The following is a 144,179-nucleotide window of genomic DNA, read 5'->3' as shown; positions in this document are numbered from 1 at the left end:
TCCCAGTTCCAAGATACCTAATTATATAAATGCAAATATTACAAAATTTAAAAAAATCAGAACTAGGAAACACTTTGGGATAAGGGTTACTCAATCTGTATTATATTGTGTATTATATAATAAAATGTTATTATAATTAATAATAATTGACTGATTAATAATTAATAAATCCCTGTATGCTTATAATAATTAATAAATCCCTGTATGCTTGGGCAGGACCATACTTCAAGGGAGATAGAGAAGAAAGAAAACTAAATCCCAAATATACTTCTCAAATGCATTTCTTATAAGTTTCCAGCACTTTAAAGGTTTCTTAGAACTCTCATTCTCGCTGGTTTCAGTCTCCTGAATGAGTTTTTAAAACTGAAATGTACGAGGTCCTGACAAGCTGTAAAAGTACTTAATGGTTATCAACAGGATGCTGTTTCCTGGCCAAACCAAACAGATGCCTAGTCTCCCGGTTTGGGTTTAGCTGGGAACCTCATTCCTTGAGTTCTGCAAGCGTTCTAGAGTTGGGAAATGCCTACACGTTCCAGGGTAGGGAGGATGAACCAGTGGAAGTTTCTGCCACTCACGTCACCCCTTTTATGAGTCTCAATTTACTCACCTGCATCAGGGTTGAGTAGGGAAGCTGGAATAATCATCCCTCACAACGGGCCTGTGAGAAACAATTAGAGAAACATCGCAAAGTGTTTGCATGAACAAACTCACATGAAAAACCACTTGAATGGGTCTCTGGGGAACAACAAACAGACTTTTACAAGTTCACAGTTACTTAGCTAAGATCAGGTGATGATATTTTATTTCAGGAAAAAGAAAACACCATGTGCTAGCAGAGTTGCTCACGCTTGGGCCGGGTGAGGACCATCTGGGGAGGAGGGCAACAGGGCCTGTCCTGGGTTGGCCCCAGCTCCAGGGAGGATCATTCACCCTTTCCAGTCATACTCTGGCAGTGTCTTTATCAATGCCCAAGTTCCACCACTTCCTTTCCTGAACGGATGACATCCCTTTCAGTTTTAGTCTTCCTGAGTTTTCATCTTCTTACTTTAGTCTTCTTTTAGAAAATTATATCAGAGGAAAAATGTATTCCAAGAACTAAGTATTTAGCTTTGACATATGGCAGGCAGGAACGGATTAAAAGAATCTTCACCTTGCATTTTCCAGACTATTTCTTAGGAAAAAAGAGTCATTTTTGCCAGTTGGCAAATGTGCCTTTTCTCCCTACCTCCCTTCCTTCTTTTATTATTTTTTTTTAAGTGATTTCCAGGATTCTTAGCTCTGGAGATAAGAGAGTTCAGCCTATAGTTCTGTGAAGTGGACTAGATCAGAGGCTTTCAAATTTTTACTTGTTTTATTTTCTCATTCATGGAATTCTTTACTCAAAATCTTTCATAGTATCTCATTCTAGGGCACAGACAGAAGTGGAGCTACCCTGGCTGAAGGAGATTGGAGGGCTCACTCACCCACAACCAATCCAAGGGCCCAGGCTGAGGAGGAGCAGGGTGGAGGTTGGCTCTGGTTCCTCCCAGTCCTGATAGTCTAAGTTAGTCACAGGCCATAGCCTGCTCCAATGTGGGTGGCAACCCCAGCATCACCTTCTCTCTCTGTTGTCCCAGCATCCCTGATGGCCTTTCCTGTTCCACTGGGTGAAAATAGGATCCTTTGATTCTGTGTGGCGTTATGTAAGAACTGGGCCAGCCCACCCCCTGCTGGCACCGCTGTTGCCTTTGTCCTCAGCCTCCCTGTTTCTGAGGCCCTGACAGATGTGAAGGCTGCCCTGGACCTGGGAGAAGGCTGGGGTGGTGGTGTTGGTGGTGGGGAGGGTGGTGACCTCACAGGGGAGGAGATCAAAGGAGGCTGAGCTCATCTGACCCAGGGCCCTGGACAGCTGTGAGAACAGAGGGAGGGCCCGACTTCTCCAGGCGGGAAGGAAGGAGGCTCCTGATCCTTCTCTGAGTTCCAGGTGGTACCTGCTTTCCCTCAGAGTCATTTTTATGGTGGGCAGATGGAGGGGGAGAGAGAGGAGGGAGGGGTGGTGGGATTCCTGCTTGTTTTGTTTCTTTTAACTGATTCCTCCTCCTGTCCTTCTCTCCCACCTCCTCAGACTTTATAGGAATTTTTGGCTATTCAGCACGCCCTCTTTCCTGTCAGACTGTACTTCATTTCTCACATTCCACCCGGGGCCTGGGTTCACACAGCCAGCTGCCCCGGTTAACCTAGGTGAGATATTAAACTCCACCCGCCCCGGGAGTCACCCGTCATCAGCCCCCAGCCGCCGCGCTCTCCCTGGTGAAACTGAGGTGATAACAGTTCTCATGGTATTTTCAATTAAAAATTCCTGAAATGTTTCCAGCATCAGCCAGCCAGAGAGGAGGGTGATAGAGAACAAATGGTGACAAGGAGAGAAAGGAAGGGAGAGAGGGAGAGGGGAGGGGGAGGGGAGGACAAGCCTGAGGAACCACAGCCAGCTACAGAATGACCAGGACGCTCAGGGAAAAAACCAGAGATGCCAAGAGAAGATGACACGGGCACAGATCCAGCCACTCAGGGAGAAGGAAGAGGCTAAGAGAGAAGTAGGGCCTGCCTGTGGAAAGACAGAAAGTGTCCCAAGTCCAAGGAGTACCACATAGTTAGCTGGCACTTCTATGGCATTTGCTAGACAAGTTTAACATAATGTTCTTAATAATTCTTCCTTTATTACTATTTAGCATTGCCTTCTTTATACTGAAGAGGGCATCCCCAAAACTGTACCTGAGGCCCCAGTGAGGGAGTGGCAGAGACCTAAACGTTTGAAGAAGGAAGACTCTTTCATCCCGAAGTCTTTTGTTGGCTTTTTAACAACTGTGGAAGAACTGAGCCCAGCCCTGACCCCTAAGTCAGGTACTTGGCAAATTTGTTGAAACCGATGTGTTCACCCATCCTGTTGGGGAGGGCGATCCACAGGCAAAGATAAATAGGAGAGAGATGAGGAAGGGCCATTATGTAACATTCCCAAAAACAACTTCAGAGAACATGTGGAGGAGAAAATGAGAACCAGTCATTCCACAAGAACAAACCCAAAATCCCACAGGCACCCACTTCCACATGCAGCCACAGAGGAAACAAGTCACCCAGATCAACAAGGACCACTGCCATCAGGAAGCTGCTGGGATTCTCTTGAGGAAAGAGCCACATAAATGGCTTCCTCTAAAGAGCATGAGGTCCAGCAGCTTCCTCTGCCAAATGTGATCCTCCTCCAGTTTCCTAGTCCAGCTTGGAGTGCCACTCTCCCTCCTGTGTGCCCTGTCAGAACTTCCTCCACTCACCTCTGTTATCACACATTGCCTCACATCCAGAGGCCACATCCTGTCTCCATCTCTTTGGAAATCACCTAGCTCAGGCCACCATCACCTCTCACCTTTCACCTGTGGTGTAGCAGTAGCTTCCTGCAGGTCCCCTGATCTGCTTTTACTCTTCTCATTCATTCTTTGCCCCATAGCCAGCATGATCTGAAAACGCAAACTTATTGTGGTATTTCTCTTCTTCGAGCCCATCTACAACTTTTCATTACCTTGAACCAAGTCCAACAGATGGAACATGGGCATGGCACCCTCCATCATTGATCTCTAGGTTTCTCTCCCTGAAACTCTCCCCTCGACTGCATAAGGACCACTTGTTCTTCTTTCTGTCCTACACATACACAGTTCCTTCCTGCCATAAAGATTTAGCACCTGTTACCTGTTTCGGATCCCTCTTTCTGTGACACAGAGGTTCTTCCTTAGGATAGGCTGAGGAAAGGAAATATCAGAGAGACCAGTCTCTGGAGCTGCCAGAGCTAATTTTTTTTTCTATTTACATAGAAATAACTCAGGAATTTCTGTACTATATGTATATTTACCTCCTTCCTAAGCTATGCTTGTTACAGAGAACCCCTCACCTCAAGTCCCATCCCCACATCGACTGGAACTACATCTGTCTGACCCATTCAGTATGGAGGACCCTATTTTCATTTGGAATCTCTCTGATACCTTCATTTTCTCCTTGGAAGATAAGGAAGTTTGTGTTAGCTCCTTTCTCCATGAGCATGATTTTCCTTCAGGCCAGAATATTCCTTCTTCTCTGGAAACTTTATCTAACTGGATGCTTTTTATTTTCTCTTTCACTTGTAAGTTCAAATTTCCTCAGAGAACTCATTCTCTCTCCCTCTTTTCTTCCATCCTTTCTTCTTTCCTCCCTTTTGTACATTCCTTACTGATTCTGTGCCAGGTCCTAGAGCAAATGTTGAGGTTATAATAATGAGTCAAAATGACATGTCTCTTCCCTGTCCTTAGGAGCTTGTAGTCTGTGCAGGGGCAGGGGAGCAGGCAGTAAGACTGGTAAGCCTAAGAGTGCAACTGAGGTGAGTCCTGAGTACGGGACCTATACATGCTATAAAGAACCATAGCTAGAGAAGTCAGAAACAGCTGCATTAGGCAACCAGGAAGACATGTGCATTCCAGAGAGAAAAGCAGCCCGTGGAACAGTCACAAAGGACATTATAAAGCTGGAAAGAGTGCTGAGGCAGCCGGAGCAGAGAGAGGACAGGTGGGTTGCAGAATGAGTTTGGAGAGGGAGGGAAGGGCAGGATTCCCAGGACTTTGTAGGAATGCTCTGGAGTTTGTCTTGACTCTAAGAGCCAAGGGGAGGCATTGGAGCTTTAAGTGTGGGGTGGCAGTGAGGGTGATATAGGGCAGGTGAGAAGGGTAGAGAGGGGTAGAGAGTGGCCTCCCAGCACAGCGGCTGGAGTTGGATGAGAGTGGACATGGTAGGGGGTAGAGCAGTGCCCTAATCAAAAGATGGTGGTGCAAGTGGAGACAGCAGCGGTGAAAATGGAGAGGTGCAAACTTCAGGAGAAGGCTTAGAAGCAAAATCAAAGGGGTTTGGTGAGGACTGTCAATAGAGGATGAAGAGTATGGTGACTCCCTGCCTTTGGGTGTCCACACTGGTGGGGGGTGACCATGGGATGTTGTTCTCGAAGTGGACAAGACTGAAATGGGACCTGGTTTGGGAGGGTAGATGACAAGTTCTAATGTGTTCTTCTCCTCTCTAGTCCAGGGCTCCATACCTAAGCCCATCCAGCACTCAGTACTGCTGTAATTAATCATTATCTGGGTAGTTTTGCATCTAGTATGTGAATTTCCTAAACAACTATTAGTTCCATGAGGGTGAAACTTGAATTCATCTTGTTCACCAGGAAATCTGCAAGGCTTGACTTGTTGGCATCCAGCAAATGTTTGTTGAATAAATTAGTGACCATCTGCCTCGCTCTGTCTGCCCATGGGAAATTACCATTTGAAGCATTCACCATTTCTGTAACCTCCATGCATCCCCAAACAGAATTTGTTACTAACTTCTCATGCTGGAGTTGAAAAGCACTGGGCTTGGAGTCAAAAGATCTGGGTTGAAGTTCCACTAGTTATGTGCTGTGCTCACAAAATGTCTGCAGATGAGTCAGAAATATATTCCCCCCGCCCCCCGTGTCAGGGAAACCCCAAAGCCAGCCCTGTCCCAATACAACCCAGCACACTGAGCCACAGCAAGTGTCATTTTGAAGGTGTTATCTCTAGCATGTGCAATAATGGCTTATTTCATCTCATTTCATTTTGTTTTTTATAATTTTTAATAGTGTGATCCTAGAGGGACCTCAGAGCAGATGGGGGATCTCGAGAAAAGGACTAGTTTTCCCCTAACAGTAGGTTTGCTTCAAAAGAAATTTCTCTAAAAGACATTCCTCTAAAAGACACTCATAGCTCATCAGTGCTTCTTTGGGAATAAGTCAGTGTCAGAGGGTTTAGGGTATAAGCTCTGAGTCACAGTGGGAAAGGGACGAGTGCCAACTCCAGCTTAGGACTCCTATTCCCATCATGACCTGCTGTGTGATCAGGGACAAGCCACAATCCCCGCCAAACTGGACCTGAATCTGTGCATGCAAGAAATAAAAGCTTTGCACTAGTCTGATTCTTATTTCCAGGTATTGTTGCAGAGGCAGAAGAAATTGTAGCTTACAAAGTTAAAGCCAAGAAGGGCTTGAGCAGGTGGCATGAGGCTGTTGACCTGTTCAGGGAACATTATGAGCCATAGGCTCAAATCTCCAGCTGTTCAATCTTCTGGGTCATTTATGTCCTTTCCTCCGTAAGGTCTACCCTGAGTCTCAGCCTGTAGTAGACTCACCATTATTTCCCATCATGGCACACTATTTTTGAAAAATAACCTACACGAATTACCCAAGTTCAATCAAGTTTGTGTGATTGTGTTTGAAACATGTGTCTCTGCTCCTAGGCCTGAGTTCTATCAGTCTGTTCTGTATGAATAGAACTTAGCACAGAGCCTCCCAGGCACAGCGGGGAGGGAGATCTGCTGAGTGAGTGGATGAGTAGATGGATGGGTGAGAGCCACAGTTGACAGCTTCAACACCCTCTTCAAGGGGCCACCTGCCTCCTGCTTTTTGATGTGATTGTTCCCTCTTCCCCAGAAATGAACTCCCACACCCAATCTTAGTGGAGGCATTTTTCCCTGTTTCCAGGAGAAAGACAGGGGTCTCTACTTCTTGCTTGCCAAACTTGGCTTTGGAATCTTTTCACTGATTACATGGCTGCTGTCCTGGTATTCTTTGCTTTTATGATTAAAATGATTAGAAATTAGCCTAGTCCTGAAGAGTACTTTGGAACACGAGTTACTACCCAGTTTCTGGAGTAAGTTTGCCAAGACTTCCCAAACCACCATGTTCCTGATGATGACAACAACTTTATTATTTTGTTCTTGCTATTCACTGGGTCTGTGCTGAGCATTTCCCAGACAATGTCATTCATCTTCCTAACCACCCTGTGATGTAGACACTATTCTTATATTCGCTTCCCAAATGAGGGCACTGAGGCATAGAGAGGTCTTGCCCAAGGCCACACGCGTAGCAGAGGACTGAGGGGTTTGGATTTCAGCAGTCTTGAGTATGGAGACCTTGCTGGTAACCATCACCATTGGTTTCCTATTGTCTTGAGAGTGTGTTCCTTCAGTTAAGCTCTGCTCCAGCTGTGAGATTTCTATTCTAGGGTTCATATTGGGTCTCCAAGTAATGCCCAATTGCAAAGCAGGTGGGTGTGGAGAGGGCTGCTGTGTCCCGGGGAGAGGAAATATTTTGATTTTTGAGTGTAAATGGTGCATACAAGTTCTGCAAATTGTCCTCCAGGGGCTACAGTCTGTGCTTTCAGGAAATGCTCAAGTGTCCATTCTGGACAGAATCAGCCCAGGGAGGAGGGGCAGGTGCCCAATTCCTGCCTGCCAAGTTCAGGCAGGCAGCCCAGGGTAGAGGTGACTTCTAGACCTTGGCTTCCGTGACAGAGGCCTGATGTTGGAGCTCTGATTCAGCAGAGGTAAACTCTCTTGTGCCATGGCATTTATCTCCATTTTAAACAATAAAGATAAAAACCAGAATTTAGGAATTAAATCCCAAAGTATGTCAAACAGCAAACCACAGCACCTAGAGGATTGGTGAGTATTTTTCATGAAGCACCATCTTAAAGTAACAGAAACTTTAAACACTACTGAATTAGTGCTTTTAACCCTTTTAAAATTGCTTGGATTTAAATCAACTTTTAAACAAGCCTGGAACCAATATGCTTTGTTTCTCCTGTTTGTATCAATCTTACAGCTGTTGCTTTGCTAGGATTAATTTGTCTCTGAAGGGTTTCAACACTATCCTCCCTGGTGTATTTTCAGAGCCCATAATGTCATGTAATCGGGACCATGTTATTTTTGTCTGAATCTCTGGGAGTGATGTAAGAGGAAAAAGGAAACTAGCTAACTCCCAACCATTTGACCAAAGGTTAAATTAGTCTTGGCCTTTCCCCAGCTGGACAGAATGCTGCTCAAGCATTTATTCCATCCAGCCAGGCAGAATGGAAGTCTTCTTCCTTTTTCTTGAATTGTTTTCCCTAAGTACTTTTTCCTATCTTGCCCTCAAATGATGTACCAATGCTCCTGTCCTCTCCCCACTCCCACCTGCCATCTTCACGTTGTATTTTATGGATCATTAGTGCGGTGAAGAAGTGTGTAGAACAGTCACAGTGGTGGAAGTAGACCCTGATGTGGGAACTGTGTTTGCTAAGAAGGAGTTCCATCCACCCAGTGGCTACCTAGAGAACATATTGCTTTGTCCCTTGGATCATCAGCAATGAGGGTCTCAGGTATTGCTGGGATCTCAGAAACACCTAGGGGCTTTGTCTGTAGTTTCTATCTAACTGCCAAACAGTGCAAGCCCCAAACCCTGCCCAGCCTGCTTACCTGTTGCCCTGGTAAGATACATAGACTTGTCAAGGTTTCATTCTATCGAATTTACACTTCCTCCAGTTAAATACAGGAGGCTCCGTTGGGATTGGGAGAGCCCCTTTAAATACTAACATTTCTCTGTTGACACAGTTTACTTTGTGTTTTAAGAAACTGTTGAGCATGATTTGTGATCACTGAATGATATGCCAGGCCCAGGGAGATACTTCTGTTTTATTTTGGCATATTTCTTTTATCAGCAAGCAGAAATTTATCAAGTGGTCTGGAAGGTGAATCCAATCTTCTGAAAAATCTTCTCCAGAAGTGGAGGACACTGTGACACAGTACAGTGAACCAGGCATTTGGAGCAAGAAGAGCTGTCAAAGCAACAGCTAACATTCGAGACTGCACCAGGCCTATGCCAAGCACTTTGTGTACATTATTTAGCTTTAGCTGGTATAAAGGTCCCCAGAGGCAGGCACTTTTATTCTCTCATTTTCAGAGGTGGATATTGGCACTCGGAGAGCCTGGTTTACAGGCCTACAGTCCCAGAGGCAGCAGGTTGGAAATCAGTCTGAGGTTGCAGTCTTGTGAAGCTGCTTCCGTGGGTGGGCTATGGACCCAGTCTCAGTTTCTTCTTCTCTAAAATGGTATCTATGAAATTTGTCTTTCCTACAGATAGATGGTGATAAGACTCAAGTGAAACACAGCTGTGAAAACTGGGCATTATGAAGCTATGCACAACTGTTTGGTTGTTTCTTTTCTGAATGACAAGTGTTGTGTATCAGCAAGCCACAACTCCAAGTTTCTATCTGTGGCCTGAGTTCTTGCTATCTGTAGGATACTTAAATGAGGTGGGGGCCCATCTGGACACTGATGGCAATATTTCATTCAATGGATGAAGTATAAAAAATGTAGGGACAAGAGAACAGGAAAGGGATCTAAGAAAACATGGGCACTTGATGGAAAGGAGAAAGGAGGAAAAATGAGATATCACAGTATTAACACCTATGTCAGCCATTTTTATTATTTCTTCCTATCCTTATGTCTGTTGGGACATCTTTATCCAATCAAACTCTGTTACATGCATCTCCCAAATAGCTCTAACATCTGGCTGTTCTTCCCCTCTGCACTGTCTTGATTCAGTTTCCCATCCCCATTCATTTGGGTGTTGCTAAAGATGTCTTTGTCATAGATCCCTCCAATCTGTCTCAGTCCATCCTGCCAGGAGAACTCCTATTCTTCAAAGATGATCCCATTCCTTGAAGGATAGCGTCTAATTCCTGAGTATGTAAGTACACTTCATGACCTGGACTCTGATGAGACCTGAACCTTAGGTGAACCACATCTAACAATCCTCTATTGCAATCACAGTGAAAAGCTGGCCATTGCCAATGCAAGACATTTCTTCTCTTAACTCTGAGCTTTCAATATTTGGGAGGTGGAGAGAATGTCCTTCCCTGCTTTATGTAGTGTGTTGGTCAGCTTTCCGTCATGGAGACAAGAGGCCTGAGATACATTAACTTGAAGGGGAAAAAATTATTTTGGTTCATGATTTCAGAAGTATCAGTCCATTTAAACACTTGGGATTTCAGGCACCATAGTAGCTGGTAAAATCCTGTGTATCTTGCAAAGTCCAGTTCGCATCTGTCCTCCTATATAAAATACTTGGGAAGGACCAAGTATTTTAAACTGGAAATTTCTCTTTACCTGGCTTGGGCCTGGCCCTATGCCTCAGTGGAAGGCCCTTTTTCCACCAGGTCAGCAGCAGAAGCTATACACCTTGACCTGTTCTCCAAGCCACACATGAAATGGATGCTGGATGAAGTCACAGGGACACACAGGTGCACTTACCTTAGAACACCTAACACTGGCCGGCCTGTTAGTTCAACAGTAGACCAAGTAGGAACATACCAACTGATTGGAAAATGTCTTGTGTCCACTGCAGCAGGTGACAACTGGGCAGCAAATCATTTCCTTTAATATGAATCATGTTTGAATTATCCAACAGTATTGTCATTGTCACTGTCATTCTCCTTCAGAGTTTCTTAGATGCTTGTTAGTCATCTATAAATTCCTACTCCTGTGTCTGGTGCATAGAAGACACTTGATAGAGGTTATCTCAAAGGATGAATGAATTCTATGTAGAGGTTATCTCAAAGGATGAATGAATCTCTGTGTTTGGAATTGGGCTCTCATGCAACATGGCTCTTCCTCTTTTCTGTTCTCAACTCACTGGCTGGGTTCTATAAATTTTTGTTTTCAACAACTGCAAAGTTTGCATTTTCTGCCTCATGTGTCGTACAGCTACTTCTTATTCTGAGTCGGGCAACCGGGTGGTATGAAATAGCTTAAAACAAACCGAAAACACTTTGTTTTAGTTGAAGTTTTTATTCAAATGAACACTTTTATTGAACCTTAAAAACCTTGGAAAGGTTTTTGGTTCAGCACGAGTTTTGAACAAGATCTCTGCCAACAAATTAATCCAGAGGAGTGGACCTCCACACCTCCCTAATTCCACTGTTCTCATTGGTCTAAGGAAAAAGACTGGAATGTTGTTGACTACACCATGTTATCCAAAAAAGCAAGATTTAGAACTATCCTTTCCATCAAGAAGAAACAATGTAAACTCAGCAGGCACAGACACGTTTGTTTCTCTTATTATTTTATTGTTACTTTTTTTTTTTCATGAAAACCTACTCCAGTTTAGTGGGATAACCACAGCTATTTTGGAGACACACTGTATTAGATATACAAGCCCTAAAACCAAAATGTCATAGACATTTTAATTGTTCCAGTTGACTAATCTTCATTGATTTATATATTCTTTTCTGATTTTTCCCTATCAACTAGCATATATATTAACCTAAAAATAGGAACAGATTTAATTTTGCTAACCTAATGCCAAATAGGGATTGAATAGTGTGTGGTTAAGAGTTACTACAATAACTCTAGCCAAGTTAAAATGAATAACTTCCATAGAAAGCCTCTCCTAAGAAATATTTCGTGGGTTTAACAAGAAATCTAGGTGAAACCAATTTATTTTCTGAGAAGTTACTATACTGGGAACAATTACCTGGTCAGTGGTTTCCAAGGACCACATGAGGGATCAGTATATGGCAGATGACATATGAATCTCACAAGGAGACTTTCAAAGTTCTTCCCAGAACCTGGCCCAGATAGATCCTCTGATTTGATGAATTTGGCAGGAGCCTGAAGACCTGTGCTCCTGCAAACCTTCCAGGGACTGTGATGCACAGAGGGGTTTGAGGTCCAACCACATCCTCTCCCTCACTTTGCTGATGAGACTTATGGCAGCTCTTTTGTGATTCCGTACACAGCAGCTGCATCTGGGGACCCAAAATGCAGGTGGCAATTCCCTGTTTGCTGGTATTCTGTGGCAAGAGCCACAAGCTAAATGAAAATGTATTGGCCACTTGGAGCTGAAGTTTGGCATTTGTGGGCAGTCAACAGCCTTTTCATATGTAAGTGATTTGTCTCAGATTACTCTGGAGTCATTCTATTGTGCAAGAGAAGTGGAATGGGTTAAGTGAAACCACACCCCAACAGGCTCTGCTCCCAAGAATCCCAAAGATTTTCTTAGACCCAGGTGGAAAGGACTGAGTCATATATATATATATATTTGGTACCAGGGATTAAACTCAGGGGCACTCGACCACTGAGCCACATCTCCAGCCCTTTTTTATATTTTATTTAAAGACAGGGGCTCACTGAGTGCTGGCTTTGAACTTGTGATTCTCCTGTCTCAGTCTCCGGAGCCGCTGGGATTACAGACGTGCGCCACCACTCCTGGCAGAACCGAGTCTTTCAGGCTAGACTTTCTTCTTTATCTGGTTCGGGCTTGGATCTGTGCCTCAATGGAAAGTCCTTTTCCACAAGGTAAACAGAAACTAGACACTTCAACCTATTCTCCAAGCTATAGGTCAAAGACTTGACTGAGGGATGAAGTCACAGGGACACGCAGGTGCAAGTACCCTAGCTGATTTGACCGTTACTTCAAGTGGTGGACCAAGCAGGAACATATCAAGGGACTGGGAGATGGCTTGTGTCTCCTGCAGCAGGTAACTGTTGGAGAGCAAATTTTTTCCTTTAACATGAATCATAAACATTTGGGGCTTCTTTCTTTGCCTTTGGATATATATATATATATATATATAGAGAGAGAGAGAGAAAGAGAGAAAGAGATTTTAAGATATAATATTTAAATTATTTCACCTTAATTTATAGAACATTTTTAATCACTCAAACTGAATGTATGATTCCCATCTAGGTAACGGAAATAATTTATGTTTAGAAAAAGTACCCGAATCTTCACTTTCATCTTTCTTTTAGTTGTAAGGTAGAATATGTAGAGATAGAGATGTATATTTTTGCTTTCTTGCTGTTCTTTGATTTCTTGTTATAAAATGAATTGCTCCAAAGGCAAAATGATGAACTACGTGCCATAAGATAAAACTGTTGCCATCGAGAGAAGGAATACTACGTTAAGAGATTTGCACTAGGGGTGAAGATCATTTCAAAACTTCAACAAATCTGCAGTTCTACCCTCGATCCAGACATTGACTGTACCTGGAATTACATAGAGACAAATCCTAGAATCATTGGTTCTTCAAGGAGAAAAGACCATTATCGAGTCCAACCTCCAATCCTGTGTGTTCAGAGGAGGCATAAAACCTCACCTCAAGCCAAGGTGGGCAGCTGCAGGATTCCCTTGGTCTCGCTCCTTTCTACCCCCTGTCAGGCACATGGAGCATAGTATACCCTGTACAGGAGACCCTGCCATCTCAGTTTCTCTTCTGGTGAAGTTGTAGCTTTCACTGCTGGATTGATTGGCATTCTGCTAACTGTATTCCTTTTTCCTGAAGGAATTCAGATTCCTTTCCTAGCTGCCTACATAAGTCTTTCCTCTAGACCATTTTCATCATATTTCTTTCTTAGTAATTTATCTTGTGTTGGGTATGCTGATGGGCAAACATTATTGTGGTATTGGGGTCTCCATCAACCCCCCAAAGAATTCATTTTATGAACAAGTTTCTAAAGTATTTTTTCCTGTTGATAGCACTCACTGGTTACTATTATAAGTGTATCTGGGTTATTTCTTATAGTGAAAATTTTTTTTTAGTCTTTTGATATATAGACATATTCCCTGACACCCACTGGTCTCATCAACAAAGTGCTCTGAAGTTAACAGAGAGATGTTGAGAGTAAAACCTGAGTAGTAATGAGTGTGCTCAATCACTGGGACAAGCCCTCGGGTACTCAAGAAGGGAGATATGCTACTGACACTCTCCCAGCTGTCTTTAAAAGATGATAGATCTGTAGAAGAATAACAAAAATACTCAGGTGCAGTTGTGAGAATTTGGTCACCCTAAGTCCTCTGGGAGGTGGTTGGGAGTCTGAGAGCTGGCTGAGCTAGAGGCCTGGCTTCATCTATCACCTTCAAAGCAGGCCCTGAGCGGCCTCTCTCCCAGGGTGGGCCGCACTGGTCAAACAGGCTGCCATTTGCATTTCTTTGTTGCACTGTTTGCATTTTGCAAGTCACCACCTGGTGAACCCTAAGGTAGAAGTTCATTAAAATATTCTGTGAGGCTGGGTAGTCCTCTGGCCTCTGGAGAGGGCTTCCTTGGCCCACAGGACTTTCTTCCAGGCTGAGACCTTCTTAGAGGCAAGCTCCAGGCAGAACCTTTGTTTCCAGTCTGAGATGCTTCCATGTCTTCAGAGCCCCTCCCTCTTCCCCTTTACATCCCATCAGTTAAGCCTCCTTGGGCACACCTGTGCCACTCTAAGAAGTCTCCCTTGATTGGACTTTGTGGGTGAGAGAGAGTTAATGCTTGACTATTCACACCAGCTTGCAGCTGGATGGTGGTCTGAGTGGACGCAGTGTGGTAAACCAACACATCCATGCTGATGCATGCTCAGCACTTGACAGCAGAGAATTTTTTGTTCCCAAAGGCCTCTTTCTTGAGGGAATCAGTACTGACTCCCATGGAGAGGAATATTTTTCTTTAATATTTCTGTCATCTCCAGCTACTTCTGAACATATCTACATATGGACACCCCATGAAGTGGGGGGCCCCTTAGATAGTTCGTGAGATGTTTGGTTGAGTTTTGAAGATGTTTCTTAAAAGGTAGTTTAGTTTCATTTATCAAGTTCTATTTATCTGCCACCCCAACTTGTATAAAACTAGTATAAAAGTGGAAACATTTTTATAAGATAGATTTTTTGAAACATGGTGATGCATACAAACTGTCAATAATACAAAATGTATGAAAGCTATTCTTATTCTTTTATATTCATATATTTGAAATATATGTTCTCATAAAATATATTTGGATCTGCCCTTATTCCAATTCTGCAAAAACAACAAACAATATTATAAACTTTTTAAATGGCTCATTTTTAAACATTAATTTTAAAGTTGCCATTTGATTTAAATCTGCTTCAAAACTCTTAGGCAAACTCAAACTCTGAGTGTCAATTTCTTCTTCTGTGACTTGGAGATAATGAGTGATACCTGCCTGCCTCACTGGATCTTGGGGACCAATGAGATACTATGTGAAAGTGCTTTCAAACACAAATGTCAGTTGTTATTGATTTATGTCTTTGGAGCATCAACTGGGAGCAAGAGAATCACCATACCCAGGACTGATTTTCTTTCTGCCCCAAAGCAAAATATTCATGCCATGAGTAAGGCTTTTGTTGGAGCTGCAGTTCTCCAACAGCAGTCTGGTGAGATGTGTGCAAAGAAAGAGATGTTAACATTTTACAGAAATGAAGCACAGTCTGGGTATTTTTATGCCTTGGAGAACTTGACTTTGTGTCATTAAAATCCTAAGATGTCAGAATCAGAATCTGGGCTTGGGATCCAAAGTTGGTGAACTGTGTCCTTTGGGCAAGCCATTGAACTCTGACCTCAGTTTCCTTATCAGCTGAATGACAGTGGTCTCAATGTGGACTTTTCCAACTCCAGAATGAGGTGATTTTTTCTGACCTGTAGAAGGAAGGAGGGTGATGGCTACACAAGCCACAACAATAGGACCTTCCACACTTTGAGCCCTAAGCTGTTAAAGTGTTTTGGCTCTTCTATCCTCACACCAACTCCCCTTGGCTACTACTATTATGTTCCTGTAAAGGATAGGGAAACTAAGACAACAGGAGGCTGCGTGGCTGGACTATGCTCACAGAGTGAGTGGAAGAGCAGAAGAATGCACCCAGGCAGTCTGACTTTAGATCCAGAACTTTGAACTACACCTCATGCTGAGAAAATTATTATATATACTTTACATTTTTGTTTATTTAACTTACCTATTTAAACTAGTCTACAGACATGTTCTTATAAGACATTGAAACTTTCCTGATAAAGCTAAAGTGCCTTTTGACCCTCTCTTGCCCATGCCAAATTATTCCCCAGTGGTAACCAATGATATGCATCTGGTGTGAATCTTTCCAAGTCTTTCTCTACACATCGATGGTAATGATATATTCTAATCATATACTGTTGAGAGCCACAGCCGAAGGGGCCCCAGCAAACTTCCAGCTGCCAGCTGATGATTGGCTCACAGCGGCCCCAGCAACATCTAGCTGATTGGCTCCTCTGTGGTGATGCTCATTGGAGATGTTCATTGAGCTGTTTCCCCGCCCTTTCAGACTGCCAGCTGATGATTGGCTCACAGCAGCCCCAGCAACATCTAGCTGATTGGCTCCTCTGCGGTGATGCTCACTGGGCTGTTTCCCTGCCCTTTCAGACCACAGAGCTGCTCATTGGGGGACTTTTTTGGCTCCACCCATGCGACCCAGCCAATCGGCCTCAAGAGCAGGAGGATTGTGGGAGGTGGTGAGGCTTGTGGTTGAGGGAGAGGCTTGTGGGAAGCCGTTGGTGGCAGTTGGGCTCTGAGGGTTTTTCCTGAGGAGCTGTTTTGTTTGGCCTGCATGGTTCTAAAAATAAAGCTTGTTTCTTTTGACAAGTGGCTCCTGAATTGTGCCCAGCCAGACTGCGGCATTTGGTGGGCTGCACGGGGAACGACTGAGGGTAAGTGATAAGGTAAACTGCTCACCCCTGAGGGCAGGGCGAGAGGTTAGGTAGCCATTTTAAGATTCCTCTTTTGTTTTGCTTCACTTTTGTTTTAAGTTGCCTATCCCTGGAGATGTGTAAGACGGAAGAAAAACCACTCACATCTGAGGAACAGATAGAGAGGAAGGACAGATGGACATTTCAGGAGGATAGAAAGGCTATAATGATTTTCTGTTGTTCCAATTTTGTTTCATTCTGTTTCAGTTTTGTTTGGCATTATCTTCTTGGGTTGTATTATAGTTATAGTAGAAATATTCAAGTAAAAAAGAAGGTCTCTCGAGCTAGTCAGACAGAGGAAAAAATTCAAGTAAAAGAGAAGGCCTCTCAAGCTAGTCAGACAGAGAAAGAAAGTGTAAAACAGAAGAAGCCATCAGGGGGAAAGTTACAACAGGAGACTGCTACTAACACCTTTCTATCACCAGAGAACGTAAGTGTCCAACTAACAAGGCCACCTCCATGTGCTGGGAGGCCCCCAACCCCCGCAGTTGATAGTTGGGATCCTGAGACAGGATCTCAAATATGCCCTGTATTTGAGGCAGGAGGGCAGCGAATTCACCATGCTTTAAATTTCAAAACATTGAAGCAGCTAAAAGAGGCTGTAACAACCTATGGTCCTCAAGCACCCTTCACTGTAAGCTTGGTCGAATCCATTAACAACTTGAACATGACACCAGCAGATTGGGCTAATATGTGTAAAGCTGTGCTAAATGGAGGACAATACCTGTTATTGAAGGTTGCCAATGAGGAATTTTGCAAGGAGACGGCTAGGCGAAATGCAGCAGCTGGTTATCCTCAGAGAAATCTAGATATGTTGTTAGGAAAGGGACCTTATGAAGATCAGAAGCAACAAATTGCATATGATCCTGGCATATACGCACAAATTGCTGTAGAGGCAATTAGGGCATGAAAGACTTTACAAGGACATGGAGGTTTACAAGATCAATTATCTAAGATAATACAAGGAGCTAATGAATCTTACGCTGAATTTGTAGATAGGCTTATTCAAACAGCTACCAGAGTTTTTGGGAATACAGAACAAGCAATGCCATTAATAAAACAACTGGCTTATGACCAAGCGAATCGTTGGTGCAGAGATATCATTAGACCATGGAAACAGGAAGATTTAAACACATATATTAAATTATGTAGAGACATTAATGAACAACAGCAAGTCATGGCAGCTGCAGTAAAACAGGCTTTAGATGCCAGAGACATTAATGAACAAGGGCAAATTGTGGCAGCTGCAGTAAAACAGGCTTTAGATGCCAGGCCAAGAATATTCTACAATTGTGAACAAACAGGACATTTTAAAAGGAATGGCCCCATAGGAGGAGGGTTTAACAAAACTAGGTATCAAAGGAGTAGAATACCAGCTATTTGCCCACGATGCCGTAGAGGGAGACATTGGGCTAATGAATGCCATTCTCAAACCACCATAGAGGGTACTCCATTATCAAAAAACGAACAAGGACCAGGTGTTTATCCACAATATCGTGGAGAAAGGCATCGGGCTCCATTGCCAAAAAATGGACAGGGGAGCCCAATGCTCCGGGGCCCAAAACCACAAATATACGGAGCACTGGAGGAACCCAGCAACCCCATCAGGGTAGTGCCCAGGATACATTGTCCATCAGATCCCTCATCAGACAAAACAGAGGGAGCGCAGGGTTGGACATCTGCGCCTCCGCCAGAGCAGTACTAACTCCAGATATGGGAGTTCAAATCATTCCCACAGGGGTAAAAGGACCTCTTCCCAAAGGAACAGTAGGCTTATTATTGGGACGCAGCTCTTCTACTCTAAAAGGACTTATGATAAGTTGTGGGGTAATTGATCCCGATTATGAAGGTGAAATAAAAATTATAGCCAGTTCTCCAAAGGGAAGATCAGTAATTTCACCAGGAGATAGAATAGCACAGTTACTAATAATACCCAGCCTACATGATACATTTTCCAGTCATACTGTAGAAAGAGGTTCCAAGGGATTATGCTCCACAGGTGTAGATTGGGCTATGCTTTCTTTAAATTTAGATACTCACCCCATGCTAAAACTAAATATTCAAGGACATGAATTTAATGGGCTACTGGATACAGGTGCAGACCTTAGCATCATCTCTCATCAAGAATGGCCAAAACATTGGCCATTACAACAAGCCACTCAAACGCTTTGAGGCCTAGGAGTGGTGACTAATCCCCATAGAAGTGCAATGGTATTAGATTGGAAGGATCCTGAAGGATATGAGAGAACTATACAGCCATATGTATTGGATCATCTTCCCGTAAATTTATGGGGACGAGATGTCCTAGATCAATTAGGTTTGACATTAGCAAATAACATCAATCAAAATGCACCCACTATTATAGCTAGACAAGGTTTTAGGAAAGGAAAAAGATTAGAAAAACAAGAACAAGGTATAGCAGCACCAATACAAATAGATCAAGGAACAGACAGACATGGGTTGGATTTTCAGAAAGGGCCACTGAGACAATAAAAATTACTTGGAAATCAGAAAGACCAGTATGTGTTCCTCAGTGGCCCCTGACTAAAGAAAAGATACAAGCAGCCCATGACCTGGTCAAACAACAATTAGCGGAAGGACATATACAACCTTCTGTATCTCCCCATAATACTCCCATTTTTGTCATCAAAAAGAAATCTGGTAAATGGAGATTACCACAAGATTTAAGAGCCATTAATAATGAAATGGTTATTATGGGACCTGCTCAATCAGGGATTCCTCAATTGTCTGCTTTGCCAAAAACCTGGTATGTTTTAGTTATAGATATTAAAGATTGTTTTTTTTCAATTCCAATTCATCCTGAGGATAGTCCACGTTTTGCATTTACTATCCCTGCACTGAATCATGAAGGTCCTGATCAGAGATATGATTGGAAAGTACTCCCTCAAAGGACGGCTAACAGCCCAACTATGTGTCAAATTTATGTTAACAAAGTAATCCAGCCACCTAGAAATCAAAATCCTGAACTACAAATATTTCACTATATGGATGATGTATTATTAGCACACAAAGATAAAAACACATTGCTAGAATGTTATGCCACACTTACAAACTTATTAAAAAATTATAATCTAGAAATAGCAATAGATAAAGTACAATTAAATTTTCCAATTAATTATTTAGGAGTTCTATTATCCTCAACCATGGTCCATCTACCAAAAATTCAAATACGAGTAGATCAACTCAAATCACTTAATGACTTTCAAAAGTTATTAGGAGACATAAATTGGATAAGGCCTTATCTAGGTATACCAACAGGAGAGTTGGGACCTTTATTTGATATCCTAAAAGGTCCATCAGATCCAAATTCACCCCGAATGTTAACACCTGAAGCAAGAAAGGCATTAAAAATCATTGAAACATATATGGAAAATATGCATTTGGATAGAATTGATATAAGTTTGCCTTTATTATTTATTGTACTACCAACAAAAAATATTCCTACCGGAGTATTTTGGCAAGAAGATCCATTATTGTGGATACATTTATCTTATTCTCCTAACACTATTCTTACTAGGTATCCTGAGGCTGTAGGACAATTAATACTCAAAGGAATAAAAGCAGCAAAGGGAGTGTTTGGAATTTCTCCCAATAAAATTATTACTCCATATACTATGAATCAAATTGATGAGTTAGCTAATGAGTTAAATACTTGGGCAATAATCATGTGCAAATCTAATGTTTCATTTGATAACCACTTACCATCTAATCCTTTATTGTCTTTTTGGTCATTGCATCCTGTAATTTTTCCAAAAATGACAAGAAAAACACCTATCATGAATGCTCTGAATATATTCACTGATGGGTCAAATAATGGTACAGCAGCAATAGTTACACCTGATCAAACTTTTACATTTTTAGTACCCAAACAATCAGCTCAAAAGGTAGAGCTTAATGCAGTATTACAAGCTTTTGTGATGTTTAAAGATTCTGTATTTAATTTATTTTCTGATAGTCAGTATATAGTTAATGCTATAATATCCCTTGAAGACGCTGGTAGGATTTCCCCTTCCTCTACTGTTTTCTCTTTGCTTTCCACTATACAAAGTCTAATCTGGGACAGAAAAGATCCATTCTTTATAGGACATATCAGGGCACATACAGGATTGCCTGGAGCCCTTAGTTTGGGCAATGATTTAGCAGATAAAACTACACATGGCATACATATTTTCTCTACACTAGAAGAAGCTATAAATTTTCATAAAAGGTTCCATGTCAATGATAATCCTTTACAAAAGCGTTTTAAAATAACTAAAGAACAAGCTAGACAAATAATGAAGCAATGTCAAAATTGTGTGACCTTTTTACCACAAGTTAATCTTGGAGTCAATCCTAGAGGATTGATACCTAACCATATTTGGCAGATGGATGTCACACACTTGCCAGAATTTGGAAAATTAAAATATTTGCATGTTACAGTTGATACTTCTTCTAGATTTTTGATGGGCTCCCTTCATGCTGGAGAAAAAACTAAAGATGTTATAGCTCATTGCTTACCAAATTTTGCCACTGTGGGTGAACCAAAACAGTTAAAAACAGATAATGCCCCTGGTTATACTTCTACCTCTTTTAAACAATTTTGCTCAACATTTGGCATTACTCATATAACAGGAATCCCATACAATCCACAGGGACAAGGCATAGTTGAAAGAGCTCATTAAACTATTAAAATGTACTTATTAAAGCAAAAAGAAGGAATTGGGAAGGGGTATATATTCCCCAAAGATGAACTTAAAATAACCCTTTTTACTCTAAACTTTTTAAATTTGGATTCATCAGGGCTTAGTGCTGCACAAAGGCGTATGTGTCCAAAAAATTTACATAAGCCCAAGGTACTTTGGAAGGATATTGTAAGAGGACAATGCAAAGGTCCTGACCCAGTAATTGTCTGGAGATGGGGGTCTGTTTGTGTGTTTCCACAGGGAGAACAGCAGCCGATTTGGATTCCAGAAAGATTAACTAAAGGGATTTCTACAGACCAAAAAGAAGATGATTTGGCTCAAATCCATAACAACTGATATCCAAAACTCCAGTTTGGCTATCCTTACATCTGGCTGAACCAGGTTGCTTTTTTCAATATCTATTTTATTATTGCCCTTTCCCACATCATGGAGTTCTATTTTGTTTTTTGAGCTCATACAGACCTAGGTTAATGTTTTGCTGATCAGTTCTATTTTTTTGACTATAGAGTTTTTAAACATTGCAATGGAGATTTCACCTGTAAAAAGTTATAAGGCCTTTACTATTATGTTATGTGTTGTATGTATTATATTATGTGTGCACACTTGTGTTTTGTGTTATATGTTTGAATGTACGTATATCCATATATCATATATGATGAGCACTCATGAAAAAATGGATCCAAATTTTTTTTCACGTGATTTAAATGGTTTAATTTAAATCAGCTAAAATTTGGAGGTCAACAGAGGTGAGGCAAAGAACCTCACCCCCCCGCTGGTACAAAGACCTCTCCACAGGTGTGGCTGTATACTGGACCGGTAGTCAGTGATGGGTAAGATCCAATTGCAATGGTACCAACCTAAGACAGGAGGCTGACGCCTTGAGGTCAGCTCATCCAATAACGGGTAAGGACCATATGTACTATTGGACAACCTAAGGCAGGCACGGTCCCTAAGCCACATGCTTGTTGTTTAAACAGAGAGGGGGAGATGTTGAGAACCATAGCCGAAGGGGCCCCAGCAAACTTCCAGCTGCCAGCAAACTTCCATCTGCCAGCTGATGATTGGCTCACAGCGGCCCCAGCAACATCTAGCTGATTGGCTCCTCTGTGGTGATGCTCATTGGAGATGCTTATTCAGTTGTTTCCCCGCCCTTTCAGACTGCCAGCTGATGATTGGCTCACAGCGGCCCCAGCAACATCTAGCTGATTGGCTCCTCTGTGGTGATGCTCATTGGGCTGTTTCCCTGCCGTTTCAGACCACAGAGCTGCTCATTGGGGGACTTTTTTGGCTCCGCCCACGTGACCCAGCCAATCGGCCTCAAGAGCAGGAGGATTGTGGGAGGTGGTGAGGCTTGTGGTTGAGGGAGAGGCTTGTGGGAAGCCGTTGGTGGCAGTTGGGCTCTGAGGGTTTTTCCTGAGGAGCTGTTTTGTTTGGCCTGCGTGGTTCTAAAAATAAAGCTCGTTTCTTTTGACAAGTGGCTCCTGAATTGTGCCCAGCCAGACTTCGGCAATATACAGTATATTTGGGAGCATTTTTAGCCTATGTTGTATCTTGTTTTCTATGTTTTTTTTGCAAGAAGCTTTACTTAAGACATATCATTCTATCTCTTCTTGGCACAGGGAAAAGAGTAAATGTAGTTCATTCTATGGTTGAGCTGCATGAAAGTGCATTTAATAAGTATCAAGGGTATCTCATCATTATGAATCTCCACTGTGCTTACTGGTAAGGATGAGAATCTTCTCACAAGACCAAATGACCTTGCATGTTCATTCTTCTGTGAACTCTCTCTTTGTAGTCTTTGTTCAGTTTTCTATTGTTTGTCTTTTTCTTATTGATTGCTAGGAGCTCTTTTTTCTAGATACTGCTAACTTGTCTGATGCACATTTTGCAAATATTTTTTCCTAGTCTGTTTTGTGTAGACTTTAAAAATAACTTTTACTGAATGCTTAGTAAATTTTGGGCCTTAGTTCACATTCTTGACCATTCCTGTGGCACGGTACACTGTGCATTATTCCCTTCTCTGGCTTTATAGAAGAGAAATGCAACATGCAAAAGATAAGAACTTTCCTCAAATTTCAGTCTGAGGTTTCCTGCCGGCGCCCGTTGACATAACGCCGCCGCTCCCAGGCCTCTGCGCTCTAGGCCCCGAGAGTATTTAAAAAAAAAAGAATTTGAAAACAGGAAGTACTTGAAGAGAAATAGCTACCTCTTAAGAACTGTGAAGTAACCCAGTCAGTAGGAAATTAAAGATAAAGCTCAGAGCTGGACTCCAAGATCACTAGGCAATGCTGAGCTGACGTGGATCTGGGGTGAACAGTCTGGGCCTTTCAGAACACACACTGAGCCCAGATCAGCTGAATTCAAGCTCCCATTTGCCTGCTTCCTGCAGACAAACAGCTGTGACTCAGCACTAATCCATACGGCTGAAACAACTGGTCAGCCCGTCTCATCCTACGGAGGTAAATGCCTACCGAGCCTTCATAGGTAGTGGCCACAGGTTTGAAACGGGGCTTGGGAGAGACAGTAAGGACCCACCCGTTGCATTGGTCACCCGGCAAAGGGAAACGAACTGTCGCCATTTGCAAGAGACACCACCATGGCAGAGAACTGACGTCATCAGACTGAGGCGGAGGAGATAACTTCATTGAAACCTGCGGGTACAGGTGTGTAATTCCCTAGCCTTCCCTCTCCACACATCGGGGAAACCTTAAGGGCCCCTCCCAGCTCTCCCATAAGGGCCCCTCCCAGCTCTCCCATGAGCACGATAGCCAGACCCAGGGAAACAGAGGGGGCGCGGGACCCGCGGCGCGGAATTACTGCTCCCACAAGTGCTGACAGCTGAGGTCTCTTGCACCAGCTACCGGGGGCATGGCTACCGGAGGGCAAGTAAAATTCACTGAGGATTCTCAGCCCCAAGCTCTACAAACTTAGGGTCTGAGGGAATGGCAAACTGGAAGAGTGTGCCCAGTCGTTCATGAAAACAGGGCTCCCGGGAGCAGCAGACTTGGCATGTAGCCAGTATTGTGGTGAGAGGGGCCTGGCTAGAGAAAAAGTGGGAAGTGACTAGACACAAGAGGAGGCCCTAGACACTCAGGATTGGAGACTCGCCCAGTCTGGGAGGAGCTGCTGCACAGTGATTGGTTCCCGCGTATTGACAGGAGAAACTTGACCTGGTGGGCACAGCGCCATCTACTGGAAGAGAAGTTAATCAAACTCTAAGATGGCATTTATTAGGTTTTTTGTTTTCTTTTCTCTTTTTTTTGATTTGGGTTTTTCTTTCATTTTCATTTTTCTTTCTTGTTTTTTAAATTTTTTTTTACAATTTTTTAAAATTTTTTTCTTCTAATTTTAATTTTAATTTTAATTTTAATTTTTTTTATTATTTTTTTTAAATTTTTTTCTTTTTTTATTTCCTATTTTTTTCTTCTTTTGTCTTCTCATTTCTTTTCAATTATCTTATCCCCCTTCCTTGAATTCTACCTGCTTACTCTCATTCTCTTTAGTGACTTCTTCCCTTCCCTTCTAATACCTTTCCTCCCAAGCATCAAATAAATTTATAGGAGTAAACAGTAACTCATCAGTCAAACAGAACAAGAAGTAACATGAGCAGCTTCAAAAAGCAAGGAAGAAAAGGAGTACAAATAATGCAGGACAGCCTAAATATTCAGGAGGACCTAGAGTCATCAGAAAAATGGTCATATAAAGAACTCAAGGAACACCTTAGACAGATGGAATGGAACCTTAAAGAGGATACAAGACAGCAAATTCAAGCAGCGAAAGAACACATTGAGAATGAATTACATAAAGAGATAAAAGAAGAAGTTAAGCATCTTTATCAGGAGATAGAGATTATAAAAAATAATCAAACAATAATTCTAGAAATGAAGGAAATGATAAACCAAATTAAAAACTCAATTGAGAGTATCACTAACAGAGTGGAGCAAGTAGAAGCCAGAACGTCAGATAATGAAGACAAAATATATCATCTTGAAAAGAGTCTAGCCAACTCAGAAAGACTGGTAAAAAATCATGAGAAAAACATCCAAGAGTTATGGGATAACATAAAAAAAACAAACTTACGAGTCATCGGGATAGAAGAAGGTACAGAGATTCAAACCAAGGGAATGAGTAATCAACTGAATGAAATAATTACAGAAAACTTTCCAGAAATAAAAAAGGAAACAGATATACAAATTGAAGATGCATACAGGACACCGAGCACACAAAATCACAGTAGACCAACGCCAAGACACATTGTTAGGAAGATATCCAATATACAGAACAAAGAGAAAATATTAAAAGCTACAAGAGAAAGGAGACAGATTACATTCAGGGGTAAACCAATAAGGTTAACAACGGATTTTTCATCACAGACACTGAAAGCAATAAGGTCATGGAATAATGTATTTCAAACACTGAAAGACAATGGATGCCAACCAAGAATTCTGTATCCAGCAAAATTAAGCTTCAGGTATGACAACGAAATAAAAATCTTTCATGATAAACAAAAGTTAAAAGAATTTGCAGCCAGAAAACCAGCATTGCAAAGCATTTTGAGCAAAACACTACACGAGGAAGAAATGAAAAACAATAACCAAAACCATCAGTGGGAAGTGCCTCGGTAAAGACAGAGGGCGAGGGGAAAGATAATCATGGAGAAACAAACTAAATTTTTTTAAAAAAGGATAAATAATCAAACATGGATGGAAGTACAAACCATATATCAATAGTAACGCTGAATGTTAATGGCTTAAGCTCTCCATTAAAGCGACATAGGCTGGTATCATGGATTAAAAAAACAAATCCAATAATATGCTGCCTCCAGGAGACACATCTGATTGGAAAAGACATACACAGGCTGAAGGTGAAAGGATGGGAAAAAATATACCATGCACACGGTCCTCGTAAGCAAGCAGGGATGGCCATCCTCCTATCGAATAAAATCGACTTCAAGACTAAGTTAATCAAAAGGGATAAATAAGGACATATATACTGTTAAAAGGAACCATTCACCAACAAGACATAACAATTATCAATATTTATGCACCAAATAATGTTGCTGCGACATTCATAAAACAAATTCTCCTCAAGTTCAAGAATCAAATAGACCACAACACAATAATTATGGGTGACTTCAACACACCTCTCTCACCATTGGACAGATCCTCCAAACAAAAGTTGAATAAAGAAACTATAGAACTCAATATCACAATCAATAACCTAGACTTAACTGACATATATAGAATATATCAACCATCATTAAATGGATACACTTTTTTCTCAGCAGCACATGGATCCTTCTCAAAAATAGACCATATATTATGCCATAGGGCAACCCTCAGTAAATATAAAGGGGTGGAGATACTACCATGCATTTTATCTGATCATAATGGAATGAAACTGGAAATCAATGATAAAAGAAGGAAAGAAAAATCCTACATCACATGGAAAATGAACAATATGTTACTGAATGATCAATGGGTTACAGAAGACATAAAGGAGGAAATCAAAAAATTCTTAGAGATAAATGAAAATACAGACACAACATATCGGAATCTATGGGACACAATGAAAGCAGTTTTAAGAGGAAAATTCATCGCCTGGTGGTCATTCCTCAAAAAAAGAAAAAACCAACAAATAAATGAGCTCACACTTCATCTCAAAGCCCTAGAAAAGGAAGAGCAAAACAACAGCAAATGTAGCAGAAGGGAAGAATTAATTAAAATCAGAGCGGAAATCAATGAAATTGAAACAAAAGAAACTATTGAAAAAATTAACAAAACTAAAAGTTGGTTCTTCGAAAAAATAAATAAGATCGACAGACCTTTAGCCATGCTAACGAAGAGAAGAAGAGAGAGAACTCAAATTACTAACATACGGGATGAAAAAGGCAATATCACAACAGATGCTACAGAAATACAGAAGACAATTGGAAATTATTTTGAAAACCTATATTCCAATAAAATAGAAGATAGTGAAGACATCGATAAATTTCTTAAGTCATATGATTTGCCCAGACTGAGTCAGGAGGATACATACAATTTGAACAGACCAATATCAATGGATGAAATTGAAGAAGCCATCAAAAGACTACCAACCAAGAAAAGCCCAGGACCGGATGGGTATACAGCGGAGTTTTACAAAACCTTTAAAGAAGAATTAATACCAATACTTTTCAAGTTATTTCAGGAAATAGAAAAAGAGGGAGCTCTTCCAAATTCATTCTATGAGGCCAACATCACCCTGATTCCGAAACCAGACAAAGACACTTCAAAGAAAGAAAACTACAGACCAATATCTCTAATGAACCTAGATGCAAAACTCCTCAATGAAATTCTGGCGAATCGAATACAAAAACACATAAAAAAAAATTGTGCACCATGATCAAGTAGGATTCATCCCTGGGATGCAAGGATGGTTCAATATACGGAAATCAATAAATGTTATTCACCACATCAATAGACTTAAAGATAAGAACCATATGATCATCTCGATAGACGCAGAGAAAGCATTCGACAAAGTACAGCATCCCTTTATGTTCAAAACATTAGAAAAGGGGCTGGGGATGTGGCTCAAGCGGTAGCGCGCTTGCCTGGCATGCGTGCGGCCCAGGTTCGATCCTCAGCACCACATACCAACAAAGATGTTGTGTCCGCCGAGAACTAAAAAAAAAAATAAATAAAACATTAGAAAACCTAGGGATAACAGGAACTTACCTTGACATTGTAAAAGCTATCCATGCTAAGCCTCAGGCTAGCATCATTCTGAATGGACAAAAGTTAAAGGCATTCCCTCTAAAATCTGGAACAAGACAGGGATGCCCTCTATCACCACTTCTATTCAATATAGTTCTCGAAACACTGGCCAGAGCAATTAGACAGACGAAAGAAATTAAAGGCATAAAAATAGGAAAAGAGAACTTAAATTATCACTATTTGCAGATGACATGATTCTATACCTAGAAGACCCAAAAGGGTCTACAAAGAAACTACTAGAACTAATAAATGAATTCAGCAAAGTTGCAGGATATAAAATCAACACGCATAAATCAAAGGCATTTCTGTATATCAGCGACAAAACTTCTGAAACAGAAATGAGGAAAAACACTCCATTCACAATATCCTCAAAAAAAATAAAATACTTGGGAATCAACCTAAAAAAGAGGTGAAAGATTTATACAATGAAAACTACAGAGCCCTAAAGAGAGAAGTAGAAGAAGATCTTAGAAGATGGAAAAATGTACCCTGTTCTTGGATAGGCAGAACTAACATCATCAAAATGGCGATATTACCAAAAGTTCTCTATAGGTTTAATGCAATGCCAATCAAAATCCCAACGGCATTTCTTGTAGAAATAGATAAAACAATCATGAAATTCATATGGAAAAATAAAAGACCCAGAATAGCAAAAGCAATTCTAAACAGGAAGTGTGAATCAGGCGGTATAGCGATACCAGATTTCAAACTATATTACAGAGCAATAGTGACAAAAACAGCATGGTACTGGTACCAAAACAGGCGGGTGGACCAATGGTATAGAATAGAGGACACAGAGACTAATCCACAAAGTTACAACTATCTTATATTTGATAAAGGGGCTAAAAGCATGCAATGGAGGAAGGATAGCATCTTCAACAAATGGTGTTGGGAAAACTGGAAATCCATATGCAACAAAATGAAACTGAATCCCTTTCTCTCACCATGCACAAAAGTTAGCTCAAAATGGATCAAGGAGCTTGATATCAAATCAGAGACTCTGCATCTGATAGAAGAAAAAGTTGGCTCCGATCTACATATTGTGGCATCGGGCTCCAAATTCCTTAATAGGACACCCATAGCACAGGAGTTAATAACAAGAATCAACAAATGGGACTTACTTAAACTAAAAAGTTTTTTCTCAGCAAGAGAAACAATAAGAGAGGTAAATAGGGAGCCTGCATCCTGGGAACAAATTTTTACTCTTCACACTTCAGATAGAGCCCTAATATCCAGAGTATACAAAGAACTCAAAAAATTAGACAATAAGATAACAAATAACCCAATCAACAAATGGGCCAAGGACCTGAACAGACACTTCTCAGAGGAGGATATACAATCCATCAACAAGTACATGAAAAAATGCTCACCATCTCTAGCAGTCAGAGAAAAGCAAATCAAAACCACCCTAAGATACCATCTCACTCCAGTAAGATTGGCAGCCACTATGAAGTCAAACAACAACAAGTGCTGGCGAGGATGTGGAGAAAAGGGTACACTTGCCCATTGTTGGTGGGACTGCAAATTGGTGCGGCCAATTTGGAAAGCAGTTTGGAGATTCCTGGGAAAGCTGGGAATGGAACCACCATTTGACCCTGCTATTGCCCTTCTCGGACTATTCCCTGAAGACCTTAAAAGAGCATGCTACAGGGATACTGCCACATCGATGTTCATAGCAGCACAATTCACAATAGCTAGACTGTGGAACCAACCCAGATGCCCTTCAATAGATGAATGGATAAAAAAATGTGGCATCTATACACAATGGAGTACTATGCAGCAATAAAAAATGACAAAATCATAGAATTTGCAGGGAAATGGATGACACTAGAGCAGATTATGCTTAGTGAAGCTAGCCAATCGCTAAAAAACAAATACCAAATGTCTTCTTTGATATAATGAGAGCAACTATGAACAGAGCAGGGAGGAAGAGCAGGAAGAAAAGATTAACTTTAAACAGAGACATGAGATGGGAGGGAAAGGGAGATAAAAGGGAAATTGCATGGAAATGAAGGGAGACCCTCATTGCTATAAGAGGTTGTGAGGGGAATGGGAAAATAAACAAGGAGAGAAATGAATTACAGTAGATGGGGTAGAGAGAGAAGATGGGAGGGGAGGGGAGGGGGGATAGTAGGGGATAGGAAAGGTAGCAGAATACAACAATTACTAATAGGGCATTATGTAAAATTGTGGATGTGTAACCGACGTGATTCTGCAATCTGCATTTGGGGTAAAATTGGGGGTTCATAACCCACTTCAATCTAATGTATGAAATATGATATGTCAAGAGCTTTGTAATGTTGTGAACAACCAATAAAAAAAAAATTTCAGTCTGAGTTTGAAGCCTGTCTGCCTGAGTGCAGATTCGGTATTTATTTATTTATTTGTAGTTGTAGATGGACACAATACCTTTATTTTTATTTATTTATTTTAATAAGAATCTAATCCAGCACCTCACATGTTCGAGGCAAGTGCTCTCCCACCATTCTTGACCCCTTTCTAGTCTAATGGCTCCACTTGGATAAATGCAGGGATTATTATTATTTTTTTTAAATCTCAGTCATTTTATAATAGACTATAAAAATAAGCTCTTTAATCCAACCAGTAAATTCGCATCTAGTTTCCATCAATGTCATTTGGCGTGACCATGGGCAGCAGGCCTAGGAAATATAAGTTAAACTGTTCACAGTGCTGTACTAAGCCTGCTGCAGTGCTGGGCCAAGGAATCAGTGAGATAGGGGGTCTGTCCCCCTACTTGTCTGGTACTGGTGTTCATGAGAGGATCTGTGTTCTTTCGTGTCTTTGGGAATGTCTTTCCACCACTGCTCCACAACTGTGCCCAACCTGGCCCGTGGACTAAGTGCTGTTTACCTAGATCCTGTTGCCTACTCTGCCCTGTACTGGGTTCCCTCTTAGTCACCATTCACTGTTCCTCTTGGAATCTAGCAGAGCAGCTTTCAGTGTGCTGGCCACTCTGGTCCATTAGAGAAGCCTTGATGGAAATCAGGATATCATGGTCATGGAGCAAAGAAGTTTTCTAGAGTTTGGCATTGAGTTTATTCTAAAGAGCCCCTCTTCCAGGTCATGCCCCATCCACCTCTTTGCAAACTCCATTCAGAATTTCAGAGGGGAGCATGACAGTCATCAGCTCCATTGCTGCCATGAGAGATTCCTGGTCACCTTCCTCTCACTTTCAGAGTCAGTCTTCAGGGTGCTACCAGCATCTCACTGCTTTTCTGATGCACCCTTATGAATCTACTTTTGGCAGATGGATAGCTATTTCCCCCTTGAAGTTGCTACCGTGTACTTTGTTTTTTGTAACTTTTTACTTTCTTTTTCCTTTAAGTTACTGTCCTAGAGGGAGTCAGCATGAATTCCTGACTTTGGACATGCCCTTGACTCTTCTAGCTACATGCCACTGGACAAATAAAAATGCCTGATGCATATAGGCTTTCTAGTAAATCATAATGTTTTCACTCTCTGGTCTCTGACCTCCATTCCTCCTTCTAAAATCCTTTTTGGAAGCAAGTATGTATTACATAACTCAATTGTCACCTTCTCTATAAAACTTCCCTTCAGACTCCCCCCAGTTCCTGTTTCCTTATCACAATTTATCACTTTCTTCCTTTGCCTCCCCACTGCAGGATTTCTTCTTCCTGATACAGAACTTTTCATATGATATTGTAGCGATTTGCGTATTTCTCTGTCTACCAGGTTAAGCCAGGAGTTCCTGAGGACCAATACTTCATGTCCCGATGCCCAGTATTCCCAACATCGAGCATGGGCAATTGGTTCTTGGTGAAAGCATGGAGGCAGCTGGGGCTGCCTGGCTCCTTCACACACTGTGCATGGGGGAACCCTCCACCAAGCCTGCTGGACTGAAGGTACCAGGGAAGCTGGTTGGGCCCAAAGGTTGTGGGAATAGCCTGGAGCTGGGGACAAAGAAGATGTGGCGGTGGGAGAGGGCCTCAGCCAGTAGGGCTGGGAAGCAGGTGGGGCGGAAGAAAGAAAGTCATGGGAAATGGGCATGGGTTCTGGGGGCGAAAGTACTTGGCAGTGGGTGGAGAGAAGGATGGATGCTAAATGAGTAAAGCTAGGTTGTAGGAGGAAACTAAATGGGGAGTGGTCTGGCAGAGGCTGAAGGTTGGGGGTTCCAACACTTTTACTGATGCTCTATCCCAAGGAATACTGGATTTCAGCTCTTGCACAGCCACTTCTGACATCCTCTCAAATCTTGTTTGTTATCCATAAAATGGGGTTATTCATTCATAGCTCTCACCCAGGGACACTCCTGGTGAGAGTTAAATGCAGCAATGTAACATGAAAAACCGTGGTGAGCAAGAGGGCTGCATCTCCAGAAGAGGAAGCCAGCTGTGAGTCTTAAACTGCTTGCCCAGGGGTGGGGAGTCAGCACACAGCTGGGACCAGAACCCAGGTGCTGGTCCTAGTCAAGGCTCCCTCCCATCACATCAGCTGTCCCCAGGGGGAGTGAGGAATACTGGAGTTTCAGCAACATGAAGGAATTCTTCCTACACTTGCACACAAAGCCCACACTCACGTCCAGCTCTGAGGCAAGCCAGTTGGATGCTGAGACACAGGAAACAACCAAGCTATGAAGTAAACTGATCCAAGTGCTGAAAAGATAATTTGTCCAAAACCAGACCCCTGGTGAAGCTTCATTGTGTTATTTATTAGCTAAGAGCAGGAGTATGTGGAAACGCAGTGGTGCTGGGGCCATTAACAGAGGATCGCTAAGGTCATTACTGACTCAAATATCTAAGAGTGAAGGGCTTTTACTCTCTAGAACTTCCAGCCCTTTTTCTGGGGTTGGTTTTTCTTATATGAAATCAGCCAACTTTGGGAAATAATCTTTGCATTCAAATTTCTCAGGAAGGACAGAAGGAAGGAAAGAGGCACATGGCAGCCTCTCCCACAGGGAACTAGGGAGAGGTGCTTTCTACCTTGATCGGTTTCCTTTGGAGGCGGCACATGGAGGACCACACAGTCGCTCATCCAGCAACCCTGAAAACCTTGCCAGCAGGATCTGAACTTGGGAGAAGCCCTTCCTAACACCAGAAGGCGAAGGCGAAGGCAACTTTTCCCTGAGGAAAGAGACAGGCTCAGAGTGCACATAGCTGTGGCCCTTCAAGCCCAGAAGAGCGCTGGCCTTTGGCAAGACAACAAGCAAGGCTGGCTGGCCCTTGGGGCTCATCAGAACAGAACCAAGAGCACCCCCTGCAACATCTGCTGTTGTTTCCCAAACACACCAAGCCGCATTGCCCTCATCTGTAAGATCAGGAGACACTGGATCAGGCTCCAGGCCTGTCTTGAGACCAGCTGTAGTATTAGCCCTCGGGCTATTTGTTACAACAATAGAGGATGTTTTGGAAAGATACCAAGAAACGGTATCAGGTTTGCTCTGGAGAGAGGACTGAGGGATGGCAAAAGGCATTGGAAGGAAATCTTCCAATGCACATTGATTTTTTTCTTCCTTTTGAATTCTGGGTTTAATGCGTGTAGTTAACTCTTCGATCATAACTAAAATAATTCACATTTAATGTAAGATGAACAGCAAGCAGAGATTTAAGGGGCCTATCCCAGTCTGATTGAATCAGAATATCTAGAGAAGAAATGAGGCAGTTATTTTTAACCAGTTCTCTAAAGGTAGTTCTGATTCCAGGTTCAAGAGCCACTGCCCTTAAGGACAACTCTTGCCTCCCTACTCAGGACCCCTGTTCTGTTGGTAAGAAAACTGAGCTCCAAGTGGGGTTCAGCCTGGGCCAAATCACACCGCTGCTTAAAAGCAGAACAAGTAGAATCCAGGTTTCCAAATGCCCAGATTCCAATAACACGAGCACCATCACCCTCAGCTCACCGCAGCCTCCCACATCTTTTTCTCTTCTCTGTATGAGGAAGACTTTTCTTGTCCCAGGCCCTTTGAACATCAAAACCTCTCCTTTCTTCAGCCCAACCTGGTACAAAGTGATACTATATTGAAGTGGCCACTAACGTGTTAATGAGTCACCTCATGAAGGGATCTATCTGGAAACATCTGCAATAAACTACTGTGCTTTCCTTCTGTGAAGTGATAGTCAACAGGATACCCGCTTTCCCAAAATTCTATCCTGGAAGGCTGAAGAATAAAAGCACTGGACTGAAGTCCCTAAGCCTGGGTTCGAACGTTTACCCTGTTGAAGTCATTCCCCAGCCCACCCCCTCTCTCTTTCTCATTGAATCATTTCCTACATCTGAGAAATGGGAGCATTAGATTGAAGAGATTCAAAGGTCCTTTTTGTTTCTTAAAATTCTATTATCTGATCCCTGCCTATATTGTTCTTTTTTGTTTAGATCTATGTTTTAAACTTGGTCACTGGATAATATCATGTTTTTGGAAAACAGTTCCTGGTATCACTGGAATTTTTTTTGGCTCTGAGTGCTGAGGGGATGATTTAAAACATTTCAGGACAGCAAAGGGTACCATTCAGGGCAATTTCAATTTTGATTGAAGAAAAATTCAAAATTTAAATTTTGTTTTGAAGAAAGAGTAATAGCAACCAAGCAGAAATAAATATGAGAAAATAGTCTATTAGAATTGCAGAGGACCAAGCAGCAAAGCTGCACTTTAGCACAGATATACCTGACCTCTAGTGATTACTGCTCCTGCTAAGGGAGGAAAGTAAGATATCTGTTGGAGAAAGGAGTGGTGGAGAAGAGGTTCTGTTTTTCATTCTTTGCAGGTTCCACTGTACCAACTGGAGAGGAGTCTTGGTTTAAGACTTCTCTCTCGCTAACATGCAGGTGTTCCTGAGGGAGCAATACTTTTAATTCTTATCAGCCATACACCCCTGAGTGTGTATGAAGCTATCAAATCTTTTCATGAGCAGATTTTTTAAAATGTGATAATATAAACAGAACATAAAATTTATCATCTTAATCACTTTAAGTGCACAGTGCTGTGGCATTTAGTAGGTTCACATTATTGTATAACCTTCACCACTATTCATCTCCACAGCTTTCTCATCTTCCCTGTATGCAACTCCATACCCCATGAACACTATCCCTCATTCCTCTTCCCACTCACCCCTGAAAATAACCATTCTGCTTTCTGTCTTTAGGAATTTGATGACTCTCACATAAGTAGAATCAGCATTTATCCATTATTTATCTTTTTTTTGTGTGTGTGGTGCTAGGCATTGAACCCAGGGCCTTGTGCATGCAAAATGAGCACTCTACCAACTGAGCTATATCCCCAGGCTCCTATTTATCTTTTTATAATTGGCATATTTCACTTCACATTGTGTTTTCAGGTTCATTCATGCTTTAGCATATGTCAGAATTTTCTTCCTCAAAAAGGCTGAATAATATGTAGATGATTTGCATTAATATTATATTGTTATATTAATATTATATATTCATATATATAATTATAATATCCATATAGCTTTGAGCACCAGGAACATGACTCTAGTCACTTCAGGATTAGGTGAGTGGTAAAAGAGACCATTCAGTGTAAGTTCAGTTTTGATCAGAAGAAGAGTAGTTTCAGATTTCTTAAGGAAAATGAAAGGAAATATAATATATATATTATATATATATATTTCCATACATATATGGAAAAAATATAATACACATAACACATATTGCTCATCCATTCATTCATTCATCCATGGATGGGCACTTAGGCTGCTTCTGTCTTTGGCTGTTGTGAATAGTCCTGCTATGAACTTGGGTGTATACATATCTGCTGGTGTTCCTGTCACATGCATGTGTTGACAGGAGTAGGAAGACTGTATTTGGCAGGTTGGGTCATTGAGGACAAATTCCTCAAGTTCAGGGTTTCACACAATCTTCCATTGAGGGGGTCCTCATTGCTGTGGACCTGGTCATTCCCTGACCCTTCCAATAGCAGGTGGACCACCCCTTCCAACTCTCCCCCTCCAACTCCCCACCCCTGCCCCCCCCCCACACACAGATTCTCCTTTCTTCCCAGCACAGCTTGGTAGCTCTGTGGAATATTTTCTCCTCACAGTGCTGCACCTTCCTGCCCCCCAGCTGAGGACACTTATGCGTGACTCAAACCCATGTAAATAAGCACATCTCCCAAAGTCTTTTTAATGACCTTCAAAATTGGAAAGAATTTAATTGGAGGGTATGGGAACATCTACTGGAGTTGGATTTTAAAGGTTACCAAAACATTTCTGAACAATGTGTTGAATAGACAAGACTGAAACTGTGGTTTAGTTTCCTGAAAAGAATTCCTGACAGGCTTATTTATTACAAAGCCCTTGATATCGCTGAGGGCAAGTGGAAAAAAAAAAGACAAGTGTTTCCAATATATATGTGGCTTTGGCATTAATTTATTTGTTATCTTTGAGAGGAAAAAGAAGGGGAAAAAAGCCAAATCAGAATCCTGGGTCATCATGCCCCAAGCTGAGTCCTTAGGATTGAGTGGATTTCCAGTTCATTTTTTTCCTGGGTTTTTCAAGGTTATCAATCAATTCTGAGGGCAAGCCTTGTTTCTTATTTGCAAGAATAACAGTTTCTTGTGAGAACGAAACCAATAATTAAAATGCCCAGAATTGTCCTGGGCATTTTTGTTTTGCTCTCTGCTGACGTTACCTCAAACCCTGCTTGGAAGAAGGTCCCATTTTCAACGCCTGGCAAACCTGCCTCGGCTCTTCTCACAGTCACACTTTGTGGCTATGGGGAGGAGAGATGTTTTCCATAACATTCCTCTTTCAAGGGAGCCACCATCACCTTCCTGAGGACTGCCATGGTTCAATGTGAATATCAGATCTGGACAAGGCATTTCCACCCCAGAAAGAAGCCAGGATGCTTCTCAAGTTTGGGGACCATAACAACAATAATCTAATAATAATCATCTCAGCTAACACTTAATTCAGCACGAGGTGGCAAAACCCTCCTCTAAATCAACATTTACCCACCTCACCAGTTGAACTCTGGTCCCTTCCCGCTACCTGTTCTTTTAAATAGAACAGAAGCTGCAGCAACATCTTGTGTGTTAAGAAGCCTCTGGATCTCAGTGACTCAGCAATGGGGCAGAACCGACTGGACAGTGACATATGATTTTTAAATGGTCATTCACCTTCCAACTTCCCAACAGTTGCCAAGAGACTGGCTGCAGTCTCACATTCTGTCTCCCTTAATGCAGGGGTGCTCCTGCCTGGTTTCTACACAAGGACCACCTCCAGGAAACCTGAGATTTATGTCCTGGAACCTCAGCTCTAGTGAATACTGACTTGCTTATTTGGATTTATTCATTGCTATCATTTGTTTGAGCCGACAATGGGGGCCAAGCACTTTACAGGCTTGGTCTTGTTCCACCTCTTCACAGCTGCATAATTTTACTGCCCATTTTATAAGTAGGGAAACTGAGGGTTTGAATGGCTAATTTTTCAAGAACACACAGAGAGTGGTGGAACACTTTGGGATTTCTTTGCCTATTGAGGAGCCTTTTGGTTTTTGAGACAGGGTATTACTATGTTTCCTCAAACCCCTCAGCTCAAGTGATCCTCCCCCCTCAGCACCCCAGTGCTAGGATTACAGGCCTGTAGCACTGTGCCCAGCCAAGAAGCTCTTTACCTTACTGACAATCTCCCCTTTCTCAAATTAGACATGTCAGACCTGAACTAAAAAACTAACCCACTCGACATGTGGATGACTCCTTTACACACACCTGCTCCCCAGCCTTTGTCTGATAAGCCCCTGGACAGACACATCAAGTCTTCTCGAATAGCAGTTTGAGTCTGGGATCGGACCATGCTTCAGGCTGTGAATGTTTGTGAGCATCACACCTCCTCAGGGCTACCAGGGAGCATGAGGGAATTGTATTATCAAATGGCATCTGGATTTTATTCCATTTTACACAAATCTTCATTGTTCATGCGTGAACTTAACTTGGGAAATGGAGACTGGGACTTGAGCTATTCAGCAAACAGACAATTCCCTTTGGGTTTTCTAAACTCTGTCAAGCTAAGCACTATGGGTTCTTGTTCCTTGCTTCTCAGCTATCCCCGGGGGGGAGAGCTGAGAGCTGTCAGAGATACCAACCAGGAGGAACTGGGGAAAGCACAGTATTTGTCTGATATCTTTCCAGAATCAGACAGAGGTCTTCACAGGGTCCCCAAATCCCTGCAATCAGTTGCAGGTGGGGTAGGGACAGAGGGTTCCTCTTCTTCCCAGCTCAGGTGTACTTGAGTTGGTATAATGTTTATGATGCCCAGAATGTAAAATATGAAACTAGATGCACACTGCTGAAGACAGACTGAGGAAACAATATCATAAAGAAGTTAGGCAACTCAAGCCCACTAGACAAATAACATCCATTTCATGAGGAGGACAAGGTACTGCTTTTGAGAAACAGACCAAACAGCCAGGCCCAAAGATCCTGAGGCCACACAGTGCTTCTGCTCCTGCAGGAGCGAGGCTCAGCCTGAAAACCTCCTCCTGGCTGCATAGATAAATGGCCAAAGGAAACCTTATCCAGGCAGTTTCAGAAATCTTATCCAAGCAGTTTCACACCAAAGGCTAAAAGGCAGGTTGATCTTCCTTTCAATCTGGCCAATAAACAAGTGACAATCAGATAGGTGACACAGCTAGGAAGAGGGCCTCATAGGGCTCCAGAGGGGATATCCCCCTGCTCTTTCTCCCTGCTGGTCTCCACTGGTGAGCAGTGGTTATAGAAGACATTCGGGTGGTACAGCCTGCTGGAGCCTGCACATCTTACAATCACCCTACAGAATGTCTGAACAATGCATGAAACAAACAGGGCCAAACCTGGGGGAAAGTCAGACTTGTATACACACCAGACCCTTGCTGGTGAGATATTCAGGAGATCTGGCCTCCAAGTGAAGAAGCCCTTCTCCAGGGTTTCTCAGAGAAAACCACCTAGGAGTGTCAGGGTCTCTTTGATGGCCTCAAAGCTGGGAGAAAGGTGAAGAATTCTGATGTCTTACATACTGGCCAGCAAAGCAAGAGAGAGCATTTGGCTTTTATTTTTTATAGTTAGCTTAGAGTTGTGTGTGTATAGCTGATGTCTCAGGCCAAGGAAAGAACGGTGTCATCCATGGTATGGCTTTATCTGCACACAGCTCTGTGAAGCAGGCAGAGCAAAATGGCCATTGTGATCCTAAGAGGGTAGGAGGTGGAGATTCACGGAGGTGATGTGACTTGCCCAAAGACCATCCTTATAAATGGTAGATAGGGAACTCCAGTGAGGACTTCCAATCCCCCTTCTGATCCTTTGGTGTACTGTGCTTTTCACTCTGCCACACCGATAGCTGGCACCATGGGCAAAACTGTCACTCTGGATTATCCACTGAGCAGACCAGGGAAAGGACTACATTATCCTCTGTAAGTTAAACATCTGTGAAGGAGCTACAGTGAGATAGTGAAGCCAGCCACTATTGGTTGTGAGATACTTCATGTTGTGAGATTTACGAGGGGAGTAGCCATGTCTGGCTTGCTTTGTGTCCCTGGAACCTGTGCCAGTGCCTGGTGTAACAGCTATTTGTGGAAGGAGAGAGGGGAGAGGGAGGGAGGGAGTTGGTGTGGCTTTCCTTGCACATATTTCTCTGACCACAGCCTCCACTTCTTTCGCTGGGCTCTTGCTTTCTGGCCCTGGTCTTATCTTTTTATAAATTCCCCTTGCTGTCTCTGTATCTGGACTTCTGGAGTCATCCCTTCATGGAGTCATGCCATAGTCAAGTCACCTGAACAAAGTTCTAATCCTCTCTCAATCACCTGCTCTAGTTGTCTCTTTGTCACCCCACAAGTTGCATGTCCAAAGCCTGAAGTCCAGATCTCTCCTCAAAACTTTGTCCCATCTTTCAGCTTCTCGGGCAGTGGCACTGCTGTTTCCCAACTCTCCTGAGTTTGAAAATTTATTTATCTTTTCCTTCTTTCACATTCAGTCAAGTGCTCGTGACTTGTCCATTGATCTGTTGTTTCCTCTCCATCCCTACGGGCTGAACAAGTGTAATGTCAAACTTACCTCCATCAGTCTCTCTCCTCCCACCCCCTTGGCTCCAGTCCAGTGTGCTCTGACCACTGCTGCCATTCCTCTCCAGTTTGAGCCCACCCTGACTCCTGATTTCCTACTACAGCTCCATGGAGCACCTCCTGCTGACCAACTGCTGGCATGCACTGCACTGCATCTCCTCATTATCAAGGGAGTATGCCAAGCTCAGCCCCACCCCAATCTAAAAGGTTGCTCCTTTTGCCAAGAATTCTTTCTTTCGTTTACCTTATTCAAATTCCTGCTGTGCACATGCTGTAATGGCACTGTTCCAAAGAACTGGTCGATTTTATCACTTCAGGCCCATCTCTTCCTCATTTTCTGCCTGATGGGTCAATGTACTGATAATAAGGTAGAGTCACAGGGAACCCCTGTCTTATATCTGAGTCTGACCTGGTGCTCCAAGGCTGCATTTTCCCATACTTCATTAGTTCCTTTAAAGGACCAGATATCCTCAGACAGAGCAATGACTTCCAGTCCAGGGCAAGGCCTCTCTCTCTCTCAAAGTTGGATTTACTCTGGGGCTCAATCGTCAATTTAGTTTTTGTCTCACAAGTTTGTCTCACCAGAATTTGGATGGAGAGTCTACGGGTTGGAAGTGGGGAATGTGGAGGTCCAAAGGGTAGAAAATATGGGTCCATTTGGAGTATATAAAAGACAGCTTTCTTTTTACAGATGCTAAACTATCTCATCAGGTTGTCAGCCTTGGACTCCATTTCACTTCAGTAAATACAAATACAGCTACTGTCAAGTGCCATCAACAATGTGAACTCTGCTTGTGTAGCCCACATTAGGGCTTAAAAGCTCCTCCACATTTCAGCTTCCATGGAGGTGTCTGAATGAAAACTATCATTTAATCAGTCAATTCCTTGCAACACAAAACTATAAGCACAAATGGATGTTAAAGGGTCAGAAAACAAGTTTTTGTTTACAAAAATACCCTCCCAGAGTTATGCTTAGTGACCTTACAGAGAACACAGCTAAAAACCCCAGCAGCCAAGGGAAGGACTCAAAGGTACCCAGTGCGACACAGACAACATGGCCAGATCATCCCAAGGAGTACACAATATAAATGCTTTATTGCCAGCACAGAGGTTTCTTTTTAAGTAAATTAAAAGAAATAAATCTTCATTTCACATTCTATATTGCAGTTCAAAGGTAACTAGTTGGTTAATGTATGTTCACTTGGACGCGCTACAGGAGAAGAGCAGGGCATTCAATGGAAAAACTCAGAAAGCCGGCATCTGTCAAGGCATCAGGCAGCTGAACGCACTTCCGTTTGTAAATAACAGCAAGGAGAGATTTCTTTAAAACATCATGAATACACGAGGGTTATAAATAGAAAACTGGTGCAGGTAGAAAGCAGAAAAACACGCTCAGTATAGAAGGCTATATATACGTTGCCCATACTCCATATACTCTAGGTTATGTTTGGTACTTTTAAATAAATGATCTTCATCTAGGTTAGAGACTGGCTTGGAGGTGGCAGCTGGAAAGAGAAGGAGAGGAATTTAACACACCAAACCGGGGGATTACGGGAAAGCAGAGGAGCCAAGCTAGGAGAAGGAGGCTGGCCTGCTTCATGCCTCCCCCTCTGTAGGCTGATGCTCACTTATTCAGAGGCAAGAATGGTGTGTGGATGAGCCACTGGGTGTGAGAGGAGCTCTGGCAGAGCGTGGACACTGTGGCATGCTGGCATTCTACAAATAGAGAACACCCTCAGGCTTGGCCAGGTTTTCCAAGGTTGCTGCCAATGGAATTAGGGCATGTAATTTGGGCATGACAGGCCTGAGAGACACCTGCAGCAACAGGAGGTACAGGTGCTGGTGCACTGGGATCTGGGGTGCAGAAGAGGCTATGGGTTGTGATTACAGAAATAGTTCATGTGATAAGAATTCTCAGCTAGTATTGGAAATCAAATTATTTCTGCAAGGAATCCAACCTGAGCAACTTCCCAAGCCTACTTGAATTGTTTTTTTGGGTTGGTTTTAAGATAAGCTTTGGAAAAGATATGACTCACCAAAAACAAACACACAAACAAAAAACCACTCCTTATTCCAGAACAACCAATAAAAGAATTACACACACACACACACACACACACACACACAATCTACAGCAAGCTCAGAAGCCATGAACTACACACAATGACCTCTCATCTGCACTGTCCTGATCTTATTTCACATGTGTTATTTATGGACATAAAAAAACAAATTGGGTCAGGAAGATCCCAAGTTCTGACCATGAGAGTGTCTGAAGTGCACCAGCTCCTGGCCTTTCCAGGCTGGTCTGGCTCTTAACTAAAACCATTTCGTGTTTTGCTTTGAAGAAATGGATGACATGAAATGGTAATTTGGCTGCAAAACCTTGGAAAATTATTCCCGGCCCAAACATCTGCCCCAAATGAGCTCAGCTGAGATCTCCTTGGAGGAGAGGGAGGGGTGGAAGAGCAGGGAGAACTGGAAGGAAGAAAATGAAGCTGGCACAAAGGCCACCTCTCTGGAGAGAGAAGTTCTTTGTGACAGCATCATGTTCTTTGCGACAGTAAGCAGCTTCCCTATTCTACTGGATGTGTCCCACAGCTTGTCCCCTTACCTCTGCCCTGCCTTCCCCCATGCTTAAGGTGATCCCTTGCAGAATGCCTAGAAACCTGCCCAGCTGCTTTGTTTCAGTGGTGCAGTGACCTGCCTGCTACACGTCATCATCTCAACCTTTAAAGAAGGACCTTGGCTCGATTTTATTCCTGACAGCTGGGCCCTACAGAGAAAGCAGAGGGAGAGTGGTGTAGGCCGGCCATTGCCTTTCTTCTTAGCCTTCTTAGGAGTTCTTCTGGGGGATCTTTACAGTCACAGTCTTAACTTCTGAGTACTCGCGCAAGCCAAATTCTCCCCTGAAAAACAGAAATAAGCAGAATCAGATGCCAGAACCCAGGCAGTCATGGCAGGGTGGTGATGGTAGTTCTAGAAAAGATTCAGTTTGTCACTTGTGAACACCTAGAGATTTCAAATAAAAATTCCTAATGGATGGGACATCCAGGCCTTCCTCTAAGGAGCAGAGAGAGCCCTCATCTCACATGCAATCATCATTTCTCAAAAGATAATTTGCCTCCATAATACTACACAGAAACGCAATGATTCCAGCTACTCAGAGAGCCAGACCCAGGGTTAGCTGTTGCCAGAGGGCATGCTCCTTCCTGGCTGAGCACCAGGGGCAGTGGCAGAACCAAGTCCCTAGTCTTCTAATGCCTTGGTCCTGTTCCTCCCTCAGGCACACTGGTTCCTCAGGATGTGGGTGGTGTGCTATTCTTCCCTAAAGCCCTGCTCCTGCCTCTGCATACCCCTGGATGTTTGGATGCTGTGCCTAGAGAGCTAGTCATTGCAACTGAAAGAAAAGGCTGAGATTCTCAGAGGAGGATCCTCTCTGCTATTCTAAATTCCTTTTCATTATTCCTTAGATTGAATAAACAGGGATGAAGACCTAAGAGCCCACCATGGAAATGCAGAAATCATTTGCAATATCTTAAAAAAAATCAGTAAGTACTGTCCGTAGCCTCACGGAATCCAAGGAAGGATTCAGGGAATAAAAATAACCAATTAAAAAGACATTGAGAACCATTAGTAAGCTTCCTCTTTAAGATTTTTTTTTGCCCTCTTCCTCTGTGGGATCTGGATCAGAATCAAAGACTGCCAATCATTTTTCATTTACTGAGATATTACTATAGGTACCCCTGTGCTGGGCTCAGGACAAGCAAAACTAAATAACTAGTCCCAGCCTCTGAAGAACTTGCAGGTGACTGAGAATAAGGAGGAGATATGAGTATGGTCACTCTCTAAGTGAAGACAGGGGACACAGCCATTCCCAGGCCTCTGGACACTTGCCAGAAACCAGAGGGCAGGCATATGGTGAAGCCTGCTTACTGTAATGCTCCTTTTCTTCCACCTTGCCGTTTCCCCTCATTTTCACTTAAAAGTTGCCTTTTAAGAATTTTATTATAAAATCAACGTTTTAAATTTTTCTTTAAAATATAGGAAGTTTTTTCCTCTCTTCTTTTTGAAGTCCTCCTTAGTGAGGTTTCTCCTGACAGCCCAGGGAAAGGCACTCCCCTCCTCTTCTGTTCCCCAGAGCACTTTGCCATATCTCCACCATGATGTCACCACACTGGAAGAGCTTTGGGAGCACTTCTGTGTCCCCCTGAGCCAGAGCTCACTAACTTGCTTTCTGCCCCCACCATACATCATGGTCAGCCTACAGTGCCTGGCAGGGAGAAGGCACTCAATGTCTGTGAAAGGGAGAAAGTAAGTGGGGAGGTCTCATCCTATCGTCCTTTTTCCCAGTTCTGTCTTCTGGACATATGGTCTCCACCAGGAGAAAATAAAAGAACACTCAGACGTGTTTGAGTATGAAAGGATTAAGAAAAGCTCTCTTTCAAAATGGTCAGTTATTGCAACTGGGTTTTACAAGCGAGATTGGCAGTAAATAGTTCCTCCTGGTTCCTTTCAGGGATCTGATAGCCTTATACAGGGTCCAATCACTGCTGCTGACTCCTCTGAACCCTGAGGGCACCTGAGTTTACAAGGCCCCCACCCTGGGACATCAGAGAGCAGTCCAGGAGAACCTGGTAAGCATCCTGTTCTCTAGCCTCGCCTACAGGGTCATTCCATTTAGAGGAATGAGGCGAGCAAACTGGGACTGCCCTACTCATTACAAGGTTCCCTCATTAACTCCATGCAGGCCTTGGGTCTCTATGTTACCAGCTCAGCTTTGGCTCTCTCTGTAGTTTTCCCTGCCCTTAGGCAATTCTGAATTGTCTCTTCATCAAGGACATCATGTGTCTCCTGTTTGAAGTGAGGTTACTCCCTTCTCATTTCCTGGCTTGTGCGTGCACGCACTTGCGGCAGACCCTGAACCACTCTTTCCTCCCACTTAGATCTCTAAATAGGTTGTGACAAATGTAAGGAAGTCTATGAAGTCAGAAACTCACAGTTGCTTTTGCACATGAATGTTGGATCCCACAGTGTTTGGGTGCATGAAGCAGTGGAAACCCTGCTAGTCTGGGAGTGTTTTTTTCCTGGTTCGTGGGCAGGGATGGATTTCAACCCACTCCAAGAACAATAGATCTGTTATCAAAAGAAGGACTTCCCAGGTTCTCAGGGCACCAAGGGAGCCATCATAGAGCAGACAATGGAGGCCTCATAGAGCAAAGAACCCTCCCTGCAGCTGGAGTCAGTGGACAGAAATACTAATGCCTATGCCATTAACTGGCGGAAGGACCCAATCAAGTCACCCCATTCTCTTGGTGCCCAGGCATCTTCCTGAAAGTCAGCATGTATAAGCAGCACCTGAGAAGCTTGTTGAAACTGTAGGTTCTTGACCTTCCGGGCACCAAAAATTCTGTTTCCAGTAGGTCTGGAGGGGGACCCAGGTGGTCATTTGACCCACACTTTGGGAAGCACTCACAAAGTCCTGAAGTTTGGATTCTTTTCACCATCTCTAGAATCTCTTTGCTGCACTTAAATTCCCTGGCACAAACAGTTCCATAGCTCAAAAGGAAGATCCTCACAGCTGCACAAGACAGGCATCTCACTGCTAAAGAGCCTCAATCTCTGTGAGGTCACTTTAACAGCTGTATAGCACAGGGCACACAAACATCTAGAAGCCCACTTGCCTGCTTCTCAACAGACTAGGTTACAGTCCGTAAGATAACCAAATGTGGCATACCCAGTGGTGAGAAAAAAATGTCAGATTTTGGTGGCTCCCAGCAAGCCATTTTAGGAATCACTCAAATTCACCCATAATACAAGTAAGAATTTACTTGGGATATATATATATATATATATATATATATATATATATATATATATATATATATATTCCTGCACTTTTATTTGGCTTGCAGCAGCATTTTTCAAAATGAGGTCCCAGACTACCTGCATCAGAATCATTCCAGAAACTTGTTAAAAATGCAGATCCCAGGCCCCAGCCCAGACCTACTGAATCAGAATCTCTGAGACTGGCTTCCAGATAAGGATGCTTAACAACCTCACCAGATTGCAGGTGACTTCTGGTGTGCATGTACACACACACACACACACACACACACACACACACACGTGCGCGCACAACTTGATCAAGTTTCCCTATCATGCTTTTCATTTTCAAAGCCTGTGTTTATAGTTACTAAAATGCTAAGGTTCATAGCTTTCTTTCAGTTTGTGACACATACTTTATAGCTTATGTTTTACCATCTTTCAGGGGGAGCTTAAATGAGAAAGGAAAGAAAAGGATGGGAAGGGAGAAACAGACAAAATTAGTTGGGCAGGCAGAACGAAGAGACACATGGCTCAAGTCTCTGACCCCCCACCCCCGGAAGAAAAGGCCAGCCCATCAGACAACCTGCAGAGGGCAGCCCTCCCCACAGCTCTCTGTGGGAGAACTCTGTGCTCCCCAACCCTCCCTGAAGCTTGTTTCTAGCAGTGTCACTTCCCTTCCTGGCTCCTCTTGGGGATGGGTTTGGGGATGGGTATGGAGTCTACAGGTCATGAACAAAACAATTTTTCCAGATGGAAGGCTCAGTGGAATTTCTGGGGATATATCAAATGAGATGTAAACGTGCAGGTTCTTTTAATTGAAGTATTTCCTACCACTCTAGATTATTTAAGAAAGAGAGAATGCATTTGGGGGTAAGTAGAGACAAAGAGCTAGGCCATTTATATAAGATGAAATGGGTCTCATCAAACAGCATCTTTTCTTATTTTTTCTCACTGTTGTGGGAAGGACACATCACTCCCATACCTAAAAGACAAGTAGAGAGAAGCTGCTCTTCTACTTCTTGGGCTACTGTTACATGTTCTGACACAGCCAAACAATCCTTTAGCAAGGGGACATTTCCGATGGGAATATGCTGGAGTAGGATAATGTCACAAGCCTGGATTCTGGCAGGAGGCTTGCTCATGATGAAGGACAAGAGTTAGCCTGGGAGGCTCCATCAGCCAGCAACCATTTTTTACAAGTATATTTTATGCCAGTGATTCACCCTGTTAATGATCTGTAACAAAACAGTCAGTGCAAGCAGCATTCCCAGAGCCAGTGATGGCCCCAACATTTCAGAGACTGGATGAAGACAGCTACAGAGGCAGGAAATGAAATAACAAGCAGAATACATTTTGAAGCATAAAAGTGGAAAGTTAAGGCCACATGAGAGTGAAGAGGAGATACCTAGAGTATACAAGCTGAAGGAGTACCAGTGTGAACAGGATCTAGATCATTAATGGTTCTGGCTGGAAAGTCAGTGTGGGAACACTGAAGCCAGAAGCAAAGAATCCAAGGAGGAAAGTTCCCCCTGGCCCTACGAGAGACAGGTGGCATTTCCCGGGATTTAGGAAAACTTTTGCACACTTCCAAAGCAACAGGTTAGTAAAGAAAAAGAAGGAGCACCTACCTCTCACCTGCTTGAGCACTAATGGCAGCAGCTGACGCCTTCTAAAGGCTTGCCAGACACTGCTGGTGTCCAGCGTACTTAATGCCAACACTTAACCCTCATGACAAACCTCAAAGCAGCGAGTCTAATCCTTATAGATGAGGACACTGGAGCTTGAGGAGATTGAGTAATTTGTGCAAGGTTGCACAGGTGGTAAGCAGTAGAGCCAGGATTCACATCTGAACAGTATGATTCTTGAACTGCTCTTGGCCTCAAAGGTATCTCTATTTACAGGTGTAATCATTAGTTGCTAGAAGTATTAGCTCAAGTATCTGAAGCATGTAAACCTCTGTTCTAGTCTAAAGGGTTCGGTACACAATCCTGAAGTGCCACACTTACTTTTCATAAGGTCTTTTACTCTTCCTCCACTGCTAACCTTGCTTTACTGTTTTTTGTTTTTCCTCTCTCTCTCTCTCTCTCTCTCTCTCTCTCTCTCTCTCTCTCTCTCTCTCTCTCTCTCTCTCTCTCGGTACTGAGGACAGAACCAAAGGTGCTTTACCACTAAGCTACATCCCCAGTCATTTTTATTTTGAGACAGGATCTTGCTAAGTTGATGAGAGTCTTGCTAAGTTGCTCAGACTGGTCTCAAACTTCCCATACTCCTGCCTCAGCCTCTCCAGTTACTGGGGTGCACCACTATGGCTAACTACCTTCCAACCTTGAAAATATATTCCTCTCTCTCCATCAACTCAAGTGTTCCTCTCCTATAAAGGCAACTCAAATATCTATAATAAAGATCATATCTAAATGCTTCTGTACTGAAATCCCCCTGGAGTCTAGTTTACTTCTGCTACAATGCTATTTTTCAGGGCATTAGCATCTCAGAAGGATTGTCAGGCTCTTATCCTATCCCTAAAGAGTCCCTGTGTCTGGCCCTCATGCTTCCTTGGCTGGATCCACAGGAGTTAAGGGCATTCAGAGTCACTGAGACCTAGGCTGGAATATCAGATATGCCATTTACTATGTGACTTGGTCAAGCTACTTAACTACTCTTCCCCTTAGCTCCTCCGTAATATATGTAATGTATTTATCCCACAGAAACAACGTGAAAGTTGGATGAGATAATGTTAGAAAAGAAGTCATCATCAAGCCAGATAAACAGCAGGCAGTTAATTAATAACATCTGCTTTGGTGAATGTCCATCTGTCACCCAAGAGTTCATATGTTGGAACCTTTTGGAAGTGATTAAATCATGAGGGCTCCCTCAAGAATAGGAGTATAGAGGTTCTGAATGGCCCATTCAGCCACACTTTGCCTCTAGAACCTTGAGCAATACATTTCTAATGCTTATAAATTATATAGTCTAAGGCATTTAGTTTTAGCTGCTTGAATGAACTAAGATACCTATTATTGTTACAGTAAAATCCTTCGAACTGGTCTTCTTCTCTAGTGAATGCCAAGACACCACACCCTCTATACTCCAGGTATCTTGGCCCTAAAATCTCTGGTAGCTTCTGATTACCATGGAATTTCCTTTGAGATGTGATTTAAACCAATCTTTCCACTTGTACCTTCAGTAGGTCCCCCCTGTTAATCCTATGCCCTAACCCTGCAATCCCAATCTCAAAGAACCTATCAGGACTGAGCAGGTGATATAAGTGAGGGGACTGGGTAGGGGCAACAGGTATGGTGGCCAACATTCACCCCAGGAAGCAAGAGGAATGGTGGGAACATGGCAAGCTGCAGAGCTCACAGCTCTGGTGATTCTTTTGTGAGGGAACTGAAACAAGAAAGAAATCTACATTTCATGTGAAGCCTTCTCATGTTCGAGTGTTAGTTGAAGATTTTAAAACACCATGAAAGCAAAACATACATTTTTCTGGGCCAGATTTGGTCCTTGGGCTGCCAGTTGGTGAAAGCCTACTCCTAAAAGTTGAAATGTTGTTTCCTCTGGATGTCTTCTCTGACTCTACTAGACAAGACTGATTTTTGCTCCATGTTTACAAGATGTCTGACATACTTCTATAATAGCCCTTATTAAATAGAATTATTGGTACATTAATTTTTCTTTGTCCCCACTTAGCATAAGGGAGTTGTGTCTTACTCTTGTACCATGCATGTAATACTTATATTATAGTAGTTTGTGCTCAACAAAGTGTTTAGTGAACAGAGGAGTGTCAGAAAATTCAACTATGTTTTGAGTGCTGTTCTAGGCCAACATTCAAAACCCTTGCATCTCTGCAGGCATCAGCAACTGTGACACTTACATTTCTCTCCCATTTCCAGACATTTTGAACCCTCCAAAAGGGCTCTGGGCATTTAAGGCATTGTAACAATTGATCCTGAAAGAAGAAAACATAGTACTGTTAGTATGAATTTTACCTGCAGAGAAATAATCCTATTAGCATGACATTTCTTTCAAAAGTTTTATTTTTTGTTTCTATTTTCCAGACAAAAACTTTATTTATTGTTTAAAATTTACTTTGATTTTCTTATCTTGCCAGTAAGAAGTGTATCATTCTCAAGCTAAAGTTCGGATGTCCTTGGTATTCTCCATTCTTCCAGAGGATATCTGCTTTACCAAGGCTCCTGGTAGCATAAGGCCCTTCTCTAACCTGAAAGTAGTTTCCCCTAAGGGTTCAAGTGTCGAAAGCCTGGTCCCCAGGGTGGCCATTCTGGAAGACAGTGTGGAACCTTAAAGAGGTGCAGCCTAGTGGGAAGTCCTTGGGTCACTGTTGAGCTACCTCAGAGGGGTTTAAGGTAATAGTTCTGTGCTCCCCGAGAGCTCTTACAAGTGTATAACCCTTAGGTTGTTCTAAGATAGGGCCAAACACCTGAATTTTTCTCTCTTGTTTCCTGTCTGGCAATGTAATCTCTTTCTCCCACATGAGCTTCCTCTGCCATGAAGTGATATAATCAAGTGTCCCTTCCATGCCATTTTAACTTTCAGCCTCAAGAACTGAGCTAAAGAACTTTTTTTAAAAATAAAGTTAGCCCGTCTCAGGTTACTCATTATAGAAAAATGAAGTAACATAGGCCTCTACACCACCAGTGGAATTTTGTTAGAGCCAGTACAATGAGAATGCTTCTGATCTTACCAAACAGTCCCAGCTTGCATTGCAGAAGACACTGTGAGGGCCTTGTTGATGTCATTAGTGAAGACAGCAGCTACAAGTCCAAAGTCTGAGTTATTGGCTCTTTCAATAACTTCATCCATAGTTTTAAACCTCAGAATTTCCTGCACAGGGCCAAAGATCTATAACAAAATAGTTTGACTCAATGAGGCTGCCATTCATTTACCTGTTTTCCCCATTTTAAAGCAAGTTTACTCTGCTTCTATTTTTTAAATGACTTTAGTTTAGCCCCATGAAAGTGTGCACTATCCCAAACTTCCCCAGAATAAGATTCTAACCTCAGACTTTCATATCCCCTCTCCCAACCTCCTTGCATCACTCAATTCCACTCTTATGTTCTTGGGGTGTGTTCTTTAGATGCAGAAGAGAAAGTGACATTCTCCCTGATCTCCCAAACAGTGTCTGGAGAACACTCCTCCAGAACTGAGAACTACTGCTCTGCACTACTAGCTGACCTGGACCAGGTCTCTCACCTCATAGACATGAGGATACTTGGAAGTTTTCTTTGCTAGTTAACAGCCTAGTCCCTCATCCTCAGGGGAACTGAACTTCTTCCAGTGTATTACTGAGGTGAGAGACAGGCTATTATAATTATTTTGCTGGCTGATAACAGTTACACTCACATAGCACATCACCTGGCCTCCATGTTGCTTGCCTGCCTTTTGGTTTAACTTTTTCCTTGAAAGTGGGATTTTCATAGCCATGTTTATTGCCATTGTGAAATGTCTGAGTATAAAATACAAAGGACTAAAATTCTAAAACTGTCTACCAGGAATGCCCTAGAAACCATCCCAAGAAAGAGATGTGGTTTTTGTAAGTACACTATACCTCCTCCTTGGCAATCCGCATGTCATCAGTGACGTTAGAAAACACTGTTGGCTCAATAAAAAACCCCTTTCGGCCCAGTCCTTTGCCTCCACATTCCAGTTTGGCGCCCTCAGCCACACCACTCTGGATGAGTTCCAGGATCTTGTTGTATTGTTTCTTATCAATCTACAGGAGAAATCACCTCATGACTCAGTAAAGCCGTCCATGAAAATGGAAACAAACATGTTTTTAAGAGCCTCTCATTTATGATTTTTGTTTTCAAAATTTCATCATATCTAATCAAATCATATGAAACTGGTATTATTTACCAACTTTTGACAAACTACAGAGTTGGTATGGTTCAATCCAATATATGGAGGATTCCAATAAGGCACTGCCCTGATGATTTGGCCTAATCTGAAGTACCAGGTGAAGATTTAGTAAATGGTTCAAAATGACAGAGACACTGGATAATTATTACTCATTATTTGTATAAGGAAAGATCAACTTCTATCACCATATGAATGATTAAGCAAGTTGAATTGATACTAAAATGACAAAAAAAAAAACAAATAGATAAGTTAACACACAGCCTCTTTTGATATTGTCACATACCAAATTCTACTGGAGTTTATTTTTAAAGGAATTTCTATTGTGCCTTTAGAGGAGAGGATTAAAATTAAAGAGTTTGGGCAAACTTCTTAGTCCAGAAAAATGGCCAGTTTTACTCCCCACCAACACTGATAGTTATCATTCAGTTATTATGGTAAATAATATAAAAACCTATATTCATCTGAGTTTGAACTGCTCAGCTATAACATCAACTTTCTCCAGTGGTCACCAAATTGAGATGACATTGTCCTTAACCAGGAAAATTCATGGTCTGGTGGCCCAGATGAGAACTGGTTCAGATACCCTTCTACAAATTCTCAGACCCTGTATACAGATTAAAATCACAGTTCCATTTCCAAATAGATCATGATGGTTATAGTTAGCCTGTTCAGGAGGGACATTCATGGCCTTCCTAACTCTACCACAATGTGTGATGCAATCAGAGTAAGAGATAACCCAACAGTCAGGAGGAAAGTAAGCCAGTCCTTCATTCCTACACATTTGCAAGCTTCAAGTGATCTCTGCAGACTAGCACAGGGTGAAGGAGAGAATCCTTGGCATCTGGTAAAGGATAAATGGCTCTGGGAAGGAGAGCCACCCTCCCTGAGTGTGGCATCTGTAGGATGTCATGAAGCATAGCAGTTAGGAGGACTGCAACTCAGTTCTAGGGTCAAGATTCACCTTGTCATGCTTAGGAATTTCTTTAAAGCCGAGAGACTCCAAATTAACCCCACAGTTCAAAACATCCTTAAGACAACACTAATCTCATAGTTTTTCAGAGATAAAATTTAGGCAGGGAAGGAGAAACATAATAAATAATCTCTCAATAGCTACACTTCCAGCCATGAAGACAAGGTGGAAGAGTAAAAAGGCAGCAGGAAGATGAAGATGTTGCCTTGGTGGATCCCACCCTGTCCACTGTTGTGGTGCTAGCCAGAGATTAAGTAAACAAGGAAACGTTTATGATTTCTCTACCTGAGGACCCTGCTCAGTGGTGGGGTCAAAGGGACTCCCCACTATGCGCCTCTTGGCCCGCTCCACACTTCTTCTCACAAATTCTTCATAGATAGACTCCTCCACAAAGATGCGAGATCCTGCAGTACAGCACTGACCTTGATTGAAGAATACACCCTGGTGAGCCTGCTCCACAGCATAGTCCACTGCAAGAAAAACAGCTGTGTTTTCAACACCACTTTGCCTACAGAGGGGCCTGTTCATGGAGATACCTCCCTCTCCTCTCCAAGGTCTCAGGTATAACATCCTGATCACCATGGAGCATAACAGTGATAGCTCTGGACTGAGAAGCCAACTTAGTTCTAGTTCTCATTAGACCCTGACATTACTTGCTCTGTGAACTTGGGCAAATCCACTTCTCTGAGTCTCTTTCTTGTTAAAACAAAGACTGGACCACATCATTTATAACAACAGTCTTGATCCCACTATGCAAAGAGGTTAGGCAGATAATGTAAAGGTGTGAATCTGCCAGGTGGTCAAGCACTGTAATGAAAAGACTAAAGGAAGCCAGTGTGGCTGGATGTTGCTATGTATGAATATAAGCCAAAAAAAAAAAAAACCCAAGAAATCAATATTTTAATACTCAGTTTTTGTTTTCTAAGCATGGAAATTTGTGTATTCTGTATATTTGTATATTCTGCATTTGGCTTGTGGAATGCCAATTCACAACCCATAATCTACAAGGTCTTGTATATCTAATTAGCATTTTGATGATTAATCTGTAACAGCAATGGATCTTCCAAAGACACTAAGTTTCATCTATGTTGACACTGAATTGTAGAATAGCATGTAGTTCTTTCATTCCATCTCATACTTAAGATGTCAAGATAGTGTTGATAAATATAGAGTGTGCAAGTTGCTAAATGATTGACTGAAAACAACTGATGGCATGACAGTGGAATGCCTACAGTCCCAAAAGGAATAGGTATAAGAATTCTGATCTTGATAGTGACTAAAGCTGAACTCCACAAATTTCAAGCTGGGGCTACACTTCAAACAATCTGCTTCATTTTCTGACCTTTTCAGTGGTAGAATTGGGAAGCTGTTCTGTCTTGAGGATGTGAAGAAGAAAAAAAATGACTGAATGAAATTATGCACTTTTATTCCCTGGAGAGCTTTTCAAAATAGAGACCCCACCTGTACAGAATGTACTAGATGGCCTTCTTCCTAGAAATACAGGCTTCCTAGGTTACTGCTTGAAGCCTCTATAAATTCCTCCAAACAAAGTCTATTCACTGAATTCACCTGAGTGTGCTGTCACCACTAGCTGAAAATCCTGGGAGCAGCAGAAAGGTATTGGGATGACTGACCAGAGAAGGCATGGAAAACACTGGTAGAGGCAGTGAAGAATTTCTTTTTGAGGTGCTGGGGATCAAACTCAGGGCCTCACACAAACTAAGCGAGTATGCTACAACTGAGCTACAGTCCCAGGCCTAGGATTTATTTTTAATCACCTTCCAGCCATCAGGCTCAGTTGAGAAGTTTCAGAATACTTGAACCTAGACAGAGAGACCTGTACTTCGGGTGTTTAGAGACTCAAAATATTGCTTCTTCCACCATATTCTGCTAATCAGGCCCTCAACTCTTCTACTCTATTCTATAATGTCACAGAATCAAAACAGCTAAGAAAATGAACTCTGCTCAGCACTCAGTTGATAAGAACTCTTCCCCAATATTAAGCTATTTTTCTCCCCAGGATATCTTGATTACCCTTAGCTTCAAAGATCTTTTTTTTTCTGTGTCATAGCAAGAGTGGAAATACAAAAGAGCCCCAAAGGGTGATGTGCTGGAACATGTGTGAGATCTGTGGTTGACTTACAATCGGCATCTGCAAAGATAATATTGGGACTTTTCCCTCCAAGTTCCAGAGTTACTCTCTTCAAATTACTTCTTCCAGCTGCTTCTTGAATAAGCTTTCCAACCTGAAATAAAAGAAACACAGAGGGATTTTTGCACACCTTGCTCTTGAGGCATGTTCCACCATGTTCCAGTCAGCTCTGGCCAAAGCCAGCTCTGGGCAACAAAAGAAATGTGGCAGTAGCCAATGCTAAAAGGCAAAAGAATCCACTGAAAGACACAAGGACAGCTTTTGTGATCAATTTGGGTGGATAAGATATGCAAGGCAGTTTCGACACAGTTGAATGTCCATGCTGAAGTTTACTGGAGGGCTGCTTCAGTTTCATGATGGAAGACACAAGGCAAAGGGAGTTAAACCTGGAATCTTAATCACTAAAAGATTTCTCTAAAGATAAATGGCATGCAAAATGAGACTAGAGATTTCCATCACTGCATTGTGGCCTTTAGCTTGAGACTCTGGCTGCCAGAAAAAAAGCCAACTGGCTCCACTTGAAAGACATAATGAAGATAAAATTGTGTGTGTATCTCTAAAAATGCCAGGTATGCTTTATCCCATGGTCCAAAGACACTATTGATATTACACCTTTGCCTCTACTTAGGGCTATGGTAAAGGGTTTCCATATAGTGGGAGAGAATCTGTCTCTACTTGTGCAATACTGTAGATGCCTATTTAACTAGAATCCAAGTAAACAAGAGGCTGAGTTTGGAGAATGCATTTGCCATTGACTCACATGTATGATGAAATATAAAGTTTCAAATTGGAAATAGGGATGTACCACCCACAGCCCTGCTCAAAGAAGAATGCAGTGTCAGGCAGTGCTGTCAGGAGTCAGCCAGAAGCTGCTAACTCCATTAGGGTCTGCCTCAGCTGAACAGAGCTCCCTGTTTAAGGGGATGCCACCCCGGAGTGGCTCACATCCACTCACTAATAGTGGCAGGCCTTGCCCATTTAGCCCATCATATGACCCCTCTGAGGGAACTCATGTGTTCCACCATGTTCCAGATGGCTGGTCAAGGTTATCTCAGACCTGCACTATAATTCAACTTCCCTTGTGTCCACTCCTCTTCACCAGAGATCCCTAGTAAATATCCTGCATCCCAAACTCCACCTTAGTAACTACTCTGGGAGAACCAGCCTATAACAGGGTGCTACTCTACTGGACAACTGAGGTACTTTATGGAAAATGCGGAGCCACCCATACAGACAATTTGGTCTTATTGAGATAAAAAAAAAATGCTACTTGTGCCTGGAGATCTACTGAAAATTAAATATTTAAAAAGCTTGGAGAAGAGAAATGCCACATTCATGTTTGGCTCACTCAGCCTCTTGCTGAGATTCAGGAGGGCTAATATGTCTTCAGGCAGTGGAGGGTTATATAACGTAAGGTCAAAAGGCCCTAGAGCCTGAATGCCTGGGATTGTTATTGGCTCACCACTTAACAACCGTTTGGCCTTGGGAAATTATTTAACTTTTTTAAGCCTTGGTTTCCTTCTCTGTAAATGGGGACTACTCATACACTGCTAGTGGGACTGCAAACTGGTAAATTCACTCTGGAAAACAGTATGGAGATTCCTCAAAAAATAGGAATGAAACCATTTAACTCAACTATCCCACTCCTTGGTATATATCCAAAGGATTTAAAATCAGCATACTACACTGACATAGTCATATCAATGTTTATGGCAGCCCAATTCATATCAGCTAAGCCATGGAACCATCCTAGATGCCCTTCAACAGATGAATGGATAAAGAAAATGTGGTATATGTACACAATGGAGTATTACTCAGTCATAAAAGAGAATGAAATTATGGCACTTTCAAGTAAATAGGTGGATCTGGAGACTACTGTGCTAAGTGAAATAAGCCAGTCCCCAAAAAGCCAAATGTACAATGTTTTTGCTGTATGTGGAAGCTAACCCACAATAAGGGAAGAGAGAGGAAGGATAGATATTCAATAGATTAGACAAAGTGGAATGAAGGAAAGGAAAGATGGGTAGGAAAAGGAAAGACTGTAGAATGAACCTGGAATAATTTTTCCTATGTACTTATATGAATATATCACAGTGAATCCCACCGCCACTGTGTATATCCACAAGAATGGGGTCCTAATTAGAACAAGGTATATTCCGTGCTTGAATAATTATATAAAAATGAATTCTTCTGTCATGTATAACTAAAAAGAATCAATAAAAATTTACAAAAACAACAGTGTGTACATCAGATTTAGAGATGTTCTGAGGATTCAGTGATTTAACAAAGATGGCCTTGAGAACCCAGCCTGGCACACAGTAAGTGTACATACATGCTAACCATGCACAAGTGTGAGAAGCTAGGGGACTCTCTTCTCCCAAGTTATGTGGAAAGATATCAAGGTGACTGTAAGGACAGATACTACTAGACTTCCAAAGTAGGTCTCCAGATCTCCAAAACCATACATGCATATTAACTGCTTCAAGAAAACACCAGGTTACTCTCTGGCCTCCTTTCTCCACACCCACACCAGTCTTCACTGTTACTCATTAGATGGGTTAAATGCTTTTGTGTTCTCACTGTAATTCTGCCTCACTGTAGAAGTTTTCTAGAAAATATAACCTCATTCTGAGAGATCCTAACTATGGAAAAGGAGAGGAGAATGATGTCTCTAAAGGAAGTGGAATTAGTTTCTTGTTTTGCAGAGTTACTTACTGAGATGTTAGGAAATGCTAACAGATCTTAAAGATTAATGGGCACTCTGTCCCACCAGCTAAATTTCCCCTTCTCTTGGATCTCTTCTGTCTCCAGGCAAACTCCATAGGAGATGGGCTCAGTCAATGCACTGTTTTCAAACACATTCTCTTAAGAAAATGTGTATACACACACACAAAAAAGAATATGGTGGCCCTCTGCTCTCATAAGAGAACAGTGGTAAGTGGAAATTATTACTAGAGCTTGAGACACTTAGTAAAGGGGGAAACTCATACCTAAGGACAACTTGAGAATCAGCAACCCCTCAACTCATGCCAGCAGCCAAGGGGAGCACCTGAAAAATGCTACCATCTGTGACTGCCTGCTCCTGTGAGGAATTTCAGGAGTTTCTTTCTGCTCCACATTAACTGATGTGGACACATTTTAAAGTCCTAGAAGGAAATCAGGTTAAGTGTTTTCTTAGAAGACAAGTGACTGGAATTCATGAGCATATTTTTCACTACAAGAGTCAGTCTATGGCAGTTCCTTACGTTAGAAATTCATTTATGCCTCTCAAAACCCCTATGAAGTAGGTATTATCTCATTTTAGAGATGATCATATATATGAGTTAAAAGTTAATGAACATTACCAGATAACTCATCTGGCCAACAGCAAAACTGGTTGGACTCTGTAGACTGACTCTAGGGTCTGAGCCTGGGGTCACTCCCTCTCCTTCCCTTTCTTCCATCCTCTTTCTGCCTCCATTTCTTTGTCTACTGTGCACCTAATTTTTGCCACGTATCACATCTTCCCCTTACACTCAAGATTGATTTGAAAGGAAACAGATATACATCCTCTTAGAGACACAAGTGCCATTCACAAATAGTCAAGTTATAAAACTTATACTATGTCTTCAAATTTACATTTAAGAAACAAGCAAGAGCAGGCAGAAACCATGGGTTTACACATAGTGAGATGCTGCATAAACGTGCGGGGTAGGTGAAGAGTGCTGGCCCCCTGGGCATACTTTTCTCTTAGCCCTACTCCAAGAAATTCATGAGGCCATTCGCCATGTTAATATATTTTGCCACCAGGAATGTCGTCCAGTGATTATTTTCATGACTACAGTAACTACTTGAAGATCTCATTCAGTTCATGGTCATTAGAGAAGAAAACCTAAGAATAATTTTTCCTGTGGCAATGCTTTGCCAGTCTTTCCTTAGAAACCAAATTTATGCTAAACACTGCAAGGCAAATCTTAGATGAATAATGTCTTTCCTCTTCATCTCTGGACAAAGGTCAATTTGCAGCTCAGCCTCAAGAAAGAACTGGAAATGTTAGGCCACTGGAGAACCACTTCCATCTGAAGTGGCCTCAGTATAGAACATTTCTGAAAACTCCAGTTTTCAGAATTTCCTTCATTAAACATTAACCCCAATTTTCTCCAGTAAACATTTATTCGTGGTTCTACTATGTGCCAGTTGCAATGTTGGGCTTAGTTCCTTACCAACAAAGAACTCACAGCTACAAGGGCTCCCAGGTAACCCTGGCAGGTGCTCAACAAATGTAGCTGGCTTTGCAATCCTCTTTGAAAAGATTTATCTGGGTCTCATTTAACATTAGATCTGAACTGATTAAATTATAGTTCTGTAACACTTTGCTGTTACCTGGAGTCAGACCATTCTGATCCTGATCTATAGAAATGAGCTAGGATGCAACAAGCTTCATTAATTACAAGGTCAGGCATTACATCCCTTCCCATGATTCTCAGTTTTCAGGTCAAAACCTTCTTTAGAAAATATATTACTTTTCATGAATTCTCCCTGAGAGTGGAAGGAGGGTAAATGACCCCAAACAGGAAGCATTTCTCATTATTATTACCATGAAGGGTACAAAGTAAATAGATTCAACACCAAAGAGGTGATTCTTACCAAAGGTAATACATTTAAAAACAAAGAGTTCAGTGAGAACTGGTTCTAACAAACTAAAACGTTATTTATACAAATCCCATTCAAAGATTTCCAAAGTCAAAATCTATGGGATTACAAAATCTAAAAAAATATATTATAGACATAAAATAAAGTCTGGGATTGACCAACACTTATATGCAAAAGTTTAAGTGTGATTGTTTGGGATTTGTGCTACACTACTCATATTTAGACCATTCCCACCTGACCAGAATATAGGAGCGCATGGTGACATGAAGGAGACTTAAACTGATCAAGTTGATAGGGACAAAACAGACAATTTGCAAGATAAAACAGATGGGCAGTCAGTTTGAGAAACCAAATCCTGTATATAACAGGAATATAGATTTTTGAGATAAAGGCATAGACACTCAGTTTTGAATTCCTCATCTTTTTTCCTATCAGAAAAGGTTTCACAATGTACTATTATTCCTTCCATTCCATCGCTGACAACCTGCCTGATTATAACCATATGTAGGTTTATGGACTACATTTTGGCCCATAGGGGTCAGAAGACCTATGCTACAAATTCTGGCTTGGCTCCTAAGGAAACTTCAATTTAGGAAAGTCACTTCATCTCCTCTGGGTCTCAGCTTCTTTATCTGCAAAATAGAGGCACAGGCAAAGCAGTGAATTTGTCCCTTTTACTCCGGTTAATTGGAGGAGTTAAAGAAGATGAATAGGACTCCTGGGACCCTTGCTCACTCTCAGAGTCCATCTGCAATTATTCTGTGTTTTTCTTGCCTTAAGGAGCAGAAGTAGCTTTTCACAAGATACCACAGCTGCTGGGAATGGTAGAGAACCTAGTCTGTTTTTAGTTTCCCTGCACAGAGCTCATTATGAAAGAGTAAGTGATAGTGTTCCTATCATGTGGTTTCTTGACTCTGCACTCCCTGCAGAGCCTCTCAGCTTAATCTGGGTACCCCAGACAGGCAAGGGTAGTGAACTGGGGGCTCCCACGCACATAATGAAACTGGGCTAATTCTCAGCAGGAATACTGGCACAGACCAAACTCAGACTCCCACCTTCATGTGAATAGGCTTCAAGATTGATATCAGGGGCATCCCGGAAGAGCCACAATGTACAGGAATCCTGTTCATGGCGATGCAGTAGTGCAGGGGAATGAAATCTGGCTCTTAACAGGGAAAATAATTTGTTAAATTGGAAAAATAAATAAACTACAAAAGGCTCTTCATGCCTTCTTTATTCAAGACAGTTGCTCCCTGAACAAAGTTTCTAAAGTTAGAGAAAAATTTTCTTTTTATTAATAAATTACCCATATTAGGGTGGGTTCCTCCTCCAAGATATAATACCTTTTTATGGTTTGTAAACCAAATGTCTATAGAGACATCAGTAAACTGGTTGAAGATGCCTGTTTTCTGCATATATTTTCATTTCTTAAAAACCTCAAACAGACTGACTCTCTGCTTCTTCCCTCTTCTTCTTTCTAAAATTTCATTGTTATGCTTCCTGGTTTCAACCATGATGAAAACAAAAGCCAAAAATATGCGAATTGGGCATTTCTTGTCTTTGTGAAATACCCCAAAATAAGCCAAATTCATCTGTTCAGATTTTCACTAGCAAGTAATAGGGCCAAGGCATCCTTTAAGTGGTAACAGCAATTTCAAAACTTTATCTGTGAAATGTGGATTATGAAAATCAGTATAACCACCAGTAGCTATGGTTCTAGCCTTCTTTCCTATCATTCCCGTCACCACACACCCATCACTCCAGCCACACAAAGCCGCTTGCCTTTCCTGGAACACACTTCTGTGTCTTTGAATAAGTTGCTTCCTCTGCCTGAAAAGCCTTTCCTTTCCTGGGTTGTTTGATAAACTAATTCTTCCAGACCTAACTCTGTACAGACCTAACTCTGTACCTCCTCTGAGAAGCTAACTATTCTCTCCATTCTTCCACAGAGGTTAGTTTCTCCTTCTCCAAACCCACATAACTCTTGCCCTGTATTTGTGAGTGAGCTATCTTTCTCACTAGATTGAATGCATCAGGGGAGACTCTGTCTGGATCAATTTTTTTTCCTATATGTATGTATACAAAGATCTTAAATAACATTTGTTGAGTCAATGAGCCAGAGCATGATGGTAACTCTCGAGGTCTCTGGAAATAGGGACAGAGAGGTGAGAGATACAAGAGATGGAGCCATGCGTTAGAACACTGGCTGCACACTGGAATTCCCAAGGCACTTATGCTCTTTTCTGTCTGGGATTTACCTCCAGAGACTCTGATCATCTTAGGAGTGGAACATACAGTCATAGTTATTTTTCAAAAGTTCCCAATTCAAATGTGCTGCTAGTATTCCAAACCATGGGGTCAATAAAATCTTTAAGGGCATTTCTCTCACACTTTTCTTTTTCACCTTTTATCATTGGGTGCATTCTCCAAATATTTAATATGATTGGTGAATGGGCACATATTACATGCTACTTGTTTTCAAAAACATTATTTTATTTAATGTTTAAAACAATGCTGGGAGGCAAGAATTATTACTGCATTTTATATTTGGAAAAACACAAGATGCAGAGAAGTCAAGAAATTTGTTGGGGACAGGCACCCATGGAGTAGCAGAGCCAGGAATGGACCCTAGAATGCCCATATGGAGCCTCTGGCTCTTTTACCTCCACCACAACTTCTCTCTGTGGTCACTTCTCTTCTCTAGATCTTCTGAGGATTAGATCCCCTCTTCTATGAGTGGGATTCTGACAATTTAGCACACTATCTATGACTAACTTATTCTAGATCAACTGTACTGTATACTTAGTCAACTTTTTGTTGTATAAGACTATTTCAGATTAATTTGAAAATAAATATTCTGATTTCTTGGTCTGCTTTGACAGGAAGAAGTATGGAGTACTCGAGTCAAAGATACTAATGTCCAACCAATTAGACAAGCTAAAGCGGGTGGGCATCTTAGAACCTGTTCATACTCAGGCTGAGTTTGGACAAGAGAAGAAACATATTGCAGAATCCTTGATTTAGCATAAAGAGTAAACCACAGAATCTCAGCTAGCAGACAGAGACATTAGCATGCTTTTTCTTATTTTTCTATACTCATATTTTCATTAGTATTTTAAAAAGGGGAAGAAAGCTAATAATTTAAAACCCGAACATCCAAAAGTTCTGTTACATCAAACTCGGACTTTTTATTAAAATGCTAGATGATTCCCTAGCAGATTTACACACAACTTTAGAAAAAGGTCTATTAGCTCTTTTATAAAAACTAGGTTACACTGTAGCAGGGAACTTCCTCCACCTACAAAGAGGGGTGAGACCAAACAGGGGAGAGCTGACCCGATTCATTACTTAAGCAGCAGAGATGAGTTTGTATCATGCAATATGACATTCATCTCACTTAGGAAATGAAAGGAGAACACCAGCTGCGTAAATTAGAATCAGTGATAATACAGCTGTTAGCTACAAACATTTGTTTGGCACGAATCAATCTGGACTCTCCTGTAGTTTGCTTTGATGGTCTCTCTACTATCTTGTTGACTAATGATGAAATCATGGTTTGTTAATCTAACTGAATAAAGAAAACACTATATCAAGCAAAATGCAAACTGTTTTCCTGTACTTTACTGAAGTGTTTATTGATTCTGTTTATAAGAGCCCTTTCATATTCTCTTATTAAATATTTACATGTATTGCTTATGTATTTAGCTGCATAAGAAGAAATTAATCCTACCTTTAATCTGTGTAACTTTGTTTGCCTTTTAAATGCCTTTTGCTAAAATAAAATGGAAATCAGCCACCTCAAATAAGCTTCTTGTTGCTGACTATTCCAGACATTTTGTGTAATGAAAGGTCCTAATTCCCTAGGGTAATCATAACAGAAGCCACACTTAAATCCATGTTTAAGTGACATGTTCAGTCTGGAAGAATGTATATAATATCCTAAGTAGCCTACAAAACTAGAAAAGAATACATAGATGAAGAAATAAATAACTACAAACTAAAAAGGGGCTCCAGGATTATGTGACCACTTGATTTGTCTGTGAAAACTGTCCATGTGCCACTATTAACAGATAATTACAAGTTGGTTTTCATATTCTAGACAAATGCTTCTCCATCAGGTCCTTTAGCATCTGCCAATGATGTCATTCCAAAGAAGAAACTAGGAGATACCTCAAAAGCCACAGAATTGGTTTCCCTTCAAATGAATGTAAGCATCTCTAGAGAAATATCAAATGTAGACTCCAGTGGAAAACTTCAGCTAAAACTTGTTCTGTGTACACTGTAATTAGGCTACCTCGCCATTGTGTTTCTAATGACAAAACACTTCACAGGGCCACCTTCTGCACCGTTCTTTTCCCAATTTCCTCTTCTCTCTGTTTTTCTTCCCCCCTTTTTCTCCTCCCCCACTTCCTCATTGCATATTTCCAGTTTTGAAAAGTACATATTTTACATATTTAGCTGTTAATGTTCTTCCTGTAGAGATAAAAATTTCCTGTTATTATAAAGCTACAGTAATCAAAACAATATGGTAATGTTGAATGGACAGACACGTAGCCTAGTGAAACAGAACACAGAGTCTAGAAAAAGACTCACACAAATATGGAGAACTCATGCTTGAGAAAGATGCAAAGGCAATTCAGTGGAGACAGGACAGGCTTTTCGAGAAATAAGTGTGAGCAGCTTGGGTTTTTAGCTCAGTAGTTAAGTGCTTGCTGAGCATGTGTGATGTCCCTGAGTTTGATTCTGAGTATGTACGCGTGCATAAACACACATGCACAAAGAAGAATAGAAAAGAAATGGTGCTTAACAAGTATTCTATGTTTTAAAAAAAGGGAGAACTTCAATCTCTACCTCATAACATATACAAAAATTAACTCAAAGCAGATTGTATGCCTAAATGTAAAACAAAAACTCTGAAATTCCTAGAATGAACCAGAGGAGAAAAATCTTTGCACTCTTAAGTTAAAGCTTTCTTACAACGTCAAAAACCTGATTCATAAAATAAAATACTAATGAACTAAATATTATCAAAATCAAGAAGATCTGCTCTTAGAAAATATTGTTAAGAAATGAAAAGACAAGTCACAAACTGGGAAGAAATATTTGCAACATATAAAGTTCTTGTAACCAGAATATACAAAGATCTTTCAAAATTCAATAAGAAGACAAACGATGCTCTCCCCCACACAAATTGGCAAACATTAAAAAAGATACCTCACCAAAGAAGACATTCAGTGGCAAATGCACAAAGTAAAAGATGCTCAATAGTAGAGAACTGGAAATTAAAACCACATCAAGAGAACATCATACACCTAATTCAAATAGCTAAAATTTAAAAAGACTGTCCATACTAAATGTTGATGAGGATGCAGAGGAGTTGAAAATATTTTACACTGCTGGTAGGAAATTTACTTGGAAAACACTTTACATTTCTTAATCTGCCATTACATTCTTAGGCATTCCACTCTTAAGATGTATATATCCAGATGAAAATTTGTACACAAACGTTTGTAGAGGCTTTTCTTTGTAGCAGCTCCAAACTGCTGAATAGATAAACAAATTGTGATTTATCCAAAAGGTTGACTACTATTCAGCAATAAAAAAGAATAAAATACTGATATACACAGCATGGATGGATCTCAGAATAATTCTGCTGAGTAAAAAATAGCCAGATAGCAAAGTTTATACCATATGTCTCCATTCATATAAAATTCTAGAAAATGCAAGTAACCTAACCAGAAAGCAGATTGGTATCTGGGAATATGGTGGGGGGTGGATGAAGGGAGAGATGCAAGAGAGAGATTGCAGAGGGGCATTAAGAAACTTTTGAGGGCAGTGAACATAACCACTATCTCAACTGTGCTGGTGGTTTCTCAGGTGGATGGCTACATATGTCTAGACTATCAAAGTTGTACATTTTAAATATGTGAAATTTACTGTGCATAAATTATATCTTAATAAAGATCTAATAAAGATTTAGATCTTTAAGTCTATGTGACTATTTAAAATACAGTTTAATTGTTTTAAAGTAAAAAATACATTAGGAATACATTGATGACATTCTAATACAATTAGAACCCCAAAAGGAAAAATAATGACAAGACATTATTATATGATAATAATGACATCTAGGTAGAGATTTCCACTTTGTGGTTAGAAGTCTAGGGCTCAAAAGAGAGATTAATAATTACAAGTGAGCTATTTTAGGGAAATTTCCTAAATGAATACTGTGTTGATTAACTTAATTGATTACTTTCATATTGTTAAATAAAAATTTAAATAAATGTGTTAGATGAAAATAGATGAGTTAGGAAAAAACTGTTGGTTTTATGAAAAGGGAAAATAGTTGGGGTGGAAAATAAATAGTGATTAATTTCCATGTTCAGAAACCTATAGATATGACTAAAATGAACCCTGAAACTTTCCTAAGGAATATTGCTTTAAGCAGATAAGGGCAAAATCAACAAAAATTGCTTAAGAAGAAGATCTATCCAGTTGAGCCTGAAGAGTCAAATTGCTTAGGAATTCACTGGTGATTATTGGGGCTCCGTTGAACATCCTATGCAGAGGGAACTAGTGGTCCTAGGGGCATAATGATGCAATGAGATGGTATTAGAGCTGTGCTGAACCTGCAAAATCCTCTGGGGCAAAGGCCTAGAGCACAGAAGAAACAGAGAAAACAGGAGGGAGAAGTTCATGAAGATCTCAGGTGATTTTTACCAAATATTGACTTTATGCTCTTAATGCTAGGGTAAGTCCAGTTCATCCATTTGTAAAATATGGGGTGATGGAAGGGCATCTTCATATGCTGATGCCTGACATACAATAGTGAATCAAAATACTTTCTATCTGAAAGATCAATCTTAGTTTTAAGACTGTCAAAGTCATCTCCGAGAAAGCTCATTAGTACCTTTCTGGGCTCAAAGGCTACTCCTGTATATGAGGAGGAGGAATGAAGGAAAATGAAATTTACTACAGACTGAGAAGTGGCACAGGAAAGGTTATGTTACTCATTTTTGAGGTGCAGCTTGTGAAAATAATTCTTACTAGTTTACAGTTGTGCTGTATACATCACAGTTACTTTCTGAGAAATATAATTGAAGGGGGACTCTGCTCACATGCCAATTATTCCCCTGCACTCATCAGCCATTTTACCATATCACCAACCCTATGTTGTTTTGAGTGTTATGAACTTTCATATGTTTGCAAGTTCTTAATACAATAATTGGTTAGGAATTCATTTTGGACATTTTTTTTTGTCTGTTTCTTTGTTAACTCATGAGTACAGGGAATGCTTTGGACCATGTTTTTACTTTGCTAAACAGACTGTGATATTTTTTCTTAAGATGCTCGGAGAGAGATAATAGCTGGAATAAAACTATAAACTTACAAGATAATGCAAGTAATACTTTTCAGTTTTCACAAATGTTATATTTTAGCATAGACTAACAAACTTAGAACCATAAGTTTTTTTCTTAAAATAGCCTGGGAACATGTTGTGAAGTATGACCCAACTAATTGATTTATGTGTAAATCAGTGATTCTTGAACATCAACAGATTTACAAATCACTAGAAAAACTGATTAAAGTGAGACTTCTTAGACCCATTTCCAAAATCTCTTACTTATAGGCTTGTGGATGGTGTACATAAACCTGGATTTTTAAAGGGTACACAGCCTCCACTACCACCACCACCTTGAACAACTACTGAAAAATGATTACTACATTACATTTTTTCAGCAATGAAATTTTATCTTATGACAGAATTTGAATGTAGTCAATTCAGGTTGAAGTAATGACCCCCACTTTAGACCATTGCAAGTAATCTTAAGTGAGTTCCTTAATAGGTATCAAAACTCTCTTCCAATATTCAACCATTGTAACTTCATATCATGTACAACCACAAGAATGGGAAGTTATAATCCATGTATATATGATATGTCAAAATACAGTCTACTGTCATGTATGACTAAAAAGATTAAAAAATAGAAAACACAGTGAAATAAAAAAAACTCTCTTCCAGCATTGCATTCTAAATAATACACTATTTCACCTAAAAAGAAAAATAATTCAAAAGCAATTTATCTAAGCAAGCACTGAGGCAATCTTCCAAAAAAATGAAATAGAAGAGCAAACACACACACACACATCACACACACACACACACACACACACACACACTTACTAGAAGTCAAAAATATTTGTAAAGTACTTACAAAAGCCACAAAACAAATAAAGAGTAAAGCTGTCAGAAGAGAGCAGGAATTAGTTTTCGACAAATATATTATTTGCAAATGGAAAGTTCAGATTCAACTAATATTTACTGAAATCTTACAATATGCTAAGCAACATGATTGGAACTTTCAAATACAATTATCTTAATCCACAAATAAGTCTGTAGGGAGTTATTCTTAACTCTTAGCGGATGAAAAAACGAAAGGAGAGACTAAATAATTTGCCAAAAATCATACAATAGGAAATCTGGGATCTGATCCACAGTTGTTTGAATCTAGAACCTCTCCTATTATACCACACTTCCCCAAACATAAGTTGTTCTATTAACTTCACTTAAAAATAAATACAAAACAATGACAACTAATATTTACTGACACCTCACTGAGAACCAGACTCCATGTTAAACACTTTAAATATATTAGTTCATTCCACCCTCACAATCCATTTAATATATATAATTCTTAATCTACAGACAGGAAATCTGAGGCCTGTAAAGATTAACAACATGTACTGTGAACAAATCCATACAACCATAATAGATATTTAAATTAAGTCTCATTTTCTGATATCACTCTGACATAATTTTAATTGCTCTTAGGGTAAGTTAAAAACTGGGTTTGGAATTTCTTGTTGGAAAAGTGTGGGTTTTTTTGAGAGAAAGGCAAAGTACAGTGTTGTGATAGTGTTTTTCCAAGTTTCATTTTAGCAAAGGACTGATGAGTACTTTGTTTTTCTTTAAGAGATTCTAAGTAAAGGATGGAGAGAAATGAACTCCAGCTTAACTACATTAAACTTCTAAATTTACTAAACTAATTTTGTGAGGTGTTATTTGGTGATCATTAGGTTGATCATACTGATCATTAACTGTTCAGCTCAAAAATTATCTTTGCTTATGATAAGCCACTGGCATAGCTTTTAACTTGCCTGAATGTGATTGAGAGTAATATAACCTCAGAAACAGAAATGTGGTTATGGGAAATAGCTATAGGGGAAAACATTTTTTTCTAATTTTTTTCATGAACTTTTGTGTTTCTGAAATATTAACTGCTTTCTACTAGAACACTGAAGTCACATATTAGTGACTGAGCATGTGGGGTTGAGTGTTGGCTGGTCCTACCACCAAGTGTGGAGGACTATAGGAAATCAGTTACACAACTGACTCCTCAACTTGTCCCCTCTGGTATGACTTTTAGGGGTGAGGTTTCCCCATCGTCCACCTCTATACAGCTTTTTGCATCCTATTAAAGAGACTTTTAAGGAGAAACACACTGAATTAGTATAAAAACAGCATCTCTGGAGTTTAAATGCCCATTAAAAATAGAACTACTGGAATAATTTTAAAAAGTAACTCTTTGTTCTTAAGAGAGAACACTGAAACCTAATCTTTCATCCTACATTTCAGCCAAAAAATGTGTGTGTGTAATATATATATATATATATATATATATATATATATATATATAGAGAGAGAGAGAGAGAGAGAGAGAGAGAGAGAGAGAGAGAGAGAGAATGAACAAGCTTTTTATAAGTGCTGGTCTTTAAAATTGGCAAGGGAGATAATTTTAAGAATTGAATGATACAAGTATTTGTTGATTATCAGCCAATATCAAGCAACAGATTACTCACAAGGGTCCCCACAACCAGAATACCTTTCCTCCAAGTTCTATTTATACTTTGGTTCTCATGCCACTATAATTTCATCTTATCCAAAGATATCAGTAATAAGAGGAAAGAAATTGTCATAAATTCTTCATAGTTGTGAATGTTAAAAACTGGAATTTAAGATGTAAAATTATTTTCTCCTTGAAATAGTTATCTTTGAGTAAAGTAACTTTTCATTCAAATGTAAACATCTCAAACTGATGACATTTCTCCTAGATGTGCACACACATTTGAAAACCATGTGTATTTCTCCAAGGTCTAGTATAGTGCCTGGCAGATCGGTGCTCAATAAATGTTTGTGGAATTGGCTTGAGATAACTTAGTTTCAAATCTTTAAGTCTTGTACCAGAGATTGTCAGATAAAAATCATCTAATGGATCAAATGATAGTTTTAAAAAGATGCAATTTTAAAAGTTAATTTTAGGGGAAGGGGGGACTGAGAATAGTGTCTATATTCTTTCAGAATTAAACACTTCTGACTATTCTTTCAACAAAACATGTTCCATTGAGAAACCATCTTTTCCAAGAACACCCTTTGATAGGTCATTCCTGATTTTCATGGATACTGTCTCCTACATGTGAGATAGTATGCAGCCAGCCCCTTAGCTAGGGAGGCAGCATAGCACTGTGATGTGTACAGGCTCTGAATATGACTCTTGGCCCTGTCATTTACTAGCATGTGACCAGGAGTAGGTATTTAGCCCTTCCCTGCCACACTCTGCTCATCTGTGTACCTCCTAGGGTTGATGTGGAGACATGGTGAGATGCTGTGTACAAAGCACTTAGCAAGTACCCAGCACAAAGTAAGTGTTCCACCAATGTTGGCTACTGATACCCCAAATTTAAAAGCTTAAACAGAATCATTCATTTTTAACAACTTTACTGAGGTGCAACTCATATGCCATAAAACCTGCCATTTTGTTGTGTACAATTCAGTTGTTTTGATTATAGGATATTTTACATCTCCCAAAGAAACTTCATATCCATTAGCAATCACTCTCATTCTCCCTTCCTCTCTGATCCTGACAACCACTAATCTATTTTCTGTCTATACATTTGCTATTCTAGATATTTCAGATAAATAGAATCATAAAATATGTAGCCTTTTGTTACCACCTTCTTTCACTTACAATAATGTTTTCAAGGTTTCTTCAGGTTGTAGCATGTATTTATACTTTATTCCTTTTGACTGAATAATATTCCATTGTATGGGCATATTACATCTTGTTTGTCAACTCATCACTGGATAGACATTTGGGCTGTTTCTACCTTCAGCAATCAGGATTAATGCTGCTATGAATATTTCTGTACAAACTTTTATATCCTGATTCAGTCTTTTCTTCCTTGTGTAGCTAACAAATATCTAAAATGCATTTTATTGTGCATCAGATACTATTTTAGGTACTGAGGAGAATGCCAAAAGGACAGACCCCAGAGGAAACATCCTCATCCAAAATTGCATGTATGACTAGAAACTGCTATCTTCTAAAACTTATAAAATCAACACTAAACTGATAATACAAATCAGCTCAAAGATTAAAAGAAGTTATTTATGAAATTAAAGCACTTCTTAAATATTTTGTACTAGATAAATCAAGGGCTTTTCTGTATCCAAATGTCCCTAAAATTGTACTCTTAAGACTCTAGTTATATCAACTGAAGTAAACAAAGGTGTAATCCCACTGACTATAATATATCTAATGTGAGATTATGAGCATAGGGTGATCTGATCTACATGAAACCTAGAGAAAGAAAGCCAAAGGCAGTATGGGACTGTCATTCTAGAGCCAAGGGAAACAAATAAGGAAAGTCATTTTTGCTAAAAACAAAACAAAAACAAAACCAAAATTCTAGATCACAGTGAGAACACAGTTTGAGTTTTGGGAAACTGAAAGCAGTAAGTGAATTTCTGGTAAGGAGACCAAAGCAGAACATGATGGTCTCACTCAGTTGATTATTAGAGACTTAAGCCCATAGAGACTGAAGTGACTAAAATGTGACCAGATGAGTACCAGAGGAAGTGAAGCCCACAAGTCTGCATGGGGGTCCATCTGTGTCTTTGGCTGAATGCTAAGCTGGTAGTGCAGAGGGAGAAGCTCCATGAGACTGAGCAAAGAAAAATATCAGGTAATTTGCTTAATAACTGAGAGTACTCATTGAGGGATAGGAGACATTTAAGTTCAGAGATGACAGAGTAGAAAGACCTTGTTGAATGCTGGAGGTATTCAATATAAACACTAGAAGGATCTCAATTTACTAATAAAAATAAACCAGTCATAACAAAGCTTGAAAATAAGACTTGGAAGAGTTAAGCTGGATCTTAAGTAACTTAAATGTGGGGGGGGGGCGCGCGGGCAGGGAGCCCACTCTTTAAAGAAAGACAACAAAATCTACATGTTTCACAATGTCCAGTATCCTGCCAAAACTAACAGAAGTGAAAAGAAGTATACCCTGGAAAACTATCAGTCAACAGAAATAGATGCAGAGATGAGAGAGATAATAATATTAACAGAGAAGGACTTTAAAAGAGGCATTAGAAATATGTTCACAAATTTAAAGGAAAACAAGGATATGGTGAGGAAGGAAAGCTAAGCTATATATACATATATGAACTCACAATCTCCAGAGCTTAAAAATGCAACATCTGAAGCACATCAAGCATTACGTAAAGAAGATAAATGAGCTTTATGATGACAAGCTATCTAGACTGAAGCACAAAGAGGAGAAAAGATGAGAATAAACGAAAAGAGCCTCAGTGACTGATAGGATAATGTCAAGTGATGTAATACATAGGTAATAAGTAGAGGGCAGTAGACGGAAAAACATACATCTGAAGAAATAAAAGTCTAAATGTTTCTGAATTTGATGAAAACTATAAACTTGAAGAACCAAAATGTTAATGAACCCCAAACAATTTAGGAAAGAACAAATACATAGAAACACATCACAATCAAATTGCTGACAAGCATTAAAAAGAGATATTCTTACATGCAGTTGGAGGAAAAGGAAACATCACACACCACGACTGTGGAGACTCATCAGAACATGGCAAGTCAGAAAAAAAACAGAATGACATCTTCAGTGTCTTGAAAGTAAAGTGAAGCAAAACTGTCCAAATAGAATTCCATATCCAGAAAAAAAGTTATTAAAGAACAAAAGACAAATTGAGATATTGTCAGACAAACAAAAACTAAGTGAACTCTTCAGTAGTATACCTGCCCTACAAGAAACATTAGAAGTGTTTTTTAGATAAATAAATAAATAAGAAAAATATAAAGAAACAATTCTAACCAAAAAATAATAATAATAAAAATGCTACAAGAAGGGAAGGAGGACCTACCCCAAAACAAAAGAGGGTCGGAATGGCTAATATATTGATACCTGCAAAATAATTTTGTTCTCTCATTTTTAAAAAGTTGTTAAAGATAATTAAATTTTTAAAACAGTAACAGTAGAAATGTATTCAGAGTCACATAACGTGAAAATAAATTAGGGACAAAAACAGAACAAAGGATATGATGAATGAAAGAATATTGTTGTGTGATTATTATATCCTATAGAAGAAACAATACAATTAATGACAGACCGTGATTAAGAAGCATACTGTAAACACCAAAGCAATCATTTATAAAACAGGTATAGCTAATAATGTGAATCAGAAAACTAAATTAGTCAATTAATTCAAAAGAGGGTAGAAAAAGGTGAGGGGGGAAGACCTAGATGGACCAATGAAAACCCAAAACAAGATGGGAGATTTAAACACAACCTTATCAATAATACATTAAATGTTGAATAACAACTACAACAGAGGACATAAGAGAGTACATATCATATTGTTATATTTATATGAAGTTCTGGAATAGTAAAATTAATAAAAAGGATTAATGATTGCCTGGAGCCAAGAGTGTTAGCTGGAAAAAGGCCTGAGTAATCTGTGGTGGTTACATGGATATGTATATTTGGTATTTAAATGGGTGTGTTTTAATGTATGTAACTTATACTTCAGTAAATTTCTTTAAAATGTTAAAAAATCTACAGCGACAAAACAGATCTGAACCCAAGAGCTCTGACCACAAGTACTTACATTTTTACTGACTTGTCATACAACTTCTTGTGAGGCCTGAAAGATGAGATTCCATCTATCTATTCCATCTAACTTTCTACTACATGGTGTTGTAACATTTTTTTAAAGGTGCTCAGTTTTTAGATTTAAATATCTTGGAATAAAATATTAAGTGCTTAGAAATTATCAATAAAAGCCTAAAACCTATTTAATGACAAATAACTAAAGGGATTCCTACGTAGGAAGTCAATATGGTAAAGATTGTCCTTCCCTCAATTTAATATGAACATATAATGCCAATCAAAATTCCAATGAGAGTTCTGGGGAGAAAGGTAAGATGCTTATAAAATCAATTTGAAATTTCATCTGAAAGATTAAAAGGGAAAGAATGGTCAAAAGGTTTTGAAAAACCAAAAAAAAAAAAAAAGGCGTAATAAGGGGGTATCTTGTCTATCATATCACAACTTCTGAGACTTAGTAATTGGAACAATAGATAAATAAAACTATGAATCATAAAACAGAAACATGTAGACATGTACATTTATCATATAATGCTATATTGTATTAAAATGAGTCGCAGAATGATACATTCTTTAATAAATTATACTTAAATAATTGAACACTAGTTTTTTGTTGTTGTTGTTAAAAAACTAAATTAGGCCCCTACTTGTCATTATACAGGAAAATAAATTCCAGCAAGAAAAAAAGATTTAAACAAAACAAAACCATAAAAAATACTGAAAGAAAATGGGAAGAACCAATGTGTATAAACTTGAAGGGGTTTCTCCAAAGGGACAGAAAACTCAGAGGCTGTTATGGAAAAGAATAAGACATAACTATACACAAATTTAAAACTGTGCATGGCAAATAACTCTTTTTTTTATTGGTTGTTCAAAACATTACAAAGCTCATGACATATCATCTTCCATACATTTGATTCAAGTGGGTTATGAACTCCCATTTTTTTACCCCAAATACAAGTTGCAGAATCACATCGGTTACACATCCACATTTTTACATAATACCATATTAATGACTGTTGTATTCTGCTACCTTTCCTATCCCCTACTATCCCCCCTCCCCTTCCCTCTCATTTTCCCTCTCTACCCCATCTGCTGTTGTTTAATTCTCTCCCTTGTTTTTTTTCCCCTTTCCCCTCACAAACTCTTAATGTCTTCTTTGATATAAAGAGAGCAACTAAGATCAGAACACGGAAGAAGAGCATGAGGAAAAGACTAACATTAAACAGAGACGAGTGGGGTGGGAAAAAGGGAGAGAGAAGGGAAACTGTATGGAAATGGAAGGAGACCCTCATTGTTAAGCAAATAACTCTTTAAAATGTTAAAATCCAAGAGCAAACTGTTAATAATATTTACAAATTATACAACAAACTTAAGATTAACATACTTGACATATAAAGAGATCCTATAAATGAAACCAAAACTTTAATGCCTTCTTGGTAAGCAAATTAAAATATAAATATCCTTTTATTTTACAATTACATTTCCAGAAACATCCAATGTACTATCTATCTATCTCTCTCTCTCTCTCTCTCTCTCTCTCTCTCTCTCTCTCTCTCTCTCACACACACACACACACACACACACACACACACAATCTCTTTTGTATCTCCAAAGGCTTTTATTTCAATGGTTTGTACAATAAGAACAAAAGTGAAAAAAAAGTTGTTGGTGTGCACATTAACAGAGGATTAAATACTAAATAATATTGATGTAAGAGTATGCCATGTAGCTATTAAAAAGAAAGAATATCTTTTGGTACTGGTACAACATGGTATCTGTATATCACACTCTTATTTTTATTATAAAGTTTTATTAAAAAATTACACCGAAGTGTCTTACCTGACTCTATCATGACCACTGTTCAATTAACAGAAAAAAAGATTAAAGCAAGAAAAGATACCTTAAGTATATCATGTACATTTTAAAAATATGTATATCTAATTCTCCAGTCTTTCAATATAAAACCTAGGAAATGATGGGGAATGAGATAGACATTATTACCCTAACGTGCATGAAGACACAAATGGTATGAAAATACTTTGTGTACAATCAGTGACTTAAAAATTGTGTTCTACATGTGTAATATGAAATGAATTGTATTCTACCATTATGTATAACAAATTATAATAAATAAATAATTTAATTTAAGAATACAATTAGCCAATAAAGATAGTAAAGAAGGCCCCAGTTCATTATTAATTTTAAATGCAAATTAAAACAATAAATTTACCAATAAAATTGCCAAGTATAAACATTAAAAAAAGAGACAGATTTTAATTACAGTTCCTCTTGTCCTTTCTGATTAAACCACATCCTTAAAATACTTTGAAGATTTCTGGTTTCAGTTTCTTTAAGTGGAGTGGGGAGTTAAAAACATTTGCCAAGCCATCCAGGCTCACACTCTTATCCAGATTTATATTTTCCCCTAATATTTTATTATTGTCTTTCTTGCCTACTTCTAATTGGTTGCAGTTTGTTTTTGTCATCTCTCCTTAATAAATATTTTTCAAAGCATTAGACTCAGTTCATCAGAAACAATAATTCCCTTTCATACTCTCATTTTGGTTTACATATTTCATTAAATTGAAAAAGTGTAACAAAACAAGTATAACAAAAATTTTGGAGAAACAAGCAAGATTTACTCTTGACAAACATAAAACTAAATAATCTCTAAATGTAAATTAACATTTAGGTCAATTAATTCATCTTTTATGAAATTTTTCATGAATTTAACAAGAGTCAATTAAACCACATTATCAATTCTCTATTAACTGATATTGTCAACTTTCTAGACCTGTACTCTCCAACATGCTAGCCACTAGCCATATGTGGCCACAGAAATGTGGCTAGTCTGAATTGAGGTGTGTTGCAATGTAAAACACATACCAGATTTCAAAAACTTCATAAGAAAAATAGAATGCAAAATATTGTGTTAATAATTTTCATACCGATTATTTGTTGAAATAATATTTTGGAAATACTGGATTAAATTAAATATGTTGTGAATATTAGTTTCACTTGTTTCTTATAATTTTTTAGGTTACTAGACTTAAGTGACAAATGCTGCCCTTGTTCTCTTTCTTTTGGGGAACACTGTTCTGGACTTGTAGACATCCTTTGCAATGATGACAGCAGTATCTGTGAAGTTCAACTTGAGACAATGAATCAGAGTCTCTCTTTGGGCATTTGTTACCTGAATCAAAGACATACTGGAGTAACAATTTATACATCTCCCTAATTACACATGTGATTCTAACATAAGGGATTTATAAACTTGATCTGTTACCTCTTTTGGTATGAGCTATAAAGTAAGAACAGTTTTCACATTTTTAAATGTTTGTAAAAAAATTATAAGTATTTTTTGATTTGTAAAAATTATATGAAATTTAAACTTCAGTTCCTGTAAAGTTTTCCTGGCACACAGTCACACTCATTTGTTAATGAATTATCTATGACTGCTTGGTGCTAGTAATGCATAACTGAGTGGCTGCAACAGAGACCACATTGCCTGAAAAGTGTACAGCACTTACTATCAGACCTTCACTGGAAAAGTTTGCTGACCACTGCTCTGTATCATCCCTTACAGCTCTTAGGGCATAATTATTTGCCAGTTGCAACTACAGGAAATCAAGAGAAGGAAATGCTATGTCTCAATTCTCATCTTTACTAGAGACTAATTTAGCTTTTCAGCTTCTTAACTTGCTTCTGCATATGTTCTTGAATCAAAAAAGTATCCAGAACCACAACTTCTGGGACAATTTTTACACAGACAGTACACAAAAAAGCTCAGAGAATTGTGCATCCAATAGTTAAAAATGTCAATCTTTGCTATCATAGTCACCCATGTTCTATCTCTGAGATCAATATTACTTCTAAAGGGCTTGGGTACTGAGTGCCCGGTGGGTATCCAGCTTACAGGTACCATCTTCAGTGTCATGTTCCTCAGTCCATGGTTCTCAGGGACCTACCTCAGTAGAGCCTGTGAATGCAATCTTGTCTATGCCAATGTGAGAAGCTATTGCTGCCCCAGCTGTTGGCCCATATCCTGGCACAATATTGATGACTCCAGGTGGAAAGCCGGCCTAAGAAAACAGAAGTGGAGGAAATGTGTTTTGTGAAGGTCCACACAACCACATTGGATGGAGCATGCTCTACAGACTCTGTAAAGGGAGTCAGAACCACTCCTGAAGTCAGCTTCCCCTACCTCTTTGATGAGTGCTCCCATGTAGAGTGCGCTGAGAGGCGTTTGCTCTGCTGGCTTAATCACTATTGTATTGCCACAGCACAGAGCTGGAGCAATTTTCCAGGCAAACATTAGCAGGGGGAAGTTCCACTGAAAGGGAAAACTCAAGGTTGATAAATGGAAAAATATTTCTCTACCACTTTGTTTCTAAGCTGTGACTTCTTGGATTTTTCTTAAACTAGTCCTCATCATAAATCTTGTCTCCACAAAGCATAGATGTTTGGATTTTTAAAGACTTCATTAAGAATAGAATAGCAATGACCTTGAAAATCTCTTTTTTCTCTCTATACAACAAATTACTTTACTCAGCTACCCACCAAAAGAAACCTCATGATTGAAAGGAAGTTTTTGTTTTTTTACTGCTGTTGTTTCATATATTCTTAAAATTAGGCCTTGCGGTAGGGAATGCTATCAATGGTAGAATGTATGCTTAGCATGCATGTGGCCCTGGGTTTGATACCCAGCACAATAACAACAACAACAGCAATAGCTTTGTTTCCAATAAATTCTTGTGTTTGAGACTTTCTCTTGAATATAGGATTTTTACAGCAGGATTTGCACATTAATGTGTAATCTATTCAATATAGAAGCACTAAAAAAGAAAATTTCTAGCCAGAGTGGTGCACACCTGTAATCCCAACAGCTTGGGAGGCTGAGGCAGGAGAATTCCAAGTTCAAAACCAGCCTCAGCAATTTAGCAAGGCCTTAGGCTACTTAGTGAGATCCTGTCTCAAAATAAAAAATAAAAATGGGCTGGGGGGGCTGGGGATGTGGCTCAAGCGGTAGCGCGCTCGCCTGGCATGCGTGCGGCCCGGGTTCGATCCTCAGCACCACATACCAACAAAGATGTTGTGTCCGCCGAGAACTAAAAAAAAATAAAAATATTAAAAATTCTCTCTCTCACTCTCTCTCCTCTCTCACTCTCTCTTTAAAAAAAAAAAAATGGGCTGGGGATGTGGCTCAGTGGTTAAGTGTCTCTGGGTTCAATCTCTGGTACTACCTGCCCCCCTGCACCGAAAAAAAATTCTAGTGATAAATTTTTAAGTCAATGGTACTTCAAGATAGCAGTTTTTCTTAAACACATTATCATAAAATACATATGACTACAAAAAAATAAAGTATATCTCCTGATGAGTATGCAAAAATTTTCATCTATCTCCTTTCCACAGCAAAATAATCCAATGATAAAAAATATATTCATGGGAGTATATGAATTTGGGGTCTAAAATGGTTGAAACTGATTTTAATAGGACATCTAGTTTGTTTCAACATAAGTTCAGGCATGAGATTCATTACTATCAGGTGTCATTGATAATTTCATTAAGGAAGAAAGCAAAATTCCGAGTCCCCTGGCTGCAGCGTCTGACAACACTGTGTTTCTGCCTGAAGCCTCTCAGCTGCCATCCTTGAAGAATTCTCACTGGCTCTGGCAAGCCTGCAAAAATATACAAGTGTCTTGCCTTCACCAAACACCCAATTTCTTTTCCCCTTAGTTGTTTATAAACTTGGGAGTCCTCCGTGATGTTTTAATTCCATCTACAGTATATAAATCTTGGAGAGCAGTAATTGAGCTGGAGCTGGCTGACAAACAACTCTTGTCCTGTCAGAGAAGCTGTAGCTCTGAGAGCCTGGGGAAGGGCAAGGGGAGCAGGTTTGAATCCTGCAGTGAAGGTGACAGAACCACCCCTGAGCTATCTAAGCAGGAGTCCCCTGGGGTAGGAGCCAAAGAACTTCCACCAAACTTCTCATTTTCCCTTCTCAATCTCTAATAAATCTCACAGTTACCCAGAACTTATTGGTCATTTGAACAAATAGCAATCACTCTCCCAAATCTCTGACTCCCCAAATCAAGATTATTTTATTATGTCTTAAATTTGGAGAAGAGAAAACTTGTCTATCTTGTAAGAGTTTAATTGATTCTTCCCTTGAAATCTTGGCCAGAACTATTAGCTAGTATTGTTAAAAGATTCACTGATGTTTTTTATTGTGCCAAGGGTGTGTATGAGAAAGAGAGAGAGAGCAAAGGACAGTGTTTAATGTTCCAATCCAAACACTAAGCACTACATCTATATCCCTTTACAAGACAGGCAACAGCCCGGCATGGTTTCAATTATAATCATGACGTTAACTGTACTGCTGTGTCTTCTGTAGCGTCTCCTATCTAGATTCTTGTGAAAAGAGACAGTGGGAAAGAATGGGATTAAAAAACTATATAAATACTATGCCTGGAAACATGGGGAGTCACAGTTCTAAAAAATAAACAAGCAAATATAACAAAGCATTACTTTTCCATAAGCAGAATGGACATCCACAACCAAGGGCAAGTTATTAATATACTGTGCTTTGCTTTGCTTATTTTAATCATGAGAATTCTATGACTTGAGAACTCAACTCCTGGTAACAGAGCTGAAACTCTATTAACCTGTTCAAATAAGCATTTGCAGGGAGGCTGTTGAAGATATGTCAACAACATGAGCTCAGTTTCTTCTTCCCAGTAATGGAAAACACACATCGCTGAGGACCATGTTTTATGTGTCTTTAAAAGAACTGGGTCAAATGAAAATAAATACAAGGTGCGAGGAGATACACTCACTGGGATGATCTGTCCACACACTCCAATGGGTTCGTGTCTTGTAAAGGTAAAATAGTCTCCATCTGAAAGAAATAAGCATGAACATGGTCACTCCCAGCAAATTTAGGTTAGGAAAAATAATGCACAGGGAAAACACTGGTGGCAGCAAAAATAAATAAATAAAATGAAACTGGATAAATTTCCAACTTGACCATACACAAAAGCTGGCAGAAGAGCGATCACTTGGCCTGGGTTACCTATGGCTAAGACTCCCAGACACACAGAGTTGATGAGAGGACCTCTAAGGTAAATGAAGGACAAACTTATGAAACTAGAAGTCTTGGATGGGGCTGGGAAAGTTGTCAATTATTAAAAACTAAATTTTATAGTAAGTATTAAAATAAGACATAGGAAACTCATTTGAAAAACTAGAATAACACAAATGTTTAAGTAATTTCTAAGTATTAAAAATATTAAAGAAAATACTATTGGGCATATTTAAAATGTTGGGCAACGGGACAAAGTAAGGAATAAAGTAAGATATATGCCAAGAAGAACTCCATCAATAACTTAAAGCTTCCATCCTTGAACTAGATGTGAAAATGAACCATATGGGTTAAAAGTAAAAGAGCTTGAGAGAAATTTAATAATCTTGTTTTTCTTACAGAAGCAATAAACAATTTGGATAATTAGCCAGAAAGACCAAACCAAATTATTCTTTAAGGAAATGTCATGGCTTTTATCTAAGTAATATTAAAAGCCTTCTTAAACTAACGAAAGAATGGGTCATTTTTAGCATATGGCTTTCCTTACCAGAACTGGGTAAAGTCTTTGTTTTTCCCCTACTGCCAGCCCTTTGGTCACTTCATTAGAGTTGTTCTCTCTCTCAAAACAGTCCCTCAGGGAAAGTGAAGACACTCAGCTAATATTCAAGACACAACTGTTAGGAATGCAGATGCAGGTGGGGACCGGAGTGTGTGGATTGGGGGACAAGAAAAATCGTGAAGGAGACTGTTTATCATTGTCTCACAATACATTTTAATCACTAATATTTATCACACAGACTTGTTTTAACTAAATTCAAAATTATGCATTTTAAGTATTTACATTAAAGTGTTTCTCCCCACCCCTCTTTTCTCCTGGACCTTTGATCTCTATCCTTTCCCAGATTAACTGTTGTTACTGGTGCATCTTTTCAAAGAACCTTTTTCACATACAAGTGTGTATCTTATCCTTTTGTCACTTCTCTCTTCCTTTTTCTAAAATACTAATGGGATTATGTTATTCACCATATTTTATATTTTATTTTTCCTATAAAGCTAACACATCTTTTTAATAGCTAAATGCTATTTTATTGTCTGAATAAATAATAATATTACTAAGAATTCTCCTGAGGGACAGAGAGAATTCAAGCTGTTATATAATGCTGCAAAGCCTATTGTTTTATATATCTTTGTGTATCTGTGAAACTTTTAAAATCAAAGTGTACATGCATTTTATATATTTTCATAAATATTTGCCAAATTCCCCTTCAAAAAAGTTAAAACAATTTGCAATTTTAACAACATGCTATACTTTCTACTTTTTAACACCAGACTTTTTTAAACACTTTTTTTTTATTGTTGGTTGTTCAAAACATTACATAGTTCTTGACATATCATATTTCACATTTTGATTCAAGTGGGTTATGAACTTCCATTTTTACCCCGTATACGAATTTCCTTAATATCAGTAGAGCTCTTCAAATGACTACAAAGATGAAAACCCCGATAGAAAAATGGCAAATGAAGATTAAGCTGAAGGAACAATTGAAAATGGCCAGTAAACATGAAAGGTGCTCACACTCATAGATCATTAAACACAAATAAAAACAATTTGTCATTTCCCCAGGTACCAGATTGTCTGACATCAAAGTGTTTAAAAGAGGGGGGAAATTCGTTCTCTCTCATATTATGTCAAAGCTTTTCTGCTCATCTTTTGACTTTGTTTTATGGATATTACTTTAAATTGAAGAAATGAGGAAGTTGGCAGGTTCAGCAACTGTAGAGAATTTTTTAAAAATGTGTCACCATTTCAACAAAAAGTAGCCAATATGTGGAAACTATCCATAGGATGATAATAAGAAGTCTGAGTAATATTTTTTAAATCTAATTAACTATATCTGCTCTGTATGCAGAGAACTCATGGATCATCTGAAAAGATTCCATTTTTTACAACAGTACAGGTTATTACCTTCTTTCAATTTATGAATCTCTGGAAAGGGTTTTCTGAGGAAAAATAGGCTAAAGATGCTTGAACTCTTCCCTAAAGAGTACTGAGTAGAAAGAATAAAGGAAGGGCTCTAGAACTTCTGAATTCAGTCTGTATCCTCATCTGGACAGCGAAAGATGACACCTCTCATCCTACTTGTAGTTCCTGCCAAACTTGCAAACTATGCTTTCAGGACAGTCCCAGCTGGGGCTGTGGCATACAGAAGTCATTCATAGCTACCATGACCTTGCTATGAATTCCACTGAACCTTGAGATCAGGGTTACCTGTGGCTAGGCCAGTTCCTCAAAGCCACCTTGACAATTTTGCCACATCCAAGTATTAACTGCTCTACCACTTGCTTAATAATTTCTATTAAATCAATACAACTTTAAAAAATATGTACATGACTACTTGTTAGCCTCACCTATGAAACACTATGAAATAACAGGTTTTAAGGGCTAGCAATATTTTTTCTAATATTCATGTATTCTTAAATCCCAATAATGAAAACTAAAAACCTTGACTAGTTTACTGTATAGAATTACCTGGCATGCTACCAATGCTATATGGTAAGCCTTTCATAATGCCTTTGAAACTTAAACATGCACACAAAGCACCTGTGTTGATCTTGTTACATATGATTCTGAATCAACAGCATTGGGGTGAGATATGAGAGTCTGCTTCACTCCATGTGACCAAGTGATGCCAGTGCTGCCAACTACAGACCACACTCCACGTAGGAGACTCAGAGGAATCGAGAGGGAAAGGGCAGTCCATAGGTGTCACAGTGACCTGCAGTGGCTTCAGAGTTATCTGAGCTCATTTTCATTCACGTACTTTTGGCTCTGATAACTCTATATTACTCTATCTGAAAGGAGTTTAAAGTATAGGAGAATATAAACACTGTTTTTAATACTTTCAAAATGTTCAAATAAGAACAAGGCTACATATTTGTATAGAACCTTATAAAATACATTCACAACTTTATTTCATTTCATACTCAAAAATAACTATGAAAAAATAATGCATCTATCATATTTTTATGTGGTAAAGATATGACAGGGAAGTTAAATTCAAAGTGATATAACTGGTTAAGTTGTGGCTCCTAAACTTGGATCAGGGTCTTTGGACTTCAAAGTTCTTTATCCGCAAAACATATTAACAGCTCGTTTATGAGGAAAGTTGTGTGGATAACCAGAGACTTAGAGTATAATAGAAAAAATAAATACAAATGGGATATAAAACAAAAGAAACCAGTGACAATCTTTTGTAAAGAAGGGTGAGATGATTCTTTGAGAATATGAACATAGGGAACTCACACAGACTCTGGTATATTAAGTTATAAAGGGAACAACACTACAGAGCCACTTCCCCTTGGATGACTGAGTGGGTCCAGGACTGACAGCCTTTCTTCCTTCTATCTAGGCTGAGTCAGTTCAAAGGGGACACAGGGTCAATTCTCCCCACCACCATAGATCGTTATGGTTTATATATGAGGTGGCCTCAAAAAATTCATGTGTGGGACAATGCAAGAAATTTCAGAGGTGAACTGACTGGGTTATGAGAGCCTGAACCTAAAAAATTCACTTGCATGGATTAACTGGGTGGTAACTGTGAGCACGCAGGGTTTGGCTAGAGGAAGTGGGCTGCTCACAGTATTCCTTTGCGGTGTATGTTTTGCCCTGTTGAGCGGAGGTTTCCCTCTGCTTCCTGGTGCCATGTTTCCAGCTGCTTTCCTCCACCACACTCTTCCACCTGTCAGGCACAGAGCAATGGAGTGGGCCATCTATGGACTAAACCTCTAAAACTCTGATGCCCAAACAAATTTTTCCTCCTCTAAAATTGTTCTTGCCAGGTCTTAAGCATTTATATTAAGACATAGCCAGCAAAGACAACTTCTGGTGTTTCAATAATCAAAGATTAGTTTATAGTTAATGAAGCACATAAAAATCTTAAAATTAAATGCTTCATTATATTACAAATTTGATTGAACTGCGTGGATTAACTGCTACTGAGCATATGTGCACCAAGCTTATAATGGTATAATTCTATTAAGAAAAGTCTCTGACCCTAAAGATGGGTAATATAATAATAATTCTGTATTTATGAAATATTAAGACACTGATCTTATGTTTTTTGATGGGACTTGATTAAATTACACAGGAGCGAGTAATATTTAGTTAATCAGAACAGTTTAATTATTTGGATAATTCCTTTAAGGCAAACATTACTCCTTAAGGCAGATTTTGTAGCTGCTTGAAAAATAATTTCAACACAATTTTATTCTCATGATATCTATCAATGGTACATTCTATATATAAACTACAGAAGAGTACGAATGATTAATCAGTCTGTATAGTCCATAAAGTTAGAAAAATACAGAATGTTCCAGAAATTGAGGAGAAATGTATTAGTCATGAACTAATACATTAGTTCCCAATCATAATAGTAAAAGAATTTCAAGAATTGTAGTAAATTACATATAACTAGTAACAATAAAAATGAGTTTATTCAATAGCACAAAAATCTGTAACATAATTTAGTAAATGGAAGGTAATATTCCCATCTCTAAACTTCATACAGAATTACCTTTTGAGGAGCTAGTAAGCCTTTTGGTGATTCAAGTAATAAAAAATTAGACCAATTACACAAAATTATCCCAACATTTACCTTAGCATACTTCTATGCATGTTAAGGTGGCACAGATCTTTCTGAACATTTTACAGCTACAGTGACAAACTTATGCCTATACAGACAGTGAAAATTTACATTAGCATAAAGTGGTACTAAATACTGTTCTCAGCTGTTTGCTGGAAGAGTCGAAGAAGTTAGGTTCCTGAGCCTGTCATGAAGGTATCTTAGCTCCACCAATATGGTCTTAGGAAAAAAGTCAGTTTACTTCTCTGGACTTGGCTTCTCTGTCTATAAAATGAGAAGAGTGGCTTTAGGAATCCCTGAAGTCCTTCACAGCCTTAGTCTTTCAAAGAAACTGAAGCTGACTTCATGATTTCCTGTCACCACCAATTCACCAATTTAGTTCTTCATCGGTGGGCAGAGAAGACAGTCCCTCACTCTCAGTCTAACTGAACAAGAGTTCAACAGATGCATTCACTGTTAACAGGACTAAATCATACCAAGAATCTAAGTCACTATCTGTGTGAAATTTTAGCCCATTCTATCAGGTAAAACTGGAAAAAGACTATTATATTTGACATGGTAGATTTTAACCTTTTATATATGCAAATATATCATAAGGCCATTTTAATGTCAGAATTCAGCTTAAAGTATGGGTTACATTTTCTTACATACCATAAAATCAATAAAATTAATGGCACTCATTACTCAGAAAAATCTAAGATAATATAAGTCCATTAACTTTTATTTCTCCCTCAGTAAACTGAAAACAAGCTTTGATTCTTCCTCCATCACAAGGAGATTGTGAACAGAAGAGCACAAGATTATGATATGGGTTGAAAATAATCAAAATGGGAAAAATAATAAGTCTTCATCAAGGCTGCTACAAGATTAGATATAATAAATGAGCACAAAAAAGTGCTTAATAAATCATAGCAATGATTATTATTTCTCATTATAATTAGGAGTTGTCATAGTAGAAGGTCTTAGTAAAGCATAGCTTTATGGACAGAGAGAATGGCTCTGTTGGGTACTATTGCAGGAAACAATAGATCACATTACAAAGGGAACAACATCAAGACTCTTGTGAATCAAACTGATATTGCATAATTCTGCAATAGCTTCTTAATTGTGAGCTGTGGGTGGGGTGAAACAGAGAGTGGTGGGAGAAGATTCCAGTTCAAATAAGGAAACAGCTGTCTGGTTAATGGCTCAGAAGTGATAATCCTTTTCTCCTCTTGCCAGTATTCTAGTAGCAGGCTACCCTTCAGGGGGACAAAGCAAGCAGATACCTATTCTCTACAAGATTACCCACTTGCAGTCAAAGTGTTCTTTCTAAAATGTAATTCTGATCCAAGCACTTACCTATTTAAATAATTCAGTGTCTGACCATTGTCTACAGAATAAAACCTGTAGCCCAGTTGACTCAGGTCCAGAACCTTACTGTCTTCTATATCTGACTATACTTTTAGACCCACCAGCAAACAGTACTCTCCTCCTTTCATGCTTTGCACAGGCCATTACTGCTGCCTGATGCTTCTACTTCCAGCTTCTTTTTAACTTGCCCTTCAGGTATCATCTTGTATACAGCAACTTCTCCAGGAAGCCTTAATAATAGGTGATATATCTCCCCTATGGAGTCTCTTTGAACTTTGTGCTTCTATATCTGAATAGGCCACACTGAACTATAATTGCTTGTCTGCTTGTTTATTTTCCTTACTATTCTATGAACATCTTACTCATCTTTGCACCTTCACTGCCTTGCACAGGACTTGAAACACAGCAGGTGCTCAAAATTTTGTTGAATAAAGGAATATATGAACAAATTAGTGAATTAATGAGAGGCTGAAGTTGATGGGTAGTAGAGGAGGTAAAAGAAACAATCTTCCTACTACATGGTACAGGACTCCAGCCTCCCTAAATAAGGAGTGAAATAGACAATAACAATTCTTGCCACTGTTTGACTCCTTTAGTATCAGAGGTGCTGAGATGGATGAACTGTGGAGTGTGAGTCAATGTATCCATGTAGCAAAGTAAAGTAGTCTTAGATTTAAATTTTTTTAAAATTTTTTTCAGGTTATTTTTATGGGTGAAAAAAAATGTGTTATCATCACTGACACTTTATGAAAGCCTCTTTCGTGCATCTGACAGGCAGGGAGATCCACAACCTTTATTTAATGTTCCAGAATATCTGAAATTCAGAAGGGCTATCTTGAGAAAACTAGGCTCTAGATACAGTTGATTACCATTTTTTTTGTGTGTGTGTGGGGGGGGATTCCATATTTGAGAACTTGCTTACTTGTTAAAATTCATCTGCAACCCACAAATCAGCACTTGCAGCACTTTCAGTTGTTTACAGGTATGTACATGCAAAACAAACAAAAAAATGCAAGGCCAAAGGCACACTAGTTAAAGTTAACGAAGTGACACTGTATTATTGCTTTAACTCTCATACTATGAAAATGGTGTCTTTTTGTGATCTATTTTGTGCCAACTTCTCACATTTTTTACTTCTTCTTCTTTCCTAAGTGCAAGAAGGTTGTAATGTATCTTAAGGAGAAAATACATGTATTAGAACAGCTTCATTCAGGCTTGGGTTACAGAGCTGCTGGCTGGTTGGCCTTGAATTCAAAATTCATAAATCAATAATATATATTAAATAAAGGGCCTTTCAACAGAAACACATAAAATAAGGTCATATTCTGAATGATTGACAAAATGTTCTGACTAGAACCTATTCCTGTATTTCCCCTAAGAACAGTAGTTCAATATCTGATATTTCAGTGTCCATGGCAACTTCATAAAACAAACTAAAATGAATGAGAGAATGAAAATGAGAAAAAACTATGTTAATCTAAAAATTGGCAAAGGTTTAAAGACCTTACAAATCATCTCTTCACCCTCCTACCCTACTAAATTAATCTCCATTAGGCTTACAATAGATTAGGCAGAAAGAGACTTGGGTTTGAATTTCAGACTTGCTGCTTATTGGTCAGGTAAACTTGTTTAAAAAACTAAACCCTTACTGTCTCATTTTCTCACCTGTAAAATGGGCATAATATCTTTCTAAATCCAGCCTGTTTCAAAGGATCACAGAGCCATTAGGTCCTCTATGTAAAAGAATACTTTATACTTTCAAGTGGCATGCAAATAAAGTACTTTATTACTCTGTTATAATTCCAAATATAAAATTATTATGTTTTGCAGAGAAACGTATGTAAGGCAATAAAGGCATCATGGTTAAAGTTAATGGCCTTCCTATATGCTAGATTTCACTGGGGAAAAAGTGACCAAAAGACAAAATCAAGCTCATGCTAAATTATGGACCCACTGAACAAATATCAAAATAAGCATGTGAATAATTATGAGGCCCTCTAACTTAACCTTCCCATGTGATGACCCTCCTGGTTTAGTTCAGTTAGACTCACAAAGCACTAGTGAGTCCTCATATCTCTTTCAGTACACCCTTTTTCTTCTTCCATCCAGTAGTGAAAATGAATTCTCTCGTGAAGTAAGAGCTAGGGCTCTAATGTCAAAATTTCAGCTGTAAAATTTATTTGCTCATGAAGTAGGAAAGCTGTTGAACTTCTTTAAGCTTCTGTTTCCTCCTCTGTAAACTAAGGATGCTGATGATTGTGGTTTGCTCTTACAATTGTTGTGGATTTTCCCTACACTTATGTGTAGACTATCCATATAAAGAAAGAGGGACACTGTCAAAATTACTGACAGAATTATTTGGCTCTCTGCTTAGTTCTAGCTACTAGAAGTGACTCATATCTGTATTATATGTGGCTGCTGTTTGTGTCTGATGATGAAAGTTGTTTCTGTTGGAGCCTCACATTTCCATTTTCAACATATTCAGATTTTCACATACCTACAGGAATGGTCATTCCGTGAATTTTATCTGCCCAGCCTGCATAATACCGAAGGGTTTTGATGACACCCTGCAAATCCACATAAAAAGCTTGCAGGAATGGTTTGCCACCATTTAGAGATTCCATAGTCTGTAGGAAAACAAATGAAGAGAAATTAAGTCCCTAGAACTTTCCAACAACATACTAAACTGTTTCTGGAACAAAAGGAAATAAAAGAGAAAGGATGCCAATGAATATAAATGTCAATGTATACCTGTTCAAATCTGGGCTTTCTAATACAGAAATTTCTAGTATTACAAGTCTTGTTGGTTGAATTTCTAGTAAACACTACAAATAGTACATGTATGTATGTTCTTATATCTTTGTGTTTTCAGTAACCCCTATTCAAATACATAAATGCAAATTTCTATGATGATAATGAAATGTTCTGCTTATTTAACTAGCTTCTGTTATATTAATGATCAGAGTTGAATGGGGATTTTTTTGGAGTCTACAGTAATAATCTGAGTCCATAAAGAGAAATGGGGTCATGGGGTTTTCATGCAATTGATGAGAATATAAAATGTTCTCCACAGTTGCCAAGACCCCTGCTGAGAAATGGAATATTCACAGAGCACAGCAAGTTTATTTATTACCACCAAATAAACAAGATCTCCCCTAGGGAAACTCAGACAACTTAAAGGCTGGTTTTTTTGTAAACATTTGTGTTAACAACTATTATCTATTAAGAGTAAAGTGTCTGATCCATTTAATAAAAATAGCAATATTAAACAGCTTTACATTATAAACATTATTATTTTAATAACATATTCTTAAACTGATTAAGTCCGTAACAAAAACAACAACAAATTAACACAATGGAATAAAGTTATTTTGAGTTGAGATATACTAAAGGTATTATAAGTTTAAAAAATGAAGTAAACAAATATATACATTTACAATTTCATGCTTTTCTCTATAAGGACATTTTATAACACATACTGGTATAAAATTATTTGATTACTGACAAAACTAAAAGTGAAATACTCTTCATTCAATAAAATGAAAATACTATTTAGTGCAATTTATCTATTTACTATGTGTACAAGATGAAACTAATTTAAAAATATCATGTTATTTATCACTATGTTCCTGCTCACCTTTATTAAAGAGAACCAAATTATTTCCCAGCACTTTTAGAACATTTATATGTTCTTATGGTGTGTATTACATTCTCCATCTAGTTAACACAGAGTCACGATCTACACAGTTTAGAGTGAGGCAGAGTCAATAATCAGAATCTGAGCCACCTAAATGGTCCCTGTGAGCTGCTGACACGAGAGTCATCTAAGAATTGCCAGCCCTATGTTACCCTCAATTGTGTTTACTTCAGATGCAGTGTTAACTTCTATTTCTCCCTTTAGGAGCTCCCTTTTGCTTCAGAGGCTATCTCTCACAAAAATTACTTCTCCCACAGCTTGGGAGGATTTACAAGCAGAAATCTCATTTAAGTGTGGTGAGAAAAGAGATTTGGTCTCAGTGAGAGAAGTGGCAGGAAAAGGGAGTTTCAGAATATGAAAATGTAACTGTAGAAATAAACTATATCATCTTTAGTACATGCTGTCAATCCACTGTTGTAAATATTACATATATGCAACTCAGACAAACATTTATTGGCCATTCATGTACCCTCATTTACCATTTATACACCAGGAACTCTGCAAGGAATACAAAGAAATAAATTATAATTTTGATTCTTAAGGAACTCAAAATCCAGTGAAAAGACAAATATATACATCAGTATTTTCCGAGGGTTCCAAAGAACTCAGTTTTACACAGCATTGGTAAGTTAGCCAGAAAATGTGTGTTGAGACTCAAATTTCAGAAGTACTTAGTGGGCCTTTTCAGAGCATTTAACATGCTCAGTGTCTTGTGAATATCCAGGAAACAGCTTCTTCACCATGGATCATCTTTCTCATAAAATGAATAAACAATGTTGAATATTTTAATAGACAAATAAATGTTACATAGCCATAGTCCAAAACCATCTCCAAAAAGGAATAATTTTTGTTTCGATACTCTGAAGAGATCCCTGAGAGTAAAGGAAAGGGCCATTGTAGGAGGGACACATAGGAAGGGTATTAAAGCTTCCCTCCCAAGACACAAGTCCCAACAGCAATCTGTTTTCCCAAACCAAGGGAATGATATGGTACTAGGGCTTGAAGGCCCTGGACAAGGAGTCTCTAAATATTAATTGATCAACTGTGGGCCATTCAGGGGGAGATCCCTGGCATTTTGTGTACACATTCCTCAGTGTTTCCAGATTACAAAAGGTTTGTGTTTTCTAAGTTAACTTTTATTTTTAAGAAAATAGCAGCAACAAAACCCACCAGGGAAAAAGCAGCTTCTTATATGAGGAAAATGATTATTCTAGTGAACAAAAGCTGCTGTGCCCTACTGTCTCTCCTTTCTCTTGGCTCTAGAAAAATGGAATGGAAAATGGAGCAGAAAGTATGAGAGGTCCTCTGCTTTTGAAGGATTCTCTAGTCAAGGGGGGTTACTGCTAAACGGGTAAAAACTAGTTCTGATTTTCCAAAGAATCATTTGGTATTGGTCTTCTGCAAACAGCCTGGTGACTCTCCTACTGCTTTATGCTTTTTGCTTTGTTTATCAGGGATTGGGAGATGTGGAAAAGGAAAATCCTTACTAGTCATAGAATGCTGTTTTTCTTGAAAATGCAGTGAGAAGAGACACTCAGATGATCCTCCACCTCCCCACCTGATCCCCAAACTTGAATATGTCTAAGCACTCCCTGGGTTTCCCCCGATGTCTGCTTTACAGCATAATTTCAGAAAAACTAAGGAACACAAATTCCAGTGGGATGGTAAATATGGGGTAAAGACTTCCTGTTTTCTTAGGTTACTTACTGCAAGAAATGCCCTGTCCCTTTCCACCAAGTCTGCAAGCTTGTCCAACAGACGTCCTCTTTCTGAAGCATCCATCCTTCTCCACACAGAACCAAGAGAGAATGCCAGGCGGGCTGCCTGCACTGCTTTGTCTATATCTGCCTGTTAGAGAGGAAGGGGCACAGCTGAAGAGAAAAACATTCCAAATAAAAGATAAACCATCATCGCTCATGGAAAAAGTGATTCCTGATGGCATCTGGACAGGATATGCTTACTACTCTGTCTTTTGACAGTGGCTACTGCACAGGGAATCTTTTTTTAAGAAAGACATACCTTATCTGCTTCTTGAACTTCACATATTTGTTCTCCTGTGGCTGGATTATAGACAGGGAACACTCTTCCACTCTCTGAGTTCTGCCACTCATTGTTAATAAAGATCTAAAAGAGGAGACACAGAATGGGATTTGTGACATGGGTGATCAGAAATCAGGTAATGACCAAGAAGTATGGAAATACCATGGCAATAATACTAGTTCTATACTCTTGTTGGTGTATAGTAGAAGTGTGGAATTTGAAGTGCTACAAGACACCCTAAACAGTATCCAATCTAGCCCCACCCCTAATTCAGGAATTTCTTCTATGATATTTTTGCTTCAATGTCATCCAAAGACTAAATACATTTCTTACCTTTAGAGAACATGTCCACTAATGAGAGACAAATAAGCTTAAGGAAGGCAAGAGTCCCATGTACACATAAACCACACATTAAGAGGTTAAGAAAATAGTCATTGATAGTCCAAGCTCTGTAGATCAAAGCAACAGTCATCGTGCCTTAGATCCCAGTTTCTCTGTCAGAAGGCAGTGACTTTTAAGGAAACCTGAATGGTGCTGTAATAAGAATGCACCTAATGCTTGGATCTTGAAGTGAGCAGTGACTCTGGCCAAACTAACTAGTGAGTTAAACAAATTACACATATAAACCCAAGTGGGATTTCTTTCTCTTCAAGTGTAGGCTACACGGGTTAGCAAAGGAAAACTTTCAAATAGTTCTCTCTCAGATTTCTCAAGAAGAGTGATTTTCTTACTTATGAAATGGAGATTCATATTCATAAATATTCAATGGTGAAGAGATTAATGATTTAGGAATTTACTTGAGCCAATTTCTCATAAAAATTTAACAAATGCATTAAAGTACAAGGGAAAAGTTGGGCAAAGAAATTTTTAAAGATTTTTGTTGATTCTTTGAGAAATCTAAACTAATATTTTTGGACTATGAAAACACAACATCTAAAGATATTTTACTTAATAAAAGTTATACCACCAAAATGAAAATTTCTAAACTCATGAACCAGTCAGCCAACTAATTTAGGACAAACAAAATGACAATCTGAATTATTATTGACTGCAAATTTTCTTTTTGATTTTACTAATCACAAATGAGGCTTAATAAGCATAAATCTACACTTCTAAATACCAAATTATAGAAAACATCCCAAGGTATTCTTTTCACATTTTCCCCTCAATTTGATACAACAATGAGCCTATGTGGAAGGAGGCACTAAAGTTTACTTTTTCTAAAGGGTTTTTAAGATAAAGGGAAATATTGCATAGTACTTAATACAAACATATTGAGCACAAATACAATGGCCTTGTCATTGTGTAACATTTTATAGTTTATACAGATTATAAACATGCTTAATATGACACCTTCATTTACTCAATAGATACTCAGGTATTTCTAGACAAAGGAAAGGCAAAGATAATTAAGATAGTTTCAGTCCTCCCAGGTCTTACATTCTTTACTATTTCATTAGATAGAGTTCTGTGTATCTCAGGATATAATGGTTAATTTTCTTAGTATGCAAAATGTTAAGATTTCTTCACTGTTATTATTTTTGGTAGATCCAACCACATCATACTAAAAAAAAAACTGTGCTGACAACATTGTTAGTACAGATAATAAATATGTCCACTTGAACATTTTCAACTTCTCTGGGCAATTTAAAAAATTTTTAGTTCTGTCATTTTTCTCTGACCAGGCCTCCATGGAGAAAGGTTTATTTCAAGGAAGTTAGCAGGGAAAAGTACAAAATTAGGCCTGGAACACTATGATCCAGGAAATTGAGTTAATGACCAAAAGTGTATGGGGACATAATAAAAGGAAACAGGAATCAATATGAAGAGGTTCCCCAATGGCTAATACTAAGATAATTTAAACCAAAATAAATAATTATAGCAATGGATGCTTACCCATAGAATAACAAGGTGTCTGAGTTCATAATGATATAATTTTTAAATGTATAACTAAACAGATAGGGATAAGAAATAGTTCTTCATAGCAAATCTCCACTTAACAGATACGAAAGAATAATGGAATTTGATGTTCACCATTTGTCAAACACCACAATAATAATTGCTATAGGCAAAAATCATCAGTGGATGGCAAAATTAGTGGGAAAAAGTATAATGAAAAACTGGATATTCATGTAATATCTTAAATAATTTCCCTCAAGATATTCACTAATCACAAATGAAAAAACATAGTAACTTTACATTAGAAAAATTTGGCCGACATCACCTTAATCAAGTGATCAAAGTTGACATCATTAATAATAAGAAAAATTGACATCATGTGCTCCTGATATGATACACCAAGAAAGACATCCATCACTTCTGTGGTATTCTTACACAAAAGGCATAACTCATTTTAATCAAGAGGAAACATCAGTCAAATCCAAATTAAAGTATATCCTACAAAATAACTGGCCCATATTCTAAAAGTGCCAAGGTCATGAAAGATAACCTTTTAAAACTGTTCCAAATTAAAGGATGTTTGTGAGACATAAACCATGTAGCCTTGTGTTAGCTCCTGGACCAGAAAAAAAATAAAAGATATTATTGAGACAATTGGTAAAATTTGAATAAGGTCTTTAGGTTAGAGAATAATATTGTACCAATGTTACTTCCTGATTTTTATGTCATACTATAGTTATATAAGGGCACTGGGGTGAAAGGTATTTGAGATTTCTTTGTTTTATTTTTTGCAATTTTTTGTGAATCTTAAGTTATTTCAAAATGAAAGTAAAAATAAGAATTTATAAAAACTAGTGTCATCTTTTTATGTCTTTCACACAATAAAGGCCCCAAACAAATTTGTTAAATAAAAAAATGAGGATCAATACTTTTTTTCTGTACAAAAATTCTTTTACACGGATTTGTGTAAAATGAAATAAACAGTTCAAGATCTACCTTAAAATATGGCCCAATGCTGTCAAATCATTCATTTAAAAATTTACCTATTATTTCAACTTAAAGGCTTAGTAAAATCAGTATGAAAAATGAAAAATCTGCTTTTCAGCTTGTCGAACTTCAGAAAAGGCATAAGGAAAAACATGGACTTTTCTACTCTAGAGCTCTTTGAAAGTACATAAGACTTGTGACCCTAGGTCGGACTGTTGGTCAGTTTCTTCATTTTTAAAATATACAAGTATTCACTTATAATATTGTATGATTTTGTAATGCTATAATTGAGAGCAAAAGAAACACATGGCTCATGAAAGAAGGTACCTGTCTACTCTAGATTTCTGAGAGGATAGAACAAATTAGCCCATAAACCTAACTTTCTTTCCATGGTTGTGAAGAACTGTCCATTGACATTTTATGGGTTGTTGTCGGTATTAAAAGACATAATGGATGTGGTAGGCACTTAATGTTAACTGGAATGGAATGTCTGCTGGGAGAGGACATGAATCACTGTCTAACATCTTTCCTGATAAGATTAGAAATTCAATACCCCCTGGGCCAAGATAAAATCCGAAACACTGAAGAATGAAGACTACATTTGGGTAACAAATATTTCTTATATTATGTTGTATTTAATATATACAAAAGGATGTATGTAACATAAATGTTAAGATTCATCATATTAAAACCCCATGAGCACACCATTCAAGTTAGTAGCATAACTGTAGTTACTTGTGTATTCCTCCTGATGCTTTCTTCCAGCTTGATCTACACTGCTACTTGAGGTACCCACTAGACTGGATTCTTCATTTATTTATTCTTCAATATTTCCTTTTTCTTGCCCAAATGTACTAATTATTAGGAGCAGTTTTCACAGGTACCTATTTTATCAATCTTGTAAAATATACTGTTCAGTCATCTTGATTTTTTAATATTTTATCTGTTTGTTCTATGATAATTGAAAGCTATATTGGAATTTCTCATTTTGGTTTGGTGGATTTGTCAGCATAAACCTTAGCTCCATTGTTTTATCTTTATAAAAGTCAAGCAATTTTATTAAGGAATATGTTTGTAACTATTAGATTTTTCTGGTAAACTATTTATCCATATAATATTACCCTCTTTATTACAGACTATTTTGTTTAATATAGACTGAACACTCTTAATCTGAAAATTCAAAGTCTAAAATGTTTGGAAATCTAAAACTTACTGAATGCTGACATGAATGCTCAAAAAGTTTCAGATTCTAGAGCATTTCAGATTTCAGATTTTTGGATTAGAAAAATCAACTAGTAAAGTTTATAAAATATTTCAAAATCTCAAAAACTCTGAAATCTGTAAAAAGGAATACCTACATTAGCTATTAACCTGTATTAGCTTTAGCTATCTAAGTTTTTCCTAAGCCTCATGTATCATTCCCCATCCTTTTGCTCTCAACTGTGTCTTTACTATTTTGATGTAAATAATGCAGCCTTAGGTTGTATTTTATTAATAACAAAAAAATGTCTGTTAACTAGTGAGTTTAACACATTTGCATTTATTATGATTATGATATGTGTTATTTTTGGAAATGATGCATTGTGCCCTGCCTCATTTTACTTTCTATTTTCTCCTTTCTTGCTTCTTTTAGTTAAGGTAGGTTGTTGGTGTTTATTTTGTAATTTAATTATTCCCTTGGAAGTTGTATACTGTTAATATTCTTTAAATGTTTTTCCATAGTATTTTATCATACATGTTTAACAACCTGAAGTCTAAAGGTAATCAATAACTTAACTCTGATCCCAAACAACACAATGGCCTCAGAACACTAAATTCAATCACTCTTCTCCGAGAAATTTGTTTGTACTAAAGTTTTATTTTATATATAAAATGACTTCTTATTTTAAAAAAGGTTTTTAAATTTTTATTCATATTAATCCTTAGAATCTCATTTGATAATTTGGGGTAATGTATCAATTCTTGTTTTTCTGACCATGTATTTAATTGCACCCTCATTCTCAAAAGATATTCCAGATAAGTTACATAGTTTTAGGTAGTCAGTAATTTTTTCACAACACTTTATAGCTATGATTCCAATATTTTCTATCTTGCAGTGATGCTTATAATAAATCTGCCAGAAGCTTCTAATCATTTATTTGTTGATGACTTAGTGATTTGCTTTTCTATCTTTTGCTTTTCAGGTTTTGCCTTTTTCTTTGGTATTCTTAAATTTCATCACAGTATGTCTAATAATTCTGTTTCTATTTATCTTGATATCTATTCACTATGCTTACAGTATATATGAATTTTTGTCTAAATTCTGGAATATTCTTAATCTTTATTTTTTTTTAATAAAATTCTATTATCTTCCTCAAGAACTCCAATCATTACCCTTAAGTCAATGCTTAATGTCTTTTTACCACTCATATTTTCTGTTTCCTTTTCTCTCTGTGCTGCAGTCAAATAATTTCTTCCAGTTCACTAATTCTCACACCTGGATCTAAAATGTTTATATTCTTATTTCTAAAACTTATGCCTTGTTCCTTTTCAAAACTGCCAAGCCATTTCTTTTGGCATTTAAAATTAATACACTTTAATTTTTAGAACAGTTTTAAATTTATAGGAAACTGAACAGATAGTATAGAGAGTTCCCACGTATCTCGTTCTCTCTCTCCATCGTTATTCTCTATGATTAATATCTTACATTAGAGTGGTACAGGCTTCACTCTTTGTGTTGCAGCATAATATAGAGTCACTTTGCTGCCTTAAAAATTCTGTCCTCAACCTACTTAACCCTCCACCCTTCTCCTAAACTCCTGACAAAAACTCATAGTCTTGCCTTTTCCAGAGTGTCAATTAGTTGTAATCATGGAGTAGATTATTGCCTCCATTAATGCCTCTTCAGACTGGCTTCTTTCATTTAGCCATACACTTAAATTTCATCCATGTCTTCCTATGGCTTGATAGCTCATTTTTAAAATACTGCATAATATTCTATTATATGGATGTAACACAGTTTGTTTATTCACCTTTTAAAGGACAACCTTGATTAATCTAGTTTGCTTTCAGTCTGGAGTAAATATGAATAAAGCTGCTATTTAATACTGATTTGCAAGTTTTTGTATGGACATAAGTTTTCAACTTATTTGGGTAAAATGCCTGGGAGAGTAACTGCTGGATCATACATTAATACTATTCTTAGCTGTGTACAAAACTGCCCAATTGTCTTCCAAAGTGACTGTTAGACTTTCTTTGCATTCTTGCCAGCAATAAAGGAGAGCTCCTTTTGCTCCACATCCTCATCAGTATTAGGTGTTGTCAGCCCTTTGGATTTTAGTCATTTTAATAGGTATTTAGAAGTATCTTTGTTGCTTTAGTTTGCAATTCTCTTATGCCACCTTTTCATATGCTTATTTTTTGTCTGCATATCTTCTTTGGTGAGGTGTCTATTTATACTTTTTTGTCCATTGTTTAATTGGGTTGTTTCCTTCCTTACTGATGAGTTTTTAAAAACTCAGAAGTAAATACTTAAGATAAAAGTCCTTCATCAGGTGTATTTTTGCAAATATTTTTTCACAATTGTAATTTGTCTTAATCTCTTAACATTATCTTCTACAGATCAAAAATTCTTAATTTTAAGAAGTCCAACTTATCAGTTTCTTTCCCTGGGTCAGGCTTTTGGCACTGTAAAACTACGTTGCCAATCACAAGGTCATCTAGATTCTTCTCCTATGTTATCATTAAGAAATATTATAGTTTTGCATTTTAAATTTAGGTCTATGATTAATTTGAGTTAATGTTTTTGTGAAAGGTGTAAGGTCAGTGTTTTGACTCACTGGTCTGTGGAAGTCTAGTTGTATCAGTACTGTGTGTTCAAAATTATTGCCTCCATTAATGTTAATGCTGCTTTGTGAGTCAAAGATCAGTTAACTCTATTTGTTTGGCTGTTTTCAGCTGGTTTGTTTGTTTCATTTTGCTTTGTTGTCACTACCACACTGTCTAGATTACTGTAGCTTTCTAGTAAGTTCTGAAGTTGGATAATGTCTGTCCTCCAACTTTGTTCTCATCCATCAATATTGTGTTAGTTATTCTGGGAGTTTTGCCTTTCCATACAAAACTTAGAGTAAGTTTGCTGACATCCAAAATGCAACTTACCAGGATTTTTATTGTGATTGCATTAAACTACAGCTCAAGATGAGAAGAAGTTACACTTTAATAATATTGAATCTTCCTCCATGAATTCTCTCTCCACTTATTTAGATCTCCTTTGAGTTCCTTCATCTAAATTTTCTGGATTTCCTCATTAATATCTTGTACATATTTTAATGGATTTATCCCTATTTCTCTCTCTCTCTCTCTCTCTCTCTCTCTCTCTCTCTCTCTCTCTCTCTCTCTCTCTCTCTCTCTCTCTCTCTCTCTCTCTCTCTCTCTCTCTCGATTTTGCTCTTGCTCTCTCTGGGGGAATGTAAAAGCTACTATGTTTTTTATTTCAAATTCCAATCATTCATTTCTGTTATATAGGAAAGTAAATGACTTTTGTATATTACCTTTGTATTCTGAAACTTTGCTACAATCTTTTATTATCCTATAAGTTTTTTTTTATTTGTTCTAATTAGTTATAAGTGACAGCAGAATGCATTTTGGTTCATTGTACCAAGGAGTTGTTTTTGTTTGCTTTTTGCTAATCCCTAGGGATTTCTACATACACAACTGTGTCATAGGCAAAGATGATTTTATTTTTTCCTTCCTAGTCCGTATACCCTGTTATTTCTTTTTCTTGACTTACTGCATTAACGAGGACTTCCATGATAATGTTAAAAAGGAATGACAAGAGGGGAAAATAGGAGTGACAAGAGGGAATATCTTGTTCTAATATTAAAGGGAAAACATTTAGTTCTCATTATTAAGTAAGATGTTAGATGTAGGTGATCTTTATGTAGATATTCTTTATCAAGTTGAAGAAATCACCCACAATTTCTAGTTTGCTAAGAGGTTTTATTTTGTTTTATCACAAAAAAGTGTTGTATTTTGTCAAATGCTGGGTTTGTTTTTGCATGTAGAGACATGATCACATGATTTTTCCATTGTTAGCAATATTGATGAAATACATTAATTGAAATTTGAATGTCCAATCAGTCTGGTGTACCTGGAATAAATCTCACTCACTTATGTTGTATCATTCTTTTTATACACTATTAGATTCAATTTGCTATTTTGTTCAAGATTTTTGCATCTTTTTTTATTTGTTTCTGGTACTGGAGATTGAACCCAGGGGCCCTTTCCCACCAACCACATCTCCAGCCTTTTGTTTTTGTTTTTGTTTTTGAGACAGGGTCTCCCTAAGTCGCAAAGACTGACCTCAAACTTGCAATCCTCCCTGCTGATTCAGCTTCTGGAGTCTCAGGGATTATAGCTGCAGATATCCACATCTAGTTCATGAGAGATATTAATTTGCAGTTTTCCTTTCTTATAATGTCTTTGTCTGGTTTTGACATTAGGGTATGATGGTCTTATTAAATGAATTAGTGTTCCTTCTGGTTCTATTTTCTGATAGATGCTGTAGAAAATTTATATGCTTAGTATAAGTTACCAGTGAAACCATCTTTATGTGATGCTTTCATTATTGGAAGGTCATTAATTATTGATTGAATTTCTTGAATAGATGTAGATTTATTGAGATGATCTATTTCTCTTTGTTTAGATTTTGGTAAACTGTGTCTTCAAAGGAATTTACCCATGTCTTCTAAATTATCAAAAATGGCATAGAGTTGTTCATAATATTCCTTTATTATTATTCTACTGTCCATGGCAGTAGCAGTGATGGCTTCTCTTCATTTCTGATGTTAGTAATTTGTAGTTTTCTCTTTCCCTTTTGGTTGGTCAGGCTAGATGTTTAGCAATTTTATTTTATTTGCCATTCATATTTTTTCTTTGTGGTCTTTAGACATACATGACAGTACAGTGTATTTTGAAATATTCAGCCAATTTATTGATTCTTTTCAAATTTACCCAGTCTATGGTTTCATTGATTTTCCTGTTTTCAATTAAATTGATTACTGCTATAATTATTATTTTCTTCTGTTTGCTCTCTTGTACTTTTCTCCTAGTTTCTTAAGAGTGCAACTTAGAACATTTCTTCTCTTCTAATATATGCATTCAATGCTATAAAATTCTCTCTAAATGATTTGTTAGTTGAATTCCATGAATTTTGATATTTCATTTTTATTTTGTTAAAATATTTTTTATATCTCTTGAGACTTATTCTTTAGAAGTATGTTATTTAATCTCCAAATGTTGTGGTATTTTTCAGCTATTTTCTGATCTAATTTAATCCCATTGTGGTATGAGAGTATATTTTGAGTTATTTCTACTGTTTTAAATTTGTTAATGTGTGTCTCATAGCCCAGAATGTGGTCTACCTTGGTGATGTTCTATGTTAGCTTGAGAAGAATGTATACTGTGCTGATGCTGGATGGATATTTACAATTCCTACAACTGGTGATTGGCATTTCCCTTTAGAGAAGATCTAACTTTCATATTTTCCTTCATCCCCCTATTCATTTTCAGTTCACTGTCTTAATTAACAAACACAATAAAAGTAATATATATATAATATAAAGAACTGACCTCATTATTTATATTTAATATTTTAATATTTAATATTATCAATATAGATAAGAAAAATAAATAAAAGGCAACAAAGGTTAGAAATAAAAGAATACTGTCTTTACTCTAAGATGACATGATTGTCCATGTAGAAATTCCTAAGAAATCAACCAAATGCTGGATTTGTAAATTTAGCAAAGTTTTAGAATACAAGATCAATATACAGTCAGCGCACTATCAGAAAATCAATGGAAAACCAAGTTTAAATACATAAACACACATACACATACATACATACATATTCATATATACTCATTCAAGACAGTAGCACTGTGGCAGAAGGAACCTTTAGACTATATTATTTAGTTTACTTCCAAAATTAAGAATCTTTTCCAGCACCTTTGGCAGCAACTATTAACATTTTAAAATATAAAGTTTCAGAAGTGGTAGTCCAAAGGAGTTTTAGACTCTAGTCACAATGCAACAAATTCGTAAGAATAAGGGACCTGAAAAACTTACTTTCTACATACTCGCCTGTGAGGCAGGTTGATAGAATACAAATAGCATAAATTAGAACTGAGAAAGAAAGGAATATCCCTGAGTAGAAATTTACCTCCACAGAAAACAACAACTATGAAATGTTTATTAAAGGGCTATTCCAAGCATGGAAATGCTTGTAGGTACTACTGAAAAATCCACAGAAGATGTGTACTCTGGAACTTATAATAAAGTTTCAAAGATAAGATTACTTTCAAGAAAGTTAAATAATGTTGTATACTCTGATTTAGTGCCAAGATGGATGGTAGAGATAAGCATCACAGGAGATCACTTCAGAGAAGGGAGGGATTGGAGTGGTGTGGCTGATATGTTAGACGAACACTTCAGGGAAACAAACAATGAGGGAGTGCAGTCTGGGGTAGGGAACAGGAAGGGTAGAAGAAAGAAACTCTATCCCTAATAAAATGCTTCAGCTGCCCTATCAGCCTCTCTTCCTTGACTTTGGCTCTTCTCTGAGGATCATCTGATACCCTGTTTAAAAAGTGTGACAGAGAAGAAAGAAACGAAGTTGAGCTTCTCTTCTTCCCTTCTACAAAAAGCTTGACCTTACAAAAAGCTCAAAAGATTGAGCTGCCCCTGGCTTCTCAACACCAGCCTCTACCACAACACTGTCCTGAAAGTAAGCATAAAATCTTCAGGCAAGCAAGGCCCAGAAATCATGAAAATCCTTAAGAAATGAGAGAAATAATCAGAATCTAACGCATAAAGGTGGTCAAGCAAAGTCATAGACAATGGGAACACACTAGAAAACAGGAAAAAAAAAGAAAGTTTAACATAAAGTAGTCAACATCATGAAGAGTAGTGGTAAAAAGGAGTGAAAATACTATGGAGAAAGCAGGAAGAAAAGACTTAAAAGATAAGGAAAATACTGAAAAAGAGAACAACAATTTTGATAAAAATACACAATTCTGTTAGAACAGAAGATTTAAAAAAGACTAATAGAGTTCATATTGAGAAACAATAAAGTGAGAAGGGAACCAAGAATAATGGAGGTGGAGGGGTCAGAGGGAAAAGAGAACATGACAGGGCAAAGAGAAATTTTCACCTTTCGTGAAAGCTAAAAATGGAGACATTTGGTATTTTGAAATACACAATGCTGAATAATTAGCTATATTTTCTTTTTCTTCTTTTTTTTCACCATAGAAATACTGTTAGAAAAGCAGTAAAGCAAAGCCAGCCACAAAATAAGGTAATCAGTGCATGAAAAAAAAAAAAACTTGACAGTCACATCCTTGGGCTATCAGAATCCTTTATTTGCAGATACCTAAGATCATGCTCTTGGTTTTGATCAATTTCTGTGTTTTGCCACTATCTTACACAATGGAGAGGGAACTGTACTATAGGAGAGTGCAGTATTCCTTGGGAAATAATATCCTGATATTCCTAAGTATATATACCTAAGGGAAAAGGTTCTGAGACATGGGCTTCACCAGGCAGGTACACATGCCTATAAGCCCAGTTACTAGGGAGTCTGAGACAGAAGACTGGAGAATTCAAGGCCAGCCGTAGCAACTTAGTGAGACCCTCTCTCAAAATTTGAAAAATTAAATAAAGAGCTGGGGAGGTAACTCAGTGGGAACATCCCTGGGTTTAATCCCTGGTACTGCAAAAGTAAATAAATAAATAAAGATATGGATTCCTATGGTTTCTTCTTATTAACACCCCTTTCCCTCCCTCCTTTCGTTTTTAATATCTGTCAATAGTATCTTCTGAGTGTTTACTGTCTTCTAGAAGTTGTGCTTACTAGGGTCTCCTTAAATTTTTGTATTTTCTTTCTTAGCCAGTAAATTATGTCTTTCATCCTAAACATATCTGCCTATCTCTAGTGTATGCTCCCAGTGGTTAAGAGGGCCAAAGAGGTTCCTGTACTAGTAGTCATCCCAAGAAACAAAGATTTATACTAAAACATGTAAATAACTGTGAAGAGAAAATAAATGACTCTGTGCTTCATTCACTTGTAGAAAACAGATTTAGCTAAAACACACCCAATTATGTATAATCTGGGACCTACCTATTCTACTGTCCCTCAATTCCCACATCTGTGCTACTGACATCTGTTTTAGGAAAAAATAGTAAGAAGCAGTCAACTTGAATGAGCAGCCTTGACAGAGGCACAGTGAATTACAGCATCTGTTGCTCTGTTGAAGCAACATGGCATTGGAGCCAAGTACACACCAATGTCAGTTGTGACATATTCCCAAATTGGAAGAAACTAAACTTGCCATCAGTGTTGTGGCAGAAGGCAATGGGAATTGCTACTGGTAATGGTTAATGTTCATTTCTTCCTGTTCCACTTTCTATAAACAAGGTAATGCCTATACAAGCTCATTACTGTAAACTGAGCACATTTAAATTGGCAGTAAAACCAGAGTATTTACTCTAGTGAACATATAAAGTGCCTCATCCAATGTTTTGGAAATGTTTCAAGTTTTGAAACCAAGCAGCTGGCAGCTTTACAAGCCAAACCTTACACTTAAATCACTCACTCTGGAAAGTTTTTTGGTGTCCCGTGTCAGGTAGTACCATTCAGCAGACATTCATTCCCCCACCCGTTGGATTCTTTTGCAATAAATTTGCATTCACAGGGCTCTTATAACTCTTCCAGCACCACAGATTCCAATGGCTGTTGATTAAATGTATATATTCTGTGCATTTAATCTGACTTTCATTATGGTCACTTCGTAAAACCGCCACAGACTGGACAAGCGATGACACATAGCAAGAACCTGGAATCCCTGCAAAGTCTCAGGTTAGGTTTTTTTCTCCTTCTTTATTAATAGTGACCATTTTGTGGCCTAGCTCTAAATCAGCAAAAGTATTTGACAGCAAATGTTCCTATCTATGGATTATATATAACCCGTCCTAAACACCAGATGAAAAAGGGATAACCCCGGGAAAGGAAGGGCTTGCTTCCATGTAAATCATGTTACAAATTGGACAACACCCAGAGAGTTCATTGTTCAGCCTCAATTGTGAAGGCCATTCCCATTTACTATTCCCCTGGAATCAATGTTAATTAAGGCAGACTGAGACCATAAATCAGCCTGGGAGTTTTACAATGTAACTCAGCATTAAGCATATGTATTTAAATAAAAAGTAACTGATTAACCACTAGAGTTTTTCCAGAAGTTGCCTAGGCCATTTCTTTATAATAGAAATGTCACTTTTCATTTTTGTGAAGAGAAGAAATGAAAGATATATCTTCTAAAAAGGTGAATTAAGGTCAGTTAAATGCCTCACAACACCTTATTAGAAGGAAGGGAGAAGGTGAAAAGAAAGAGGGAAAAGGAGAGGGGAAAAACACAAGGGGTTACGTATAAAAGGGGAGGCAACTGGCATCTTTGCTCTATTTCCCTTGAAGTCATTAACTCTTCCTTTATGAACAATCATTTATTATAAACCTAGTATAGGTTACACACTGTGCTAGGCAATAGGGGATAAAGAATAAATAAGAACCAGTCTTTGCCCTTGAAATATGTGTTCAGCATTGTTAACCATAACACAATAATATGATGTGTAACAACACTCAAAAATATTTATTGAGTAGCTCCTATGCACCTATGCATATGCTCCAAAATAACATATTTTATATTCTAATTTTGCATAACTCCAGAGAGGCAATTGTGTGCCTCAGACAAAGCCAATACCAAAGCAACCACATCTGCCAGACAGAAGCCAAATGAACATTTCTCCAGAGAAAGTATGTGGGTTCATCAAAGAAAGCACTAACTTTCTGACCCCACAGTTGCAGAGACAGAATAGTTGATACCCATGTTCTTCAACAGCTGTGCTAACAGGGTACACCTACATAGTTCAACTACTGCTTGCATATAAAAACCACCCGCAGACAGATAATTTAGGAAAAGGGGTTTATTTTAGATCAAAGTACATGGACAACACATAATATATTGGTCAGCTTTTCATCACTGTGACCAAATACATGACAAGAACAACTTAGGCATGGTGGTGCATGCCTGTAATCCAGTGATTCAAGAGGCTGAGGTAGGAGGAGACCAAGTTCAAAGTCAGCCTCAATGAGGTCCTACGCAACTTAGTGAGACCCTGTCTTAAAATAAAAATAAAATAAAATGGGATGGAGATGTAGCTAGTGGTAAAGTCGTTCTATATTCAAACTCTAGTACCTCCTCTCAAAAAAAATAAAAAAAGAAAAGAAAAAGAAAAAACTCAAAGGAGAAAAGTTTATTTTGGCTCATGGTTTCAGAGATTTAGTTCTTGTTGGCTGACACCACAGCTCTGGGTCCAAGGTGAGGCAGAATATCATGGCAAAAGGGCATGAAAGAAGGGTGTCACAGAAGAAAACTACTCTGATTATGGTAGCCAGAAAGCAGATGGGGGGTGGGGCTCAGAGAGAAGATGAATCCTTCCAGGGCACACTTTCAGTGACCCACCTCCTCTAGCCATGTTCTACCTGCCATTAATCCATTCTAGCTAATATGTACTGATTAGATTACAACTGGTTAGATTACAATTTCCATAATCCAACCCAATGGTTGATACATGGGTATTAACTATGCTGTCTCTTCAACCATGGGGTCAGAAAGCTAGTGCTTTCTTTGATGAACCCACATCCTTTCTCTGGAGAAATGTTCATTTGGCTTCTGTCTGGTAGATGTGGTTGCTTTGGTATTGGCTTTGTCTGAGGCACACAATTGCCTCTCTGGAGTTATATAAAATTAGAATATAAAATATGTTATTTTGGAGCATATCCATAGATGCATAGGAGCTACTCAACAGTCTTGCATTAACACAGGAGCTTTGGGTGGGGGAGACAGCTCATTTCCAAACCATAATACACATTCAGTAGGTAATTCAGACACAACTAGCATCAGTATGTGCTCACCATGTACTAAGAACCTTCACATTTCATTTAATTCATAAAACAAATCTGTGATATAGATATTATTTTCCTTTCTAGAGGAATAAACTAGAATTTGTGTTCCAAGTCCAAGACTACATGTTGCAAATAATTCATAGGGCAAAAAACTGATGCTATCAAAGCTCTTTCCATTCCCCTGAGCATCTCTGGATTCCCCCTCTTTTCTGCAAAGTTAGAACCTTAAAAATCTATGTTCTGTTTGGCTAAAGGCAGTAGAAAAATACAATCAGTAATCAGACATTTACTGGAAAGTCAGAATTAAAAACCAAATCAATTAAGAAACAATAATAAAAGTTAACATTTGAACACTTCACACATATTGAATCTTTTAATCCTCACAACTACCAATTCAAGTACACACTCTCCTGATCCCTGTTTTGTGGATGAGAAAGGTGAGCTTCAGAGACTTAAAAGAACTTACTAGGAATACAGTGTATCTTGGATTCAAAACTTCAAGACTCTAGCATTTCACCTTCAGTTCTAGATAATTTATAATAGGGTAATGCCCTAGTGTAACTTCCTTCATACTGTATAACCTCTATGTGGCCATTTGTACTGTTCTGAAACACATTGATTAAATGTGTTTCTTTCTGTATAATCTGGCCCCAACCACTCTCTTCTGACTCTTCTGACACTCCTCACCAAGTATCTAAGCCAGAATAACATCTATAAAACATTGTTTATGTATGTAAAAATTCAAAGAGACAAAATAACACTATATTTTCCATCAAGAATATGTTCATATATAAATTTCAAGGGGAGGAGATGCCTGGGGAGAATCAGAGAATTCTTAAACAGACCAGTGGCTTATAGTGTGCCATAAAATGAGGAGCCTGATAACTTAAAATCTGTGGGTGTAAATTCCTCCTTGACTTAGTTCATTCAACTGCTATAACAAAACATCACACAAAAAATAACAACAAACAATAGAACTTTTTAAATTTCTGTAAACAACAGAAATTTTATAAATTTTTATAAACAACAGAATTTTTTCTCACTGAGGAAAAGTTCTGGAGGTTAGAAAGTCTTAAGTCAAGATACCAGAAGATTCAGTGTCTGGTGAAGGCCCACTTTCTGGTTCAGTAGAAGGTACCTTCTCCCTCTGTCCTCATATGGCTCAAAGGAATATACTAGCTGTCTTATGCCTTTTTTATAAGGGAACCAATCCCATTCACAAGGCCTCTGTCTTGCTAATTACCTCCCAAAGTCCCCACCTCTAATACCATCAACTGAGCATTAGGATTTTAAGATATGAATTTGGGGGAGACATAAACAATCTGACCATAGAACTCCCTATCCCCTCCTAAATTCTTTACTAAAGCTATATCATTTTCTAAATATAACATGAACTTTTATGAGTCAGTATATTTGAAAATGTTATTCCCTCCTTTCTTTATCTGTCAAAACATTAAAATATTACTTATATTTCAAAACTCAGTTCAAATACAACCTCTTGGTAAGACTTCCCAAATTCTTCAGGCAGTGCTAACTGCTGATCCTCTGACACTTACCTACTTATCATATTATCCCATAATCCTTCACCTACGTCCCCCATTACCTGTTTACCCCTTAAGGACAAATACTGTCATTGTATCATTTTTATTTTTGTAGGTATTGGTATTGCATAAAAAAGTACTTTCTTTCAACAAAAATAAATAAATAGATAGTAGATAGATAAAACATGTGTTTTAAATTCCAGGAATCAAGGTTCTTGAAATCCTAGAACCATTTTATTTTACATCCCAGAGAAGCTGTCCTTCAATCTATACTGAGTAACATCTCACATACATTGTATGCTTCCTATATTTTCTTGTCTGAATTTAGGTTAAGACAGTTTTCACCCAGAACACAGTTTTAGATAGACATTGTGACCACCAAAACAACAGAATTAATTTCCGGAAAAAGAATGCAACACCCCTGCTAAAGTCCTTGGGAATGAAGATTGTTCACAAGGCCCTGCTTTTTCTCTGGGGCACTAGACCATGCACTGAAGTTCTTTTGAGTGATTTGCAACCCAGATGGTCAAACTGAAATTTCTATCTCCTCATCTTATAACTACCAAGTATGGAGTAAAGTTATTTCGATAGTTTGTTATTTAATCACTTTGGAAGTGTTACTTTCTTTTATAGTACAAGGAAGGTGGGGTGGCTTGTGTTCTAGTCCTGGTTTCATGCTGAATGCAAGTCACTCAGCTTCCCCAGTCTTCAGTTTCTTTGTCTATGAGACTACCAGACTTGGCCAGGAATATGAGCAATCCTCACTGCATCTTCACAAGGTTTCTTAGAAGGAAGGTTAATCTATGGCATTTGTGATACATTGATAATTGGCAGACATTGATAATTGATTATGACACTTTTCAGCTAAACTTTTAATGCTTTTCTACTATTCATTGAAAGGAAAATACCATTTACTATTAAGTCAATTCCTGTACATCTGAGGTCCTGAATAAGGGATGTATGTGGCCACCAGTGGGCGCTCAGTAAGAAAGTTTATCTGAAGGTTTTTTAGTTTTAGTTTTTTTTTTTTTTTTTTTTTTGATGCTGTAGATTTGTCTTACTCCTTCTCTAAGCGTTTGTTTCATATCCATTTGAATAACAATATGTCTGTGAATACAAAGCAAAATTGAGGTGGAAGAGTCTTACAATAAATGTCCAAATAATCTATGCAAAATCATCACCAAGGAGAACTGGAAACTTATCCCCATACCACTCAAAAAAGTGGTTTTATTTTCTTGTTGTAAACTATTCAGATCATACTGCAACAATCAAGCACTGTGTTAAAATACATTAATGGATGAGTATTTTTCTTGGTTTAACTGTAATAGAGGCTATTTTAGTTAGGAAGAGAGAGAGTTATGAAGCTGAAAGGGGCCTTAGAAATAATCTATGCAATACACACAAACTTGTCAAAGGAAGTCTGATGACTTGCTCAAGGCCACACACTCCCATTTAGTGACAGAATAGTAACTAGAACTCCCATGCCCTGTCTTGAGAAATGACAGATCACACATGACACACATACAGACCCGTCACTTCTGTCATATTTCTCTTCCTAACTTTTTGCAGCAATTAAGGTTTCCATGAGCCTCCTGTTCCTTTTCAAATCCCCGTTCCAATGCTCTTTCTAAATCTAATTTTTGCTGATGTTTACTTGGACAGCAGGCTTGAGAGTTGGCCAAGAATATGAGCAATCCTCACTGCATCTTCACAAGGTCTCTTAGAAATTATGTAGCACAAGGAATTTGACTGTGTCTCTTTTTTCTTCAGTAAAATCAACACAGGTAAGTAGAATAAATTTTTCATTTTCTTTCTTGAGGGCAAAGTATGTTAGGAAAATAGTGTTGATTTATATTCCTAACACAACACTACTTAGAGATGAAGTCCTGTGACATGTTCTGCAGTGTCTCTTGGTGCACAAGCAAAAACCTCTGACAGAGAACAACTGCAGCTAAACTATTATTTTCAAGTAGGAAATTATTTTTTCTAAGCATCTTAAATAATACTTTGTGCTCTTACAACTACAGGACTCTGAGAGTTCAGGGAGGGGCACTTCAAAAACAATCCTTATTTATCCTAATGACTTCCCACAGAAAGGCTGGTTTTTTTAGATGAACACAGCAATAAGGGAATGGCCAACCTTAACTGATTTAGAAACTGGCTGCATCAAACTGAGGGTTTTTCATATACTCCTTTCCCTGTAGAACCTGGGTGTCCAAGGTTGAATAAGAGAAGGACATCAAATGCTGAAGCCTTTAAAACATGAACACAACTATTTGGCTCACAGTTTCTTCTTTCAGCTAAGGGAAACAAAATGAAAAGTCATTAATGGCACTTTATTAGAGATAATTCATGTAAGAATTTATAGAAAATTTTATAGCATTCTAGATTCCGTATATGGCAGGAAATGTCATATATAGTATTTTCCTATCTTAGAAATTACATCTTCTCAATGGAATGCTTTTAAGAATTCTAACAAGGACAATGCTCCACTGCAACAGAGACGTTCTGCCAATCAGAAATGTCCCTTCCCAAATCACAAAGGAATAGGTATCTCATAATCTCCAAGGGAAATGGTCAGATTGGTGAATGGAGAATAAGGTTGTGTCACTGAGTTAAACCAAGAAAGATCATGAAGGTATTTTTTAAGCAAATTCAAGGTAATTGGGATGGTCTACATAAATTTATTTTTCAAAAGAGACTATCAGGATAACAGGGTAATATGCAAGTCTGTTCCCGGCCAAGAGAAGTGTAGAGTTGCTTAACTTGCTCAAATGTGATAGTTAAATGTTATGAGGATTGTGTCTTTATCTAAAACAAAGCAAAGAAATGGGAATTATCACTAAGGACAAAGATGATTAACCTTGAATGTATTCCTTCATCTTCCTTATGTAACACCTTAGAGCTGAGGGAGAAGACTCAAAGATCTCCATTTAAATCCGTCAGTCTTTCACTAGTACAAATCCTGGGCAAGTTGGAACTACTAAAACTCTCTGAGTTTTGTTTCCTTCTTTGCAAAAACAAAACAAACAAACAAACACCAGAAATTTGATCTACTTTATATAGCTGTTGTACAACTGGTGAAATAGAATGTAAATGTGCCTAAGGTTTAGCTGGATAACATAGAAGCTTCTCTCTTTTCTAAATTTATTGAAGAAAGGTCTTCTGACTTCAACTGGTTTCTCCTTCTTCCTAACATAGTAAGGAATATTATGTAATTTTGTAATATGCAGTAAATGCTAAAAAGATATAATAAACTAAATCCCAAGGGAAAGAAGTTGGGCAGAAAAAGGAATTTAGATTGACTGTCAACAGGATCAGATTCACTGAAGGTTGCTTTATAAATCTCAGCGGTTAGTTAAATAGAGAGCAGAGATGTTTAGAAATGCAAGCTGTATCACTTGGCCACTTTTGCAACAGGCAGTTAATTGAGGACAAATCAGGCTTAGCACACTTCATCCTACAGCAAAGTGGCCGTGACCACAGTACAGAAAGAGGATGCCATGAATTTTCTAATTGGGAAATCTAAACCCGAGGAAATTCTCAAAGCAGCAGGCATTAATAGGAGTTAGGCGTAAATAATTTCCTATCCTCAAAGAATCTTTGACATAAAGCTGCCATGTTTTATTTCAGTAATAAAAAGTTTTGTTTTTTTAATAGTAAATGCCTCAAATGATTTGTATTAAACCCTGTAGTAGATTGTGCCTTGGAGAGTTAAATATGCTCAGCTTCTCACTAAACGGCTTTTGGTTCATCATAGGTGAATACCATGTGGTAAATCAATAGCCAGATTGATTTCCTATTTATAGGAAAAAGTTCAATTATTTTTAATTCAATGTATAAAATAATAGTTTGAAGACTTGTCATATGGTAGTTATCTCCCTTTACAAGATTAGTGCCCTGTAATCAAAGGTAATAAAGGTATTTTTACCTGAGGAAAAATATCTCCCCCTTATTTTATATTAATTAAGAGTCTACCTATATAAAGTAAAATAATAAAGCAAATGTTCCAGTCATTTATGGGGAAGGGAAACAAACTTCCTCTTGAAATATCCACATAGTTAAAGCAGAAGCAGTTCTATAGACTTCCATTCTGTGCTTTGCTTCACGCCAAAACATCTGGCTAAAAAGTGAAAAAACACCCAAATGGCATTGTATAGGAAAAACACCTAGATGATTGATTGCATTTTTCACTTTAAAGTCAATGTTTTGATATTATAGAGATGCGGCCTTTGTTCAATAGATGCAATCTTTCACTGGCAAAAAAAAAAAAAAAAAGCATGGTTTTACAAAGACAGCTTTGCCAAGGACTAATTTTTCAATTCTAATTTTCAATTAACAGTTTTAAATAAAGGAACCAATATTATATGTCCTGAATCCCACTTACGCTGTGTCCTAAATCGAAAGGCAGGAAAAGCTGTCACTAGAAAAGATTGCAAACTGTACTCCCCATGTATTCAGCACAAGATCAAACAAACAAACAAAAACTGGAGGCAACATCTTAAAATAACTTTAAGTTATTAATCTAAGGTGACTGCAGCAGAATAAGGAGCTGGGTATTTTAAAAGTGCTGTATGTCCAAAACATTACACAAATATGCAATAACAAAACAAATTGTGTTCATGTTGTAAAGAGAAATAACTAAGGACATTAGCAGTTAGGTAGTAAAGATTCACCGAGCTTCTTACATATCCCTCTAACCTCAAGTTCTGTTTCTGAAAGTGAAAGGACACTAATGAGAATACAGAGACAAAAGGTCATTAGTCATGTTCTCCAGAGGACAATTTGGCCAGCCTTAGGGGAACAAGGCTGGATTCAAAACTGGGAAGGAGGTAGGGGAGCCTGGTCCCTTCCCCAGATTGAGGCTTCTTGAGATACCCAGCACTATCTTGGATCATGCAGAGTAAAGGGCTCTGGAGAATTCCAGGGACCTGTGATCCAGATTTAAGGCAAAACTAGTGTTCCACTTGATTCATAATTCCAAGAGTTATGACAAGGTATTCTTACAACAGATTTAAACTGTCCAATTTTCCAAGCCTCCCTTTGTCACATGCCATGTTTTATCAACACCTAGATGGGATCTCATAGAGGTCTTTTTGGTCTTCATTAATCACAAAAATTGATGAAGGATCCTAAGATTCAGTTCTGTCTCTATTCCTCTCATATAATTTTTTAATGGATCAACTTCTTACATGTATAAAGATTACTATTGTGACTGAGGTGTGTCATTTAAACTCTGTGGCCTAATTTTGTCATCTGTAAACTAGGATGTGACTGCAAAATACCAAGTGATTGTAAGGATTCAATAAGGTATTAGGTAATTGAGAAGCATGGCATAGTGTATACTCAGACTTTTCATTGATTCTGATTCTGAATGTAAACAATCAGTTTAAAGCAATGTATAATCTTTAAAAAGTCATCACAGGGCTAGGGATATAGCTCAGTAGTGGAGTACTTACCTAGCATAGAGGAGGCACTGAGTTCAATCGCCAGTACTGGGAGGAGGGGGTTATTTATTCATTCATTATTCTCTATTGCTACCGAGGTCTCTTTGCCAAACTATAAGACACACTGGGCAAAAGAACAAAAGAAAGAAGGTGGAGCTGAAGGTCATCTAAGACATCAACTGTTCTCCCAGAATGTCTGATCACCGCTGTTCTAACAATGTCAAGAAGACTGGCTAACACAAGCTGGTTTGAACATGTTAGGGCTGCCTAGCCCAAAGAGGGTCTGAGCAGTAGCCTGGGAAATGTACTTTGAGAGGAGAAAGCTCAGGGAAAGGGCTTTAATGCCCTCCTGTCAGTCTTGAGAAAGCAGAATGTAACATGATTTCTTTTGGTCTTCTGCTTGAAAACAAATGTTCCTTAGCCTATCTTCCCTCTGTTTAATTAGTCTTCTGTCTTTCTCAGAATTCAGTCTGTTCATTTGCAAATAGAGGACATCAGAAAGGCTAGTGGGTGTGGTGTGGGTGTTGGGGTGGAAGGAGGTTGAAGTGTTTATTTTCAAAGCCACAGGGGTCCCCATTTGAAAAAGCACCCAGCTTATCTCAATGTTTTTGTTTGTATGATTTTGAATTAGAAGGTTGGAGCAATTCATTTAGGAGATTAAGCTGTCTTTATAATGGGCCTAGTTGCCCTATTTATTCAATAGTATTGGTAGGGTTAAAAAAAAAAAAAAGGAGTCTTTCAGTCTTTCTATTGCTGCACTCTTAGTTATTATTCCAGTGCAATGATTTTAAAGAATTCTTTCCTTGGGTCTTCCTTGGATTTCAACGCCAATTATTTTTACATAAAAATGATGTTTATTTGCTAGCCACAGATAAAGTTCACCACCTTGATGTTCAATGATTTAGTGTGCCAGTTTTAGTAAATAAAAATACATGATGGTAGTTAAAATATGAATTTCAAAAAACAAGGATTAAAATTTCAGTCTAAGTATGTGTGAAATCACTGACAGCTCATGAGGTGTGCTTACACTAAAAAATTACTTATTTATTTAAAATTTAAATTTAACTAAACACCCTGGGTTTTATCTGGCAATCCAATCAGGTTTCCATAGATGTTACAAATGTTCCAAGAAGGCCAAGTGAAAAACAATACAAATTTATTTTCATTACTGCATTTAAATTTACTTTCTACAAAGTGCTTTACCAGAACAATAATTCCCAATTTATGAATACAAAATGTGATACCTCGGGAAATCAAGTGAATTTTGATTTACAGGATAAGACCTGTTTCTAACCACCTAAAGCTCATTCCATTTAAGGAAAATTTTCTCATCACAAAAAAGTAAAGCCAAAAGGGTAACTGCCATCTTCATTTGAATTAGAAGTTAATGTCTTGAACTACTATGTTTAAAGGTGAATTTCATCTCTCATTTATGGTGCAAAACTAACATCTTATGCAAGGAGAAGCATAACACCCCAATTTGTATCTTAATGATGAAGTGGCCTTTGAACCATAAATGAATGATTTCTCCACAGGAGACCAAACATTTGTTTGTGACAGTAAACAAAAAGCAAGCTGAATTTTAGGTAGCATACTAATTTAATGTAGTTGTTGATAGAACAATGAAGTAAAGAGAGGGATTTTTTTTCTTTTGATGAAATAAAAACTTTTGCCCTTGCCATAGATCTTAGTAATAATTTCAAACATAATTATACCTGTATGTATGTAAATGATTCAATTCTTTCTTTGTTTTTGGCTTTTACAAAAATGCAGAAAGGAACTGGATTGTTATTTTACAGTAATTCATTTACAAAGCCCCTGAATTAATAAAATGTGGAAATGAACTAAAAGGCCTAATTGTACATATGGGCTCCATTTCATTATCTTAAAATCAGATCTATTAGTTGTTAATTTTTTTTTTGTAGACATCAAGAAACCTTAATCTCTTTCTTGCTTTTCTTTTCTTCTTCTTCCTTTTTTTTTAAAATATGAATCTTCTAAGAAAAGGAAAAAAGAGACAGCAAATGAAAAGCTTAAATTAATATATAGTATTTAGTCAAAAATTCCTATTTGCCATTTAAATAAAACATCAGAAAACTCTTTCTAGCACTTCATTTTGAAATACCCCTCATGCTGGAACTAAGACCTGCTAAGAAATACCACTGAAAGCTGCCACTTGACCCGGAATTCCTCTACAAGAAAAACTAGCCATAACTACATGAGAGGCCTATATGAGAAACTGCCGGAATGTCAACTTCATTTGCAGTGGCCCCATATGGCCTGATCACTCTCCCTGGCATGATAAATCACTGGCAGAATCCTTACCTTCCTACGTTTGATCTCTGCTCAGCAAGATGTGGTTTTGATGTGAAGAACTCCAGATCTCTTAGGTCAGAGACAAATAGCAGTGGCACTGACCTGCCAAGTGCTAAGTCTCTATTAGACCTGAGTGAAAAGCCTTAAGCTTCTGACAAGTTCCCTTGCCTCAGAATTTTCCAAGCCTCTGGTCTTCATGAGCTTAGCCTGGCAAAAAGGCTGTTGCAATGGCTTGGAGGAGAAATGTCAACAAGCCTTTTCTTTCCACCACTATCACCAAATATTACAATCAGTTTTTCCTAACACTTAAAGAAGGAATTCTTTTGGGAGTCATTGTTCTAATTTCTAGTACTAGAAGTTTAGCAAAACATGAAACATTTTGATTTTGATTTCCTGTGGATCTTTTCAACACTGCTAACCATTCATGTATACAAGGACAGTCATTAACAGAGAATTCCATAGACCACCCTTTGCTAATTATCAGCACATCCCTGAGAAAATATTTTTAACAAAATTGTTGTGAGTACAAATTTTGGATCCCAGAAGGACTGCAGCTAAATATTCAAACAAGTTCAACACTGTCTTCATAAAAACAGATGTGGAATCCAGAGAATTAAGAGTTCTAAAGAGTGGGGGTGAGGTAGAGAAATCTTACAGCTTTTCTAATCCAATCCCTTTTATAAGTAGGGTGCATGAATAAATATGCATCTAATTCCATCATCTCATTTTGTAAGTAATAAAACTTCTGTCCAGGGAACTTAAGTGCCTTTTCAGTATTACAAAGCATTTTCATATCCCCAGGGCCTCATATAGAAGACACAATCAATTGAGCAATCAAGTGATTTTTCTCATTCATTAATTCAATAAATACTTATTATATAAGGAACTGCTAAATGAGCAGACAGGAGCAGCAGAGATGGGGTCAGAACACTTGTCTTCTAATGCCCACTCTACTGTCTTATTCTACTCTACAATGCACCCCAAGGGTTTTCTTTTTCAAAGGAAAAGCAAGTGAGTAAAAGTGGAGGAGAGTTTTCTATACTATACTGTGTGCACACTTTCTTTAAAGTAGGTTCATAAAAGGAAGCAAGTTATTCCAAAACATTTCACCCTGGGATTCACTTTCTAATTATGGAATTTTATCTAATTAGTAACTACACAAATGGAATCAAAGTATTATTTTCTAGTATGTATTCATATTCTCTTTCATTCAAACACAAAAGATGTATGGACCACACATGTCAAAGCAGCCACGAGACTGGCTCTCATACAAATTCAGGTACAGGAAGAAAACTAGCTATAATTTTACTCCTTAATGTGACTTTCAAACACACACAATATTTAATAGAAACAATAAAAATAAGTATTTGAAATGAATCTAAAATATTACATTTAAAAGATTTCTCATGATAGATTTGGTATTTGCAAATCATGTGTTTGTCACAATAAAAATGACAGCAGAAATATCAAAAATTGTAAGACTAAAGTTGGTGTAAAATTTTAGTTAGATGAAATGATAAGGAGTTCCATGAAAGCAATAAGTATGCTTCGTCTCATTTTAATAGCTGCACTATCTCAAAAGTCTTCCCCTTCATGCCACTCAGAAGCATAAAAAAAATCCACATTATCTCTCCATAAAACTATGTATTGATTAAAAGCAAAATGTTTGATTTTTGTTGTTTAATGCAGTTAATATACCCATATTTATTTATCCATGTCTATGTAAAGAGTGAGCAATAGTCTCCTTAATTAAGATCATTAAGAGTTCCAAAAATTTTGCACATTTCTTTTCTAAGCCTTCTTTTTCTCTGTTGGAAATCCTGGTAATGATACCAGAATGTGAACAAACCTCATCAATCTTCTCCCTGCTGTTTACAAGACAGGATTTATGCTCAATGTACTGACTACAATGACACACATCACTAAGTGACTAAACTACCACCCAAGCTTTAATCTGAGAAATTTTTCACTCAGTACAAATACTTATCTGCATGGAGAAACATGGAAGAGCAATTATAGCCAACACATGTAGTCTTTTAAGAGTATACCAATAAATACCCATTTGTGAAGGTTAATTTAATGCAACCCAGGCTGTTATCTGGAATAGTATATGTCACCAATTCAATCCATTAAGTAATTACTAAATTCTCAAGAGGGCTAACAGAAGTCAAATGTGGTTATTCCAGGTTCACTGCTTCTGGGCTCCCTAAGGACTGGTTAGGCCAACAGCTGGAGAAGACCACAAAGATTCCCAGGCATAACAAACAATTTTATGAAAACAGGTAAATGAGTCTATCCAGAGGATGAAAGTCATCAAGGACCTGTTCTGAGAGAAACACTTATGGAAGCAAAAAAGAAATACAAGTGGCTAAGAATAAAAGGGATATGAAAAAGGTAAAAAGAAATGGCAAGTCTGCCAGGGAAATAAAGGAGAAAGAGAAGTATATTTTCTAAAAGTGAAGACAGAGAAATCTGAAGACTATAAGATCTAACTAAAAAAGACAACCTGTCAGCAGTTTGGGGGTAGGATTTTGAGTCTAGGATTTTGAGTCATTTATAATGAAACCTTAATCTTGTACCCCAGCTACCTCCACCCTTTATCACTGACTCTATTTTAAAAGTTTGGATACTCTATGAATTTCTGTATTCTGCATTCCTACTGAGGCTATACGTAGTGAATAGATCTGAAATGATTGTGAGAGATGATTGTTCATAACAAGTAAAATGCAATATATCCAACCAAGTCTTCCTGCAAGAAGTGTCTCTCTGTTATAGATTAGAGACAAATACCCAAAATGATGGCATATGGGGGGATTAGACAAAAGATGAACTATATAGTAACATTCAATCTTAATCAAACATTCTCACTCCCAAATGAATCTTAATAACCATAATAAAAGTAAAAACCACTTTTCAAATGAAAAACAAGCAAACGTGTTATTAAGGGGCCTGTGTATTCAACTAATGACACTCCACAAACAGCCTCTTACCAAAGTATAAAGAATTACATTTACCCAGGTGATTCATATCTAAAATGTCAAATTGTCTCAATCCATTTCCTCCACCATGTTTTATGGTTCAAATTATTGCTAATGGGAGCTATGACAATATTAACTAAATTTAAATTTGGGATTTGTGGTCAAAGAACTGAGTTTGGTGCATCATATTAAAACACTCAGTAGAACTGATAGTTCAAATTAATTGGCTTTTTGTGGTTCTTGTATTTGTTCTTGATGTTATAAGCAGAAATGGAAGAGAACTGAGTCCTGGAATTTCCACCCACTATTGTTACTGAGACTAGAAATTTTATTTAATTTTAATATTCTTGATTTTCTTACTTACAAAAGAAAAAAATAATACTATGTTCACATCATAGGGTTGCCAAAGAATTAAGTACTAGTCATATACGAAAAGCACTTTCAATACTACATTTTTAAAAAGCTGTACCTATTAATAGCTATCTATAATAGTAAAATACAGGAAGTGGACTGGGGTTGTAGCTCAGTGGTTGAGCGCCTGCCTCAAATGCGTGAGGCACCGAGTTCGATCCTCAGCACCACATAAAAAAATAAATAAATAAAATGAAGATATTGTGTCCATCTACAACTAAAATTTTTAAAAAAATACAGGAAGGGTTCAACAAACATTTCTGAAATATCTATACTACCGACTGAGCCAGATGCTTCAGAAAAGCCAAGATGCATTAAAGTTTATTATCTCGTGAAAGAAAAATATAATGTAGAAGCAAAAATTGTATCATTTAAAAGGGCAAACAAATAATACTGTTTCTCAAAGAATTCAAGTTCATTATCAAAAGTAAGTTATGCAGACAATTTTGTTAGGTATTACATATATAGGAACACAAACAGAAGGGCTGAATTCAGTGTCAAGGCATACATGCAACAGCTTCTACAACAGCTTCTTTAGAATCTAAGGCATACACACATGAATCAAATCACTTATAAAACCCAAATACAAAGGTAAATGTGTAACACCAGCTTTAACTTTAAAACATAAGCTCAAGTATTAACAAAATGTGAAGTGCCAAAATGTTATTTTCAAGTTGGTACTAAGGAATAATTAAAATTCTTTACACTAACAGGATAAATCACAGTATTGAATTAGTTATTCAAGAAAAAGGTTTTCCTATTAGCAATTATTTTTCAAATTGTTATCTATACATGTTTTCTCCTATAAACAAACAACACATATTGAAGAACTCATTTATTTACCTTGGCCTTCCATAAATGGCAGCGGGGTGTGTGTGTGTGTGTTCACTCATGTGTGCATGCATGCATGCAAGAGACAGCAGGTCTTAGTGCAACAGTAGTTAACATTCAAACACAGTTTTAAGTGTTATAAGAAAAGTAGAGAAATAAAATCTTGATATGAATTTAATAATAATAATAATGACAGAGTTTTGTACAATGGCCCCTAATAGGTAGGCTTATGAAACGCACTTGTGTCCTTAGTATAGGGAAACCAACATGTATTAAAATTGGACATCAGAGTAGAATTAATTTCTTATATTTTCCCATTAAGGAGAAGATCAGACTTAGAGAAAGAAGACCACACATTCTTAACCTCTTAGTCTTACCCTAAGATAGCACAGAATACAATTTAAAACAATTCCTTACACATTAATATCATTTGCCTTTCCTCTACGTTAAATCATTTGTCCTTCAGATTTGTCTACCCTTATATATAAGCAAATACCAATTCCAGGAAAGTTAAGACACAAATGCAAAAAGCCAAATTTTAAATAATAAAAATGAAATAAAACTTTCAGAACAATGTAAGAACTTAGAATTTTCTTAAACAGTAAACAAAGAAAAGTTCCTCTTCATTTGCATTTAAAACTGTATGACATTTTGTATAACCATGAGGGTCTCCTTCCATTTCCATGCAATTTCCCTTCTCTTTCCTTTTCCCTCCCACCTCTCACCCCTCTTTAATGTTAATCTTCTTCTCATGCTCTTCCTCCCAACTCTGTTCTTAGTTACTCTCCTTATATCAAAGATAATATTTGGCATTTGTTTTTTAGGGATTGGCTAGCTTCACTTAGCATAATCTGTTCTAATGCCATCCATTTCCCTGCAAATTCTATGATTTTGTCATTTTTTAATGCAGCGTAGTACTCCATTGTGTATAAATGCCAAGAGGAAGTGAGGGGAAAGGGGAAAAAAAACAAGGGGGAGAAATGAATTACAGTAGATGGGGTAGAGAGAGAAGATGGGAGGGGAAGGGATGGGGGATAGTAGAGGATAGGAAAGGCAGCAGAATACAACAGACACTAGTATAGCAATATGTAAAACAGTGGATGTGTAACTGATGTGATGCTGCAATCTGTATATGGGGTAAAAATGGGAGTTCATAACCCACTTGAATCAAAGTGTGAAATATGTTATGTCAAGAACTATGTAATGTTTTGAACAACCAACAATAAAAATTAAAGGAAAAAAATAAAACTGTATGACAATTACACCAAAGAGAGAAGGGGCGGGGGGGGGGCTTGGGAGGAAGGAAGGAAGGAAGGAAGGAGAAAAAAGTACAATGGGGAAGAAAATGTTTGTGTAGTACATATCTAACAAAGAATTACAATTCCGAATACATTACTACAAATCAGCAAGCACATATACACAGAAAAATAAGCAAATGATAAACTAGCCAGTTCACAAAGGAGGAAAGCCAAATGGCTGGTAAACATGAAAAGATGCTCATTCTCACAAGAAATCAAGGAAATGCAAATTGAAGCAGCAGAGAGACACCATTTAACACATCAAATTGGAAAATTATGAAATTCCAAGTATAAGTGAGATACACAGTAATGGGGAATGTGGTAGACGGGTAGGGTGGATAGAAACTAGTATAATCATCTTGCACAGAAATCTGGCAAGCCCTAATTAAGTTGTAGATACACATCCTCTATGAGCCAGCAATATCACTTATAAGTATATATTCTAGAAGCTCTCTCGCCAGGCATATAAGGAGACACATTTGGAAATGTTAAATGTAAATGCTCTTACACATGATTCTAACAGCAAAATACTGAGTATCTTAAATGTCAATAATAGAATGAATAAAAAAAATTGGGAAACTTTCAAGGAATAAAATAATATGCAACAATGCAATAAATGAGTTGGGGGTATATCCAACTACATGAACGAATCCTGGAAATTTGATGCTAAGCAAAACAAAGCACATTGCAGAAAGATATATACAGCATGGTGTATATTTTAGTGTGAATAACAACAGCATTTATTATTTATGGATACTTATACATGTACAGATACATACACCTATGAGAAACATAAATGCCTCTAAGAATAGTGAGAAGGAAGAAGGAATAGAAAGAGCTCGTGGGAGGGTTTCATTGTAATTCTTTTAAAAAATTAAAAGTAATGCAGATGGTTCCCAACTTATGTTGGTTTGACCTATGCTTTTTCAATAAATATGCAGTAGAAACTACACTTCAAGCCAGGTGTGGTGGTGCACGCCTGTAATCCCAGCGGTTTGTGAGGCTGAGACATGAGGATATCGAATTCAAATCCAGTCTCAGCAACTTAGTCAGGCCCTAAGCAACTCAGCAATACCCTGTCTCTAAATAAAATACAAAACAGGGCTGGGGATCTGGTTCAGTGATAGAGCGCCTATGGGTTCAATCCCCAGTCTAAGAAAAAACAAAAACAGAAACTACACTTCAAATTTTTATCTTTTTCCAGGTTGTCGATGTGTGGTATGATACTCACAGGTGATACTGGGCAGCAGCAGCAGTTTCCAGTCAGCCCCGTGATAATGGTAAACAACCCATACTCCACAGTGCACTGTGTTGCTTAAGGTAGGATGTTGGGTAGGTTGGATTAAATGAATTTTTGACTTCTGATAGTTTACCTTACACTGGGGTAATCCCATCTGTTGTGTAAAATGTTAAGAACTAACAAATCTGGGTACAGTTACATACATTTGTTGTATCATTGTCCAAACTTTTCTGTATGATTAAAATGATGGGGGAATGTGATGATCATTACTATCCAAAGTACATCTATGAAGGCATGAATTGGTGTGAATATACTAGGTATACATCCAGAGATATGAAGAAATTGTGCTCTATATATGTAGTAAGAATTGTAATGCATTCTGCTGTCATATATAAATTTTAAAAATTTACATAAAAATAATTCATTTCCTAACAAATGTGTTACAATACAGTGCACTGTTCACATGCCAAATATGAAATGTCTCCTTATCTTCTGAATCCTCCCAGTTTAACTGATTTATGTCAAGTATCTAGCACCTTCAATCATTCACAACAGTTTCTTGGGGGCCTATCTTCACCTCATGCCCAAGTGGGAATTCTCTTCAGTCTCTTCCCAGAAGTATTTTTTGATGCTAGACAGTGAGTACCAATGCTTTCTACGAGGTCTTAATGAATGTTAATAAGCAAATAAATTTAGGTAAGCAAAATAGTGGCTGCTAAAAATAAAATTGGCCCTGAGATAATACAATTAGATAATCTTCTCTAAGAAAATCAAGTTATATGGTACACTGGATATCAGATTCTAAAACATAGATGAGACAGAATCCCAGGTTTCAGGTTTTCTAGGGAATTTAACCAAAGAGTAAGTTTCACACATTGAATCCAAGGCAGAAGACCAATTTTCACATCTATGAAAATAATATTTTAAATTGCCCTAATTGAAAATAATTGTCTAATTGAAAATAATACTTTAAATAATTCTTCATATTTCATCTTTCCAAAGTTGTCCTATTTCCTCTCTTCCTCCATACACTAAACTTTCCATAATCATATCCAGTCTATAGATTTGATGTAGGTATAGTAGTGAGGCTGGGAGGAAGAGGAAACAGGTTATTTTTGCCTATTAGCAGGTTTGCTAACTTCATAGTATTTGGCCAATTCATTTGCCTGAAAGTAGTTCCATTCTACTTATATGAACAGCCACACAACCTATACCACTTTCTAAGTTTAAATTTTAGGAAATCCCTAGAAATGACATGGAGCGAAAAAACTTGAACCACTGGCCTTGAAATCAGTAGGCTTAGGCAAGATGAATGAGAAAATATAAAAATGTAATTTTTAATTATTTTTAAAAAATTTTTTATTGGTTGTTCACAACATTACAAAGCTCTTGACATATCATATTTCATACATTAGATTGAAGTGGGTTATGAACTCCCAATTTTACCCCAAATGCAGATTGCAGAATCACGTCAGTTACACATCCACAATTTTACACAATGCCCTATTAGTAATTGTTGTATTCTGCTACCTTTCCTATCCCCTACTATCCCCCCTCCCCTTCCCTCACATCTTCTTTCTCTACCCCATCTACTGTAATTCATTTCTCTCCTTGTTTATTTTCCCATTCCCCTCACAACCCCTTATATGTAATTTTGTATAGCAATGAGGGTCTCCCTTCATTTCCATGCAATTTCCCCTTTCTCTCCCTTTCCCTCCCATCTCATGTCTCTGTTTAAAGTTAATCTTTTCTTCCTGCTCTTCCTCCATACTCTGTTCATAGTTGCTCTCATTATATCAAAGAAGACATTTGGTATTTGTTTTTTAGGGATTGGCTAGCTTCACTAAGCATAATCTGCTCTAGTGCCATCCATTTCCCTGCAAATTCCATGATTTTGTCATTTTTTAGTGCTGTGTAATATTCCATGGTGTATAAATGCCACATTTTTTAATCCATTCATCTATTGAAGGGCATCTGGGTTGGTTCCACAGTCTAGCTATTGTGAATTGTGCTGCTATGAACATCGATGTGGCAGTATCCCTGTAGCATGCTCTTTTAAGGTCTTCAGGGAATAGTCCGAGAAGGGCAATAGCAGGGTCAAATGGTGGTTCCATTCCCAGCTTTCCCAGGAATCTCCAAACTGCTTTCCAAATTGGCCGCACCAATTTGCAGTCCCACCAGCAATGTACAAGTGTACCCTTTTCTCCACATCCTCGCCAGCACTTGTTGTTGTTTGACTTCATAGTGGCTGCCAATTATTTTTAAAATTTTCCCTATCTTTTATAATCAAGATTAGAAATGTGAATATGTAACAGATGTGATTCTGCAATCTGTATTTGGGGTGAAAATGGGAGTTCAAAACCCAATTTGAGTCAAATGTATGAAAGATGATATATCATGAGCTATGTAATGTTTTAAATAATCAATAAAAAAATGAAAAAACAAAACAAAACAAAAAAGATTAGAAGGAATTTCCATACCCATGATATACTGAATTCTTACAAATGAGAGAACTGTTTCTCTGTCTCTCAATTCCCAGTTTCACCTGGACAATAAGTTTTATCTTTCCAGAGATCTAGGGATAAAGAAATTGCTACTTTGGCTCTCCAAAAATCAGACAGTGAGGAGAAAAGAAAGTAGAACAGCACCTTCTTCTGCAGGTAACAGGGCTGAACTGAAGTTAAAGGAAGGCTTCCTTCTAGAATAAAATTCAGAATGTTCACTCCCAGACATTATAATTTTTAACCACATTGTACAGAGCTCAATTAACCCCTGTGTTTAGCCCCAGGGAAGTGTTCAGAGCCTAGCAGAAGCCAGGGTGTTAAAATTACCCAATTATTATTCCAATTGGAATTTTCAAAGCCTGGAAGTGTTTTCAAATTAAGTGATGCAACAGAGGTTTGCTGTAAATAAAGTCGTAAGAGTTAAGATTTAGAAGGGAAATAGTTTAAACATAACTCAATATTAAGTAAGCCAAACAAGTAATAAAGACATGCCACAGATGGGAAATTTCCAATTTGGATAATGTCATATATTTGAAAAGTTAAATAGACTAGAACTCGAGAATATGTCTGAAAGGCAATTAAAAATTAACCAAGATGACATTATGGCGATCAACTTTATGTACATTCGATTTAGTGTCTTGAGAGGAAATGAATGTCTTTGAAATGACCTGTCGCAGCAAATAAAGGAAGGAAGCAAATGCTAGGAAGATTTTTAAAATAGTTTCTGCCTGGTGCTTTTACTTTCTGGAAGGTGACTGTCCCCCAAATTCCATGCACTATCTTGGGGAGTCAGAACAAGGGAAAGCTTCTCCCCTCAGCCTTTTTTTTTTTTTTTTTTTTTTTTTTTGGTACTAGGGATTGAACCAAGGAACACATAATCACTGAGCCACATCCCCAGCCCTATTTTGTATGTTATTTAGAGACGGGTCTCACTAAGTTGCATAGGGCCTGGCTAAGTTGCTGAGGCTGGCTTTGAACTTGATATCCTCATGTCTCAGCTGCTGGGATTACAGGCGTGCACCATCACGCCTGACAAGTTTTTTCACTTTTAAATTATATAAACCAAGACACATTCCCACTGCCAGAAGGTATCCACCATATGAAAATGTCCTCATATGTTGCTACACATCTCAGGTTTAAGTACTAGTAACTTAGCAATATCTTTGTTTAAACTACTTAAAATACTGGAAGTATCTATTTCCAACCTGGTGTTTATGTTCACTTAATTGGGCATACTGAGATATATTAATATTAAATTTTGGTACATCGGATATCTAATTTGTTATTAAAATACTGGATGAACATTTGTCTTGTTTAATGACTTTTTAGTGAAAACAAGACCTTAATGAAGAAATATGCAGGGTGTCCCACTTGGTAAAAATGTATTATAGACACATAAGGATTCCATGGTTACCCAGAATATTAAACTCTTATGAGTAATCAAAATAGTAAACAATGGCTTGTTTTATAAAACTTTATTAATCACACATTTCTGGTCTCTTAAAAATGGAATTCCATCAATTTGGAACCTCAAATATTATAATAATCCAAATATAATCATCACTTTATAAAATGCAACAGAACTAGCATTGGGTGAATATCACTGTATGCCACTTACTTTCACACAACTTTCTCATTTAGTCCTGATAATAACTTCATAAGGTAGGTGCTATTAATCTAAATTTTGACACATGTAAAAATTGAAACTCAGTGAAGAAACTTAAGATGCTATACATACTTTTGACTACCACAACCCCAGAGCCTAGAACCATACCTGGCACCATAAGTTGAATAAATGTTACCTGTCCTCATAATGGTAAGTACATTTTTTACCAGGATTTGATCAAAGGTCTGTTTTAACTTGGAGTCTTTCTTTTCCAAATCAGGGCTCATAATTTTTTTTTCTAAAATGTGGGCTGTATGGTCTCTGCTGAAACTACTTGACTCTGCCATTGTAGTCTCAAAGCAGCTATAGTCTATATGTAATTGAATAGATGTGGCAAAACCAGACAAACAGTCTGTGGTTTTCTGGCCCTTGCAAACTATCAGTAAGATAACTAAAAAGACAAAACACACATTAGTATTTGTATTTCATTATTAAATTAAGAAACTCACAATTGGGGATTGTGTGTGAGTTCTGAAATGCTTACTGGTTGGATCATGATCATTATCCTTCACTGAGGTCAGAGAGATTCTTCATGTCCAACTTTTCTTAATTCTGGCTATGAGAAAGTCAAACCTCACAGAACAGGGAGTGGAGAATCTTTTACTCTGAAATAGAAAAGCTATCATCCTCTCTCCCCTTTTTTCTTTATAGAAATAAAGGACAAAGAAAATCTCCAGAAACCATAATTACATGTGTGGTTACACAAAGCCATGTAGTAATAGGCATGAGGGCAGGAGGACCTAAGTTATCTAAGGTTAACTTAGATATTTAGATTAAGTTATCTAAATCCAAGTCCTATGATGAAGTTGTTTTAGCTTCCCTGGGTTAAATGGTGATAATATATAGTAAAAAGCTGTATAGTTAACAAAAAAAGTGTTTTTTAAAAAGCCCAAATCCTCTATAAACATGCAGTTTGATTGACAATTTATGATCAAAACAAACAATCTCAAGTAAAGGTTTACATTGAACTAGATACACACCTATTTAAAAGAAATCATTCCTGAAATAGGTAAGAATTTTTCCCAGAACCAGAACACTTCATAGAATTTTTTTTTAAAAAAAAAAAACTAGTAATTTAAAGTCGAGAGCTTAAAAGTCACAAAAGGTGACTCTTTAAGAAGAACAGACCAACTTCATATTCCAGGACTGCATTAGAAGCAACACACACACACACACACACACACACACACACAAAATAAAGACTTAAACTCTCAAAAAATGTGTCACATACTTAAGAAAAGCAAAGTGTATGATAAGGAATACTTTATCAATTTTTAAAAGTCAAGGGCAAATCTCTTACCTTTTTTTCTTATTTATTTCTTTCCCTTGAAAGGTTTTGCAAGAATTAAATAAGATTTAAATGAAAGCACTAGATAAATCATTAAGTCTTACAAGTTCCTATAAAAATGTTACATTATAAGTATTATTACTATTTTATTATTACATTGATCAACTGAACTAATGCCATACTGGCAACCAATATTTGGCACTCAATCTTTCTCATAAGATCCTAAGCTCCTAGAAGGTCAGATGTTTCCATGATCCAACTAGAACAGTTAAAAGTATCATTTTTAGGAGCATCGTCATTCAAATACCCTTTGAATTGAATTGAGATTGACCTCAGAAAACAGTATGTGTTTAATAAAAAATTACTAACTGAATAAATAGTAGGCACACAACACATATTAGTTCTGATTTTTCCAGTTGATTGCATTTTTTCTCTTCTAATGTAGCAGGTCAGTAATCAAAAATATTCCCCTTCCTGGCTCTGTTCTAGATGCCCACAGCATCAGACACTGGAAGAACATGTAACTCTTTTTATCACTGTTATTTATGGGCATAAATTCTCACTGAAAAAGCAACCAACAGAAAGTAAGCACACTTTTATGTGGGGGCAGGAGTAGGGAAGATTCTCCTAGAGCCAAGAAGAGAAGATGGAGTCAACATACAAGTGGAAAAGTAGAGGAATATTTCAAAAACCTGGGAATCTGGAAAAGGTACTCCCTGCAGTCAGGGGCAGTCTGTAAAGCTCTGAGCTTTGATTCTACAACGTTGTGTATTCCTATAATATGATCAGCCATACAAAACCAGACTGATAAAACAGAAACAACTCAGAAAAACTTTAATTCATAACAGCTTAGCTAAAAGCAATCAGAATCCTATGCTAGCTGTTTAGCAGTCTTTTGAGATACAAGCAAGAAAGTGGCTCCAAATTGTTGCCCTTGACACTTCATGCCAGTTATCACTTTTTCTTGGCTGGGAGTTTTAATGAAAAGACATTCATTAATAAGAAATCATTTTTAAAATATAGGTTCTAGCTTGCTGTATTAGGGAAACAGAAACAGGCATTTTCCAAAAGAGACATTGCTATCGATAATTAATCTAGTACGGATACTGGAACTTCAGAGCAATAAGCTTATTTTTAAAACAGAATATAATTGCCTGAAAGTCAACACAGAGCTAGGAGTTTAGCTTTTTGGGCATGCTTGAGGACTGAACTTTAATTCTATAGCATTTCTACTGGACCTGTGACAGGCAAAGGCAGTAACTTTAAAAATAAAAACTTTTCAAAAGGTACAAATTCTTTCAGAAGAAAGAAAATAGCTTTAAAAAAGCAGAAATATCCGAGATCATAAGTGCAAAATATTCTAAGTACATGCTACTTGAAATTTTCATAATCTGACTATATCTAAGTATTAACTCTATGTTGATCCTCAAATGACATTGCAGAATCATACAGAAAAATAATATTGTAATAGCCCTCAGTAAAACTGTATTCGTTCAATAAGATAAAAATGATTAATTAATGATATATTTGCTTGTCTTAGAGAACTATTAACTTATGTGAATATTGTGTTTGTTTTATATATGCCTTTCAACAGTCCCTAAAGCATATTTTAACCCATTACATGTTTCAAATTTTCTAATGAATATTGTATCACTGCTAAAGGACATAACTATGCATTCTACCTTCTTTATTCTTCTGTTTGAAACTAAAAAGATAATTTTCCTCATTTATGATCCTAAGTGATTTTAAAAAGAAACTCTCTCTTCATTAACCTTGTTTTCTTTTTAAGTGGGGGGTGGGGGGGCGATCACCTTGGGCTTACCTAAGGATCAACCTCTGCTCTTCATGTTTAAAATAAAACATAAAACTGCTTGTCTTAGAAAATTTAGAATTCTCACTAAAGAGCTGAGGAGGAAAGCTGCTGGGAATGTTCAGTTTACAAGTTTTTGTGGAAAGAGCTCCCCTTTAGATTAGTGTTACTCAATGTTTATGAGGGTTGTTTGTCAAGGCAAAAATAAGGTGCCTCCTCCCCTCAAATTAAAGAATCAAGTTACAATCCATTATTTCATTTCTGATTGTTTTTCTTTGTAATAAGTGGGAAAGTGGATACTGGCTAAAAGTCTTCCCCCAACTAAAAGACTCCACATTAAAGGTTCCAATTAGCTATAAATCAGTTGTCTTTCCTACTGGGGAGAACAAGAGAAAAAAGAGAGGGGGTTGTTAGAGAAAAGAGAATGGAAGAGTTTCCAAATTAAATTCTGAAAAAGATACCTACTGCAGACCTAAAACCACTTTCAGAGGCTGCTATTCTGTTTAAAAGTTAAGACCAAACTACCCTCCCAAATCTGAGGGTTGAGTCCTTTCTCAAATGTGTAGGTCTTGCATTTTAAGACCTCTGAAGAGCCGCTGGAGAGGTTAGAGACCCTCATAAAACAAAACTTTTATGCTGCATGCTTTCCCTGCTTGTTCCTAAGACCGAAGAGGTGCCGCACATTGGCACTATTGTTATGCAAACAATGCCTAAGGGCTATAACCATTAACGACCTCTCATTAAAATGGCCTTCAAAAATTTGTCACACCCTCTAAAAGAGCTAGCAGGTACATTAAATCCATCTAAATCGACATTCAAAACACGAATCATCCCAGATAGCATCCTAAACTCAATCCATGTAAAATTTCAATATTGTGATGGTTTGGGGTATTTCTCTTTTCAGCCATTAAGCCAAGAATCGAACAATTTAACTTCTCTACAAAACGTAGTGGATCTTGTAATAAGCATGATGGAATACAACTTTAGCGATATTGTGAGTACACACATAGGTTTAAGTTAATTGCAAGAAATGTGCGACGGTAATAGAAAATCAAATAAGAACTGTAAAGTGAACTCCAAGAAATGTGGGTCTAAATCACATCTATCAGAACCCCACCAAGCTATAACATTACAATTCTCCGCTATATATATGTAAAACTGATTCATTTTTTTTTCTATGACGAATTTGTGGAAAGAAAGTAAAGTCAACTTACATTAGGTAGCAGACGCACATTTATATACGTGTGTGTGTTTTTAAAATGCAAGGCAACAATAAAATTCCTGTTAGTCAAAACCAAAAAAAAAAAAAATGTCAAATTTCGTTTTAAAAAAAGTTTTCAGTAGAAACGTGAACCCGAAAACTTGCACAAATACAAAGCTTCTTCAAGTTTCCCAGGAAAAAAGTCACACTGCCTACAAAATTCAAATGAAATCCTGACACTGACTCTCGCTGTGCTTTTTATCAGCCAGGTTCCCGTGAAATTTGTCACACACCGGCCAGAGCGTCAGAGTTCTGACCGTTTCCTACTGGAAAAGCGCTCCGCTCGGTCCGGGATCCGAGGACCTGCCGGGCGGCTGGGAGCGAGGACCGCGAAGCGATGGCCCGGCTTCGCGGCGATCCGGCGGGAGCTCGGGTCTCCTCTGCGGAAACCGGGAGGTTTCCGACGCCTTCCCCGCGGTCTGGGGCAGAGCCGTTGAAGGAGACCCTTCAGCGAGCGCTGCCTTTAGGCTAGTCCCCGACGCGTCCCAAGACACCGCGGGACTTCAAAAGCCACCACCGCGGAGATAGACAGGGCGTCCGCTGCAGCTCAGGACGGCAGGCTGGCCCCAGAGACCCCGGCCCTCGCCCCCTAGAGAGCCTGATGAGGAAGGAAGTTTCTAGAAATCCTCCGTGGGCCGTGGGCGCTTACCTTGGTGTACTTGATTTCGAGGTTGGGCGTGGGCGACGGCAGGAGGTGCAGGGACGCCATGAGCGCGGCGGGGTCGGCCTTCACCTCGCCGGGCATCTCGATCTTACTGGAAGTCATGGTGGCGGGCCGAAGTGTCGCTCGCCCGCGGCGTGGGCTGTGCGGGCTGTGCGCGCGGTCCGCGGGCCGGGGGCGCGCTCGCCTGTATATAGGCAGGTGTCAAGCTGGGACTCTTCTTATTGGACGTGAGGGCCGAGGCGCGGGGGGCTGGTCCATCCTACCTAGGAGCCCGGGCGCAGCCCCGATTTACATAAAGCCCGGGCCGCGCGGCCCGCGCCCACCATCCAGTACGCCCTCGCCCGGGTCTGCGGGGCTCGCTCCACGCCCACACGGCCGCCGTCGTCGACGGCCAGACTGCGAATTTGCTTGGGGCTCTATCACTGGACCGTCTCCCTACCGTCCCCTCAGCGTCCGAAGAAGCCGTACCTTGGCCCGAGTCAGGCTGGGCGTCGTGGCCCCCGGAAGCGGTGTCAGCGAGAGAGCCAGGACGTGGAGGGTGACACCCGAGGGCCAGATCCCTCCCACTCCCTCCCGGGCTGGCCGAACACCAGCTCCCCTGCGGTTGGGATGGGGGAACGCCCTGGGTCCTCCTCCCAGGGGAAGGGGCGCGGTGCTCTCGGCAGCGACCCCCTCTCCTACACTTGTCAGGGTGGCCCGAAGTGCGCGGTGGGCAGAGGGCTAGGGAGGAGTAGTGATGGGTGCGCCCCACATTCGGAATGAGAACCTTTGCGAGCCAGTGGGCGCTTCGTGGCCCTCCTCACGCTGCTTCTCCCGCCTGATTGCTGCCCTCTGCCGGCAGGGACCGGTCTGGGCGCCTGGGCTGTGGCTGGAGGAGTGGGCTTGGGTCCTGGTCAGCTCTTGAGTTGTTGCGTTGTGCCATGGGCTACTTTATCTCTCCATATCCTCCTCTATCCCTTTCCGCTCCTCTCCCCCAAAACACCTGGCGGGGGGGGGGGATCCCTTGTTCTCCGGATAACAACTTCGGCCTCTCATGCCTTGGATCTGTCCCTGCACTGCTCTTCCGGGTTGAGCGTCCATCTCCATAACTCCTAATTTTTTTTCTGTAGTCCAACAAGCTTCCTTCTGGTTTGTGGGTCAGCATATATGTGTAAATCAAGAACTCAGAGAGCCGACTGCTGTGGCGGAAGCCTATAATCCCAGAGGCTCAGGAGGCTGAGGCAGGAGGATCATGAATTGAAAGCCAGCCTCAGCAGATGCGTGGCGCTAAGAAATTCAGAGAAACCCTGTCTCTAAATAAAATACGAAATAGGACTGGGAATGTGCTTGTGGGCTCAATCCCTGTACCTCCAGGGGCGGGGAAAGAAGAAGAAAAGGAAAGGAAAGAAAGAAAAATAGAGAGCCATTCCAAGTTGGGCTTTGGGGTCATTGCACTGAATCTGGGGCCCACATGAAAGACCTTTAATAGAATCCTTTCCCCTCCTCATGCCCAATGTAGACCTGAATGTAAAGAAAAATCCTATTGTGAAAAACTTTCAATCATATTTTTTTTTCATGGAAGGGCATATTATTGTGAGTGTCTGAACTACTAAGCAACTCCTTGATTTACATTTTGCATGCCATTTTCAGAACACTAGAATCCAATTTCTTTGGGTATTATCAGAAAACCTTTGTGTTAGATACTTCCAGTAACTAAAACTGCCTAATGCTTGGTTCTTTCACGCTAAGCAATAGTGGGTGTAGACAAAATATTCAATTCTGGTAATAAACTTGTAGATATAGTTTCAGCCTCTCAGGATCCAAAGTCTCAATCCAAAGTGACTTAATTTACTACAGACCTTCACTTAGGCAGTTGAGGGGTATTGATTCAGAGGAGTTCTAGGCTCCAAAATTATGCCTTAATTATGGCACATGTTCATGAAATACATTTTTATTAAAGACTTAGAAGACTGTAGATAGCATTGAGGAATAAGAAAGTAAGATCTTGGGGTTTGTTAGGGAGAGAGAGAAGTTCCTGACAAGGGAGAGCAAGGATCTCTGTGGAATAATCCCTGGGGTACAAACATGGAAGTGTTTTGAGCACTTCCATGCAAGGTACAGTGATTGAGTCTGCATTACAAACTAGAGCAAGAGCCCTTGCCCCAGTGAGCTCACAGCCTTCACTACTGATAGGTAGATGACCTACTACCATGAGAACCTGTGAGGGAAATTTACAGAGTGCATCGATGGCAAGATCTTGTGGCTCCACCAAGGAAGAGATCTGCTCTCAGGGGAAGTTGACCTTTGAACATGGCTTGAAAAGAGAAGTGAGTCTTCACCAGGAAAGGGAAGGACACAATAAACAGAAGAGTCTGCAAGAGCACAGGCAGAGAGATGTGAAAACATTTTTGGAGAGACATCAAATGTGGTTGGAAATGTGGCAGATGAGGCTGGCAAGGCAGTTAACTTCAGATTGTAAGGACCTTAATGCTGGAGGTACTGATAGGCCATTAAGAGCTTCTGAGGAAAAGGAAACTTTCATGGTTTGACTCAATAGATGAATAAGGTCAGGAAAGAGTCACAAACTAGAATAAATTGGTTTATATTCTCAGAGAGTAAGACAAGAGTTGCTTACTCTTGATCCACCTCTTGTTTGCTAACTCCTCTTCTAATACTGTGGCTAGAAACTCTCTCACAGAGGAAGGAACAGGATCCAAAATGATGGAATTATACAGAGTCATACAGCAAATAGATTTCCTTCACTCTGGCAGGAAAGGAAGTACTTCTTGATTTCCTTTCACAAATAACTTCAAAGTTCTAGTTCAGAGACAGCAGCAGGCTGGTTTAAATGGTTCCCTCATGACTTCTTTTGTGTGACACTTACTCTCCCACTAGACAGTGAAGAGATCCACACAGGGACTGTCTTCTATTCCCTTTACACCTTCCTCAGTTCCTAAAATAGTGTGGAGTTCATTGTGATTATTTAATAAGAATTTTGTTGAGTGATTTGAACAAAAGACAAAGCATTGTTAACTACTTCTACCATAAGAGGAGGAAACTTCCCTACATTCTGATTAAGATCATCTTTCTGATCTTAAACTTCGTTTTGCCATCCCCCATCTTTTACCATGCACTTTTCTATTTCAAGATTTCTAAGTTTTTTTTCTTTATATAATAATCATCTGGGATGGGGAACCCCCCCCCCCGCCATATTCAGCTCAGGCAGGATTGCAACCATTTTTTTTTAGAGAGAGAGAGAGAGAGAGAGAGAGAGAGAGAGAGAGAGAGAGAGAGGGAGAGAATTTTAATATTTATTTTTTAGTTTTCGGCAGACACAGCATCTTTGTATGTGGTGCTGAGGATCGAACCCGGGCTGCATGCATGCCAGGTGAGCGCGATACCACTTGAGCCACATCCCGGCCCTTGCAACCATTTTTTATCCAAGCTCTTTAATTCCAGGTGGGGAAGAAGTTTATAAGAGAGCAGTGGATTTATTCTATCATCCTTCTTTAGTCTACATCTGCTTGGTTTCTGCTCTTAGGACTTATATTACTTTTAAAGCTGCCTTCTTTTCTCACATTTCATTTTTCTTTCCTTATACTCTTTCTTTATTATCTTCTTTTATTGTCTTTCCCTATAGATCTGACAACAATTAAAGGTACAATTTTTGCCAGAACTACCTTCACAATTCTAAGATTTTAAGTGTCAGTCTTTCCCCCAGTTTGATGAAGAAACATTTTCCCCATCCTTAAAATGTTTCTCCTCCTGCACTCCTCCATCTGTAATTATTTATTGTTTAGGATACATCTTGTTTGAAACCCCCATGAACAAGGAAACCTAAGCTACAGCATACTGTATTTATTTCCTTGTGAAAACAATTTATTAGGCCTGGTGGAGCCAATATCCTGGAGTTGCAGAGGAGAAAAATAAATTCTTGCCTCATATTTCCTCACCTAAATAATAGAATGCAAAGTTGTAATTTTAAGGCATTAGCTTTATATGAAGTTTGACTTTAAGGTGTGATATCATAATAATCCAGACTTATTTTTAGATGCAGTTAAGGAAAGTAATGTATTTGTTAATCCAAGAACCATGCTTTAGAAATCAAGGATTTCTAAAGATTCCTCTCAAAGAAGACACACTTTGTGTTTTGACAATAATTGTATGTCCAGCTTGAACATCAAGCTTCAATGTTCAGGGACTCTTTCAGCCTCAGGTGGCTCGCTTAATGGCCTTCCTGCTTCCATTACTAACCACGATGACAGCCCACCTTTCTAACCAGATACACTTGCATTTTAATTTATCTTTAAAAATAAATCACGTATTATAGCATTTCCTTCTTCTGGGTTAATTGAATCAGTTCCTCAAATGTCTCTAAGTCTAATGATTTGAAAGAGGCACATTGTTTGAAATATTTAAAAAATTAGAGCCCTTGGGTCGTATGCAGAATGATTTCAGTGCTTATTTCAGATATAAGTGTTTCCTAATGATCTCATTCATCTCAAATGGGATATGCCTGGTCACTTTATTTGAAATGTTTCCTGAAAACTCTAACAGGAAAGCTTAATTCGAAGTATATTGATAGAGAAATGGTATTTAATTTACTAACAAAACCTTATTAAAAACCTTTACGTATTTTTATTCAGAAATGCTTAATGAAGTATTTTGGACCCATTATGCAAACTTCTATAAAATAAAATCACTTATTTTTATATTTGATGTCAATATTAAATTTTTATTTGAGATCTAAATGCTCATTTAATTATTCTCTTCCTTCTTACATCCAGAAGAAAAGAGGCTGAGATTGTGGCATTTATTAACCATAAAAATTCTCTGGTTATTAAGACCCTCAATTCTTAATGTGGTTCCTAGTCATTATATTTTTTGGAGAAGACTATTTCTGGTTAAAGGGAGCGGATTACTAATTGGTCATGGCTCCAGAAATCTACACTCTGATATATAACATAATTCTTTCCTTTTAGAATAAATCCTTCACTTTAGGGGGCCCCAAGAGTCTATTTTAAAAGTGGGAACTAGATTTCCCTTCATTTTAAAGCCAGATTGTACTTCATCTGTATTGTAAAGGTTTCAATCTGGGTACAGGGATGAGCTCAGTATTTTATCAATAATGACACTTTAACAGATAGGAAAAAAATTAAAATTCCAGCTCTGCAGCCTTTCTCTAAAGCGTCTGAGGAAAAGACATTAGCTCCCTCTGCAGCCAATGGTGTGTATGTACAAGTGAATAGTGCCAAATACAGTCGCTTGTATTCAGTATATTTTTATGTGGTACTGGTAAGAAATCTTTAGGAGATTTAATTTTAATTACTTTAAAGAAACCATCTCAGATAAACAAATTTTATACTGCAGTTATTTCAGAAGAAGGACTTTAATTAAAAGACATTTTAATTTTTTGGAAAAGAACTTCTATCAGTTAAATTTGCCATAGAATATATAATACTTAGACCCCTATAGCCCCACTTAAGTAATGCTCAGAGCATTCAGTATCATAGAGAAGATAGGAATATCTTGGAGTATAGGAATGAAAGCAACTACTTTTTATCATGGCAGGCGAGTAAGAGTTACTGATAGTAAGATTCCAGAATAATTTCATTTCTTCCCCAGGTAAGTGCTTGGTTTAAGCTTGCTTTCCCACCTTTCATTTCACATTCCTTAATTTACATTTTTCTTTTTACTTTTAAAATCCCTCACTCTGTACAGAACTTTTTAGTGTTGTTATTTACCACAGGATTCTCCCGTACACTTCTTCCTCAAGTCTTTCCCACAAATGTTCAACTCAGAGGATCTTTGAGCATACGGAAGTCTCATGAACTTTGGTGATGTTTAGAACTGGAACCCATATTCAGATCCACTAGAAAACGAGGATAAATGAGCAGTTCCTGTTTCTTTCTTTGACTTGTTAGGTTGAGCCACTGAAAGGAAAATCAGGGACACTTCATATGACTTGACCACACAGGAGGAAAAGTAATAGTTTTCTTCTCACCACACTATTCCCTATGTGAAAGGTAAGGGGGATAAATGGAAAGTATTCAGCCTTGGGACACAAGCATCCAATTTGGACATCCAGCATGCCTAGAGGAGGTCTTGCTTTAGGCACGTGTAGGCCCACTCTCAGAGCATCTGTGACTTCCTCACTGCTCTTGACAAATCTAGATTTTTTTTCCTCCCCTTTATCAATCAAAATAAGTTCAACTGAAAAAAATATTCATTGACTACATCTAATGTGAAAATAGAGGAACCAAGAGCAACTTATTCTCCCCCATATAAAAGCAAAAAGCAGTACATGTGACACTAAATCATTTTTTAAAATACTCACATACCTGCTATAGACAAATGTTGTTACCTTACTTGTATTCTGTCAGGGGTCAGACAGTCATGGAACAGTTCAATGGTTTTCAACCCTTTCACTGGGTTCAATTATCATCATTGAGGAACTTTAAAAAATATGGTTGTTAGGCCCTACCTCCAGAGATTTGAATTAGGGACCCAATTTTAGAAGGAACCTAAAGTGTTGATAATTTTCACAAGGCTCCTGGTATCTCTAAGGCACAGCCTGATTTGGGAACCACTAGTTAACCCACAGAAGGTTAACACTGTGGCATTGTTTGACTCCACTTTGCAACTTCTCTATTGGAAACATGGATTTCATGCCTTCCCACTTTGTAGTATTCTTGCTTTGCTATCTTTAATTTAGTATTTGAAAAACACATCAAGCCTCAAATGGATTGACCTTTCTGCTAATGTATTTCACCTAAATTAGCACAGGCAATTAACTAATTTGTATTGGAATTGTGCACTTTCCAGTTCACATTTATCAACTCTTAAATGCTTGATCTGGTGTTGCAGTTTAAATTTTTTATTATTACCCTTTAAATCTGAAGAAATGTCTTACATCTAATTAGTCAAACTTACATATTCAATTAATAGGTTCATTATGGACTAATGAATATGAAGGCAGCACTAAGGGAATATCTGCCTGCCAATTGAGAGGACACAACTTTTCTGCTATGAAAAAAGGAAATAATCCTTTAAATGACAAATAGCTTGAACTTTCCATTTTAACATTTCTGCATACGACATAGCTATTAGGAGTTTTATGGACCTGCTAAAATAGGAAAAACAGTATGTTGTCCAAAGATAACTGCCTTTTCAGAGGGATTCAGAACTCAGAATTGCAAAAGAAATATATTTGAAGACACTTTTTTGGTATAAAAATATAAAGGATTAGATTGTTGTTCCAAGCTATCCAGTTTTTCAAACCTGAGTTTTTCATAATAAATGCTTAGGGGATTAATGATAATAAAAATAATATCACATATTAAACAAAATATTAAACTTAGTGTAATACCCTTTAGGATTGTTTCAAACTTGTCTGATTTTATAGCTTTAAACATACATCCAGGCATTACTTAGGATATTGGATGTTCCTGTAGTCAGTTGTTTTTTTTTTTTTTTGAATCTAATAATTTAGAGATCTAAAATGAATTCCACAATATTTTCAATCGTTAAACTTCTGGCTTTGTATTTTTCTGGTTATGAAGAAATCATCATTTTTGATAGTTAAGAAAAAGCCACCAGAAAAGGTAGGTGAGGACTAGATCTCACTTGAAAACTACTTTTAGATGTGGCAATAATATGATGAAAATGATCACAAATCATCTCTAAAGCATGAGATATCTTTTACATCAAAGCAAGAGATAAGCAATGGACCAATTTTGCAGCATTACAGTAAGAGCATTTCAGGACCTGCATGTACAATTCTACTGAGAAATAAGTCTTTTTAATTTTTTTTATTTTTTAATCTACACTCCTTACATTCAAGCTGACACTTGATTATTAAAATCTACCTTGAATTATATAGGTGTGAAGTATCAATATCCTTGCTAGAGTATGAAGTTTACATACATCAAATATTCCAAAAACAAATTACTGAAATATTCATGTGTTTAATAAGGATGGCTTCTCATGTGCCTAGCACTGGCTAGATTTCCTGGGGTGGGAAAAAGCAAACTGAAAGTTCTGCTCTGAGTTTAAGAAATTCACAGTTTGATTAACATAAGAAAAGTCTTTATAATTGACTTTATAAATATACATTTTCCACAAGAGCATATTAAATGTGTTTCACTGATGGTTTACTTTCTTTGGTATCCAGAAACTTCCAATGTGAGCAAATATTTCCCATATTGCTCTTGGTAGAAGTTAGGAGCACAGGAATTGAAAAAATGAGAAAAAAATTAGCACCTGATGTGTTCAGAACTGGGAGAAGGATACATAAGCATAATCCAAGTAGAAGATGTGTCTAGCAAATTTTGTGAGGAATATATGGACCCTGTATGTCATTTGCGATAGGACATTCAGGCTGTTTGGGATACTGCATCAACTGAAACCCTAAATCGATGTCACGACAACTCATATCATTCAGGCCCAATAAAATGCTCTTGCTCATCTCTTGCCTTATATTCTAAAAATGAAAGACAGCATCTTTTGTAGAGAATGCTGGAAAGATCAGTGTTAAGCAGCTATTATCATTAAGAGTGTGAAGCCTCATCATTTGAGTAGGGGACCCATGGAAGTGAGAGAAATGACAAATGAATTAACTTGCACATCTATCCTCTCAGATAGAAAGAATGCCATAGATGCCTCAAAAGCACAAAGGTTATTTCTCAGAGGCACAAAGTGTCCAAATTTTGTGCTGCTTCTTGTGTTCCAATTGACAATTTTTGAGTAGTCATAAATGTGGTGTTCCTGACAGCCTATATGATGGCTGAGGAATATTTTATTAAACAATTTAATACTTTTATATTTGTAACTTTGTAAGTCCAGACACAACCTGCATTGATATTGATTTGTTAAATGGGTAAGTAGATGGACATAAAACTCTAGAATTACTAATAGTTCTATTCTTATAAAGATATTTCATAAGATGTCATGTTTTAAAAATTGAATAGTTAGCTCATTTCAATCATTTATTTAAAAGCTTGGTCATTAATTTTAATTTCTATTTTAGTACTTAATCTTTTTAATAAAAATTAACTTAATTTTATTTTTATTATATATTATTTTATTTTTATAATCTATAATAATTTATTTATAGATTATCATCTATAAATTCATTTATAGATTATTTTTATTAAAAAATTAAGTATATTGGAAAGAAAAACACTTTTTAAAACATCTATGAGATATGGGATAACAGCTCTGGATCCTCTTCTTCCTGCTGGGAGAAGTCTATCTCTGTTCAATCCTTTAAATAAAACTTGCTTTCTATGGCATTTCTCGGGTGTTCAATCTTCACATAAGGAAATGGAACTTGGCCCTGATTCTCATTACTGGTATCATATTTGGAGGTCTCATGGAGCTGGTCACCAAGTGAGAGTGCTTGGACAGAGAATTGGATCCACCACTCTCAGGTAAAATCCTGCCATCCTGAATCAAACTTCCAGAGAAACTTTTTCTTCCCGAGGAACAGAGGAACCATACTCCTACACTCTAATAGAAGACCTGAAATATCTCTTATGCAAAGACAATGGTGATGTGTAAACTATTTTTCATCTCTTTCTTTATTATTTTAGACAAGTCCACTGAAATTAACTCTTTTCTAGATTGGGCTCAATAGTATGCCACTAGGTTACAGAAAGATAATTTCTGGATATGTGGACTATCCCTTTCCAGTGTTTCTGGGTTACCTTGGTGGGGGGGGGGTATCCCCTTACAAGGAAGAAACTGGATAAAATTACAATCCTTAAGGTTAGAACAAAAAAAGGGAGACACTCTTTATAAACTGCTACTTGTGCCAATATTAAATTATGACCTATAAATGAAACTTCATCACAACCAGATCATGGAAAAACTTCCACTTTAGAACAAACCAACCTTCAGAACTTTGTAATTTTGCAACTTTGCAACTGTTAAATCACATTTAAGCCCATCCACTTCTAGCTTTCCAACATCACCACCTTTCATGTGTTGGCGGTGTTCACATCACCACCAATATATGTGAAAGGTATAAGGATGGTTACTATCAGCTTTGGGACTGATATATGTGGCTTACACCTACTATAGGGCATCTAAACCAAAAAGCCCCAATCTGCTGGGAACAACATAACCACACCTATGACAAATGGCCTAGTGCTACTCAGGAATTATGTTGGACCCCAGAGTCACTATGCCAACACATTGTGATTTCACAGGCCAATGATTGGTTTGGGACTAATTGGTTCTCTAGACCTGAAATTAGAAGCAACATCAATGGGACCCAATGGATGTGTGGAACTAACTTATGGCCCTGGCTTCCCCCAGGCTGGATAGGAAGGTGTGCTGTTGGGTACCCCTGGATGCAATGAAGATGGACACCAAGTATAAGGCAGCCAGTAAATCTCCCCAATGTCAGACATAGGTGTGGGTGATCAGTTTTTCGTTGGTATGATCATCTAGCTTCACTGTTCATTCCAAAAATTGGCTTAGAAGATGTAAAGTGGCACATGGAAACCCTAACCAATTATACTCAAACTGCCCTCCACGAGGTTGAGGAAAGTATTTCTCTCCTTAACACAGAAGTAACACTCATGAGGAAAGCCTATCTGACATAACCGGATGGCTGTAGATGTTCTCACTGCAGCCCAAGGCAGCACTTGTACTCTTATGAAAACCGGATGCTGTGTTTACATTCCTGATAACTCTGGCAGTGTAAGAACATCCTTAAAGATTTACATTCCCAGATAGAGGCCATGTCCTCCCCAGCCTTGTCATGGGAAGAACTTCTTAGTTCCTGGTTCTCTGGTAACCTCCTGGTGGAAGACATTGTTACTGCCATCATCATCATACTCATTGGCATGTTCACATGCTACGGCATTTATTGTTGCATTAATCTTATTTCAGTACTCATATCTTCTTGTTTCTCCCATAGATCACCTGCCTCCCAAATGAACTTACAATCTGTTGCTTCCAAACTAGACTTTTACAGTGGACCTCTTGACCAAAATGATGCCTAAAAAGGGAAACACAACTGCTTGTCCCTCTCAGCTCAAAGCAGCCAGAACAGTAATCATTCATTTTCCCTTACAGCAGTAAGGGTTCCCTAAAATTAGAGGGGGGGATGATGCAAGAACAAAGGACAGGTAGTTAGTGTAGATAGATGATAGGGTTGGGTCAGGAAGATGGAAGCTGATTTGAAGGGAATGGAATGGTCAGACCTTCAGGACATGTCCCCCTCCCCCTTGCCGGTGGCCAAAGTCACCTGCCTCTAGGGGGGATTGGAAGCTGATTTGAAGAGAAAAGAATGTTGATACCTTCAGATATGTCTGGTCCCCTCACCTGTGTCCAAAGTCACCTGCCTCCAGGGGATTGTTCCTCCCAGCAGGGAATTATTAATGAGTATTTCCTGGGCTTTTCTGGGCAGACAATGGAAAATGGGAAGAGGTATCCCTGGATTGCTCCCTCCTGCCTCCCCCCACCATGGGTGGGATAGAAGGAATGGGCATGAGAAGTAAAAAACCTGGAAACTATAAGAAGACAAGATTCACTCCTACCTCCTCCCCTAGATACCAGCTCTGGATCCCCTTTTTCCTCCTGGGAGAAGTCTATCTCTGTTCTATCCTTTATATAAAATTTGCTTTCTATTCAAAAAAAATCTGAGATATAACTTAGTATTTATGCTTTTATTTAATTCACATTCAAATGAAAAAATGTTCAAATTTATACACATCAAATAAAATTCACTTTTAAAGAAGCTTTAAATTATTACTATGAATAGTACAAATTATGTGAAAATTTTCAAATACTTCAACAAAGTAATTTTGATGAAATTAAGGCCCACACTGCAATTTGTGGAATGAATATATAACTTATGAATTGTGTATTTTTTCATTTCATAACTTACCCAAACATTGCTGACATATCAACAGAATGCTTAGACATACACTATTATAGTTAAATTTA

The 144,179-nt window shown here is 38.3% G+C and overlaps 1 protein-coding gene across 1 annotated transcript; it reads right to left on the bottom strand.

Moving 5' to 3' along the window:
* Positions 1 to 42,486: 42,486 nt before the first annotated feature.
* ALDH1A2 (aldehyde dehydrogenase 1 family member A2) lies at positions 42,487 to 132,973 on the bottom strand. The gene is made up of 13 exons (XM_081289889.1): positions 132,228 to 132,973; positions 92,083 to 92,187; positions 91,771 to 91,911; positions 88,864 to 88,993; positions 80,126 to 80,187; positions 77,494 to 77,622; positions 77,258 to 77,371; positions 54,666 to 54,768; positions 52,808 to 52,992; positions 51,242 to 51,406; positions 50,378 to 50,535; positions 49,547 to 49,621; positions 42,487 to 42,752 (listed from the first exon to the last, which is right to left on the bottom strand). The coding sequence occupies exons 1-13, from the start codon at positions 132,342 to 132,344 to the stop codon at positions 42,680 to 42,682; spliced, it is 1,557 nt and encodes a 518-aa protein (XP_081146015.1). The 5' UTR covers positions 132,345 to 132,973; the 3' UTR covers positions 42,487 to 42,679.
* Positions 132,974 to 144,179: the final 11,206 nt, after the last annotated feature.

This window comes from Spermophilus citellus (assembly GCF_964194105.1).
Source record: "Spermophilus citellus genome assembly, chromosome: 4".
Classification (NCBI taxonomy): domain Eukaryota; kingdom Metazoa; phylum Chordata; class Mammalia; order Rodentia; family Sciuridae; genus Spermophilus; species Spermophilus citellus.
This window is presented reverse-complemented; position numbering and strand designations above follow the sequence as displayed.

Excerpts from the sequence above, each read along its gene's own strand:
- ALDH1A2 (XM_081289889.1), bottom strand. The coding sequence starts at position 132,344 with ATGACTTCCAGTAAGATCGAGATGCCCGGCGAGGTGAAGGCCGACCCC. Across the intron at positions 92,188-132,227 it reads TCGAAATCAAGTACACCAAG|ATCTTTATTAACAATGAGTG; the intron begins GTAAGCGCCCAC and ends CTCCTCTTTTAG. Across the intron at positions 77,623-80,125 it reads TGTGTGGACAGATCATCCCA|TGGAACTTCCCCCTGCTAAT; the intron begins GTGAGTGTATCT and ends TTTCCCTTTCAG.